At 39.9% G+C, this 144,179-nt stretch overlaps 1 protein-coding gene across 1 annotated transcript; it reads right to left on the reverse strand.

Moving 5' to 3' along the window:
* Window positions 1-6,371: 6,371 nt before the first annotated feature.
* Window positions 6,372-114,335, reverse strand: LOC129728151 (uncharacterized). The gene is made up of 3 exons (XM_055686566.1): window positions 112,913-114,335; window positions 112,383-112,540; window positions 6,372-6,530 (listed from the first exon to the last, which is right to left on the reverse strand). Exons 1-3 carry the CDS (start codon window positions 114,333-114,335, stop codon window positions 6,372-6,374), a joined length of 1,740 nt encoding a protein of 579 aa, XP_055542541.1.
* Window positions 114,336-144,179: the final 29,844 nt, after the last annotated feature.

Genomic DNA, 144,179 nt, shown 5'->3' on the forward strand with positions numbered 1-144,179 from the left:
GGCAAGAGGCCATAAGACACGATCGAGTTGATTAGGAGCATGCTCGATCAGCGCGAGACCTCTACAATAGAAATATGATTAGGAATGTGGAAAACGGTCTCACGCGTAGAGTGTTGACTTTAAGAGTTTTGTTTAGTTAGGACGTTAGGATAAGCCACTCCCGTGAGAAGGAACCGAGGCGCATTAGAAGTTTCCTTTCTCTTTCTAACGTTAGGACTTAATAAAAAAATAAGTAACATTTGTAATGTCTTGAATGAAAAAATCCGTTGGAGTCAGAAGGAAAATGATTAAAATCCTTCTAATTGTAATGAAAATTCTGGCATCTAACGGGATACTTATAGATAAAAGATTTGTGGGTAATTTTAATTCGTTTATGAAACGTGTAGTCTTAAGATGACTTATTATAAATTTATTGAATAAAGTTAAGTTTTTCCAGTATAAGTAACGCGTGTTTATTAATTTCCTCTCGGCGCCAATTCCTAAGTACCCCAAAGGTCGGAAAATTGATTTTGACAAATTGAATATCAACTTCTTGTTCGAAGAAGTTTCAACGGGTTTAATACTGACAGCCTGGTATCTACAAACTTGCTGGAACTCACTTCATTTTGTCTTCGCGGCATTAAGCAAAGTATTCAGATCGATGCCATCTACACAGACCTGAAAGCTGCTTTGATCATGGGTTACCTACTTTGTGCCGAATGTTGTAAACTCGGTGCCACAACTGGGATGGTTAAATTGATAGGTTAATATCTACGTAACCGTAAGATCGCTGTGAAGTTGAGCAGGCAATCTACTAGGTTTAGTAACAATCCCGGTGTTCCTCAAGGCAGTATACTTGGGCCGTTACCAGGGGAAACAAATGTACCGAGCGATAACATTTTTTATGACATCCGAGAGCGTAAATAAAGACAGCCGACAGATAAAATATATTGCGACCATAAGTTTGCCGTCTAGTTCCCCATACACGAATGTTTTTTTCTTTGCTGTTCACCTTATTCCCATGTCGACGATAGCATGTATGGTTGCATATAACATTCAGTATGCGACGCACATCCTTCAGTGCACAACCGCTCTATCGTCGAGTTTGCTTTTCTTTGCACAAAGGCTGTCGGCGAGTTTCCGAACGGTCCTTACGCTACTTCTTCTCACAGCCTTTTTTAACAGCCGTCACCCGACATCCACCATTGGTAAATAAAAAAAGAAGGAAATGTTCTCGGTGGATTCGGGCTGTTACCGCCACGCGCTGTTCGTGTAGTGCGGACACGACCGTCTGTATAAAAAACAGGCTCTTCTCTATTCTACGATACTAAAATTTTTAATCTCATTAGTACGGATGATGATTGTAGTAGGATTCAGGCGCTTAACGATTTGTTTAATGACAGATGCAACCTCAATTACATGTTGATAAGCGTTCCCAAGGGTACCGTGATTAGGTTCCAGCGTGAAAACCACCCCTTGTTATTTGATTATGCAATTTCTGGAACAACACTACATCGTAGTGAAGCCGTCACTGACCTAGGAGTTTTGTTGGATTCTCTATGAAGAGCGCGCACGAAACGAGAGTCGTCAATTCGGCTTGATTTCTAGGATCGGGAAGAAATTTAAAGACCCAGGCGGTCTACGTACCCTCTACTGCTTTGTGGTACGGCTAACCCTGAAAGCTACGTGTGTTGTATGGGATTCGTATTACGATCACTAGATTAAGCGAATTGAGTGCATTCAAAAGCAGTTTATTCAAAGGATTTGTCGCCTAACTATTGCCCTAGAGAAACCCAGAACATCTGCCTGCTTACTGGTTGGTATCGCACCTCTTGAACAACGCCGCAAGGACATCCTGGCTAGAGCAGCAAACAAAATCTTGACTGGTATTTATGATTTCCCAGCTGTTCTAACCATGTTCCAGCTACATTGCCCACTCCGTCCACAACGCCATCAGTTACTATTGCAATTAAATGCGCAATGCACAAACCGCGAAAAACTGTTTATGTTATCGTCCGTCAAGTTTCTGGGTTACCAGATACCAACGGTTGGACTAAAAGCAGATCCAGAACAGTTGAAAGCAATCCCCCTTCGATTAAAGATCTGAATTCGAAACAATGGTTTCCTGGTGAGGTTAAAATCGATCTTATTTGCTATTAGACGGACAATGCACTATCGGGGGAAACGCCCAGCATATCCGAGAAAGGAAGTTCGATGTGTCACCAATCAACGACCAACAGAAACCGTGATGACGAATGATAGTCGAAGTGACGATCAACCCACGATCTCCTTCGAAAGGAACAAGGGAAGAGTGACGGACTCCGTTGAACAGATAAATCAGGAAAGTAATAGAGAGTAATCGGTTGAACCAAAGCTAAGTACAGTTAAGTATTTTATTTTACACGATTCTTTTTTACGACGATTTTTCAAATAACGCGAATTTTTTTATACGGTTTTTTTTGCACGATTTTTCGTCTTGGTGTTAAATTGTTATCTATCTATCTATTTATATAAAAGATAAGTTTTGTATGTATGTATGTATGTATGTTCCAGCATAACTCTCGAAGGCCTGAACCGATTTGAACCAAACTTGGTATACGTGTTCTTTGGAAGTGGTCATAAAAATATTGGATAGGGGGAGGGGTCATCCTCAAAGAAGGAGGGGGTCAAAAGTAATAAATTTTCATACATAATGGAAACCTTTCATTGAAATTTGATGATTTTCGGGTTCTTGGTCATATTTGGAGGCCGGAAGTTGATGTCCAGGGACCGAAACATGATGTTCGATGCCATTTTCAATTCAAGATGGCGACTTCCGGTTTCTGGGAAGCCATTTAAAACTGTGGAAAACACTTACAAACCCCCCAATGTTGCAGTTTTCGGAGCAAAAATGACTCTTAAGAACCGGTTATCGTTATCTGACGATACTTTGAAACTTGGGTTGCCGACTTCCTGTTTCTGGAAATCTGCGAATATTAATAATTGAATTATATGCTTGGCAATATGGGTATTTTCAGAATCGGAATGATGTCGTCATACGAAAATCGATCATATATTTCCAAAAAATGGCCTTTTTTGAAACGTAGTGACGTCTGTTTGCAGCCGAAAATCGGCTTTCGTGCAAATGTTTCTAGAGAAGTGTTTCAAAACATCCAACCTGCTTTTTTTGGAACGATATCTTGACATATTTCTTGCATAATTTGATAACGGAGAGTCAAATTTAGCGTTTTGGATAAAAAATATGTTTGGAAAAGTTGCTGAAGCTCAACTATTACCGAATAAAAATTTAGTTAAGGGCATCGATCAAATAAGATAAGAGCACCTACAATCCAGCTATTTATTTAAAAAAAAGTATGTATGTATGTTCCACCATAACTCTCGAATGATTGTACCGATTTTAACCAAACTTGACATACGTGTTCTTTGTACAGAGAAAGTGGTCATAGAAATAGTGTGAAGAAGGAGGTGCAACCCCCAAAGGAGGAGAGGGTCTTAGTTGATCCAAAAATCTATTTCCATGCATTATGGGAACTTTCTGAATGAATACGATGGTTTTTAGGCCTTTGGTCATATCTGGAGACCGGAAACTGATTTCCAGAGACCGGAACATGATGTCGAAAAGAGAAAGGAGCAGCTATCAAAGAGGGAGGGGGTCTTAATTTATAAGAAAATCAGGTCTTTTAGTGCCTATGGAAACTTTTTGAAGAGGTACGATAACTTCCACTCCAACAGTAGAAAACGTTTACAAACCTCCAAACATTGGTATTTTCGGAACCCGGATCTTTTAGAAAGCAACTAAAAATCCCATGACATTTTTTAAATTCAATATGGCGACTTCCGGTTTTAGAGTTTTATGAAAAACGAATATATGCTCTGCAATATGTATATTTTCGAATTCAAGATGACGTCCAGAATCCAAATATTCATCTCCGGCCCAAATTTTTAAATCGTGCATGGCGGATTACATTTTCTGGAAAGGTTACTAGAATACAGAAGAAGGCTTGGACGTAATATTGAAACGTTGTTTAGAAATCAATTCCGCGATTTCTGCTTTCTGTCAAGCTGTGTAAAACTAAGTAAAATGGTTAACTAATGTCAATACACTAAAGCAACTTTTTACGCGGGGGATCTATACCGCGTAAAAAAACCGCGTAAATTCCGGAATCCGTGTAAAATAAAACCGCGTAAATTCCGGAATACGCATAAAAAAACAGCGTTAATTCTGCATTCCGAGTAAAGGGAAACTGAAATCCACTCAAAAATAAATACCGCGTAAATTCCGGAATCCGCGTAAAAAAACGCGTAAATTCCGGAATCCGCGTAAATTCCGGAATCCGCGTAAAAAAGCCGCGCAAAAAAAAACGCGTAAAAAGCGACCTACTTCTAGAAAGAGAACTATGTTCAGAAAATGACAACGGGCGTCCAACGCTATTTTAAAATTCCTGAAGAAAAATTTTCAAATACTCCCTGATATTAGGTTCATAAGTCAGAGCTGATTCCCCTAAATCGAAAATTGGTGTCCGAACGTTTGGTATAGCGAAGGTTTTTTTCTGCACTGGAAGTTATTCAAAACTTGAGAAAAATCTGGAGATAGTCCCCGTATCTCCAAATTATTAATTAATTCATGAAGACTGATGTTCAACTATAACGATGATATTGATATAGTTTACACAAAAAAAGTAAAACGAGAATACATAGCAAGCAATAATTTGAACTATTAGAGATGAGCCTAGGCTATTGATTATGTAATTTGAGTGTAATTTGAGTTTATTGTAAGTTAATCGATACCGTCGAAGATGCTGATGAGGCAATCCATTTTCCAACGGAATTTTTGAACTCACTCGACCCAATTGGAATGCCTCCGCATCGATTGTGAATCAACGAAAAAGGTGGTATATAAGTAAGTTTATTACTAAAATAGAAATATTATTTGAAATGCTCGGGCTGGAAAAAATATATGGAAATATAGAAAATTAAAAAAAAAAACCGGAAATTTTTACACGAGCAAGGCCGGGTACATTCAGCTAGTAGTAAATAATGGTAACAGACAATAATAAGCTGTTATTCACACAGTTTCATTTCTACACGGTTTTTGTTTTGCGCGATTTTTTTACGACGTTTTTCCAAATAACGCGGTTTTTTACGACGTTTTTCCAAATAACGCGGTTTTTTAACACGGTTTTTTTTGCACGGTACGCACAATCGTGTAAAAAGAACTTTACAGTAATTAGTCGAGCAAACGATATACAACTGGAGCAGGTAAAGAAGTGACAAATAACAAGCAAAGTGATTTTCAAAATTACTAGTTCCAAGATAAATTCAACAATTCGTGGTCTGAAAAAATTGAAGCAATATTTCGTTGGCTTCATTGCTGTAGCTAACCCTCTAGTGCCCCCAAATTGATTTTCAGACGGACTTCGAAAAAATTACTTTGAAACTTTATAAACATTTTTTTAGTTTTGATTGAAGCTTTTTAGGGTTTTAAAGAAATTGAAGCATTTTTTATTTATTTAGATAGGAGACTGTAAATAAATTGAAACTTGGATACGAAGAGATAACATTTTCAGGATGGAATTTCGTTTTACTTAAAACTCTATTCACGTAATGGGTCTATCCCATCGCTAGGGACACTTCAAAATCCTCGCACAGAAGGATCCTCCGCTCACTAGCGTCTTCCCCGTGCTCAGAAGATTTCTTCTTCCGTGGTAAACCGTAATATAGATATTAGCATAATACTCCCCATCGGAGTCAGGCGGGGCAACAACAAGATCCTCCGGTTGAACCTTTATGCAGTCAGTCGCACAAGCCGTCGGTCGTACAGATCGCACACAACAACAGCAGCAACAGCAGCAGCAGCAGTGGGCAACCTGCGGAAAGAATTTATTCTTTAAATAAATAAATTGGATCCCTCGCCAACAGCCAACAGTACCGGGGCCGGATCGCGGATCTTCCCTAATGAGACAAATTCCTGTCGTTTGCCCTGCCATTTCAACGTCGAAAGGGAAATGTCAGTCTTCCACCCGGATTATGCTTGCTTGCCCGGTTTGTTAGGGCTGGCAGTGCGGTGATTTGCGATCTATGCTCTTCCCATTCCCATTCATTGTTCCATTCAGCAAGCGAACAAACCCGAGCGGTAGCGGTTGAGATCGTTAACGACAACAGATCGATCGGAAGTTGGCCATGCCAGTGCCAGTCACCGTCGGAGCAAGACGAACCAGCCGTCTGGGGTTGGGAGCCGAAAAAAAAAACCACATAAGTACATACGGACGGCGAATCAACAACGAACAACAAGATCAACTAGTGATGGATTAACATTTCAAGCAACTGCCTTTTGGAGGGCGCATAAAGGACGAGGAACGGTTCCGTCATCCAGTGGGAGAAGTCACGAAATTTCAGTCATTCCGCCAATAAGAATCACGATCAATCATTGACAGTCCGCGATCGACACTGACACTGGGATGACACAACAGCGGCGCACAAACCTCGCCGCTGCTGATCGAGTCGAGTGAGTTGTTCGGAGCAGTGAATACATCGCCGCCGATAGGCGCCATCTGTGCGACAAGATTTAGTGTTGCTCAACCATACCGAAGAATAGACGAATATATTATCGGTGCACTCAAGCAGGGATTTGTCAATTTCGATATTTCTCACCAAGCGTATGAAGGTCATCGCGAAGAATTTCATTCCATCCCCAACAACACCGCTGAATTACGCCGCAAGGGCTTCCATTTCATTCGTAGCCAGGAACGATGACCTCGCTTGATAACAAACGTTAATTTCAGAGTAATTCGAATTTTATTACCGGGTGCCGCTGTTCAGCTCGTTCTCCGGCAGCGAGGCTCCGAGGTTGGTGCGGCAACAAAAGCAGCTGATGACGATCGTGGTGCAGGGCCCTGGTGTTGTATGGGTCGAAAGATCGGCTGGCGATAGCTGCGTCCTGTCGTCGCACGTCGCACCGCATCTACGTCTGCAGCGCAACACCGTGTATTACATGTTTGTAAAAATGAGATTGCTGTCCTCCGGCCCTCCTCGTCCCGGATCCTGTTCGGAGAGTCCTTCCTGTCTCTCTAGAAAATATGATAAAAACACGTGAACAAAACGATGCAGCCCAATTCGATCACGAAGCCGGAGAACGATGCGCGCACTTTATTATCGTCCGCGAGACACACGGGGGACTGGGACAGGATGGAATAGGATAGGAGAACCAGCCGGAAGGCGGCGGCGGACGACGAGAGGGGTCTCAGAATCACGACGAGGTTCGAACTGGCCAGCCGAAGACGAAGGAGTCCCAGCAGCGCGAGATGATGAATGAATGAAGCGTATTTTGCAATCGCAAAAGGGGGAGGAGAAGAAACTAAATTGCAACCCTCCGTTCTCGGGACCGGCCGGTTCGAATGCCGGCGACTAAAACAATCTGTTCACGGGCACGGCGATAAGAGAGGTGGCGTGATTTTGTTATCAAAATAGCGTCGGGTGTTTGTTGCTATGATCAACTTTTCAATTTTCTTGAATATAATCGAAGTTAACGTTTAACGAGAAACTTATTTCCAATAGAGTGCTAATGTAAGAACAAATAACACTACACTGAAATGCAATTAGCGGTCAAAATAGGTTAAAATCCCTAAAAGTGTAGGGCATCATGAAATCACGGGTTTAGCTTTTTTCTAGTTTCAGCGAAACTGCGTGTGTCAAACTGTGCGCCAGTGTTGTCAGCACTTTTAGCAGCAACATGCGCGAGCATTCAGATCAAGCAGATGTTTGAAATTAGATTAAGGTTGACTGTTCAATTGTACTAAATTCAATTCAATTGTACTAAAAAAAAGGTTGTGGATGATCAATGTTTTTATCTAAATGTAATAAATAAAATAAAAGAATATTATTCTTAACTTGTTTTGTTTGCACTGATCTAATTTTAGAAGTATAGTTTAATGGTAGTCAATTAGTAGCACTTTAGACATATGTTTGTTTCAAAACCTTAACGTCCAAACCAACCAAATAAAATTTCCTTCCGTGCTTTTCCGGCTGCGCACAATGAACGATGATTATCAGATATATTGCTTCAAGTGTTTTCCGGCTACTGGTTGTTTTGGTCCCTTCCATTGTTGAGTTTTTCCTTTCCGCGCGACGACCATGAGGACGACGATGACGACGACGACGACGACGGTAGTGTTGATCGAATCGTATCGAATCGAACAGCAATCGAACAGCCCGACCGTGGCAGCAGACGGGTAGGGGTAGCAACGCTCCCCTGGAAAGGAAATTATTGAAAATTGTTATTAAGTACGCGCCAGGCCAGACCGATTTTCATAAGTCTCGTATACATTCCGACTGGCGGTTGACCGTTCCGTTGCTGAGGATGGTTGGTTTATCGGTGAGCTCCCATCTCGCGGACAGGGAGACTCGGGGAAGGGGGTTAAAACAGAAGCTACTGACTCGTCCGCGTACAATCAGCGGCAATGTGCTCGGCATTGCACCGCGAGAAGAACGAGTGTTGCAGCAGTAGCATAATAATTACAGCCCCCAGCTATGTCAGACGATAAATTTCGATGCACCCCGTAGGCAATCTTAAGACGGAATGAGGCAGACATGCCGGGAGAGATACCAAGGGAGAGAGACACAGACCGAGATGAAAAGAGAGAGAAAGGAATGCCCACGGTAATTGAAGGTTTTCTTCGATTCCTGCACAGTCATTGGGAGACCCCTCGATTCCATTCATCATTTGTTGCTGCTGCTACTGCTGCTGCTGCTGCCATGGCTGCTTGCAACTTTGGTTGTCGTTCCGAGACCGGACGGTAGCTAAATTACGTTTTAATTTCCAGTCGAAAAAGTTCTAAAATTAAAGTTTTACCAATTGGATGCAGTGCATTGCGTGCCCTGCACGGGGAAGCATAATAAATGAGAAGGTATTGATAAATCATTATTGGTGATCAAGTGGAATGGGTGTTGGATTTTGATTATTCTGGTTGCAGCGCGGTCTCCGCATTCGCGTACAGTCCACCCAAAAGATCGTTTCACGAAGATTCTGCAGGTAATTTAATGCTTGATGAAAGGGTGGCCTTTGGAAATGCAAATTGTAGCTGTGACGTTCTTCTCATAAATAGTGTTGATTTGTTAGCTTTTGCTATGGTCAATTGGGGACTCTTCTTCATAAGTTCTGAATTCGAAACAATTGAGAGCCATTAGCTTAGCGGTATAATCTGGTTGAGAGGCATTAGCTTAGCTAAATAATCTGGTTGAGGAGATATAGACGAAACTTTAGATGTTCCTTTTGAGTAAGGTCTTTTTGAATGGCGTAAACTAGAAAAAGTGATAAAATGACGAAACACTCATTGTAGAGCACGTTTTTTAACCACTATTGCATGAAGAAACTTCCAACATGTTGTGTACACATCACAAGTTTTAAATTTCATGATATTTACAGTTGGTGGAGAGATGCATTTGTAAATCTTACAGTGGTCTAAACATGAAAAATTGTGACACGCTCACTGGAAGTACGGGAACTGCCCAGTCGAGGCAAGACGCGCCATAGAAACTTTCTAAATTGCGTAAATCCCACAAAAATTGAAATATATGTTTTGAGTCCAATTTTGTGCATTCCATACCAGTGTTTTCGTAAGGCATTACGCCACCAAAAAACAATAGTGTTGGTATTCAGGAGCCAACATAAAATTACTTGATCGAATATTATTCGAATTATTTGAACGATTTTCATCGAACAAGTTCAAACTGGGCGAAAGGCGCCACGAGAAGCACGAATTTACAAAGCAAAACGCTTGCAGTGCAAATAGTATCATTCCAATTTCTGTTATTGTATATTATACAACATTTTCGATTTAGCCTTTATGTCTAGACAAAGTTGAAACCATGCGAAAACCATTTGAATATTCAAAAGAATAAAACAGTTCATTTTGAAAGGTTGAGGATTGTTTTTTATCATCGATTTAATCATAAATCAAATTGGCACTAATGAAAAATATTGTCAATCCTGTTGCACTGCGCATAGCGGCACATTAACATTCATTGTCATAGCAACACATTCGTGTTTGCGCTGGTCAACAATTGTCAAAACCTTTGTGAAACGTAGTGTTGTTTTGATTCTGCATTGCTCCGAAAAAACCTTTAAGATGCCTCAGATTCGCAAAAAATCGAATCAAAGACTATCCAGGTGATTCCGGATCATTCTGGTTGTGTGGTTATCTAAAAAAGGCAGCGTATTTTACTTTTTCGTTGTGGCGCTTGCTGACCCTTTGTTGTGGGGTGTTTTGTACACGCATAGGCCATTTTTCATTTTGCCACAAATGGAATTGAAAACAAAATTCTGATGACCTTTTTTAATTTCACGATCTCGACGTATTTCAATGATTTTTTAGACTCTGAAAGAGCGTATTTGCTAAAAAACTTTGTCTTCAATCTCGTGTATTTGGTGAATTACAATCTGCATTGACGAGTTCCTAATGCCGGATTCTTTTAAACGTGGTTATATTGCCCCCAGTCCTATAACTCTGAGTAATCAAATTTAATCTTCATTACCTATCCGATCACTGTAGCGACAGGAAGATTCGCGGTGCAGCAGGCGGCGATTTCAAATATATATTTCAGGTTTTTGCTGCAACCTACGCTCAATCGATTGCAGCTTTCCATAGCGGACGGACCAGCATAGAAAACCGGCGAACCGCACTGGGTATTGGAGATCAATTTCCACAGCGCTAGATTTTGGATCTCCCGCCTGTGTGAAAAGCACCGTCATAAAAATATTTTTGAAGCACATGTTCAGTGGCTCGGCCTTGTTGGTGATTTTGTCCGGATCTGGTGCGTTCTGTTTCAGCCATTTGACCACGACTGTCTTGGGGGTGGGGGTGGGGGTGTCCTTTCTGCCTTTTACGGTGAAGTGGTGCTCTACCTACAACTGTGTTCCAGCGACCTTTAACATTATTCTCGAATGACTTCAAGTCAGTCAAACAACGTTTCTCTCGAGGTTTGCGAAGAGGTTAAAAAAAGAGATTTGAAAGAGAAAACCCTCTAGTGTCCAAATTATTTTTCAGACGAACTTCGAAAAAATCGCTTTGAAACTTTATAAACGTGTTGATTGAAGCTTTTTAGAGGGTTATCTGAAGACCGTCTAAAGGCGGCATAGGGCAAAGCAAAGCAAAGCCTTGGTGCTACATTCCGATTCGGAACTTGACCTTCTGTTTATTTATACACAGACTTCGCAGCCGAGTATTTAGTGTACAGGACAATTGCGGGGCTAGCGCTACGATCCTACTGACACTAACAGTCTCTCCCGAGACGAGACTCGAACCTACGACGACTGGCTTGTTAGGCCAGCATCGTACCTCGAGACCATCTGGGAGATTAGGCATAGGGCACTAGAGGGTTAATCGCAATCGAATGTGCTATCAAACCTATTGAATGAAATACTTTGACATAAGACAGGCTGTTGTAATTCTACGTTAACCTTGCCTCTTTCAGTAATAACGGCTAGGTATTACGTCGTGGCTTTTTGTGCTTAATGCACCTTCTTTACCCTTATACCTCATAACTAAGCACCTGAAGACTGGTAGTTAGCTACCACTGGTGTGATGATGGTTGACCTGCCACACACGTTGTAGCTCCAGGACTTCCTAAGAGGCGGCTGCACCCCAGATACCCGAGTCTTCGCACATCTTCCGAATTAAGTTGTCTGGAAAAGTTTCTGGTCCTCTCGTTACCATAATGTCAGAATCTTTGTCAGGTGGAAGTTCATTCAATGGCGCCTCCCGACCCATCCGGATATTATTATCACACAATTATTATTATCATACAATTACATTCATCTGACAAAGATAAGTCTTAATAAATAAAATTAAAACTATACCGTCTGCATTCAGGAGTCGTTGACGAAACACATTGATTGGCAAGTCGCAGTCAAACAGCTCGTATACCTCATTTAAACGGTGGCAAATAACACGAATTGGATAATGATGGTTGTCATAGTCGATTCCGAGAATCCAATTGCAGGAAACTTCTTTGGCGCAACGGCCTCCCAGGAGCTTACAAATTCACAGTCGATCACAAATTTACAGTCGATGTGGCCAGTCAGTAATTTCGACAGCAAAAACGGCTTCTGCAATATGGCGGCGTAGTTCTAAAGGTTGAATACCGAGACGTCGGCAACGGTCCTCGTACGGTGACGGGTTCAGTGGATCTCGCCATGGGAGATAACGAAGAGCATAGCGTACGATTTTTTTCTGTATCACCTTCATTCTGTTGGACCAGTTTGCATGGTCACAGAATTAGATTCGATGGTTAATCGCACTAAGGCACAGTCAAATGCTTTAAAACAAAACGGGTCACGAGATTCACCGGCAATTTTGAATATGAATCCCAATTGTCGGTTAGCCTCGGCGATGATGTTGGTTTGTAAATTCGATAGGCAAACGCTTATTATTAAAAAAAATTATACTGCATTTTTCCACGCTCAACGTTTGTTGTACACCTATTAACAAACGTATTCAGATGCTTCTGCAGCTCTAAACAATTACGTAGGCAATTTATATTTTGAAATATTTTTGTATCATCCGCATAAAATAGTCGACATTCGGGTGGTAACAATAGTGAAGCGTCCTTTATAAAAATGGATAAGAGTAGCAAGCCCAAGTTGCTACCTTGAGGAAAAAGATCGAATGTTTATCGCCGTTCACCATCATTGGTTATAATTATAGTTTTAGTTTAAGTTATAGTTATTGTTATAGTTATTCATCATAAGATTCTGAGAGGTTTTCTGTGAGTTTCGCAAACGTAGAGGTCAAATTAGTTCCATTAAATCCATCACCACAGCCATTGCGAACATTAATGTGTGGCGAAGGAGTGGAATCCGAAAGTTTTCTCCTGAATAACCAAAAACATAACTATTGCTTCCAGATAAAGCCGTTTGAAGTAACTAATATTGTAAGCTAAAATTTCATGCCAACATTTAAGGTTATTCAAAAACTTTTGTACTTCAAAGCCTTTTTTCACTCCGCAAGACTTAAAAAACTAGATCTCGGGTGATTTATACATATAAAGTGTATCAAACGTCTTCGGCAGTGTTTTATTTTTCGTAAGGTTTTTACTGCATTCTCAGGCAAAAGTCTGCCGAAGAAATGCTCTGTCGACGACGTTCGACACTGCATATATTTCAGTGTACCATGGAGGTATCGTCAGTTACAACACTTAGTTTCCATAGTCATTAAACGAGTCTTGAACAAAAGAAAAGTGAAGTATAGTAAGTTACTATATTTGAAAAATATATCACGCAAATTTTGTTTTAATCGAATCGTCACTGTACTCACGGAAGCGAGTAGAAGGCAGTGGGCGACCACCCTCTTTGCTAGAAGGCGAAGTTGAAAGGTTCTATTTAAAAGGCGTCCCAACGGAAGGCGTGATTACGCCTCGTAATCTGTATGGAAAAGGCGTGTGTGTATTCGGGCCTTAAAAATTATTTGAAGGTGTTGAGATCGGTTGAGGCAACCAAGATCTTTTGGAACATAATATCGCCAAGAAATTCTTTACCAGTTTTCAGAAGGACTCATCCATGTGAAGGATTTTGATCTTTTAGGCCCAATAAGCAACAAAACAGAATCCAGTAGCAGAGTCTGGTGGCCAAAAAACCTGCCCAGAAGTTATACAAGCTATTGCAACTTACATGCTGAAAATTTAAACTCTATTAGGGTAGAGCGGGGCTAGTTGGTTACGGGGTAAGTTGGTCAATGAGAATATCTTCGAATCGACGTATCGAAAAAATCGTGTAATATGGGTGATGTGTAGCAGATAACCAGAGAAACTGAATGACAAAAGAAAGTACAGTTTTAATTAGGACGTTTCCCAAGTAGCAAAATTTGTTTCGATTATGAACTTTGTGCATCACAGCAACAAATTCTTATGCGAAATTAAGTTGCAGTTACATCTCAGTTTCTTATACAATGACAAAAAAAGCGCGGGAGGTGGAGCCAATTGCAACATTTTCGTTGTTTCAATACAAGTTTCAAGAATGAAACCGCAATGTGTATGAACTAATGCATGGAATTTGATAACAACATGGTAAATGCTGCATGGTAAAATTACAGCTACGAAGATGCATCGTAGCAGCAACTAGGGCGCAATAGAAACTTCGTGGCGTTGTGGTAAGATTGTAAAACGGCAAATGGTCAGAATGGAAAAAGATTGTCTGTATAGCGATTTATCTTTGATTATTTCCAGAAATTTTAGGATTCAACTCCAGTTATCAATTTCTATTCACTTTTCTCGTTTGTACTATTTACGTCATTTGCTGTAGAAACACTTGCAAGTTCATGGCTCGGTTTTAAATATTGCTTCCCTTATCATGGTAATGGTCATCACCAGTTTTAATTTTTGCTTCTTCAATTCATCAGTACCTCAACGTGATAATGAAATTCAAAGCAATTTATCACATTTCGTTTTAGATACCCACACTTTTTGGACGACTTCTAGTCCAAGTACCCAAAAGTTACAACGCAGTAAATAATCTCATCTCGAAAACAAATATAAGGCGAACGATCGAGCAAAAGTTGCTGTTACATGGTTTCAGAACATGACAGCAACTTTTAGAAGTATTTTTGTGTGTTTGTTTTTTGTATCTCGCAAGCATCACGTTGGCAACCTATATGCTCCACCCACTAGATCTATTCAGTGAAGGTTAGGTTTTCAAACGCCGTTTACACGTTTCAACAACAAATCCAACCTCGCGAATTACGTTGTTGATGTGAAGATTTTTGAAGCAGCGATGCAACTTTAGTTGTTGCTTTTTTCTTCACAATTTCATCGTAGTAACAAAAAATGTTTCTTAAAACCTCGGAATTCCATTAGTGCAACAAATGATCACAATTTATTTTTTCATTATGTTTTAATTGTTGCTTGGGTTAATAAATACAGGTTGATACCAAATCGGCCATCAATTCTACTCGGTTTTCAAGTTGAAACTTTTTGTCTAAACAAAGCTAGCCAAATTAAAATAAACTAAGTTCAATGCATAATGACAGTACTTTTTGTTAGTTTTAAGTTGTGTAAAACAAATTTCCGCCAAAATTTTATTTTCATGTATTTTAAGTAATTTTCATATTTAATACATGAGGGGCTAGTTGGTCACATACTAGCGGGGCTGGTTGGTCCTATGCACATCATCAATGAATGCAAGTAACCAAGTATATGCAATTCCAGGAACGGCGCTTTTCGTGATGCATACTAAAACCAAACGAAAACAACATGCGCTGTGCTTAGCAAAACCGTTTATTTTAAACGATAAACAATTTGGTAAAAGTTATCTTCATTTCGTCATCGTTTTTATGACTGTTTCAGTGAACACTATAAATGCCGTGTCATTGATCTGAAATAATTATAACCTTCACTAATGCATCGACAAATGCCTCCTACCCGACAAAAAATTCATCGAATGCAAGTTTTCAACAACAAAAAAAACTAATGAGGCTTTGGTAGTGTTCTTGTGATTGCAGACGAGAATCTAGAATTCGGCTCCGGTTCTCAATTTAATCCGTGTTGTCTTTGGTTTAGTGTCCAACCAAACCATTATAGAGATTACATCATATATCTTTCGTCGGGTATGAAAGAGTGATACGATTTTTTGCATGCAATTATGAGTTACTTTTCTCATGGCTTGGGATTTCGGAAAGCGAACGTATAAACAAAAAACCTGGAAGAGGTTTGACTTCCGCTGAGACGCTACAGGCTGCCGCAAATGCAGTGAGGAACTGAATTTTCCTTCCGAAATAAAAATGATCAATTTATCCCACACACTGACCAACTTACCCCACCTGAGGGGCTAGTGTGGCAATTTGACATCAACTCAAAAAACATAAAATATCCGCAAAACCGTAAACTATTTTGAGTCGTTCATATTTTTTCTAGAAGCTACAGACTTAACGCAACATTTTTATGTAGTGAATTTTTGCCATAATATTCCCTACAAAAAGTTAGAGAACATTTTGACCAAAAATGACCAACTAGCCCCGCTCTACCCTATCATCATTAGCTACCATCATTTGAACCGCATGGATCAACCTTCAACGTAAAAGTTCCCTACAAGCGAAGAGAGGAAAATAGTTCATGAATAAACTGAAATTTATAAAAAAACAAGGTTGCGTAACAGTTACAGCGTGACCTTTTTGAAGTAGAATACTTCTCTCAGTAAGTTCGGATACATAGGGATGTAAAATGAAAATCTAAAATCGAAAAAAAGTGAAAAATATGTCCAATTTCAAATGCTAATAAATCGATTAGTATTCGACGGATTTCCTTCGTTCTGGCAGCAATAGATTGGAAAATCTTCTAAGATTCTTCCCAAATGCAGATAATTGTAATTTTATTATTCAAACTATTGTACTATTGAAAATAGTCAAGCCTTGTCAAAACGAAAAATTCGGCCTCTGATTGATCGTTATATGATTGCTTCCCAAGCACGGTCGACAGAATCATAGACCTTGCCATTTGAAATGTGCAATTTGGCTTATAAAAAAGCCTGCTTCACCCGAAGCCGCTCATTATAATTCTAGACTGCAACCAGTCCTCCCTTAGCAGCAGCAGTAGCAGTGCAGTGGATACAGCAGCAGTACCAGCATCGCTAGCAGCGGATAGCGGTCACAGCTCTGGTATGGCAACCAATAGTGCAGCGCGTCTCAGCATCGATAGCAAGGCCAGCTGATACAGGGCAGCGGATACCAATGGCAACGGGGATAGCGCAGCGGTTGCAGTTGGTCTCAGCGTCAATCTTAGTAGGGCCGGCTGATGCAGGGCAGTAGATACAAATGGCAGCGAATAGCGACCACAGCTGCGGCAACGGATATCACCATCGATAGCACCAGGGCCAGCTGATGCAGTGAGGCATTTTAATGAAATGCTGTCTCTGAGTGATAGCGGGCACACTAGTAATGCATCCAATGAAAAGAACGTTCTGAAAACCTAGCGAAATTTTGAGCAGAACGTTCTGGATACCTGGTGAAATTTGGAGCAGATATATATTTGGCTTCATCTTCGTGTATCAGAACGTACTGAATTATCTTTTCCTTCAGTCATGAGCACGACATCCGGAAAGCTTTTATTATCAGCATAAAAATTAATTTTTCACATAACCAAAATTTAAAATCTGATTGATCTGATTGGTCGTTAATATGATTGCTTCCCAAGCACAGTCGACAGAAACATAGACCTTGCAATTTGAATGTGCTGTTTGTCTGTATAAGAGTAAGGATAGGAAATATCGATTAAAATGGCTATCGATAGTTATCAATGATTTCCTACCGCTATCGATAACTATCGATAGCTTTTTCATCCCTATATAAGAGCCTGTTTCAGTCGAAGCCGCTTAGAATAGTTCTAGACAGCGGCAACAGCAGTCCTCCCTTAGCAACAGCAGTAGCAGTGCAGTGGATACCAGGATAGCGGCCACAGCTGTGGCATAGCAATGGATAACGCACTAGTTGCAGCGAATCTCAACATCGATAGCAGCTGGGCCAGCTGTTGCAGGGACAGCGGATATCAATAGCAGCGTTTTTAGCGGCCAAAAAATTAGAATGGCTGCGGATAGCGTAGCAGTTGCAGTGGGTATCAGCATCGATAGCAGCTGATGCAGTGAGGCACTTTAGTGAAATGCAGTTTCTGTGCGATAGCGGGCGTAAATACCGTCAATGAAAAGTTGACTCATTTCGACAACACACCATGCTTTTCACTGTTTATTTCATCACAAAGAATATTTTATTCGCACTGTCAGTGATAACGCCAAGATATGATCGGTATCTTATTCGATATTGAACACCAAATGAAAAAATGACTGATACGCAAGCAGCCGGGTTATTTTTCTTGTAAAAGTATTCTACTTCATCCTTGCGGTCGTGGCTTTGCACACAACCCTCCTGTTATTTTTTTTCATTCATCTATGACGCTATGAACGCTGATCTTGGCTTTAACAGATATGGTATGCAGTGATATTTGCTTTATTTTTGCTTTATTTAAGTACTAAAATAATTACTGAATTAAGCTACAACGATCCACAAACAAACTTTGGATTTCTAATAGAATATGAATCACAATTACAATGACATTGATCTAATCTGACCACTTTTACTCGAGAAGCAGTCTCTCGGTAACAGCGAAAATTAATAAATATTACAACAGTCCATTCCCAAGCCGGCAAATCATCGACATAATGGATCTTCATCACTTAATCTTCCTTCGCACATAGAATATACAGTGGAAGACTATCGCGTATAAATGTGTACCCAACTGCCATATACGGTTCGCTGATCGAGACTCATAATGATGACCCCGCACTTACGGCGGGTAGCCGATTTTTAAAGACCCACAAAGGGCTCCCGCTGCTCATTTCCAGTAAATCTACACATTCTGGGCCTTTGTTCCAAGCTAGCAAGGCACGGCGATCATACTGCTGCGGCAGAAGACAGTGAAAATACGCCAACCAATAATGGCTTCCCCACATTATACGAGGTTGGGGCCGTTCAAGTGGCGAAATGGAGCGGGACTCCGAGAGGGGAGGGTACGAGTACGAGAAGGCATAACAGCGAGTAAAAAAGAGGCAACTTCCAACAGTGAGTGTGTGTTTTAAAAGGTGATTACGGCCTATACCGAGCGACACACAATGGTGGGCGGATATTAAAATCGGCTTCTTTTGAAGGCCTTCCCCCGATGGTCGTCCGTTCTTTCGCTTTTCGCGCGACCCCATCATCATGATCCGACCGATTGCCGACCTCGTTGTGTAGTCAGTCGCATAAAGCTCCATTTCCGAGCGAGCGTAATCGTTGACAAAAAAGGGGAACAAGACAGGACAAGGCACTAAATTTCGCAGATCAAGATGGCGGCTGAGTGGACGTTCTGCACGCGAGTCAATCGCGATGGTATTTTATTGTTATTACTGTCATTACGTAATTATTGGCAATGGATACGACATCGTTACAACCGCGTGCTTGTTGCTTAAATTGGACCACGGTTTGCCATTTTGCGGCGATGGGCGGCAATTTAGCTAGAACAATTTCCCGAAAAGTTCAAAACGCTTGAACACTTTTGCATCGCGAATGTGTGTGTGTGCGTGAAAAGATCGTTCATCATTGCGGACCATAAACATCGAGTTTTGCAAAGATTGAAGATCTCGACTGCGCGATAGGCTTGAAGGGAAAATTGTTGTTCAACGATTGCAGTAGTGCGCACATTTGCACGGAGAGAAATTGTCGATAGACACAGCGACTGGAACCGGCAAGAGGTCCAATTCTCTCCGTACATTATGAGTTTGTACCATTATTCGAAACAAAAAACAGCAAATCAAGATTAGATGCTTCGAACATCATAGAAGACTATCTCCGTGCTACTGCAGTGCTCTGCCACATTTGTTATGAACAAGTCAAGCAAAAAAAAAAAAAAAAGAACCGAGTGTGTAATGACAGTATTTATTACCATCAGCAGCGGCTACCGCACTGGGAGCTAAAGTAAAGTAAGTAAGCAAGAATCAATTACTAGATTAGTACCCTGTGGCTCTCTCGATGACGATGACTGGCCTCTAAGATTAATACGGTACCTCCTGGAGAGTGGTTCCGTCTCTTTCTCACCTCCGGTTGTACGAAAACTGATACAATTTACTGGTACATCGCGCAATCTCACAAAGTAGGCTTTGATAGCTATCATTGCGCGCTTAGGCCCTCAGCCTTGCTCTGCTCGGCTCAATGCGGTTCAGCTCAGCTCACTGACGCCGGGTTCCATTCTTTCGCTTCAATGCCTATTCTGCCGTCGCTGCTATCAGCTCGGCATCCGATATAAATAAGTAAAAATTATTATTATGGGTTATCCCGTGCGTGTTCGTTCCGATCCGATCGGATCGGATCGGGTGGAAACAGTGGTATACTTCGCTCCCGAACATTCGTAACGAGAGGACGTGTTTTGCAATGTGCAGTCACCACTATGAAATTAACTCAACCGCCACTGGTATTACTTCCAATTACGGCCGGTTTAACCTGGAATCATGTTGAACATTTGTTCGACTATTTCTACCGGCAATCGAGAGTACGAGAGGGTGCCACCAGTTGATTCGATCAGAGAAGATGATCACAAATTAATTAAAAAATAAGCTGCTACATCCGATTCACGCGTACTTATGGGATGATTGTGAAGACTGTGCTTAATGACTCTCCCTGGAACGAACCAAAAAGGAATTCATTCGTCGTCACTCACCAGCTAACAGGATGCCACTAATCAGTGAAGAAGGACACTCCCCAGAACAAAACTGAAAAAAATCATTTAATTTCATCTGCTCTAAGCCAAATTGAAATTTAAAAAATCTGATACCTCCCATTTTGTGCTTGCAACTTTTTTGTGAAACCTTCATGATCGTAATTTTTGGTGAAGCAATAATTTCCATTCTGCTCTACCTTTGTTCCGATCGATTGGCTGATTACCGCAGTGTCATGAATTGCGAAGTTTCGTGTCGGTTCTGGGGAGGTGTTACACGTGATTGTTTGGGTTTTTTCATAACTTTAAATTTTCAGGAGCTGATCGATCGATCTATATTCCATTTAGATAACTATTCTGATACGAGGAATGATTTAATGACAAAATTCCTTATTGCTAACATTTTACGTGGTCCAGACACCAATCGATTTTTGAGACTTTTTTACTCCATATAAAACATAATTCGACTACCACTTTAAGATATTAGAGCATTACCATTAATGCTCATACATACTTGATAATATTTTGCTTTGTGGAATATACTGAAACCGTGCCAAAAACGGTTTCGTAGAATCACCGTTTTGAGCTCAGTTTTTGTCCAATTTAAGATCTGTTTGTTTTGAAAGATGGGCGAGAGGATGCTAATATGTGAACAAACTCTTAGAGTTTTGAAATTTGGCTTTAAAACAAAATGGCGTCGAAAAAATATCGTAAATTTTCGATTTTTAAAAAATTCAAAATGGCACCACCCGAAAAAAAATTTACGATGTATTTTGCGGTGAGAACAGCAAACGGACAATGTTTTTTATTGTAACCATAAAAAACACGGTATTTTTACTGTAAGCTTGCAAACGATTGTCGTCATTACCATGTTTTAACATCGTTTTTTGTTGTTGAATCTACCACCGACAATAATTTTACCATGAAAAACATTGTCAGTGACTTCTAAATGTATGGGGAAAATGCCTGAAAAAATGATGTTAAGATATATAACGACCCCCTTTTTTCATGGTAAATATGGCAAAAACGATGTTTTTTATTGTTCTGGACAATGATATTTAATGCAAAATTGATGTATTTACAATGAACAACATAGTTAAAATAACCGTATAACTATGTACAATTACAGCAACTTTTAAGGTTTTTTTAATGTTATTTTTTTCGGGCATTGTTGCTCCTTAAGGGGTTATATCTACCAAATGCTCAAAAAAGCAAGGCTTTTTTCATGATTTTTTTTACAGGACATTTGAGATGAAAGGTATATAAATAATATATCATTGGATTGAGCAACTCTTGCAGAATAGAAAAAATATTTTTATTGCTATTTTTGTTACAAAATGGCGGCTGTGCAGCGATTGCCGTGAACCGCTTTTTTTAATAGTTGTTCCGCGGCGAGCAGTAGAAGTCGTGCCCAACTCCACCTATAACCAAAACCAAAATTTTTTTATTATCTACATAAGTGTCGCTAGTGAAGTACACATGATTATAGACTGTTCCGAAAATTATAAATACATCTTCTTTCTTGAATGAAACAAAAAATACAGGATTTTTCGGGTCATTTTATTCTGAAATATAGATAATAAGTGTTTTCTTTCCAGTTTCAATTCAAGTTGGGATTCTTTTTCGTAGGATACGCGAGTTCTCTAACTTTTCTCTTAACACTACTCATAAGCTTTTGCACAGTGTGTTCTCCGACCATTTTTACCACTTTAAGCCAATCTTTTTTAAATTTTTCAACATTGTCCGCTGGTTTGACATATTTCCTCAGCTTTGCCTTGGTCAAAGCCCAAAAAGTTTCAATAGGGCGACTTTCAGGGCAGTTTGGAGGATTCATCTCCTTTGGGACACATGTGACATTATTTGTTTTATACCACCCTAGTGCATCCTTAGAGTAATGACAGGAAGCAAGATCGGGCCAAAAGATTGGAGGATTGTTATGCTGCTTAACCATGGGTAACAACCTTTTCTGCAAACACTCTTTCACGTAAATTTTACCATTCATTGTGTCATTCGTAATGAATGGACGAGATATTTTCCCACATTCACAAATGGCTTGCCAAACCATTACCTTCTTGCCGAATTTTTCGGTGTAAATGGCTTTCACTGGTCCAGGGACATCCTTTCCCTTCGGTGATGTATAACATTGCGGTCCTGGCAGAGTCTTATAGTCCAGTTTTATGTAGGTTTCGTCATCCATGATAACACACCCCATTTTTTTGGTCAGAAGTTTGTCATAAACCTTCCGAGCTCTCGGTTTCACAGATTCAGCTTGTTTTGGATTTCGTTTTGGCTGCTTCTGCTTCCGACGGGTCTGCAGACCCATTCTTCCCTTGGCACGCATAACGTTACTCGCCGAGGTTCCAAGCTTTATTGCCACATCTCGTACTGATACTGAAGGATGCCGCTTGTAGTAATCCTTAACCGTTTTGTCCATTGTGCGATCAACAGGCCCGGGTTTTCTACCACGTCTTGGGGCATCAGTAAATGTGCACTCTTCACAATACTTCCGCAATGCGGTTTGAACTGCTCCGACACTTATACCTTCTTCTCTGGCTAATTTTCTTATAGAAAGACCACTCACGGTGCCCCATTTGTGCACAATTCGCTTTCTTTGCTCGGGAGAAAGGCCACGGATTTTCAAAATTTCGCACTGAATGTTAGAAAAAAAACCGCATCTGTTTCTTTTGGATGTAAACAACAGGACGCAGCCAACGTTTGATTGAATACTGCACGTTATTTGAAATGACGGTTGATCGTAAGTGTATTTATAATTATCGGAACGGTCTATATATTTTTAGAATTTTTCTTCGCAAAATGGCAACACAACGAGAACGGCTGATCGACTAAACAAAGGGAAATTGTGAGTAAACATGTTCTGTAGAGACGTTATAACGGTCGAAATTTGATGCAGAGTCCTCTATACTTCAAATTTGAAACACGATAACGATCGTAGGTAACTTCTGCTAGTTTACAAATACACGAAAAAATTATATATTGAAGCCAAAGTAGAAAAAAAAGTCAATTTTTGTTGCACTGTGTTATGAAACAAAGAATTTTTGTTTCCTATGATTTGAAACCAGTGACGTTGAGTGTCGTTTTTTGTCTGTGAATAACTTCTACAACGGCAAAAGAGGAAGGGGGGTGTCTTCATCGTATCGTGACAGGTGAAGAAATCTATCTATATAAAAGACAAGTTTTGTATGTATGTTCCAGCATAACTCTCGAATGTCTGAACCGATTTCAAACAAACTTGGCATACGTGTTCTTTGTACAAAGGAAGTGGTCATAGCAATATTAAGAAGAGGGAGGGGCAACCCTTAAAGGAGGAGGGGGTCCTAATTGATAAGAAAATCAAGTTTTTTCATGCATTATGGGAACTTTTGAATGAATACGATAATTTTCGGTCCTTTGGTCATGTCTGGAAGCCGAAAATTGATTTCCAGAGACCGGGACAAACAAAGATGGCTACTTTTGGTTTCTGAATTTGAAATTCCATCCAGGATTGATTTTAATTATAACCTTGATACCCCAATAATGAAAATTTATGATAGTGAACTTAATCCGTAAAAATAAAATATAAATTTGGGCAAAAATTACAAAATTTATCAATAAAAAGTTATAAAAATACGTGTTAAAAAAGAAAACAGTAAACAAATATTTATGAAATCCTAAGTATGTAAAACTAATTTATAACTTTCTGCATATTCAAAACAATATTGCAAACATTCAGCCCTTTTCAATTTATGATCATAAAATTCGCTAAACTGAATAAAGTGTCAAATCCTAGAGGCAAGTTCATACCATCAATCTCCGACTAACAATAGCCCGTTTGCAGATTGCTTTCGCTTCGCACACGTTTGCATACAATAGTAAAGCACACAGTTTGCTGTATGAGAAAAACACAAAGAACATTCGTCGCCTTCCGCATCTTTTCGAATTCATTCAGAACGTTGTGTGATTTCAGTGTCTTGGTTTTCGAATTCAGAAATTAAGTTAATTTTATTATGGAGTTTTCAACTTCAGCGGCACCACCTAATTCAATGTCTAGCATTCATGGTTTTATACATGTATTTGAATGTCCTCTTTTACCAATAGAAACCGGATTAGAAAGACAACATATATATGGAACAATGAAACATTGAAAATCACTAGAAGAAATGAAAATAGCAGCGAAAGAAATTTTTCTGCTGATAATTATAATGAACTAGCTGACCCGGCAAATTTCGTCTCGCCCATTTTTGTGTTTAATTTAATAATTTTAATCATTCCAAATTCATTGATTCCTTGCGATTTGTTCACAGTCTGCAAATGCACGACGAATCGGTCATAGGATATAATCAAAGTCAAAAGGCAAATCGTTTGAAAGAATTGGTTTTATCGGAATGACAATATCCTCGACTTTTGGCTTCTGTACATTACCTCTATTCTGAAATTATTCATATTGAGTGGTATTCGATCATTTTCAGTAGTTTTTCTTGCGTCAATCCGATTCCAGAAATACCTATATTGGGTGGTATTCAGAATTTTGGTGTTTTCCAGCAACTAAAAGTGGTCATCTCTGAACTCAAAATAGTGTCCAGGGTCAATGCTTGGATTCTATGCATTACCTCGATAACAGAAAAACTCATATTGAATCATTTTCGGCGGTTTTCCCGAAACCGAAAGTCGCCATCTTGGATATTAAAATAGCATTTGGAGACAATTTCTGGCCCCTGAGCGTCATTCTGGTTTAAGAAACACCCATATTGGGTCTAATGTGGTCACTTTTGGCTGTTTTCTAGAAACCAAAAGTCACCATCTTACAATTCATAATGGTGTCTGTGGTAAATTTTCAGCTTCTGATTCCAAAGATACCCACAGTGGGTGGTATTTGGTCATTTTTGGCTGTTTTTCAGATACCGGAAGTCGTCATATTAGAATTCAAAATGGTGTCTGTGATCGATCTCTAGCTTCTGTGCATCATTCCAGTTCCGGAGGTACACATATTGGATGGAAATCGGTCATTTTCGGCTGTTTTCCAGACACCGGAAGTCGCCATCTTACAATTCAAAATATTGTCTGAGGTCGATAGGTCGATTTGTGGCTTCAGTGCATCATAACAATTCCGGAAATACCCATATTGGGTGGTATCTGGTAATTTTCCGCTGTTTTTCGGAAACCGGAAGTCGCCATCTTGGATTTCAAAATAGCATTTGGAGACAATTTCTGGCCCCTGTGCGTTATTCTGGTTTAAGAAACACCTATATTGGGTGATATTTGGTCATTTTCGACTGTTTTCTAGACACCGTAAGTCGCCATCTTACAATTCAAAATGTTGTCTGAGGTCGTATGTGACTTCAATGCGTCATAACAATTCCGGAAATACCCATATTGGGTGATATTTGATTATTTGCCGCTGTTTTTCAGAAACCGGAAGTCGCCATCTTAGATTTCATAATGGCATTAGGGGAAAGTTTTTGGCCTCTGAGCGTCATTCTGGTTAAAGAATCACTCATATTGGGTGGTATTTCGTCATTTTCGGCTGTTTTCCAGACACCGAAAGTCGCCTTCTTACAATTCAAAATGTTGTCTGATGTCGATAGGTCGATTTGTGGCTTCAGTGCATCATAACAATACCGGAAATACCTATCTTTGGTAATTTGCCGCTAGTTTTCAGAAACTGGAAGTCGCCATCTTAGATTTCGAAATGGTATTTGGGGACATGCCAGAAGAATGAAGGGTGTCGAAACATGTTTGTTACACCAAAAAACATTCACTTTCCAAATTTGGTTGTATTTTCTTGATTGGTTCTCGAGCTGTGCGAAATTTGAGTTTCATTTGTATGGGCCCCTCCCTTATAGAAAAAAGAGGGGTGTCAAACCATTATGGGTATATTTGTTACCTCTAAAAACATTCACCTGCCAAATTTGGTTTCATTTAGATAGTTAGTTCTCGAGATAAGCAGAAATTTGTGTTTCGTTTGTATGGAACCGCTCCATCACAGAAGAGGGAGGGGAGTCAAACCATTATGGACATATTTGTTACCTCTAAAAACATTCATATACCAAATTTGGTTGTATTTGGTTGATTGGTTCTCGAGCTGTGCGAAATTTGTGTTTCATTTGTATGGTACTCCTTCCTCCTAGAAGAGGGAGGGGTAACAAACCATTATGAATATGTTTATTACCCCTAAAAACATTCACCTACTAAATTTGGTTCTAATTACTTGGTTAGTTCTCAAGATGTGCAGAAATTTGTGTTTCATTTGTATGGAACCCCCCCCCCCCTTTTAGAAGAGGGAGGGGATGTCGAACCAATATGGACATATTTGTTACTCCTTAAAACATCCACATGCCAAGTTTGGTACCATTTGCTTGGTTAGTTTTTGATATGTGCAGAAATTTGTGTTTCGTTTGTATGGGACCCCTCCCTTCCAGAAGAGGGAGGGGTCTCAAACCACCGTAGGAACCTTTCTCGGCCCATAAAACCCCTACATACAAATTTTCACGTCGATCGGTTCGGTAGTTTCCAAGCTCATATGGATCAGACAGACAGACAGACAGACCGGACTGCATTTTTATAGGTATAGATTTATAATTTTCTGGAAACAATTCAACAGGAGATTTCAGCAATCATACAGATGATGATGATGATATTTTTCAATTTTTAATTAGTTTGTATTACTTATGTTGTTTAAATTAATAAAAAAAAATATATATAAAAAACATATATATTAAGGCAAAATTTGTTTGGGTCGTCCATAAATAACGTATTGTTTCAATTGGGAGGACGCCCAGTGGCAGTACTTGTGGTCAAAGATGATATAATTCTATAAATTAAAATATAAAGGAAAAAGTGCCAAAAACATCAAAAAATTAACTTCGTGCTTTATGGACGGCCCCAAACAAAAAATGGATGCCAGATTCGTGTTCAGCGTCCCAAAATTATGTTAATACCAAGTTTTTGTCGCATTTATCGACACTTTTTTTGCTTGGCCAGCCGTTGTATGAAGTCGCCCCACTGTGGGTCGGTTTAATTTATTACGAGTCGTTGAAACCGAACTGGGGTACGGTATCGACTTAAATTAATGTGATTACATCGAGCACTGCGCGAGAAATGTTCACAATATGAGCAGAGGCACAAAAAGTGTTTCTACTGCATGACAACGATTGGCTTTATACTGCCAAAGTCGATCAAACTCACATATAAACGCTCAAATTGAAAAGGGTCTGCCATATTCATCAGACTCGGCGCCTTCTGATTATTACATGTTTCGTTCAATTACTCATGGTCTAGCTGTTCAGTAGTTCTACCCATCTGACGACATCGAAAAATGGCGCGATTCGTGGATAGCTTCAAAACACGAACACTTTAATTGCAACGGTGCTCGAGCAAAAAGATGGGACAAAGTTTGAATGATTTATAGAAAACCATTCTTTCAAAATAAAGTTGCATTTTTATTGAAAAAAGAGAAAAAAAATACTACAAGGTGTACAGCCCTAGGGTTGTATGAGATGGTAACGTGGGACTTAACACTGTAATAAGGGGATTTTTTGTTACAAAATATACAGAGTCTGCAGACAGAATCAATGTGTTTGCTCAGCGACTGTACTTTTTTTTTTATTTTCAGCCTCCCCTGGAAATCAATTTTTGAAATATATTCAACAACACTCGAAAGAATATCATTTATATCTGACGATATTATGCCTGTTGTTTTTTTGTGTGTGCTAATAACATGTATTTGACAAGGCACACGCATATCGTGCTTGTTGAAGAAGCACCAAGAATTTCTCGTAATGCGTCAAAGTCAAAATTAACTCTATATCCTCAAAAACCAAACCCAATACAGTCCAACTTTTTTTGTGCGAGGGATAGGGACTGCACAAAAAAAAAATGCATAAAAAAATCATTTGAAACTTCACGTGCAGCTACAAAACAATATTTCCACAGCATTATTAGAAAAAAACTTTTTTTATGCGGAGGATAGGGACCGCATAAAAAAATTTTTCAGTTAAAAATAACTCGAAAGTTGTTGATTCTGATTTAGAATACCTATGAGAACAATTTTAAAACATCGGATTGATAAACGAAACTTTTTTAAACATGCTAATCCTTTTAACCGTTTTTCTTCGTAGGCAAGCAATTTGTGACTTTTCCTACGTAAAATTGGCTCAAATAGTAATTTTTGGACGCAAAACTTCTGCAATGTGTTGGAATTCATTCCAAGAATCGGAAAAACTAAATGGCTGAAAATGTTGTCGGAAGTGGTTCTTTTTCATATGCCGCACAAAAAAAAAATCGTACAAAAACAGTCGCACAAAAAAATAATCGCATAAAAAAAGTCGCACAAAATAAATTTCGCACAAAAAAGAGTCGCACAAAAACAGGTTTGGCCGTAATACTTACGTTATCATAATAAATGGTTTTGTCTTATTTAACTCTGATCAAATCAAATTTATAATATGGATCTTACTTTCAAAATAATATGGAAGCCCTTACGAAGGTTCATTAATTAGGAAGATATGTTAAACAAAATTATTAACATGTTCCAGCAAAAAATCGTAACAATTCACAATCACATTTCTGTTTTTTGCTTGAAATTTTTTTTCATTTGCCTACAACCACATTCGCTGTATCACGAAGACAGCTAATATACGTTTATTATGGTAAAGCTTAGTATAATAATATATTGTCTAACAATTTTGAAACGTAAAAAGAGATTCTGAATGAATCTTAGTAAAGAAACCAAAAGTTCACAAGCATTATTACTCTTCAATGAATGTGTATACCTATTTGGGAATTTACTCTTTCGATACTATCCGGTCACGATTATTTAGTGAATATCGAAGATAAAATTAAATAAATATTCGTTGCAAAAATTAACAATTCCTGTTGAGTAATTTATGGTAATCATATTTATGAGATAGATAAACTTTTAATAGAAATGTACGAACAAAAGTGTACCACTGCAATGCGAATAGTAACGCTGCAGTACAGATAACACCGCTGCAGTACGAATAGAAGTGTACCGCTCAAATGTACGAATAGAAGAGTTCCGCTGCAATCATAGACGACGAGAGACCTGCGGCTCTTAACTCCACTGGTACTGTTGCTTTTAACGGCATATTTTCTTTCAAGACATCAGTTTTTATTAGGTTCTGAAAGCAGGATTAGAAATTGTTCAAGAATGAGGATTATTTCAAACTTTTCGGAAAACTTTAACCTTCGAGACATCATATTAGTCTAAGCTCATGGAAGCAAAAATGAATTGACCTATTGGGACGGGGAGACTCTGTCAATGTTTATTTCGATGTTGATACAGAGAATATCACAGGGAACGGATGGTGTCCATTCACGTCGTCTGTGCTAGGAATGCTCGCATGTACACTAAGGTCGCTTCTTACGCGGTTTTATACGTGGCTTTTTTATGCGGATTCCAGAATTTACGCGGGTTCCGGAATTTATGCGGTTTTTTACGCGGATTCCGGAATCTACGCGGTTTTTTCACGCGGCACGTATCCCCCGCGTAAAAAGCGACTTTAGTGTAATTGGTTCATTGTTCGTGTAAAGTTGTCATTGAAACTTTTTATCAATTTTACCGCTTAGCAATGAAATTAAAGTGATAACTAGCATATTACAAAATTGTTATACATTTTATCTATCCAATATAATTGTTAAACATCATGTGGTTATGCTGTTATTAACGTTTGAAATCTGACGCAACATTTGCCAGTTTCATTTCCAATTTTACAGAATGCAACCCAGTATAGTAAACAAAGACGTAGTCCCACGTCAAAAACGACGAGAACTTAGTTGCGCTCCTCATATGAAAAGGAAATTGCAATACCACAAAAAGAGTCTCAAGCCTATGCTTTCGCGTTCTGAAAAATTGGTGATCACTTTTTGGATCATTTCGCACTCAGTCGTCACGTATAAACAAAAATATGGTCTTCATTGTCTATAGCATCAATGTTGCAAAAGGATGGTTTACTAAGAACTGAATCGACCAGCAGCAAGCAGAGCTGCGGCAAGTCTCAACACAACAGGCGGTGATTTCAAATATCTAGCACCCTTCAATTGCAGCCGGACTAATAGAGGAGACCCGTCTCCCATCTGAGTGGGAAACACCGTCATACAGGCATGTCCCCAGCTTCGTGAAAACTGACACCAACCATCCTTTAAAGGACGACAACATATTTTCAATAGAAGTAGTGAAAATAAATATTCCTCGTCTCAGTACTACAGTTCTTGTGAGTCCTATATAACGGAGTACTTTTCACTGTCAGGAAATGCTAGCGTCATAGTAGAAAAATACGTCACCCGTGATTTTCACTTTACAAAACGAATAACTAGCGAACTGTCACGGATTTGGTATATCGTTGTTTTCTTTCAAAACTGGCACAACTAAGAATTCATAGGGTAGGGAACATATTTTAAGCAGCTTTAGGAGCCGCCTGTGTATTGAGACGAAGTACTTGAAATCTGTAAGGTGAAATACAAGCATAAGTATATCAATTTGTTCTTTTTCTTTTTCTCTGTCAGCACTTGTTTACAGATTCTAAAACCGATTTAGCAAACTGTCACAACAATCTATTAAAATTTCCTATCGAGGGACACTATTCCAATCACCCCGAACCTTTTAACCTTTTTTTTCGTTTGATGTTTTTTCAAAGATTTTTCTATATTGAACGGAGTTTTATGTGTTCGTAAGACAGCTAGGTTTTCGTTCTCATCAATTAAATTGTCGATATTGATAAAAATTCAAGAGATTGAGGCCCGTTTATTTCGACTGAATAAAATTGGCGCCACTGCTTAAGCCGTTCCTTACCCTACTTGCTAGAAATACCGGTTTGAAAATTAGCTTCGGAAATTATCATTTACATTATCTAAAAGTAAAATTGAGTTTTACCGCTAATCGCATTGATTTGGCGAGTGGCAGAAGAACTACTTCACAATCGAATGATTTTGGTGCACTAAGAAGTACCATTGGTGTGTCGCAATAGTGACAACCGGCGATTGTGTGCAAAAAAATATTTCGAAAAATATGTTTGGAAATGAAGTCCCCAAGAGCACATCTTTTGGATTGCAATTTCAACTCTTCCCCATCAGACCAAGCACAACAGAGTGATTATGCGTCTAATTTCAATCATACACTAGAACGGATGTGGCGTGTTCAAGTCTGCAACTGTGGTGCACTTATGCCACTACAATCAACTCGCCTCGACAAAAGTAATTACGGCGAAAAAACAAGCGAATAGAGCAGGAGTAATAATCGCTGGGCGCTATAAAATTTTGTTGACTTCCCCAACAGGCTGTGGAGAGAAAATCGAGTTACGATAAGAGAGCAATCTCTGATCCGGTCGTCGTCGAAGCTTTCGGACCGGAATCCGCACTTTGGTAAGTCATTAAAATTTATTCACTCGCCGTCTGCTCGCCAAGCGGAAGGTGCCCGTCTCGGCTGGATGCTGGCCAGCTCGTAGGGTATGCCATGGAGCAGCGGCAGTAGGTGGAGTTGAAATCCAATAAATAATAATACAAGAATATGTTAAAAATAAAGATAATGATATATCATAAAATCTAGCTACTGCCATCCGCAACGACGACTGCAACAGCATCCAGAACAGCGCCCGGGAGCAAATGTTTTGACTCCCTGCCACGGCCGACCGGCGTTCCGAGAGCCAACAGCAACCAGGAGATGTATTTATGCTCGTAAAGACGGTGCAGCGCGAGTACGGTTATGTAGTGTGTGGGAAACCGAAGAAAATTATGATGCAGCAAAAGTTAATTTTCTCTTCATTCAACACCGTAGCGTTGTGGCGATTCGTCTTCTTTTTACCGTTGGGTTTTGTGCTGGGCTCAGGATAACATGGGCGCGCAGCTTATTTGGGTGGCTTTATTTCGAAACTTGGTAGTAACCATTTTAACCTAGTTTCCGATTAATGTTTGTTTGAAAAATAACTTGACATTAAATCATAATTGAAATGTGGTCTTTGGCTGCACCACTAATCAGCAGCTGCCTTCGTTACAACGATGTTCAACAGCTTGTGAATGACCGGCTAACCGTCGTTTGCTGTTTAGTACCATACTCCTTTCTCGGCCCGAGCAAACTCTAATAAAGACCTTCAGCAGCCGGTTCAGTGCCTATGTTTCCATAGAGTGTTGCTACGGGAACTTACCGCCCATCTGAGCTGCACCGATATTTTCCGGGATGATGTAGGTAGCATTATGATGCAAGTAATTGCTGTTTAAAATGCTGCCGCGGAACTGGTTCTCCGGCCTTCGTAATGAATGGAAGCTGTACGATGGGGCTGAAGAATTTTAATAGTCTCCGCTACTCGCACTCGAGAACAACATCGATCATCGGGATTCCGGTCCTGGCGTCGCCGCCGTGGTTCAGCACAGTAACATTATTGGATTGGACCGAGAGACAGGCGGTACAATATCCGTGAGACAGGATCGCCCGCGGGAAAGTGGATATCCGACACGGACCGCGATAAGGTAAGCACGGGCGCAGCGGTAGGCAGCAGCAGCTTGATGGCGACTCTACACAAACGGTGGCAGACGAAATATTCATTAGAGTGATAACATCGCATCGAGGCTGGGCTGCTGTGAAGAACCGGGCTTGTAGAGCTGTTAAATATGTAAATTGTGTTATTAAGGGCAATCAGTTGAGTGTATATCCGGAGCAATATTCTTAGCAGAATATTATTGGGGTTATTACAGAGACGAAAGTACTACTTAGAAGATAAAATAAATTGCTGGCAGTGTTCCATAATCACTTTCATCGGTCCGTTGACATCTTTTGGCTTCATCCTACTGTAACTATTTTGAAATATCGCCGAAAATCGTTTATTTTTCACAAGTAAAAACACACCATCGAGTGTGTGCGAGTATCCTCCCACGTCTACAAAGTGGCTCGATAATGTGCACTTTGTTAAGTGCCTGGTCTGCGAAAGTCCGAAGTAATAATATGAGGGCGCACGCAAACTTTGCTTCCTCGGCCAGAGCGTCGATATTTTATTGTAATTCAGGCGATGATTTATGACCCTTTAGGCACCCAACTTCCAGCGGGGAAACTCGGAACGGTACTGCTGCAGTACGGCCGCGGCTCGATGGCTGCGGGGCCACAGGAGGAGTTGTTCTTTCGTTTATTAAATGTATATTTATTGATGTCTTAATAAATTTATTTATCCTCTCGGTTTTTTTTGCAGCGCAGTTTGCGTCTGCCTCAGCGTGTTACTGTCGGTGGAAAATCGCTTGTGCAGCTATTCGATACCGTTTCCGATCGCATGTGGTGTGAATTAGACACTTTAGGTTGAAAACTAGGTTCAAGATTTACTACCACGATGTGAAATTTGATATGAATGTGGTGATTTGAGTCCAAACTTATTTTTGGGGATTTTTTATTGCATCCCCGTTACTTTTGGTAACCTTTTTGAAAGGCTTTTCGGCAATTTTTAACTCGATTTGGAATCATTCTCTATTGTCTAGTCTAGTCTAATCTACACTAACACAGCCCTGAAAGGATCCTGGAAAATGATATCCACCATTCAAAAAGAATTATTTCCATAGACTATCTCACCAAATCTCTATAACCTCACTTTTCTGACATCTAGTGGTAACTTAGTTTACGTTTTGGGTTTGTTGTTTTTTTCTGATGAAGCAATCGTGTGCGTAGTAAAAAGCTGCTAAACTTATAGTTGATCTTATTGTACTGGCACCTCGCGCACAACATTTAAAGGATTAAATGATTTGCTATAATTGAGAACAAAACTGCATCACCCGAAGCTAAAAAAAGCTACCAGTAGCTGTTAAACTCAGGTGCGTGACGTCACTGTGCGATGGTCTATACATTTTTCTTGTCAACGACTAGGCCTACTGTGTAGCGCAATTTAATACAATATAATCTAAAGGTTTGTTCAGATTATCGGATTTTTTCATCTGATTGCAGCTGAATGCTCGAAAATATATCGAATGCAATGTCGCTTTACGCTACACCTATTCGATATTGTGATTTTACATGCCGTTCGATATGTCGAATGGAATAGGAACGTTTCTATTTTTCGTTCGACTCCAAGAACATAGCAACCTTTGATTTTTCTTTAGTTTTTGATTTTGGCTTTCCATAACAAACATTATTTTCGTTTTTTGTGTGCTGGCAAATATTGAAATGGAGAAAAGAAAGGACCAGACTGAAGCTGACCTGATTTTGCATGCAATCAATGCAATGCTTAGTTTTGAAAATTCATTTGACAGTTCTTCCTTTCGACTTGTGCAAGCAGTGTGAACACCGTCATACAAGCAGGTTCGACAAAGTATGTCGAACGGCAAATCGAGCAGACTTTCGATTTCTGCAGTGGTCCAAATCAGACCGACATGTCTAATAGTCTAAACGTACCTTTATTTTAGCACTAGCATTTTTTGCTTATGATTATAGCGCCATCACTCGCTCTTTAAATCTGAATTAGGAAATAAATTTGAGTTCAATATATGCTAAAAATTTGCCTAGTTATATCTCCTGTTCCTTAAGCAAAATTTATGGTTCCGCTCGACACTTCGCGTGCACTAACATGAGTCATCCCTCGCTTGTGAACGATCACGTGGAACGAACTCACCATCCAGGATTCCGTTCTTGTCGACGTTCGCCTTTGACGGACCCAAACTGCCACTGAAATTGAAACCAAAAATGCTTTGACCTTGAACACTCGCAGCGATAACGACGAAATGATGGTGGCCATCCTTTTTGATTTCCAAATTTTCCACTATTTTCACTGTCAATTGTTCCGTTGCGACTTTTGTTCCAAAACGACTCGACTCCGATCCAAAAAAACTACCAAACGCTAGTGGGGCTCTGATGCTACCACGAACACATGTTTCTACTATTTCGCTGAAGGTTTGAAGGACATTATGCCGGATCGCTCTGGGATGACATTTTTTTTCTATTCCTGAATCACTTTAACGACAACACCTCAAGCTAAAAAACACTATTGCACTACTAAATAAGAGAAAGTACCACAAAGAACATAATTTGCAAATCTTTCTAGTGAAATTAATGTCGTTTTCGTTTTTGCGGTGTAGCTACCCCGCGGACTACACTTTGTCCATCACTGTTTTTTTTTCATTTTTCGGACTATCCCGGACTATCCTTTTTCTGTCCCGGACAGTCCGCGAAAGAAACAGAGTGCAGTTTTGAAGACACCAACACAGTCACACGTATGTGTAAAAATCAAAAAAAAAAATGTGGCAAAATCGGTTTGCTTTGATTATCGTTCTTCGAGTGTCGAACATCAGGTAGGATTTTATTTTGTCAAAACATTTGCGAAATGGAGGAACTTTTAAAGCGTTTGGAATCATCATCGTCCGATTTAATTGGCTCCGTAAAATATTAATTTGTATTGTGCCGTGTCAAATAAATGTTGTGTGAAAAAAAAAAAATTATCGTCCGAATTCGTACAATAGCACAAACGCGACAAAAAGACAATGGCGATAATGACCAAAACAAAACAAAGTGTCAGCTACCTCTGGTATTACGCACACCATTGCAACTGCTCGGAAAGTGTTTTTTTTTCAGCTGCAAAGGGTAGTCTGGGACGGTACAGTTCTGCGGTAAAAACGAATTCGACATAAAACCACGTCAAAAAATCACGTCTCTTCGTGCTCTTGGCTTGCTGCGATCCTCCGATTCTGGATCATTTTCTATTGTGGCATTTTTCTGGCATTCAGAAGGTCTTTTCGGCGATTCTGAGCTTGATATAAGCTCATTTTCTTTTTCTACCTTTGATGGCCTTCAGAAGAAGGTTTCGGTGATTCTGATCTTAATTTGAAATCTTTTCTTTCTTTGGCTTTCTATTTGGCACTTTTCTATTTTGGTTTTTTCAGACTTTTAGATGGGTTTTACGGCCATCCTAAGCTTAATTTGAGATCATTTTCTACCCTTCAGAAAGGTTTTTTGGCAATTCTGAGCTCAAGTTGGGATCATTTTCTATTTCGGGTTTTCCTGGGCTTTATAGAGGATCATTCAAATAATACATAACGCGCTCAGGGGTGTGGGAGGGGTATTCAGTGAAGCGTTACATTGTGTGAGGCAGACATGTAAAATTGTGTTACGTGGGGGTATTGAAATTGCGTTACGTGGGTATTTAAAATTGTCAAATTCCGCAATATGTAATATTTGAATGGTTCCTAAGGGGTTTTCGGCCATTCTGAGCATAATTTGGGATTATTTTTTATTTTGGCTTTTTCTTGTGTTTAGAAAGGGATTTCGGCAAATCTGTGCTACATTTGGGGTCATTTTCTATTTTGACTTTTTCTGGTCTTTGGAAGGGCTTTTCGGTGATCCTGAGCTTAATTTGGGATCATTTTCTGTTTTGGTTTTTGTTTTACTTTTAGAAAGGCTTTTCGGCAATTTTGAGCTCAATTTGGGATTTTTTCCTATTTTGGCTTTTCTTGCATTAGAAGGGTTTTTCGGCAATTCTGAGTTTATTTTGGGATCATTCTTTATTTCCTCTTTTTCTGACCTTTAGAAAGGGTTTTCGACCATTCTGGGCTTAATTTGGGATCATTTTCTACTATGGCTTGTTCTTGCCTTTTAAAGTTCTTTTCGGCGACTCTCTGCTCAATTTGGGATCATTTTCTATTTTGGCTTTTTCTGGCCTATAAAAGAGGTCTGGGTTTTTTGGGTTGATTTTGGTTGATTTGGGTTCATTTTCTATTCTGGTTTTCGTTTTACTTTAAGAAAGGCTTTTCGGCAATTCTGAGCTCAATTTGAGATCATTTCCTATTTTGGCTTTTTCTTGCTTTAGAAGGGCTTTTCGGCATTTCTGAGTTCAATTTGGGATTTGGGTTCTTGCCTTTTGAAGGGCTTTTCGGCGATTTTGAGCTCAATGTGAGATCATTTTCTATTTTGGCTTCTTTTTCTTTAGAAAAGCTTTTCGGCGATTCTGAGCCCAATTTGGAATCATTCTCTATTTTGGCTTCTCATTTTCTATTTTTGCTTTCTTACCTTTAGAAAGGATTTTCGGCCATTCTGAGCTCAATTTTGGAAAATTTCCTACATTATTTTTTTTTGCATTTAAAAGGCTTTTTGGCAATTCTGCGCTCAATTTGGGATTATTTGCTGTTTTGGCCTTTTCTAGCCTTTAAAAAGACTGTTCGGCGATTCCGAGCTCAATTTGCGATCATTTTCTGTTGTAGTTTTTCCTAGCCTTTAGAAAGGCTTTTCGGTTATCCTGAGCTCAATTTTGGATAATTTTCTGTTTTAGTTTTTCTGGCTTTCGAGAGGGTATTTCAGGCATTTTACGGTCAATTTGTGATTGTTTTTTTTTTTGGCTTCTTGTTGTCTTTAGAAAGGCTTTTCGTCAAATCTGCGCTTAATTTATTTCTATTTTGGCTTATTCTAGCCTTTAGAGGGGCATCTCGGCGAATCTGTGTCTTTTGAAAGTCTCCTCAGCAATTCTAAGCTCAATTTGCAGTCATTTCCTCTATTGGGTATTTCTTGCCTTTAGAAAGATTTTCGACAACTCTAAGCCCAATTTGTGATCATTTTCTGTTGTGGCTTTTTATAGCCTTTAGAAAAACTTTGCGGTAATTCAGGGCTCAATTTGGGATCATTTCCTATTTTGATTTTTCTTGCTTTTAGAAAGGTTTTTCGACAATTCTGAACTTAATTAAAGATAGTTTTATATTTCGGCCTTTTCTGGCCTTCGGTAGGGCTCATCGGCGATTCTGAGCTCAATTTGTGATCGTTTTCTTTTTTGGCTTTTTTCTGGCCTTTAGAAAGGCTTTTCGGCGCTTCTGAGCTTAATTTGGGATCATTTCCTATTTTGGCTTTTCATCTTGTTATACATTTCCTTTTCCTCTCAATTTATGACTTTATTTTTATCTCTATTTTTGACTTTATGACTTTTCTAACTTTTGAATATTTTGTTTTTGCTCTCAGGAAAAAATATTAAAATTTGGTAAATTTTCAAAGATCGTCATGAAACACGTCTGAAACGATAAAACCAATAACGATTGATTGGGCATTTTTCAAATAGATTAAGAATTTTGGTTTGTTATTGATGTACGTGTTTTACGAAATTGTGGAGCTTTAGATGCATGAATATTCCTAAATTTATAAATTCTTAGGACTGTTCTCGCTTGCATCAACAATAACGACAACCGCGCTTCTATTATCCTTGTCCTCGCGGTGGCTATCGTAGTGATACATATCCCGAAAAACTAACGATTCATCTAAGTAATCATTGCGGGCAAATTTATCGCATTTACATTATACCGTTCCGTGTTGCCACTTATTCGGGATTCAGAAAATATTTTCGTTTCCTTTCCTTAAATAAAAATTATCTATGCTATAAAGAAATTTGTATACTTAATAATACAAATCACGCACATGTGTGCTTATCCCCACCAGCATCTTTACTATTAGTTTGACCCGGTTGCAAATTATAGAATCTAACATGTCGGTTTAAGCTAAGGAAGGTATGAAATTTCCGATATCGAAAAATGTTTTTTTGATAACAAACGCTTAAACCCTTTGAACCCACCAGCTCACACAGTTGTGTGAATGAAAGGTGGTATAAAACAAAACCTAAATTGAAATAATTCCTATATAAATACTCTTGTTTGCTTCCGTTAATTTATTTTTCCTAGCAGTTGCTTTGTTGAACCTAGCGCTGTGAGTGATAAAACGTTCATAGCAAGCAAGAGAAGGTTTTGTTCTAGTCACCTTTCGCTTTGTGTGGGCTCAGGCTTTGAAGGGTTAGAAAAGGGTCGTTAAGATCTGGTCTCGTCTCTAATTTTTTTAATTCACACCAGATCTCAAAATTTTTTGCATTTCTAGGACATTTGGTTTCAAAATATCGAATGCGACCAATTAATATCGGTAATTTTTCTCCTCCTTTCATCGATCGAAAAAGTAGAACTTTGACTGCTTCGAGGCTCCACATCCCGAAAACTGATTGAGCTGAAATTTCAACCAATTCAATTGTTCAGCTTTTGTACATGTCAAGATGGCAGAAAATACTCAAACAGTTTTTTGATTAGATAATTCGAATAAATAATTCATTTTGTGCAAGCTAGATTATTTCGCAACGAATCGTAGCAAACATTAATGATAAGGCTTTGCAGAGTGATAGAAAAATCATGATAGGATAAACGCTCCTATATTCATCTCAGTACCTATATTCATCTCATGCAACATAGGAACTCAGATGAAAACCGGAAAAAAGCTGATTTTCCACAATAAATCAATCTGCTGTTTTATGGAATGAGTTCCTCATAGTCTACTTTAAATAACTAATGAAGTAGAAATCTCAAAAACAAGCTTAAAGACTCTAAATTCGAGATAATAATCTGACATCTCGTAAAACAAATTCGTCGTCTTGCTCCATACGTCGACTACGGGATTCGTCTAACAGCCGACAAAAATTTTACCATCAACAGCTAACCACTTTTCACATCAATTACTCAACAATTCCTCTCACCACACTACGAATACTTTAATCTTTGAAATCCACATCTCAAATTTTCGAAAAATAACTTTTAATAGTAGAAATGTATGAGATGAAGTTTTACAAATTTTAAATTCCAATTGTATATATTCTCATCTGTTTGTACTGCGTTGAAGATAATCAAGAGTTCCCAAATCCGTTTTTATTCACACAAAAAATCATGTTGTAAATTCGAAATTTACTCGGCTTTATTGGCACAATTTGGTATATTTTAAGACGCTGTGTATAATTTCTTCATTCCTATAAATAACTCACGCTATCTTTGCGAATAATGCTGATGATTGCTTAAGGGTATACATCAAAATCGAATCTTTTTGTTATGATGAGCAAACAAATATTATTGCATTTGAAAGCACTGCAATAATGGTACGATTAAGTATACGGACACCGGCGCGTATCGGTAACGGTAACCTTGGCTACAACTATGAAAATATAAACAAAGTGTTTGAGAGCTGTTAGACCTATGCAAGCATTGTAAGCAAGTAAGTTATAAAGAATATTCTCGCGTTTTTTAAATAAGGCCGTTACAAATTTTATGTCACCCCATTCAAAAATCTTGAATATTGGAAGGGGAAGAAAAAAAAGCTCAAACCGTTTTGTTCAGTTTATTGGTTTTCCGACAGCATAAATGCTTTATTTAGCAACAAACAAGTCCAGTGACAGCGAGAGTGTCGCCAAAAAACAAGCGAAATAAATAATAATAGTAATAAAGTGTTATTTTTCACCATATATTTGAGTGCAAGTTACAAACGTCATAACTTGCACACAAACTTTGATCAAAGATATTTCTTTTTTTTCGTCTCGGTGTTATTTATTTTTTGCCACCCCCTTTGCTAACTTTGATAACCTTGGATATAAAAAGAATTCGAAATTTGTAGCAGCCTAAAATGAACGATAATAATTTTTCAGCTTTACTTCAAAGATGTCAGGAAACAAAACTGGTTCCCGGTACACGAAAATGACCGTGAAATCGCGAAGAACAAAGATGTGGAGACTGCTCCGTTCCAGCTTTTTACTGGATATTTGACAAAGTAAAATTACCTACCTATATTTGTAAAAACCAAGCTAATATTACGAATTCAAATATTCTAGCATCGTTCCCAAGAATCTGAGCAGTGGATTGCAAAATAAAGTCTACAAATCGTTCTTCCGAAAGCGAACGTCACCGTACACGGAACAACTTTTGCAAAAAATGTTAAAGAAAGTTCTAGCGGGTGTAGTATCATTGTACCACGTAGAGAAATATCATGGAATACCAAGGGCAACGCTCCAAAGCGAAACAGATATTAAATGATGGATCCAACCATCTCTGCTTATGTTTCGGAAGCACCAGAAAAATAATGAAATACTTTACTCACTCCATTATGTATTACGTATTTATCGAAAGGCTCAATAGCACAAGACATTAACCACCCATAAGAAGTAAATTGCTTTTTAGATTTCAAGTTATCTTTTCAAGTATTCTTTCCGAAAAACTATTATCCCGGCCCACTGTCTTTGCTTATTGTTCTGTCGTTTCGTCGAACACAGTAGTATTAGTGAGAACCTCTTGCAGCTGTAGAATAGTAGGATGAATATTGGAGCGTTAAGAGATGAATTTTGGAGCAATCATTTGAGTGGTGGGATGAATATGAGAGCGTCGTGAAAATTTCAATTTTTAACAAAATATAGGATAAATTTCGCCAACTTTAATATATATTAGTAGCCGGTCGATCCCCTAAAGGCAGGCAAGCCTATTTCGTATATTATTTCGTGGAAAATTGGTGTATAATACGCACATTTTCCTCGAACGTCGGCTTAATGAGATGAATAATGGCAGCAGCCCCTACCCATATATTTATGTCTTGGGGTTTGCCCAAAATTTATGAAAACTATATCAAAGATTCTGCGAAAATGCCTCGAAAATCATATTGACGTCAATGGTTTACCGATGAAGTTCTGTGAATTCTGGTGTCTCTAGCCACTAACTTTTTTCAGAGACTTAAATGAGTTTTCTCATAAACATAACATTGAACTCTCACGTGAGTTAACGCATTTTGGTAATGGCTAGAGGCACCAAAATTCATATGAATGGTTGAATAGCTAGAATCTTTCACTTTTTCCGGTTTGAGCTTTCGGAGTACCAATTTTTTATTATTTCGTCGACCAGATACAGAAGAAGTACTAGAATCTATCATCGTTTGAAGGATTTTGTTTAATACACTTATTGAATAATGCTTTCGTAAATAAATGCTGGAGATGTTTGCCAATAATAAAAGTTCAAAATACTTTAGACTCCCGGCCAATATCACAATAGATCAACGTTTCTGGTCGCATTGCTAAGCCTATTAAGGCAAACTATGTTCAAATGTAGCTGTGAACATCACAAAAAATATTTTTTCCAATCAAAAACTGTCGAAAAACAATTGTCTTGAAATCATTTATCTTTATAAAATACACAAGAATGGTAACGATTGAACTTTTAAAATATGTAAAGCATTGAGAAAAGTGAACGAGGTGATGTAGAATTACTACTATTACTTGAAACAGGTTAGGCAATACACTCGATTGGGGTTAATCAATTTGATGATCTGCAGCGATAAATTTCAGTAATTTAAAGTTTAACTTAGAGGCAACGAGATAAGTTTTGCAAGAGTTGAAAGTCAACATCTTAGATTTCCAAACGGCATCTGAGGACCATTTTTGGCCTCTGTGCCTCTTCCCGTTTACGGAAATACTCATGATATTTGGTAGTTTTATGCAGTTTACCAGGAACCGGAGGGTGAAGTTTTGAACTATAAAATGGCGTCTAGAGTTGGTTATTTGTTACTAGGCATCATTTTGGTTCTGGAACAACCCATAGTAGGTGGCTTAGAAAAGAACAAAAACATAAGTAGCAAAAATTCTACAATAACATAAGTAGCAAAAAGCTTATATCATAAAATTTGTAGTGAAAATGAAAATCAAATCTAATTAAAATAATGTTGCGACTTTTATGAGTCAAGATAAATTTCGACCAATTCTGTGCAAAATTCAACGTAGAAGAGCTCCAAATAATATTGAACAAACAATTGATTGACCGAAAATGAAAATGAACTTATCACAACTAATAAAAATATTATAATTTGCAATTAACGTTGATTGCTTGAACTGAAACTGACGAGTTGCTTAACTCAAATGAAAAACTTGGAACCATCACGCCGACCACGAGTTCAGTGAGTCGACCTCATCATCGCAACATATGCAGTCAACTGTGTCCATATTAGCAGACCCAGTTGTGCTATTTTCTAGCCACGGAACAAGCCGCGGTACCAGCCCATCAGTCTCAAGAACCACTATTACCGCCGTGAACAACAGCACCAGCGTAATCACCGGGACTTCCATCCTGCGCCAGCCAGCAGACCAATATATTTCACGGTCCAAAACAATGGGCCGCTTTCATTGGAAATGGCATCAAAATTCACACGCTCAATCGTGTTTCGCCAGCAATCACATCGCATCCATCCATCCCTGGCTGGCCGGTGCTGGCAAGCGGTCAACACTCCACATCTCACATGTCCCTCCTAGAAATCGTCCGGCCGGGCAGAGAAGCCTAGAAAATAAGACCGTGGGAGCGCTTTTACGGTTTGTGGATTTTAGTTCCATTGTTCAACCAGCCAGCGCCAGTTCGGACCTCGGGGCTTCTGGATACGCCACAGGTTGTTCTTGATTTTTTTTATATGTGCGCATATATTTTCCGGTCATTTCTTGCCCTTCGAATAATGCGTCACTCTTACCGCACGTCTTCATAAAGTTCTCCTCGGCTGTCGCTACCTTCATGGGAAGTTGCAATTGTCATTACATCACCCAATTGTGGTTGCCAGTCGCTACTTGCCGCCTCTCTGCTGTTGCCGTAGCGATTACGATTCGTAGATTGAAGTGAATCTTTACGGTACCGAAAATGGTTTTCTGTTTTCATCGCGTGGTGATTCAAGGAATACACCCCCTTCCCTCCATTTTTTTCCATCATCATTATTCACCACTTCGCGTACGGTGCCTTTTTATTCGCCCACTCTGCACCGCATTGCTTTTGCTGGGGTACGGCAGCTAGAATCACGTTGTTTAGTAATGTCTTACACACTCCAGGGGTAATTGTGGGAAGAGTTACGCACTGGTGAGCTTCTTCAAAAGGGGGAGCGGCAATAAAGTACCTCTACATGGCATGGGCGTTGACCACCCCAACCAACGCAGTACGACGATTATGAAGATAAATTTCGATCATAATATAATAGTCGTAAAATATTTGTTTTATGAGCCCTCCTTTTTTCCTATGGTAGAAATCCCAAATTCAAATTCGATATAATTTTAATTGCAACACCTTCAAGAATTAAAAGATTTGTTGTTTGCGGTTGGAACCAGAAATGAGTGAGAAAACTCTCTTTCGTTTTTACCCTAGCGCGGATCAAAGTGTTTTCTGCATCAATATTCTTTGACCGTGGCAACACCAAGCGACACACGCACCTTCTGTCCTGTGGTGATGCCAGAAAACGTCATGCCACCAACAATGAACCCGCAATTATAAACCAATTAAACTATTCCTTTTACGATCCGGCAGCAACAACGCATGCAACCCCTGAAGGAATTTCAATGGCGTCGGTTGCAAGAGAAACGGGACTTTTCCCACCTGATCAGTAATCGCCAGGATGACGGGTAAGACCTCCGGCCGTGGTGGCTCGGAAGTCCCATCGAATTTTGAACCGATGTGTCTTTGCCCCGAGCGAACTGTCGTGAGAGACGTGTTATGGAGCCGCAGTAAAATTCATGCCACTTTGGGGCCCCGAGCAAATAATTCAATACCAATCGGCGCGCACGGTAATTCAAATGTCAACCGGTGGACCTAATTCGGCATTCTTGCACTATTTTTATCTCCTTCAATGCAGCACTCAAAGCACGAAACGACAAAAAGTCTGGGCGAGCTCTTATTAAATTGTGATCGTTAGTGTTTCTATCGACTAACTTCCCGCAGGCTCAAACGACCCATCGAAATGACAATTCTTTTGGCTCTTTGCTGGAAGGGAAACCTAAAATTTTATGGCACCAAGGTGGAAACGGGCTCGGAAAAGAACGTCGCAATTTGTGTGGAATACCGATCACACACGCGGCGGTCCCTTTCAAGTCGCATCCGGACAAAGCATATTTCACTAATAGCTCACGTAACAGCTTGCCGTCCTTTTCTCGAATTCGAACGGACGGACAACCGGTCAGAACCCGGCACCAATTATCGGGCAAAACACTTTCGATATTTATATCAGTATATTAGTTGCCCGACCGCGCTGCTGGGGAGTCCCGAGGTGCATCAGGTTCCACATCAGAAGAGGAGAGCAGGAGGACGTCGACGACGACGGTAGGAATTCTTGGTATCTCGTTTTGCACTTTGCTGATGCCCGCCTGTCTCGGAAGCAGAAGGGGCGGTCTGGACGGTCATTCCTGTGAATCCGCGTGGTCGCTGATTTAGGCTTTAATGAAAATAATAGCGTTCACCTTGTCTAACGCGTGAGGAAACAAGCGCACTGCAAGAGCGGATTGGGTGCACACGGGGCAACCCGGTAGCAGGTAAAGTTGCAGGGCTGCCATCTGTGGTGTGTAATTCGGTAATTTTTTCAAGCTACCACCTTTCGTTATCAGTATTCCAAATTTTCAGTTGCATATTTTTCTTCGTCTTCTGATAGATTTTTTTCAACTTACGCTTTCGATTTTTATATTTCCATAGTTTAATTGTTAACAGAAAATTTTAAACGCTAATTTCAAAAAGATTTCTATTGAAATTTCTCCATTGTTTTCACTTGACCTTCAGTTTCTGATCTTAGACCTTCGAATTTCGTTTTTCTGACTTGTAGATCCTCTGTTTTGGATTTTGATTTATAGAAGTTCAGTGAAGGATTTCCATTGCTCGAATTCATTCCATTTCACATGCATTGTTCGGCTTCCAATTTAACTTTCTACGCAATTCAACTTTCGACTTTTGATTGTTCACAGTCATTTTTCGGCTGTGCAATTTTGAACGTACTACAATATTTGTTTATATGCATTGGACTGGAATAGACTTTCAATTATTGACTTCAGTATTTAACTATTATTATGAAATTGACTTTCAAATTGACGTTTTCTGACGTTCAACATTGGTAATTTTTTTTCGGCTTTAAACTTGGACATCAACTTATGACCGTGTTCCGATTTTAAATATCCAACTTTTTAAACTGAAGCTCCACGGTTTTTGAATAACAAAGTTTAATCACATGCTTCTATATTCAGACTGTTTTATGTTGCACTGTATAATTCGAGGTATTTTCCTGTTCGAGATCGAAAATATGAAATTTTGAAATTTAACATTAGATTTTCAAATTTTTATGCAAAATCCATATCACGAGGTAAAATCTCAATATTTTTCCTTATAAAAATTGAAACAATAATTATAAACATATGCAACCCATGCGCTGAAATTATATTTTTTTAACGAAAGAAAAAATAAGGAAAATCCTAAAACTGAAATCTCAATCCGGAATTAAATTTTCAATTTGCGATAATCTAAAACAAAAAGGCCTATGTCCGACATATAGAATCTATTATATAGAAATGGAATTCCGTAACGTAGTTGATATTATTGCTATTATTCCCTTCGTATTTGAACTGTACAGTATTCACCATCATGAAATTATCGTTTTAAATAAAAAAGTAAGCAATGACACATAGATTTTTTTAATAAAAATGTTCGAAGATATCGAAGGCATAAATTTACGAATAGTTAAAGCTTTAACAACGTGAAACATAAAAAAACATGACTTTTTTGGTTTTGTTCACCTATAACTCAAAATTCGAAGCATTAACTAATAAATCTTTGATGTTCAGGCAAGACATTTGAGCAGAAAAAAAAGGTATCTGATTACTAAAAATTTAGATATTATTCACAAAACTATGTAAAACATGCAAACCCATAACTTTTTATATTCTAGATCAAATTTAAAAGCGATGACCTAAAATTAAAAATATGCACCCCAACAGCCTAATTCCCAGTAAGAGTTGACTTAATTGAAGAATCTCGAGTTCAATGAACTGGTAAAGATAAGAATCACTCTACACTTAAATATTATATCTTGAAATCAGGGTTTTTTAGGTTCGAAATCTGTTAGCTGGAATTTAAAATCGGTTCTAATTACATTGGTAAACACAGATTTTGCCAAATATGAAAGATTACACCTTTTTAACCATTCCACATAAGGGGACCGTCCCCATATAGAGAAGCAGCAAAAATTACCAAATTTCGAATTTCATATTCATGATTTTGCAGCTTATGATCTATATTTTTTCATAAATTCGGAACGAAATCTCGATACGTTCAACGGTTCATGCTGAAAAACGCCTCCAAAATTACCTCTTTCAGAAATTAAAAAAAAGCAGAAGGTTGTATTCAAGGCACGACCGCGTGACTGACGTTGAATTTTGGCATTAACAAATGCACGGTTGAGAACATCATTATCATTAAAATTTATAGCTTAACGAGAAAATTTAAACTGAACACTTTGTAGACTAACTAAAAGTACTGTCAACTGTAGTATTTTGAAGAAAATGCCCAGTGATGCTCTGAGGCAGCATATAAAAGTTTATGGAACAATCGTAAGCACAACAAACTATCTTATGTCAAGATATGATGATTATAATTCTTGGTGCTTTAGAGTCACCATGAGCGGGTTAAATAAAAGTACGAATGCAGAAGTACCTCTGTTTGTATTTTATTAAATTATCCAGATGGTCAAAACTTTATCGCAGGACACCAATTGGAAGAATTATTCTGGAGGAGGAATGGGTTGTGTGGAGTGAAGCTATACACATTAGTCATTTTTCTACGTTTTTCGCGGTTTTTTTCACGCCCTTCTTCAGAATATAAAAGTTCAATTAAAACGAATATTTGCCATCACTCGCATTTTGCTGCTTCAGAATGAATGAAAAATTCAATTTGATGGCGTGAGCTAAGCGACTAATATTTGCCATCACCCGCTTTCTGCTGCTCCAGAAAGAACTGCCCACTTTGCCGGTCGATGAACGAATGAGAAATCGATGGCATGTGCATTTATCAGCGAAGGCCTTAAGGCCTTTGCTATGCTGAACGACAACGTGAGCGATCGGGCAAGAGCCTTGCCGTAGCTTAATGAACAGCCAAGGCTCTCGACCGATCGCTCGGGTTGGCGTTCAGCATGGCAAAGGCCTAATATTTGGCACCACCCGTTTTCTGCTGCTCTAGAAAAAACCGTCCGCTTTTCCGGCCGGTGAACGAATGAGAAATTCGATTCGATGACGTGCGCTTTTATAAGCGACCAAGGCCTTTGCCATGCTGAACGCTAACGCGTAGGTTGATGAACAGCCGTAAGTAGAGCTCTTCATTAACCTACGGCAAGGCTCTCACCCGACTGCCACTTCCCGGACGTGTGGAAGCGCCAGAGGCTGGTGCTGTTGCCGAAGGTTGGGAAACCACCAGGTGTCCCATCGGCATACAGACCAATCTGCCTGCTGGGCACGGCGGGCAAGGTGCTTGAGAGGGTAATCCTCAATAGACTGGTGAAATATACAGGAAATGAGAACGGTCTATCAAGCAACCAGTTCGGTTTTCGAAAAGGTAGGTCCACGGTGGATGCAATTCTCTCCGTCACCAGAACGGCTGAGGTTGCTTACTTACTTACTTTACTTACTTTAAAGGCGACAGACCGATTATCGATCCAATGCCGAATCCAGAATACGTCGCCATGTCCCTCGGTCTTGGGCTGCTATCCTCCAATCGCCCCTAACACCTATTTCGCGTGCGTCCTCGTCGACAGCACACAGCCAACGAGTGCGGGGTCTACCTCGAAGTCGTCGACCTCTATCGGGATTCCTGCTAAATATAGCCTTCGCTTGACGCTCATCCGGCATTCTCGCTACATGCCCAGCCCACTGAAGCCTGCCGTGTTTTATCCGCTTGACTAAATCCGCCGATTTGTATGCCTGGTATACTTCATGGTTCATGCGTCTGCGCCAAACACCATTTTCTAGTTTGCCGCCAAGGATTGAACGCAAAATCCTACGCTCAAGAGCTCTCCGATCAGCCTCTTTCAGCGTCCATGATTCATGGCCGTAGAGGGCCACCGGGAGAATCAGTGTTTTATAGAGTGCAAGTTTAGTTCGGATTGGCAGACTGCGGGACCTTAGCTGGTTACGTAATCCGTAAAAGGCCCTGTTTGCGGCTGCTATCCGCCTCTATAACTCACGGCTGAACTCGTTGTCACATGTCACTAATGTGCCCAGGTAAATAAATTCGTCGACTACTTCAAATTTTTCCCCATCTAGAACCTTCAAGGGTGGCACGTATCAGCCTAATCAACTTTGTTGGGAAGCCATGTTCCATCATAATCTGCCATAACTCATTCCTCTTGACTGAATCGTACGCTGCCCTGAAGTCTATGAACAGATGGTGCGTCTGCAAGTTGTATTCTCGAAATTTATCGAGGATTTGTCGCAAGGTAAACATTTGGTCCGTTCAGGAGCGCCCCCCTCGAAAACCGCATTGGTTCTCGCCAACAAAGGTCTCCTGCAACGGCCTCAGTCTGTGGAACAGGATGCGGGAGAGAATTTTGTACACGGTATTGAGAAGAGTTATGCCACGATAATTGCTACAGTCCAGGCGATGACCTTTTGAGTAGATCGGGCATATGAGACCCTCCAACCAGTCCGAAGGAAATTCTTCATCAGACCACACTCTCAGCATGATCCGATGGATGGCACGATACAGCTGTTCGCTTCCGACTTTGAAGAGTTCGGCGGGAATGCCGTCCTTCCCAGCTGCCTTGCAGTTTCTCAGCTCTTTCACTGCTTTCTTCACCTCGTCCATGGATAGTGGATCCACAGCTTGACCATCATTCTCAATAGTCATCCTGCTCCTTTCGACTCCACTGTTTTCCTCACCGTTCAACAGCACACTGAAGTGTTCCTTCCAACGCCTGGCCACCTCTGTTTTATCGGTTATCAGGTTCCCCTCCCTATCGTTGCACATGACAGGGGCTGACACGTTTCGATTTCTGATTCCGTTGACCTTCTTGTAGAAGCTCCTCGCATCGTGCCTGGAGAAGCAACCTTCCGGCTCCGCAAGAATACGCTCCCAATGCTGTCGTTTCTTCCGGCGGTGGAGTCTCTTTTCAGCGGCTCTTGCATCTCAGTATCTACCCATGCTCTGACGAGTCACAGCCGTGGCCAACATGTGACCCCTGGCGCGGTTCTTCTCTTCCGTCACTCGCTGGCACTCAGCGTCAAACCACTCATTGAGCACAGCTGCCGCAGTTGTACCCAACACTTCTCGCGCTGTAGTGCTGATCGAACTGTGGATGTACCTCCACTGTTCATTCAGGTTCCCTTCAACTCTTTCCTCAATCCGTTCATCAACTTTCTGCGAGTACTCTGCAGCTACTCCTTCAGTTGATAGCCGCTGGATGTTCAACTGCATCCTCCTCGTTGCCTTGGATTTCAGCACGTTGGACAGCCTGGCGCGGATTTTGGCTACTACGAGATAGTGATCCGAGTCAACGTTCGGTCCTCTGAACGACCTCACATCTGTAACGTCTGAAAAGTGCCGTCCATCAATCAGAACGTCAGCAAAGCTCTCCATTCGGGTGCATCCAGGTGTGCTTACGTATGCTCCGGCGTGCAAAATAAGTGCTACAGATAGCCATCCCCCTAGCTGCAGCGAAATTAACAAGCCTCAGGCCCTTGTCGTTCGTAGTAGAGTGGAAGCTTTCCCTACCAGTTACGGGGCGGAAGAAGTCTTCCTGCCCGACCTGTGCATTTGCATCTCCGATGACCATCTTTATATCGTGTCCTGGGCACTCATTGTATGTCTTTTCCAGGAGCTCATAGAACTCCTCCTTTTCGTCATCGGGTTTCTCGTTGGTCGGTGCGTACACATTTATTAGGCTGTAATTGAAGAATTTGCCCTTAATTCTCTACACGCATATACGGTCACTGATCGGCCTCCATCTAATGACACGCTTCATCTGTTTTCCAATTAGCACGAAACCGACTCCTCTTTCTGCTTTCACGCCGCCACTATAGTAGATGTGGTACTTAAATGAAGTGTCCGCAATAGGATCTACTGCTCGGAATTCGCGTTCTCCCGACTTCGGCCACCGCACCTCTTGGATAGCTGCAACCTCCACATTCACCTTCCGCAGCTCTCTAGCCAGGATAATTGCGCGTGCCGGTTCGAGTAGAGTCCTTACATTCCAAGTACCGAGTTTCCAAGAATCGTTGTCCTTTTTCGTTCGCCTAGGTCCATGCCGATTATTCCGTTTCGTATTTATATCTGGATTGTTCGTAGTATTTAATATTCGGTATGCTGCCTTACTAGGGCCGCGATACCTAGTCTCGCGACGGAGCTGCCGTCTTTGATATAGCTGACGAGACACCGCGTTTCATGATTCAGCCGCCCGCTCCGGATCAGACGCTGTTGTACGCCGCCCCTAACATGGAGAAACAACCGCGTACGTTCCCCCTTCCCAGTCAGCATACGACCAAAGTTTCCACCGGGGTTGGTTACCCGATCTCCGCTAAGGTTACTCGTATCCCGGTCGGCACCACGTGGAGGTTGGGATAGGTGTTGCTGGACAGAGGTGAATGACCACAATCGGATCTCAAGTGACACGTGTCCAACCATTCGCCAACTATGAGGTTGCAATCCCACGCAAAAGGAGGGGCATTCGTTACTGCGCGATCGTCACGCTCGACGTGAAGAACGTGTTTAACAGTGCCAGCTGGGACTCCATAGCCTTAGCGCTACAGAGTCTCAGAGTGCCGACGCCGCTGTACAAGATTCTGGGTAAATACTTTCAGAATCGAGTGCGAGGGTCAGAAAAGCCTTCCAATTACCACAGGTGTACCGCAAGGTTCCATCCTGGGCCCGGTACTGTGGAACGCCATGTATGACGGCGTGTTAAAACTAACACTCCCTCCAGGGGTGGTGATCGTGGGCTTCGCCGATGACCTAACTCTTGAGGTCTATGGCGAGTCAATTAGAGAGGTAGAGTTAAAGGCCGCGCTATCAATACGCGTAGTAGAAGACTGGATGCACTCCAGGAAACTGGAGCTAGCGCACCATAAGACTAAAGTTATTGTCGTAAATAACAGAAAGTCGGAGCAGGAGGCATCGATCAGTGCTGGTGCATGCACTATCGTCTCAAAACGCTCGCTGAAGCTTCTGTGGGTTATGATCGACGACAAGCTCACGTTCGGGAGCCACGGCGATTATACCTGCAAGAAAGCTTCCATGGCTGTGGCAGCGCTATCTCGCATGATGGCAAACAGCTCGGCGGTCCGTAGCAGCAGGCGCAAAGTCCTTGCTAGCGTGACTACGTCCATACTCAGGTATGGAGGACCAGTGTGGTCCAAGGTATTGAGTACCTCGTGCCATCGCGGCAAACTCGAGAGTACGTACAGGCTAATGTGTCGCGTGCGCATACCGAACAGTGTTGTACGAGGCGGTTTGCGTCCTGGCTGGCATGATGCCCATCAGCATCATCGTCAAAGAGGATGTAGAGTGCTTCGACCAACGCGACACGAGGGGTATACGCAACACCATACGGTCATCTTCAATGGCCAGGTGGCAGCGGGAGTGGTCCAACACTACAAAAGGTAGATGGACACACCGACTCATTCCAGAGTTAGCATGCTGGATTAATAGGCGCCATGGGGAAGTAACGTTCCATCTGACACAGATCCTGTCAGGCCATGGTTGCTTTAGGCAGTACCTGCATAGGTTCGGGTACGCTGAGTCCCCTATGTGCCCCGCTTGTACGGGTGCGGAAGAAAACGCGGAGCATGTGTTCTTCACATGTCCGCGTTTCGAGCGGATACGGTACGAAATGCTGGAAATAAGTGGGATGGACACCACGCCAGAGAACATCGTGCGTAGGATGTGCGAAAATAGGGAAAGCTGGGATGCGGTCATCACGGCCGCATCACAGATCGTTAGTATTTTGCAGGGCACCAATCGACGGGAAACCATCGATGTGCCCCAGTTAGTTAACGGTTAACTAACTGGCCTGTATAGGCTGCTCTGCTACCCACAGAGGTAAGTGCGAAAAACACGACGGGCCTTCTCACTGAAGTAATGCCTAACGGCGGTCCCGGGGAGACTAAGGGCTTTAGCTGTTCAGCTTAAGGTTGCTCAGCATGGGTAAAAGCAGGCTCTCACTCGATCGCTCGCGTTGGTGTTCAGCATGGTAAAGGCCTAATATTTTCCACAACCAGCTTTCTGCTGCTCCAGAAAGAACTGTCCGCTTTGCCGGTCGATGATCGAATAAGAAATTAAATATTTTTTGACGTTGACTAACGTCTATATCGAAGTTAGGCCCCTGAATTTGAAAATCTAGTAATTCAACCAGGGAAAACCAGAGAAAAGTGGTCAGGTTTTGAGCGCTTATTTTGCAGTCATCTATAATCAGGTTTTCGAGGTTTTGGCATCAATCGATCAGAAATTCTTTTACGGTTAAATTTATGTAACAAAAACAAACTATTGTTTGAGATACACTATTGAAAAATTGGTAATTAATATCGATTGTCTAAATCATACCGCGCAGCCAATCACTACCTCTCTTCCCAAGCACAGTCGACACTAACAGATACAATCGATCTGACTTTGTTGTTATTGTTGTTGTCACTTTCTGTTTCCGATGTTTATGCTGCTGCTAGCGGAAAAAACCTTGCAAATACGCATCTTTTTGTTGGTGTTAATTTTACGACAGCGGCCGGCGCCCCATCATTCTGATTCCAAAACCGCACCAGTGACATGCGGACGCTAGGTGATAGCAGCTGAAAGGAGGAAATACAAAAGAGTACCGCTCATCTCGTGCCGGTTTATCTGACGAAGCCTTGGTATTAAACGTATCGTTCGAACATTTCACCCCATCAGTTTCATTATTAAACCGTACCGGATACATACGGACGCTCGGTGTTAGCAGCTAAAAGGAGGAAAAACAAAATAGTACCGGTCATCTCGTGCCGGTTTCACCCGTTATGCTGGTGGCTGTTAGTAATAAATGGCTACTGCAAAATACTAAAATGGCTGGAATTAACCAGTAAACGAGAATAATCGGCAACTGGTACCTTTTGGTGCCTCGCAATTTTGTTACAGAAGTTTTGTAGATGAAGCGTTGCAATTCCCTCAACTATTTGCTTCAATGGAATATTTTTTTTTTATAAGAATACGGTAGTCAACGTCATGCGGTCGTGTCTTGAATACCACCCTCCTACTTTTTTCAACTCAAAGTATGTTTATTTATATTTTCATATGGTTACATATGGTTTACATAATAATTGTTTAGCCTTCTAAGGCTCTGCATCTTTGTTTTGAGGTTTGCTGGTTACTTATTTCTTTAGATTTACATTATTTGTGTAGAATTTTATAGGTCTTCCTTTATAGGACTTGTTTTTAATTGAAAAATAAATTTTTATAACCTACTTAACTACAAATAACTAACTTAAAATTAACTAAAAACTAAGGTAACAGCTCACGAATGATCTGGTGTGGTGACCTGGCGCAGGATTCTCTGAACCTAGTCAACGATGTTGTTCTCCGTTCCTCCAGCACCTGAGGACCAGCCAGGCGATGGATCGCAGAGTTTCGTGTCCTCGGAGGGGTGTTTAGGATCATACGTATTATTTTATTCGGAACAATCTGGAGTTTAAGATGGTGGGTTTTAGTGCAGCCCTCCCAGACAGGCAAAGCGTACTCTATGACCGGTAAAATTCTTTGCTTGTGAACGGCAAGCTTGTTGGTGAGAGAAAGGGTGCATTTTCTATTAATGAGAGGATAGAGGGATTTGGTCAGTATGTTGCACTTGGTAATAGTTTTCTCTACGTGTGAATGAAATAGAAGCTTTTGGTCCAGGGAGAGACCAAGATAGACAACCTCACTTGACCATTCGATGGGAGTGTTATTGAGATGGATTCTCACATTGGCAGGTGGAACAAATCGAGTTGATTTTGAATGCGGGAATATAATAGCCTGGGTCTTAGCTGCATTGATGCAGATCTTCCAACTGTTGAAATAGTCGGACAAAACATCCAGACCCTCTTGTAGTCTAAGCGTCAAAGCAGCATCTGATTATTTTAATTCGTTCTTGTGTATGCTTTTTCACCCTTTCTTTTTACGCTTCGAACCTTGCTGCCTCCGGGAAATATTGCCGCCAACCACAATTCCCTGGAGAGGTTTCAATTAAATGTCCCACTGGTGACCGCCGACAATAACACCAGAAAAGAGATCCAAAGACGCACTCAGGCTGGTAGACACTTCGGTCGAATCGAGTGAGATAACGCACAAAGTTGACGTTGTGCAAAATCCTGATAAAACGCCTTAGAAGTTTTTGAGCGGACTATCTACGGTGGAGTACAGACGGAACCATGAGCTGCACGCGATGCTTGCAGAGAACCCCTTGCACACTTCAAGTTGCTTCTCTTCAGCAACTCAACCGGCACGAGAAATAGAAGGACGATGGCACGACCAGATCGAAGAAGGCTTGTGAGTGATGAGACGCTTGAAAAAAAATTGGTGAATTACAGCCCAGAACCACGTAACATGTCACAAGCAGTGATGGAAACGAAACGAATAATGATGCAATCGTCGTTTATTCATCACTTGTGCACTTCACGAAGTGCACAGGCCGGGACTAAACTTGAATCCTCTCAACCCATAATGAAATGATGATATGGTGCATAGGTTTCTGGGAGAAAACAAACACATGACTAGACTACATCAGCTCTGAGAAGCGATTCGATCGTTGCGTTTGTATCTCCATACGCCGGTAGTTAGGGGAAGAAAGGATAGCAACAAGAGAATATCATGTCGCCTGAACAGCAGCAGAGGTTGGGTGCGGTGAGAGAGAATGTGTGGGGGAGGGGACTACTTCGGCAGCGGTTGAGTTTAAGCGAGAGTTTCTTTCTTTCTTTTTCTGGCAAAAGTTCATATTCATGAGTCAAATGAATAAGGATATAACAAGTTCTGATCCCTCTGTGTAACAGAGACGAATAACTTAATATACCGAGTTGTGCATATTGAGAACCACGTGTTGTGGTGTACACTAATGAATAGAAATATATCGTAAAGAGGAAAGCAAAGAGAGTGCACCAGCACCGATACTTTGTTTTTCGCATACTGACGACGATTTCAACGCATCTTAGGCTTGTTTAATGTCTATTCATTAATCGCTAGAGGTGATTTTTTTTCCTTCGCTGGTCACAAGCCACGATTAGGAAATACACCAAGAAAAGTTTTGCCACAACATTTAATGGATTTACAGATGCGGATTGAAATATTCGTAACAGCCCTACTTGCGTTATTCGGTTTTTCATATTCGATTGTTTTCTTGCAAAGGGCCATTCTCGCTGAAATCAAGCCCAAGTGACACGTGGTCCTAAAAAAATGATTATTTGCTAGTTCGACTAAACGAAGTAATAAAATATGATTAACCTTAAATTTGTTCGAGTTGGTGGACTTCTTGCTCGCCTGGGGGTGAAATTTTTTTTCGAAAAGTGAAGATTAAATATTTTTATCGAGCTATATTTCAAAATTTTGTTCCAATTCCCTTTAAAAACAGCCAACTAGTTCAAAAATGCTTTTAACTTATTAAATTCAGAATGGCGATGAATTCGAAATGGCGGCGGTTTTTACAAGAGTTTGGAACAAAATTTTGAAGTACATGCAGCTCGATAAAAATATTCGATTTTCACTTTTCTAAAAACTAACTCCATGGCGAAGGAGGGTTCCATCAACTGGAACAAATCTAAGTGCAATAATTCCTTTTTACAGCGTACAACCGAACATAAAAAAAAAATATTGAAAACCTCGTGTCACTAGTGGCCTGGTTTCATCGAGAATTGCAAAAAGTGTAATGTCCAAATTCTAACTGTTGACTTTTGATACATAGCTTCCGAATTTGGGCTTACAACACAAATTCGAATTTCTTACCTTCTATGGCCGTCGATTTTCTATTGTTATTTGTTTAAAAGTTATCCTTCGATTTTTTAGTTTCTGTTTTCAATTAGATACCTTGCTCATGGCTTTAAAATTTTGAAGTTTAGGCCTTGACAATAAATTTTCAACCAAGGAAGTTCTTTTTTCGACTTTAGATATTCCAATTCTGATTTTTCAATTTCCAACTGTCGAATCAAATAGGAATTCACAGATTTTAATTTACATATGGGTCGTTCCATTTCATGTGTGCATAAAAAAGTACAAACGTGTCAACGGCCGTCTCAGATTAGGTTTAAATTTTGGGGAGTTGTTCATATAAGGTTATTATGCAAACATCCCAATTTTATTGCCGATCTGCTCACCCCTCACCCCGTGGGACTCTCCTTTTTTTCAAAATAAGTGCCAATTTTTCGTCAAAAAGCCTTGTTTCCTCTCAATTATGACTAAAACAATATGCTGTTTAAAAATGTAAAATTTTCTAAGGAACACGATGAAAATACATAATTTGAAACCAGAGTATACTCATTCACCGAAAACAGCAATTTCATTTTTCAGATGAAAAAAAACAAGCTATCTGGCAACACTGCCCCTCATAATTGATAGTGTTTTTTGGAATCCTTAAAATTTGCTTCAAAACCATGCATCAGTTTATTAATAAACATCGTGCTTTTGTAGCGATAATTGAAAAAACAAGACTTTTTGACGACAAATAGGGTTTGCAATATTGCCGGAAATTGATTTCCCGGGAAACGGGAATGAATAATCTCATTTCCCGGGAATTCCCGGGAACCGGGAATGGAAAGATAATGTCTTAGCAAAATGAGATTTCGAAAAAGTTTAATAAAAAAAGGTATCAAAAAATCGTTTCTACTTCATTATCAACTCGCATGAAAAACGGAATAAAAAACAAAACTTATTCAAATTTAAATCAGAAATTCACGATCGATTTTTATTGCAAATAGTAGCAGAAGATTAGGTTTGTAGGTTTTAGGGTTTTCATGTCGCCAAACAATCGCTTCAGATCCGCTGACAATTTTTCGTTAAGCCAAAATAAGATAATTTCCATCTGAAAACTTTGCTTAAGTCTGTTGAATCCAGCGTTGCTAAACGAGCGAGAAGCATAACATATCCACTCCTTTCTGCTTGAGAATTAGATGTGTGCTACGCTTCTCCAGTCGTTCGCACACACACCTTCGAGACACTATTATTCACGCACTTGCCAGAGCAGCAGCCAGCATACAACCGCTCGCAAATTCTCTTCTATCTTTTTACTCACGCCGAGTACGCGAGTACTCGAATAAGAGTACTTGACTAGGAGTGCTTGAAAAAATGTGCCCGAAAACGAAAATGCTTCGTTCACCGACTCACGCATGCGGTTTGTCAATCGCTGAACTGATGCCAAGCAGTTTTGCATCGTGCACCGACAGCCGAAAGTGGGGTGATAAATCTATATAGAATCGCATGCTTGAACGTGTAGGGTATCGGAATACCTACTCGCAGTGATGCCACATTTTTATCTGTATTTCGAATCTCATGAAATCTCCTTGGTGATATTTCAATCTGTATAAAATTCTGCATATTTACTCAACATATCCCTTAGAAGAAAAAAACGCAACATAGTTTGTTCATTGACTCATTTATGCACACGTTTACGTGTAACATATAAATATAATGAAAACTCTAACACGCTCAATAGCATTTGAGTTCATTTTCGATTTTCAACTATATCGAAAAGTTCATTTCGCGACCTCATGAAAATCAAAAAAAACTGTATAGTTCTGTACTATTTCTAGAAAATCTGTAATTTGTATATACAGATATCTGTATGAAAAATACACAAAAAATCTGTATAAGAACTGATAAATCTGTATATGTGGCATCCCTGCCTACTCGTCGAAATATTCTTTTTGCCACTCCGCTTCGTCGTGCCTTGTCACTCCGTATCGTCATAATGCGTTTTGACGGTCTTAATAATCACCTCCGCTGGTTGTGCTCGCGAGAAAGGGAGGTACTCGCGAGTGGGAAAGTACACGAGCGAGAGTGTGTGTGAGAAAACTCGCAAGCATCAACGCTCGGTAGTGTGAAATAAAAAAAGTAAAAGAGAACGAGAAACAGTACGACAGGAGTATCTCTAGTGTGAGATTTTGGTAGCGGCGAGAACGCCACTTGGAGTATCGCATGCTTTTTGCGAGCGAGTTTAACAACGCTGGTTGAATCACCGCTAGATTTCTAAAATACTTTTAAATCACCGATTCCAGTTCTTGTTACATTTCATTAGAAACTGGAGTGTCCAACACTTTCTGTTTGTCAGTTTGAAACTGGAGTGTCCAATACATTCAGTTGGTTGAAAAGTAAGTTAAGCGTTAAGCAGGTATTAGACGAAGCAAATATTTGTTATTTTGGGTACTGAGTTTTTTGGTCAAAATATTTCTTCGGGCTAATATATATGCTATACTGTTACACTAGAGCGAATATATGCTCAAAGCTCTGTTTGCGAGACAAAGCCTTTTCGCTAATTTTTATCAAATATATTGGCTATGCCATTACACGATGCGAATTATTTTTAAGAAATAAACTGCGTAGCAAATCTAGTTTTCGTAGGCAGAACAATATTTCAAATTCTTTTGACACATTCCTAGCTCATCTACGCCAAGACATCCAAATTTCAAACTGCATATTTGACTTAGAACTGTTGTGTATGTGAAAGAGGATAAATTGAACTTCACGGAAACTGTTTGTTTCATTTGAATTTACATGCAAAACTTGACTAAATGATTGAATTTAAGCACTCATAAAAGATTAATAATATCATAGTTTTGACACTATTTTCAAAAAATATGCTCAAATGATACTATTTTGTAGCTATGGGCATGTGATGCATCAGAAAGTAAAGGGTTTTTGGACGTATTCATGGCCTAAACGCAGTTGCTGCTGCTATTTAGTATATTCAATTGGTAGGCCATTGAAAAACAGGTCCTTTATTATGGTGTCGCGTAACGAAAATAGTAATTTTTTTCGTATTGTGTAAATGTTACTGTAGAAAAGTAGTATTCAGGATTTTCTTAGTACTCGATGAGACCTTTCTTAGCATATGCTGGTATGTGAAATTGGTGCATTCTACTCACAGTTACAATAGGGTCAAAGTTATGGTGTCGCGTTACGAAAATTTTATGTGTTCTTATAAAATTACCAAAAACGAATTTTTGAGCTTTTGTCAGTGTATATTGATAATACAACATGGCACCATGGTAAATAATAGTCATCTGCATCAAATTATATCCACCTAGAAGTGAGGAGTTTGCTTTTCACTGGAATTAGATCATTACATATTCAATGCCAATAAAAACCCATGGAAAAATACTAGAATGGTTTTCAGATAACATTAAAAATGTAAAAATATCTTTGTTCTTGAAAATTAAAATAAATTGAGGGAACGTGAATATATTAAAATTTCAAAGATAGTGTAAAACAGTGTATTTGACTATTTTAACCTCTAATAGACATATGTTGTTTCTTAAGCAATTGATTCAATTGCTAGGCGTGTCTAGTTTTCTTTGCTTTTTGGCAAAAATACTGCTTCAACCAACCTAAACTCCCGTGAAAACCTATGGAAGTCTTCTTCCCCAGTTACCTTTGTGCATTTCCAGATGGAACACTTACTATCGATTGATATGGTTACAACATTCATTCGATTTATTTACATATTTAATGTGATATTGATGGCTTTACCACATGACAGAGAATAGAACAGAAACCTAACGTACACTACATATACTCTGGTAATGTTTTTACTTCTAGTCAAAAATTAAAAACGTATTATAGCCAAACGATATACCTAAATATCAAACGTTAGAAACTCGTTGGTCTTCAATGCTAAAACTTCCGAAACACGAAAACAACCAGGCCAATTACACTTCACATAGTTCCTTGGAGAGTTGCAATACTACGAAGCTAAGGATGGTAACTGGTTCTTGGGCATTACAGTAATTCGTGGCATGAAGTTGGGTAGTTTTGGTGTTTTATATCATTCTCCTAATACCAGTGACCAGCGTTTCCTTGAAATATTGGAAAACTGGCTTGAGGAATTTCTTGATTTTAGTAAATTGAACATATTGGCTGGTGATTTCAATATTAACTGGCGTGATGATGCAAATTCGAATCATTTGAAGCGCTTAGTTGAATCTTTCAATTTAAAACAAAGTGTTGACGAATATACGCGCATTTCTCAGCGAAGTAGAACTTTGATTGATCATGTTTATTCCAATTTTGATTCTATTCGTTCAGTTACGAATTCCGACTTGAAAATAACCGATCATGAGACATTGATGATTAATGTATTAGATATAATGAATGATTATAATGATTTAATAAAATTGAAATGCTGGAGAAAATATTCGAAACAGGCTGTTTCGAATCTTGTTGAAAGAAGCTTGGATTTTCCAATCGCGGGCCGTAATTTAGATGATTCGGCAGCTGTTCTTACAAACATCTTGAAAACGTGTACGAATCAATTAGTTGAACACAAATTAGTTTCTCTGAAAAACTCGAACAGCTGGTACAATTTTGATCTTTTGCGCCTTAAACGCAAGAGGGATAAATTGTACAAAAAGTTTTGTAGGTCTAACAGGCAGAATCATTGGAAGGAGTACACGATCGCGCGTAATAAGTATTCACAAACGTTAAAAAAGACGCGTTGTGAATATATACAGAGGAAGATTATTCAGCATCAATACAACAGCAAAGAGTTATGGAAAATTTTGAAATCTTTATTAAAACCTAGTAATAATAAACCGCGGTCCATAACTTTTGATGGCACATTAGAACAAACAGAACAAGTAATTGCTAGTAAGTTCAATGATTATTTCATCAATAGTGTTTCATTGATCAATCAATCAATTGAACTGGTCGATGAACCGGATGAAATAAAACAGCCGACTAACGTTAATAGTAGATTTGATGGTTTTCACCCAATCACAATGGATGACCTTAAAAATATTTGTTTTTCATTAGGTAAAACGGCTGGAGTAGACAATGTAAATGCTAGGGTCATTCAAGATTGCTTCAATGTTATTGGTCACACTCTGCTGAACCTTATTAATAAATCATTGCTAACTGGGTACGTGCCTAAAGTGTGGAAAGAATCGTTGGTTGTTCCGATTCAAAAGGTTGCTGGAACGATTAAAGCCGAAGAGTTTCGTCCCATCAACATGTTACACACGTTAGAAAAGATATTAGAACTTGTTGTTAAAGGTCAGCTGTTAGAATATTTAAATAGTAACTCGTTATTAATTCCGGAACAATCTGGCTACCGGGAAGGCCATTCGTGTGAAACCGCGTTGAACTTAGTACTAGCAAAATGGAAAGACAACTTAGAGAATAGAGACACAATATTTGCTGTTTTTTTGGATCTAAAACGCGCTTTTGAGACAATTTCTAGGCCCTTATTGTTGAACACAATCAAGCGCTTTGGAATTTCGAGTACTGCATTCAGATGGTTTGAGAGCTATTTGTCTGACAGAACTCAACGGACTGTTTTTAATGATTCGGTATCTAGTCCCGTGGAGAATGATCTTGGAGTTCCACAGGGAAGTGTATTAGGGCCCCTTTTGTTCATTATGTATATAAATGACATGCGACGAGTTTTACGTTTTTGTGATATCAATCTTTTTGCCGACGACACCGTATTATTCATTGCAGCTAAGAATGTAGAAGAAGCCGTTTCACACTTGAACGAAGATTTACGTTCTCTGAACAGATGGTTGAAGTATAAGCAATTGAAATTAAATATAGATAAAACTAAATATATGATTTTCTCGCGCACCGTTGTAAATGACGATGTCTCTGTTTTGATTGATGATGAGGCAATTGGTCGCGTTCGGGAGATTAAATATCTTGGCGTGATTATTGATGACAACCTAAAGTTCAACGCTCACATTGACAATGTCATCAAGAAAATTGCCAAAAAGTATGGAATTCTATGCCGTTTGAAAAACGAATTAACGATTAGTAGTAAAATACAGCTATACAAGTCAATCATCTCTCCACATTTGGATTTTTGCCCTACCTTTTTGTTTTTGGCCAATAACACACAATTATTGAGGTTACAGCGTTTGCAGAATAGAATAATGCGTTTGATTTTAAATTGTGATAGATTAACTTCCTCTACCTTTATGTTGGACGCTTTGCAATGGTTATCCGTGAAGCAACGAATTGTTTATTTGTCTATGGTGTTCATTTTCAAAATAATTAATGGTTTGCTACCTCAATATTTGTGTGATCGAATTGAAAGAGGAAGAGATTTTCATAGATATAACACTAGAAACGCGGATGAACTAAGAACACCTTTCTTTCTAACAAGAGCTTCACAAAATTCATTGTTTTATAAAGGTATAATTTTTTTCAATTCGATGCCAAGACATGTTAAACGTGCACCAACGCTTGCGGAGTTCAAGAGACAATGTATTTCACACGTGAAAGTTTCTGTTGTACAGAACGAAAATTAAAACTTTTATAAAATGACGAGAGTTTATCTGACGAAGTTTAAATAACGGATTTATTTTGGATGAACTATTTATTTTTGGAACCTATCTATTTATTTATTGTTCTATTGAAGAATGTAACTGACGAAGTTTTTACGAACGGATCTGATTGTGTTGTAAAATTTTATTCATATTTTATATTAGATCTTTTTTAATATGTAATGTAATAACAAAAACTACTGTGTTCGTCACGGTGGTGATGATGGATTTTTTCCTTTGTGTTGTTGTAGCTTTAAAAAATAATAGAAAGTGACTACATAAGTTTGAGCCTCGCGCGCGGAATTCAGATATAAATGGATTCTTTAACAATGCTTAGAGAAAAATCATGAAGTAGTTGTGGTTAGTCTGGCTGAAGGTCATGAAAACCCTGTGCTAGTTTTGTGTAGCTCTATAGCTCTTCACATTCTTACCGATGTGAATCAAGTAATCAGTTTTTGAAGAAATTTATATCTGGAGGTAAAATCAGTTCGTTTTTTTTTTTTTTGTATAACTGATTTAAATGTGACTACATTAATTATCTATAGATAAATCGTCCAGCTCAAACCTTTGTAGGGGTATGTGGCGGGACCATCATCATCATCATCATCATCATATACTACCTTTTCAACATACGGTGGCGAACCAGCCAGCGGCTGACAGCCATCTTAATAAAGCAATAGAAAAAACTTTTTAACATTCATTCAAACTCATCAAACTCTAGGTACATTATAAAATAACAATATTCCTACCAAACTCACTCAATATCTGATGGTTACGACACTACCTAATATTCCAACACACAAGCCACAACAAACCCCATAAAACGGATTCATTCGTGTTTTCACATATCTTTTCTTACTTCAAGTACTTTTCGATAATTTTATCTTGGAAACTTCAACAAATTTGCAATTTGAGTGCAATTTTAAGTAACATTGTAGCAGGAAAATCCAAACGAGACGAGTTGCTCGTCGAGGCTTCAGTAAAAGGGCCCAATGTTTCATAAATTTACAGCTAATTTTGTTTGCCAGTCGAAAAGTGGAGGGTGCGGAATGATAGCTTTGCATAAACTACTTGTTTCCTCTTGACTTCAAGGAAAACTATATAAAAAAAATTAGAATCTGAAAGAAACATAGCTTTTTTATGAAGGAAACCATTGAGTACGATTAGTGGTAAAATAATATAAATCTGAAACGCCCCCATCGGCGTAACTTTGAACTAAATGTAAATGTCATAGCATAAATATGTTGGTATTAACCTAAACAACTACTTTGCCGAAGATAATATGACTAAAAACAAATCATGATGCCCACATTTACAAAGCTCGCATTTTCGTAACGCGACACCATTTGCAGGAGACTGTTTTGCGTAACGCGACACCATTGACACACCGAAATATTTTTGGGAGCATTTCGCTAAAAATTCAGTGTTTTCTATGTTGTAATATGTCATTTTGTTGGATTTTCTCTCCGGAACAAATGTCTAGAAGAAACCAGGGTTCGAGAACTCACAGCAGAGCAGATATCTGAACGTATGCCTCGAAGGTTGAGAAAGCGAAATTCAGCGATGGTGTCGCGTTACGAAATGTATCGGGCTGCAGTACATGATACAACTATCTAAATTGCTAAACCAACCAGTCATAAGAAAGTACATTTAGTTGGCATTATTTACGACCTGTTTAATCATATGCTCTTTAAGCTAATTTCTAATATCCAGCCTAAAATATACACCAAAGTCGGTTCCTCATGGTGTCGCGTTACGCTGGAATGTGTCTTTTGGAATTGATATCACCATTAATTAAATAGTAGGATTCCGTGTAAGAATTTTGATTGTTTTTTGGCTACTCGCCGATTCCCTGTAAAAGACCGAGACAAACCTAAAGGAAATGATAAAGTACAGTTCAATACGACTCTAAATAAGTCAATTTAAAGCATTTGAATGCCTACGTAATTACCCTGCAAATATGATTTTTTATGTGGAATCGCGGCCACGACCCAAGTTACACTGGCGGTTGTATTTATTGATTTTTGGTCGCATTGATTTACGGGCTCTAATTATTCAAATTATTTATTTTTGGTCGCATTGGTTTACGGGTTTCCATTTTTTTGACAGATAATTGAAGCGAATAATTTGATATTACACGGCTAGCAAATATTGGTCAATATCATGTCATTTCAAGCAAATATTTGCTTCATATAATGCAGTTATTATCAAAGCAGTTATACACTATGACGACGTAAGTTTTACTTTCGATAGGATATTAAGTTTTATTGCACTATTGTGTGAGAAACTATATTAAATCTTGCAAAATTTTCGAAAAACTCGGGAATCCCGGGAATCAATGTTTTTGTTCCCGGGATCCGGGAATCCAGGGAAAAGGTAATTCCCGGGAAATCGTTCCCGGGATTGCAAACCCTAACGACAAATGATCGATCGGCACCAAAATTGGAATTGGCATTGAGTCCAATCTGAGAAGGTCCATTTGCATCCATCCATCCATCCTTGCAATTCGACTTTAAGCTTCTGCTTGATATCAATTTTTTACGTTTACGTTTTTCCTAAAGGCATTCCAAATTCCGATTAGCAAGATTCGTGGATTTGTGGTCAACTATCAAGTATAAAAATTGAATTCAGATTCGAAATTTGCGACTAGTAGTTTCAAATATTATTCCAAAATATTTTGTTTCGACCTTTAGTTATTGACTTTCTCCGCTGTCAATATTGGAATGATCCGAGACTTTCAACTTAGGTTTTCAACTTTCAAACTTTAATAAAAGAATTGAGAATCATTAACTTTCATGTTGACTTTTTAAACGCAACTATTGTCTTATAACTTCGCTCTCGATAACCAGTCTACGAATTCGATTATCAACAACGGGTTTGAGATTGTTTTTTAAGATTGATTTTTTGAGAAAAGAAATATTCTTTCCCCTCGTTTTACCTTTGTTATACTGAACAAAGGTTATAAAATCGGTCGAAAAACGCAAAATAGATCCAAGATCCCGAGGGCCGAACCGTATATACCATTCGACTCAGCTCGACGAACTGAGCAATGTCTGTTCGTGTGTATGTGTGTGTGTGTGTGTGTGTGTATGTGTGTATGTACGTTGTCTGTATGTATGTGCCGCAAAATACTAACGCACCTCTCTTACAGAACGCAATATCCGGTTTTAATGATCTTATATGCAAACGAAAGCTACTGTGCTCCCCTAGAATGCTACCGAGTGGATTTTTGATTAGTGGCTTAGATTTTAAAATATTGATCAAAGAGTATTTTTTATATGAGACATTTAACTTTTAAGGCAAAATTGATGACACGGAGAGCCATGTGTTGTAATCCAATGTACTCAGATCGACGAATTGAACAATTTATGCATGTTTGTGTATGTGTGCCAATATGTATGTATGTGTAAATATGTTCTTTATAAATGAAGTATATCAAAATCGACCCGAAGAAGAAAAATAACAAAAAAAAAACATTCTTTTTATAGAACGCTCATTCCGATTTTGATGTTCGCATGCTCAAATGAAAGCCCCAGAGTTCTTTGAAAACCATACTGAGTGTGATCTTTTATTTGTTGCTTGAACAGTAGAATTTTGACCGAAGTATATTTGAGACATGGGATATTTTACTTTCTGGATAGTTTTTCTCTCTCACTGCTCTTTCTTCTTCTCTATCCCTCTTTTTTCGTATCGCTATTTATTTTCCAAAGGAAATCAACAATCAGGACAACTTTTCATAATCTTTACACTCTTCCTAGTGCGTCTTAACTGGTGTAAATAAATTACTCTTTAGCTTTTTCTTGAAAATTTGAACCAGATTTTAGAAGAAACTGTAATGCTTACTTAGCTCCTTTTCTCGCTTTCGAAGCTTCCGTCCTCACATCTTATAAAATACATACTAAATTGTACGTTGAACCTTGATTTGCGTAGAGTAAAAAACATTTACTGCTTTCGGGAGCCAAGCATTGTAGTAAAATCTGATCCCACAGTGTGCAAATTTAAAACAATTAGCGATGCAGATATATTGAAAAGCTTTACCAAAGATGTATAGACCTATTTACGTACGAATGTGTTAGTGCCACCCGTTGAGAAAAACACGAATAAATCACTGTTTTGTTTGCAATGCCAATTCTGAACAGCTGGAAATTTTTTCGGGTGAACACTTATTTCATGTTTCAAATTTGTGACCAGGAATCTAAAGTAGCTAGTGAACGTGATCGGCCAAATAAGGAAAAAGTGTTGGAGCAACTCTACATGGCTATACACGTTTACTAGTGTGCGCAGGTGAAAAGTCACTAATCTCTATGAATGATACAATATGCTCATGTAAGATATAAATATTGCTTTCTAATTTAAGACTAAGTGCAAACAGAGTATCCATGTTATTCCACTTCTCGTTATCGCAGCAAGATTTAAAAAGTCTTAATTCCGGATTTTTTCACACAGCCTAGGCCTTCAAAAAGAATAATGTTGTCGCCTACACTCTGGAAATCCAAAATTCTCAAAGATCGTAGAGAACCTTCATTTTCAGATAATGCATTTGAGATAGAATTGAATTAACAACTTTCAGCAATAGCTATATTTTTTTCCTGCATAATTCTGAACTATATTTCGAGAGCAGGTTTGTAGAAGTTTGCTTCAATTCGTAAAAAAAACTTGATGCTGATTCATAAATCTAGGTCCTGCGATTTCTGAAAATAAAGCGAATAAGTAGAATCGCATTAAACCAACATACATGCTTGCTGTTCTAGTGTGAAATCAGCATTATTGTTATCTATTACTATTTCCCCACGTTCGATTATTTAAAAAAAAATTAATTGCTTCTAGCCAGCATTTTAAAATTGGTTTGTGATCAAAAAAATGAGACTCATGTAATCCACCCGGGCAGGAGAGCATAACAAAATCACAACTCATCAATAACATATTCAGCTATGAGAATTTATCGTGTTATTCGAAAGATATTCAGGTTTTATACATGGTTATGAAAATATCATAAAACTTTGATATCATATCTCGCTATGCCTTTAATAAGATATTTGAGTTGCTTTTAAAATATCTCATTAAAAGTAAGTTTTTAAGTGTAAATTAGTCGTTATTGATTATTTATAATATATTCAGTTTCCAATATCTGGTTGTGATATTATGATGATATTTTCTCCTGCTCGGTGCTCCTTTTATCAACATTCATATTATTTGCGAAAACCACGTCCAGCTTTAATTCAATGATCGTCTTTGGTTAACTCTCTGAAAACTATCTTTTAAATTCATTTCATTCATTATTGAAATTGGACTTATGTTGGTATACGATTTGTAATTGACTGGCCTAATAAGTATAAAGTAATAGTTAGTATAACAAAGGTTTCTGCACCACTAGGTGGATTAATTCAGGTTTTTGATATAAGCGCACGTTGAGATATTTTAAAAAGGAGTGAAAAACAATCAAATACAATAAAATCGTATTAGCGAGGATTTGTTCACGGCTGGCAACCTCGACTTCACCCCAGACGCGAAGAACAGCAAACCGACCAAAAGATCACATCCACCGCGATGAGATTCCTATGCGTTTCAGTTGAGAAATTTTTCACAAATTAGATTGAAATCAATTTTCGGAAAGATCACGTCGTTGCAGCTACCGTCGAAACCTGGGGTGCGTATATGCGTGTGTGTATGTGAATGAGGAGGAATGGAAATAGAGATAAACGCAGGCGGAACCCGACTGGGAGATAGAGAGTTGTTGTTCATCCTGCCGGAGAAGCCGCGCTTTCCGAATTGCTGTGGAATGCTTTTGTAGTGCTGCGCTTTCCGATGTCGATTGAGATGCTGCGCGGCATTGCAAGTGTGCGTGAGGTATCCAAGGGAACCGATTAATTTGCACTTTTTACGGGTGCATATTACAATCTAGAGAAGGAAGCGGAATCTCACTGGGGAAATGTCAGGGTTCGTTGTTTTGCCTCATTGAAGTCGAATGATTTTGAAGTTCGTAGTAATTTGTAGACGAAATGGCAGAATCGCGGTTTAAGAAGGTCAAAACATGATTGATGATGGTTCGTTACCGAATCGTGAACAGTATGGTTTCCGAAGTTCAGCCGAAAAATTCCCTCCCGAGACCACCGGAATGTTTCGGTAGGATTTCCATAAATCAAGCGATTCGCTAATTGTGGGCACTCGTGTTAAACAACAGTCGTACTGTTCCGACGCCGGCTCTTTCTTCCTCGTTCTCTATCTATATGACGACGGTGGCTGCAGGTTTTTGTCCGCTCTTAGTCAAATTATCACGATCATTATATTCGCCTTCACAAAATGCCAAATCTGGATTCCAGTGGTTCCACCGTGGCAGGGGATCCCTTTCGTGGCAACATTTTATTGTCTCTGTGTTGTTATTTTTTGTACGTCTTGTAGTTTTGGGATCATCCTACTGTTACGAAACATTTTGTGTTTTAACTTATTTAAACTGATAGTAAATAAACAAAGCGTTTTTGACGGGATTTCTGAACGCCCCCCACGCTCCAGTGACTGGTATTTGGTATCCAGCAGGTCACTTGCAGAACAACAAGCGGGTGCCGGTATTTTCGTCGATAAACTACGTGCATGCCTTCATTCGCTCATAAGTCCACGCAGTCCTATATCGAATATGTTGGAAATTGAAACTGCCGACCGTTTTTTAACTGTCCAGCAGGTGTTCCATATGGTATAGACACACGTGAAGGAAGGTTGGTTTGCCTTGCTATTTTTTTTTCTCTTATGTATCGCTCTCCAACTGCTTCTTCGTGTCTTGCCAGCAGGTTTCTTGACTGCGAGTGCGAGTGTCCGCGTCGTGGTACAAAAAAGCAACATTCGTGGCGTGCCGCATTACTTCCAGCGAAACTGTCTGTCCGAACTTTATTCAAAGGAGGTGTTGTTTTTGCGTCTGTTGTTCCTCGGCTAGGTGCTGGTGGTGATCCTTACCAGGGTACTGCCAGCCTGCCGGCGGCGTCTCATATGGTTCAAGCTGACGCAAAATGAAGGGAGAGAGAAAAAGGCAAAGAATAACGAACTTTATAATAACCAGTGGCATTGTGGACTGTTTCATTGGCAAAAATGTGGTTTTGTTTGGATGTGTCTTGTTGGATGATTAAATTTCATAAAACGTAATTTATTTTGTTCCGATTGTGACATATTGGTGGTCGCTTTCAAATTTGGAAATTTTCTAGCATGTGCTCCCGTGTGTCTTATGACACACAGTAAAGAGTGAAAACAGGAAAAGAATGAGAATTATAATCACATCACTCATAACAATCAAAAATTTATTTAATTTTAGTTGCCATAACAAATAAAATCAAAAATTTCAAGGTTTCAATTTCATAAGCTTGTTCTTAAAATCTACAGTTTCATTTACTCCCTCTTAGCGAAAATTCCGGACACCACTCTAGTTGGTTAAGTCGTAAAATACATTTCACACTGTCTCCAGCGCCCAAAAGGTTGTATCTCTACAAACATCAGTCAGCCAGTCTGGATTAAGAAAAGCCGCCGTTTGTCGGTTTGATCCCTAATTGAATTAACGCACGTCTTTCAAAGGCACGACAGCGTCAATTGGCGTTGTTCTACCACAGCTTTATATGGAAGCTGATTTTGCTCCCCCGGACGCGGGTTTCTCTAATCAACCGGCAGCCAAGTCCAGTGATATATTGGTCAGCATCCTTCGCGGAGTTCGTCGCATAGAAAAATGAGGATAGATTGGCGGGAATAAATTATCATTTTAATGGAGTTGGTAGCACGCAATAAATCTTCGCCTCGACACGGTGATTGTGAGTGACGACGACGGTGCACGGTGATGCTGGGAGCCGGGTGCTGTCTAGCGAGAGTGGGGAAAACATGATACGGTGTGAAGTGCTTTTTATTGCACTTGCGCAGAAGTACATTATGGACCGAGCGCTGTGTAATGTCTAGTATTAACCGTGGTTGAAAAAAAAAATATTTTTTTAATAAAATCACTATTGATTTCAGTTAAATAGTATATTATATAAATAGCTTCTGTATTAAATTTCACTTCATGTAATTTAGGCTCGGTTTGACACGAAAAGATTCACCCCTCAGCGGCTAGTGCGTTTTCCACTGCGAGAAGCTGATCGACGCCGGGTAGTTCGACGAGTTCTGCCGAAGGATCGTCTCGGTCGGTACACGTACGGCGTAGAATTGGCCAGTTGAATGAAGGGTGCTCTGCTGGAATCGGCGAGCTGTCTCCAGGCAGCGGCTCCTTGGCGTACGACTTCTACCGGTGACATGTCACTGTGCATGCTTCGAAATTCTTGAAGATAATTTAGGTACGGATTTCTCGTCGGTCTTCCGGTCGTCCAAGTTTGCTCGCGCTTGATGGGTTTGGCAAATGAAGTGCTCATCTTGAAGATCGTTGCTGCTTTTTCGGAGAACAATCGAATGTTTAATGACGTTTTTTCATTGTTGAAATGGCATTGCTAACTAGATTGTTCCTCTTTCATGTTTCTGTGCGTTCTGTGCAGAGAGGTTGTCTAAAATAGATGCTCTCGCCTCTCATCTTTGAAGTTTGTAATAATTCTAAATACAGTGTCGTTTTTTTCTTCTGTAGATTTATTTTCATTGTATTAATTTTTCAAATTTCGCTATGATGCAGATTATTGATAAAAGAATTTCCTCTTTTATGATTGCTCCAATTGGTTGATTGTACCGCGTTGAGAAAATCCGGGTATAAAAACCTCGTAATTTGAAAAAATCGCGTAAAAAAACTCCATTCAATAATAAGATCTAATTAAAAATAATAGCACGTAAGTAAATATAAAATTGAAAAATGACATAAAAATGGTAAAAAACACACAAAATGAGTTTTTAGTGCTTTCAGAATGAAAATTCATTGAAGAACAAGACAATAACGTTTTTATATTGATGTTGCCATATTTTTAAGCTTTCGTTCCTTAATCGGAAGGTAATCGCAACGATCCAGACTCGTATCGTTATACAATTATACCTAAATCTATTTTTGTTCCTTTATTTTGAATCAACGAAAATTGCCCATTATTTGATAATAACAGCAAATATATCAAAAATATGCATTATTCAGATTGATAAAACAGAAAATTTTATTATCATGAGCCATACGATTTATTTTTTTCTTTGATTAAATAGCATATTATATTTATTGACAAGAGGATGCAGAAATTCAACTGTCGTACTGCACTGTGTTTGATACACAATCATAGCGAAATGCTAAGCTAAAAAAGAACGCTCTCACCATTTAAAATCGATCCACATCCTATTCATTGATGCCCATCTGTCGATTGTCATTCAGCCTGGATGAAGTTGCATAAAAAATTCGTTGGACATTTTGTATCCTTGGCTCCTGTTGCGAAAATCTCTCCTTATGGCGGCTTTGAGATCTTTCTAGAAGATCTGCAGAATCTTTTGGTGTTTTCTTCCTCAGTTTCAAGATGTTTTCTTCTTCAGTTTCAAGAGACACCACTTCAGTCCTAGCCTCATCTTTGTGAAGCGACCTGCATTCTAACACTTAAACACCTTTACCAAAAACAATAAAGAAAATATATCCAGCGAGAAAACTGTGACGCAGGAGAAAAATCACGTCCGTTCGCGTTCGTGGTTTACTTCGATCAATCATATCATCAGCTTTTATGTTTTCTTGTAAAAATAATAAAAAAGACAATATATTCAAATAAATCTTTCTAATACTTCTGCTAGTATACCGATTGTATGTTCATTAATAGATGATACGTATTTTTTCGGCAAATGCGATACAAAAACATTATTTAGTCCCTTGGGTTTCTCATGTCTTTTTTTTGGTCTACCACCCCAGCCACCTGCTGGATAATTGCCTGGTGGAAAGCACATCTCTTTAGCGTCCTTTGAACCAGAATGTGGGATCTGATTCGGTAAAGTGACCGGCTTTGGAGCTAGCTTAACATCACAAACGTTCCGGGTTCATTGTACTACCTGCTTGTTTTGCAACATCACTTTTGCACCTTGAAGATTGAATACTGTGCACATCTCAGTAGACAACGCTTGGTCCGTTTATAATTCTTTAGAATCCACAATATGAATCAAGGTTGTTAATACGATAGAATATCGTCGACAATCGTCATCGCCGTTACCGATAACGTATGGTATCGTTATTGACGATGACGATAGCGTCTTCAAACATTAACGTTATCGGCGATGACGATAGTCACTAGACGTTATCATCTCACTAACGTCTTATGTCAATTTTGTTTGCTGTTGTAGCGAGTGATGTAAGAGTTTGACCAAAAAGCAGGCACGGGGTGATGAAACGTTTTTTCACTTCAGAGGGTTGGCGACGAAGCATCACTAGGCAACAGAAAGAAACGTTTCCTTATTTGTTTATGTTTCGCTTCTCATCAGAAAAATAAATGTCCGAGTTTTGATTGTTCTAGCTTTTAAGGCACTTTTTGTAGCACAAAATAGCAAGGCATTGAATAGCAAGGTATCTGGCATTGTCATATTTGCGTTTGAAATGCATCTAAATGATATATTTAATGATGCAAAAATTGGTCTTGCAGTGGCTGTTAATAAACAAACGTTATCGATTCGATACCATCCAGCAGTTATCGCCTTTGACAATGACGATAATGTTTGAAGACGTAAGCGTCATCGTCGATAACGATAACAGACGGTATCGTTATCGGCGTTTCCGATAGGTTATCGATTAACAACCTTGATACGAATCTATCTTCGACGGCTATATCCGACTCTTTCGCTCCGCGACGACAATCTGCATATTTTTTAATCAATAACTTTAAAAATGCGTTCTGATCTCTCACATCCGCTCTATCCAATTCTTTGCCTTGCTTGGCAAAGAACCACGATATCGCCATCCCGACCAAAACTTCAAGAACGTTATTTCTAAACGTGCGTGAGGTTTCATTGTATTGTGAGCGTGTACGTAGGATTGCAAGGCTTTTTTCCAACTGCGTCCGTCTTGTTCTGCATCGGCCAATAATGCCCTGGTTTTTTTCTGCGGCACCGTTAGACTACATCACCTGACTCTGCAGCTTTGGTTATATTCTGCCACACGAGAAATCCTCTCATGATTCGCTTCATCGCTGAGCATCTGATGTGACGACCTTGGTGAGGCGTTGTGATGATCTGTAACCGAAGTTCTGTAGGAGGTACAATTCTATCGTCCCTAAAGACAATCGATCCTAATGAACGTAGAAATTTGGACTCGATCCCATATCTTCGCAGGCCATTTCCGGGACTCAACGGGCATCCTCACTACAAGTAGCTTCTCGTCACTTTTCGAAGCCATATCTATGTCATTTCAATTAACATTCATTGGGTTGCCATCCAATATATAAAGAAGGGGCGTCTCGACATCATCGTCAAAAAATCAGACGTGATAGAGCATCTACCACGATCAAATGACCCGGTGTTCGTTTTACTGCAAAATCGTTTAAAGTCTTAAGGTCCACGTTTGGTAGTTCTGTGTCCTCCACGAACTATAAACTCATAAACTATAAACAGGTTGGAACAAAATCGCATCTAGGCTCACAGGAGGAACGTCCACGTAGAGCTCGGTTTCTTCTCGTCATACTTCAGTGACGGATATTCTTTTTCTTCCGCTTCAGACCAACAATACCAGTCTGACTTTGTCAATTTCTTAACATGTTTAGTTTTATCAGCCCGCATCTAGATAAAACGTTCCGAAAAACTCATGAGGCCCAAAAAACTTTCCACTTCGTGCACAGTCTCATGCACACGCAAACCTTCGTCTGGAATCGAGAATCCTGAAAAGTTATTCGTTATTCAAAATTCCTGCTCATGAATGTGACTTTCTGCTGACCGACCACGCGTTTGTCTGTACTGTAGAGCAGTTCCACAAAAAATGGCGCAGCTTTTTTTTCTTTAATCGTCATTTTTTATACGGCTGAAACTTTGCATAGACGTTTCTGTAGGCAAAAGATGCCATTTTGTTCTATTGGTTTATTTTTTTGAACACGATTCATTTTTGTGAAGTTATTTGAAAATGCTATTTTGGGAAGGTATTGATAATTTTACAAATATTTTTAGGGACAAAACAGTTTGTTTGATCGGTGTGACGTCTTCGGCAAAGTTGTAGATAATAATTTTGTCTTTTATTAAGATTAATAAACAATAATTAATTAATTATAATTCATTTAGAAGCAAAAAATTATTTTTATCGAAAACTCATAACTTTTTTTCTTGTATTCTCCATGATCGGCCCAGTTTCATTGTTTAGGTAATCTGTTGTAGTTTATAAAGAAAACAGATTTCTGAAAAATGATAAATTTCTTTCAATTTTATTTTTCAAAAAAATGAAATTTTTAGAGCGTATATTTTTTTTCGGAGGAACAAAATTATTATGAGCAATTCTCGCTGAAACCAGGCCACATATTAGTTAGGAATAGTGAAAAAATGATTATGCCATTTTTGTTTAATTGAATTTGTTGACCCCTCGGTCACTAAGCGGTGAAATAGTTTCTAGAAAAGTGGAAAATTTTTCAATTCTTGATGTTTTATTCGAGTTGTACATCTGAAATTCGTTATGGAACCTGCTACAAGTAGCACTTTTCTGTAAAGAGGAATGATAGGGCTCTCATTTGGAGTAATCAGAATTTTGGCCGCCATCTTGAATTTGGCCGCCATCTTGGATTATATCAGAAAAATGCAATTTTAGCCATGTTCCCAACTACCGATTTTCGATCTTAGATCAGAACTGGAAAGCTGAGAAAAAATGCTATAAGATGCATGAAAAAAAAGTTACCCTACCAATTGAACGAATTTTCCGAACGAAGTTCCAAAATAATCAATGCATTCCGTGCAATCAACGTAGTAGCCATATGCTGAGACCAAGTGGATGCGCATGTTATAACCCTACTATAACAATATATATATATAGTAATCAGTTAATTATGCAACTAGTACGCCCATAGTATTTGCATTGAGATTAGTGAGAATAATATATGCAAACGAGCATGTTAGATATTATTTTTTTTATTAATATTTATTTCTGTTCTTTTTCGTGGGTTATTTTAATTTTCGGAGCAAATTGAATATTGTTTAATATTGATAACGGCATGAATATTTCACTCTACGAACATGTGAAAATCGTTTCTCATAAACGGGTATGGGTAAAGTTAAATTTATTTTTAAACTTACTTCCTTTTCCGTCAGTGTGAACGAACTTTTTTGATATGTGGTAAAGTACAGAATTATGGTCCAAAAAAGGGATCAATGTTTTGTGATGTCAAACCCGTTCGGCATAGTAGTAGATCGGATGAAAAATGACAATTTGCTATGTATAATAGAGAGATTGAATCTCATTTTGAATTGTCACCCTATAAATTTTTGCAAAATTTGCATACACAATGGCTTCATTCGGTTAAAGATTGGTAATTTTGTGGATTTAAAAGTAAAATACGATATAGTCTCAATAAGTTTCATTTTACTTATGCTAATTTACCTTAGGGACAGAAAAGAAGCTAAGCATTGTTTCAATGAACTACTTAAAGTGTCTACGAACACTTAAAATGAACATTTCTTTCGAACTAATTTATACTGATTCTCAACCAGGACTAGTTTTGTTCAGCAATTTATTACTAAGCTCATAAATATCCGGTGATTTGCCGCATTTCAAAAAATAACACTGGAGTGAAGAGTTTCTACATATGGCTACTACGTTGATTGCGGGAAACGCATTGATTATTTCAAAACTTTGTTCGGAAAATTGATTCAATTGGTAGGTAAACACTGATACTCACCTAATTTTTTCCTTGCATCTTATAACATTTTTTTCTCAGCTTTCCAATGCTTCAGATCGTAAATCGGTAGTTGCAAACATGGCTAAAAATGCATTTTTCTGACATAATCCAAGATGGCGGCCAAATTCAAGACGGCGGCCAAAATTTTGATTACTCCAAATAAAAGCCCTATCATTCCACTTTACAGAAAAGTGCTACTTGTAGTAGGTTTCGTAACGAATTTCAGAGATATAGCTCAAATTGAATTGTTGAAATTTCCACTATTCTAGAAACTATTTCACCCCTTGGTGACCGAGGGGTCAACAAATTCCATCAAACTAAAATGACATAATCATTTTTGCCTTTCTCCTAGAAAGGTATAGTAATCACTTGCAAAACCGAAAGTATAAAAGTGCTCCAAAGGGCCGAATGGCATATATCACTCGACTCAGCTCGACGAGCTGAGCATTTTCTGTATGTGTGTGTGTGTGTATGTGTATGTGTGTGTGTATGTGCAGATTTTTATTCTCACTCACTTTTCTCAGAGATGGCTGGACCGATTTTCATGAAATTAATTGAAAATGAAAGGTCTTGTTGCCCCATAAGACCCTATTGAATTTTATTGTAATCGGATTCTTATTTTAGTGTTAATGTTTAAAATGGTGAAAATCATGAAACATCAATATCTCAGAAAATACACAACCGATTTGAACAAATTTGGTTTCAATAGAACGGGCTGTCTAGAAAACCCTTAAGTTTTGAATTTAATGAAGATTGAATTTGTGGTTCAAAAGTTATGAAAAGAAACGTGTTCTGAAGACTGTTTAATCTCACTCATGTTTCTCAGAGATGGCTGTACCGATTTTCATAAAATCAGTGTCAAATGGAAGGTTTAATTGCTCCATAATACCCTATTGATTTGTTTTGCAATCGGACTATTACTTTGCCTGTTATGTTTAAAAATGTGAAATCCAGCTATGCAAAGAAACATATTCCGAAGACTCCTTGGACTCACTCACTTTTCTCAGAGATGGCCGACCCGATTTCCACAAAAGTAGTGTCAAATGAATGGTCTAGCTGCCTCAGAAGATCCTATTGAATCGAACTGTAATCGAACTGTAACTTCATTTGTAATGTGCCGACTTGTGAAAATCACGAAACTTCATTATCTCAGAAACTACACAACCGATTTGATGATTATTAGCAGATGAGCGGGCTAGTTAAGGGTTAACTGATGAATTATGATTGAACACGTGGTTTCAAAGTTTGGCTGCCCTACACGTTCCCATTCCATTTGATTATAATCGAACTTAAGCAACCGTTATGTATTAAATTGTTAATAAAACAACGAAAGTCTATTATCTCAAAGATTACATGACTTATTTAAACATAACTAGTGTCATACGAACAAGTCATCTCTCAAACTTACAAATAACAAACTTCATAACAATTTGATATGTGGCTCAAAAGTTATGGAAAGAAGAGAAATTCAAAGACTATTTAAAACTATACCTGCTTTGATCGATAAATGTGGCCTCAACATAATTTAAATGTGGTGTCGTACTATTTGAACGTTCCAAGTTCATTGATTCCTTGCGGTTTGTTTGAAGTCTGCAAATGCACGACGAATCGGCCATAGGATATGATCAGAGTCAAATAACAAATCGTTTGAAATGATTGGTTTTATCGAAATGACAACATCCTCGTCTTTTGGCTTCTGTACATCGCCTTAATTCTGAATATATTCATATTGGGTGGTATTCTGTCATTATCAGCAGACTTTCTGGCATCAATCTGACACCGGAAATACCCATATTGGGAGGCATTTTTAGTTGGTTTCTAGAAACTAAAAGTGGTCGTCTTCAAATTCAAAATAGTGTCCAGGGTCAATGTTTGGTTTCTATGCATCATCACGTTTACGGAAATATCCATATTGAGTATTATTCGGTCATTTCCGACTGTTGCCTATAAGTAGCCATTTAGCAATTCAAAATGGTGCCTGAGGTCAATTGTTAACTCCTTGCATCATTCTGGTTCCAGAGATACTCATATTGGATAGTATTTGTTCATTTTCGGCTGTTTTTCACAAACCGGTAGTCGCCATCTTGGATTTCAAAATGGTATTTAGGATACTGGTTAAAGAAAAACTCATATTGGGTGATATTTGGTCACTTTGGACTGTTTTTCAGAAGCCGAAAGTCGTGATTTTGGACTTTAAAATTGCCTGTGAAATCAATTTCTGTCATCTGGGCGTAATTCTGGTATTAGGTATTATATTAGGTATCTGGTATTAGGTATTAGGTCATTTCCGGCTGTTTGCCAGACTCCGGAAGTCACCATCTTAAAATTGAAGATTGTGTCTGTGATCAATTTTAAGCTTCTGTGCATCTTTCTGGTTCCAGAAATACTAATATTTAATGGGAATCGTCCATTTCAGGCTGTTTTCCAGAAACCGGAAGTTGCCATCTTACAACTCGAAATGTTGTCTGAAGTCGATTTGTGGCTCCAGTGCATCATTACGGTTCCGGAAATACCCATATTGGGTGGTATTTGGTCATTTGCCGCTTTTTTTCCGACACCGGAAGTCACCATTTCAGATTTCATAATGGAGACAATTTCTGGATTTTGAACGGCATACTGGTTGAAGAAAAACTCATATTGGGTGGTATTTGGTCATTCTCTGCTGTTTTCAGAAACCGGAAGTCGCCATCTTAGAATTTAAAATGCTATCTGTGGTCGATTTTGGCTCCTGTGTATTATTCTAGATCCGGCTATTATTATATTGGGTGGAAATCGGCCATTTTCGGCTGTTTTCCAGAAACCGGAAGTTGCCATCTTACAATCCAAAATGTTGTCTGAGGTCGATTATGGAACATATTTGTTACCACTAAAAACATTCACCTGCCAATATGATTCCAATTAGGTAATTAGTTCGCGAGATGTGCAGAAATTTGTGAAGAAACATGTACCTTCAGAAGAGGGAGGGGCGTCAAACCAATATAGACATATTTGTTACCTCTAAAAACATTCACATACCAAATTTGGTTGTAATTTTCTTGACTGGTTCTTGAGCTGTGCGAAATTTGTGTTTCATTTCCATGGGATCCCTCCCTTATAGCAGAGGGAGTCGGGTTTCAAACCATTATATACATATTTGTTACCACTAAAAACATTTACCTGGCAAATTTTGTTCCATTTGGTTGATTAGTACTCGAGATGTGCACAAATTTGTGTTTCATCCAACTATTATGGACATATTAGTTACCCCTTAAAACATCCACATGCCAAATTCGGTTTCATTTGCTTGGTTTGTTCTTGAGTTGTGCAGAAATTTATGTTTCATTTGTATGGGACTATCATAGGAACCTTTATCGGCACCAAAAACCCCTACATACAAAATTTCACGTCGATCGGTTGGGTAATTTTCGGGCCTATATGGATCAGACAGACAGACAGACTTGACTGCATTTTTATATGTAAAGATTACAACATCAATATTTTAAAACCTAAAGAGTGAATATACATTTATTGGATTGAAGCGTTCATGTAAATCTATTTTTACAAATAAAAATTGAATGAGAAAGGCTGGGTCTGAGCGCTAGGTGGATTCATTTAGGTTTTTCTCTATTCCTTACTAATATGTGCATTTATATCAAATTCGAAAGACCTTGTGCACCTAGTGGCTTGGTTTCAGCAAGAATTTCACTTATCTACTACTTTGCCGGAGACAGTATACCGATCAAACAAACCGTTTTGGCTCTAAAAATATTTGTATTAATCAATACCTTTCCAAAATATCATTTTTAAATAGCTTCCCCGAGATGAGTCGTGTTACAAAAAATTTAACCAATATAATAGCAAAAAATGGCATCTTTTGCTCATACAAACATGTATACAAAGTATCAGCCAAATAAAAAATAATTGATTGAATTTGTGGCCCGTTTTTGTGTGGAATCGCTCTGCAGATAATTTCACTGAAATTTTCATTGTCAACAGTTCTTCCAATATTTTAAAACAAAGAAATCATCCTCATACCACTTGTGAAGCGGTAAACAGATTTCCTATTTTTTATATACATGTATTTTTATTAGTCACGAATAGTGCATTTCGAAAAAAAATCTTTTTTACTATATAATTAGTTTCTGAACGGAAATTTTTTTTCCTAAAATAAATTGACAGTTTGGAGTTTATTCTTGTAACTGCTAGTCTCCTGTGATAGAGTGGTGAAAAAAGGTTAAAATGTTTCAATCTTTCCTGAAAGCGCTAAAAAGCACCATTTACAGGCCTAGAAACACTGATAAAATAAGAACACCTTTCTTTCTAACAAGAGCTTCAAAAATTTTTTTGTTCAATAAAGGTCAATAGAATTAAAAATATAGCATAAGACAAACCAGTCTGTACGATGTGATCGAAGACGATGAACAAATATATATTTTTACAATTCAATCCCAAGACATGTTGAACGTGCACCAACACTTGCGGAGTTTAAGTGAAATTGTAGAGCTGCATGATGCTCCCACAGACCGTTGTTATAAAACAAAATGCACCAAAGAATCTGAGTACACCTTTCGATTCGTTATGTCGTCCAGAATCTCTGGTCAAAATTTCAAAATCATCGTACGGTACATTTTTGAGTAATGCTCTTTTGAAGATTGTAAAGTACAAAAAAGTGATAGAAAACCGACGAAATATTTATTGTAGAGCACGTTTTTCAACCCCCATTTTATGAAATAACTTCCAGTATAGTTTCTACATATTCCAAGGGCTATATTTCAAAACATTAACAATTGGTGGAAAGCTTTATTTGAAAATTCCATAGTGCATAGTGGTCTAAATTCGACAAATCGTAATAGTTCTAGATTTGACTGTGAAAAATTGATTTTTTGTACTCAATGTCGCAAAATTGTTTCATAGAACAAGGCCATACTTTTTTCGTTTTTGGTTTTTTGATCAATCCACCTAACAGTTAGATGAAAAAAATATTTTTTCTAATTTTCAATATATCAGATTGCTTCCTTCAGCAAAGTTGTGGAAAATTTCAAAAGAAAAATAATTGCTGAATACTGCGATGCCCTAATCTGTGCGTTGGACACGACAAAAAATCAATTTTTCACAGTCAAATCTTAAACGATCACGATTTTTCAAGTTTAGACCACTGTGCACTGTGGGATTTTCAAATAAATCTTTCCACTAATTGTTAATGTCTTGAAATATAACCCTTGGAATGTGTAGAAACTATTTTGGAAGTTATTTCATAAAATGGGGGTTGAAAAACCTTCAAAAGAGCATTACTCAAAAATGTACCGTACGATGATTTTGAAATTTTGACCAGAGATTCTGGACGTCATACCGAATCGAATGGTGTACTCAGATTCTTTGGTGCATTTTGTTTTATAATAACGGTTTGTGGGAGCACCGTGAATATGCTTATTTAATAAAGTAGGGTTTCGGGTTTTCAAACCTAAACCCGACATTTTCAAACCAGAACCCGACAATTTTTTTTTCCACCTAACCTGAACCCAACCCGTACCCGACACCGTCAAAAAATTTCAAACCCGAACCCGACCAGAGCCCGACACTTTCGGTAAACGGTCTGCCCAAACAGATATGTAACTAAAGACCCAGGAACGAGACCATATCTTCTTATTTTAAGCATCGAAATCTAGCAGTGGAAGAGACGCATTTTACACTCAAAATTTCATTACACTTATACCATTTATACCTGCTTGTGGTGCAGAATTATTTGGATCTCTCTTGTCCTAATACAAAATCAAAGACAAAGAGGCTGTGCCAGCTCTCGTCGCTCTTTCGTCGAGAGAGTTCTTTGTTCTCTCCGGGACTGGTATAGCGCGATAATAATTGTACAGTACAACCCGCATACGTGCAAAGTTTTAATGTAATTTTTTGTTGTTGTTGAATTCCATTGTTGCTCGAGTTGAAAATCGAATATCCTGACTAATGACAATCGGTTTTTTACATTGTACTTAATGTCGCAAGTAGTGCTGTGTATAGCGCGTCTGATAAGTTTTACTCACAATTTTAGGTATTTTGAACAATTTTTTAGAGCTCTAAAAAGCATCCAGACAAGGAACGAACGGTTAAAATGGTTTCAACAGTCCCAGGGTGCACGATCCAAGAAAATTTGCTAAGCCATGTTTAAATGGTTAAGTAAATTTTAGTTTAATATTTTCTGTTGATGTTAATTGCGAATTGTTACTGAATGTCTTAGCTTCATTTTGATAGATCTAAAATCATCTTGTTGTCTGGTAGTTCAAACAAAAAAAATCACAGGAGGGTTGTGTGCAAAGCCACGATCGCAAGGATGAAGTAGAATACTTTTACAAGAAAACCCGGCTGCTTGCGTGTCAGTCATTTTTTAATTTGTTGTTCAATTCAATATCAGATAAGATACCGATCACATCTTGGCGTTATCACTGACAGTGCGAATAAAGTATTCCTTGTGATAAAATAAACAGTGAAAAGCTGATTCAACACTCAAAACTAGACGGCTCATGTGTTGTCAAAATGAGTCAACTTTGCATTGAATGCATTTATAGTGCCCGCTATCGCACAGAGACTGCATTTCAATAAAGTGCCTCACTGCATCAGCTGCTATCGATGCTAAACCCGCTGCAACTGCTACGCTATCCGTGGCCATGCTAATGTTTTTTTCCATCTATGCTGAGATCCGCTGCTACTAGTGCACTATCCATTGCCATGCCACAGCTGTGGCCGCTATCCGCCTGGTATCCACTTGTCGCTGTCTAGAAATATTATGAGAGGCTTCGACTGAACAGGCTCTTATATAGGGATGAAAAACCTATCGATAGTAGTAGGAAATCATCGCTAACTATCGATAGCCATTTCAGTCGATAATTCCCATCCTTAGGCCTCTGTCATAGTGAACGCAAACGCCAGCGATGGGGCGAGAAACTTGCCGTAGGTAAATATACAGCTCTCTTTACGGCTGTTCATTTACCTACGGCAAGTTTCTCGCTCCATCGCTCACGTTCGCGTTCACTATAACAGAGGCCTTACTCTTAAACAGACAAATAGCAAATTTGAAATGGCAAGGTCTATGATTCTGTCGACCGTGCTTGGGCAGCAATCATATTAACGACTAATCAGATCAGTCAAATTTCGCGCTTCAACAAGAATTGACCAATCTTAATAATATAGTTGCTTGTCATGATTTAAACTTGATAATTTTTGAATTTTGATTATGCGAAAAATTTATTTTTATGCTGATAATGAAAACTTTCCGGATGTTGTGCTCATGACTGAAGGAAAAGATAATTCAGTACGTTCTGAGACACGGAGTGAAACCAAATACATATATATCTGTTCCAAATTTCTTGAAAGTGTTAATTGATTTAAGAGAAAATATTAACTCTTCAATTAGGCTTTTATTTCATCCTGAAAAGGACAGTTTGTTGTTTAATTCAATGTTTGATAAGATGCCGATCACATCTTTGCGTTATCACTGGCAGTGGAATAAAGTATTCCTTGGGGGAAAATAAACACTGAAAAGCTTTCCAGAACGTTCTGTTCATTGGATGCATTTGCTAGTGTGCCTGCTATCGCTCAGAGACAGCATTTCACTAAAATGTCATACTGCATCAGCTGGCCCTGCTTATATTGATGCTGAGACCAACGTCAATCGCTGCGCTATTCCCGTTGCCACAGTAGTGGACGCTTCCGTTGCCATTGGTATCCGCTGCCCTGCACCATCTGGTCCTGCTATCGATGCTGAGACGAGCTCCGCTATCCGTTGCCATACCACAGCTGTGGCCGTTGTCTGTGCACTGCTACTGCTGCTGTATCCACTGTTGCTGCTAAGGGAGGACTGCTGTTGTTGCAGTCTAGAATTATAATGAGCAGCTTCGGGTGAAACAGGCTCTTATATAGGCCAAATAGCACATTTCAAATGGCAAGGTCTATGATTCTGTCGACCGTGCTTGGGAAGCAATCATATAACAACCAATCAGAGGCCAAAGTTTTCGTTTTGACAAGGCTTGACTATTTTCAAAAGTACAATAGTTTGAAAAATAAAATTACAATTATCTGCATTTGGAAAGAATCTTAGAAGATTTTCCAATCTATTGCTGCAAGAACGAAGGAAATCCATCGAATACTAACCGATTTATTAGCATTTGAAATTGGACATATTTTTCACTTTTTTCGGTTTTAGATTTTCATTTCACATCCCTATGTAGCCGAACTTCCTGAGAGAAGTATTCTACTTCAAAATTTTTTTTTGTTGCATATTCAAACTATTGGGGCGAACTATTCGAACGATGCACTATAAAGTCAATGTAGGACAGAACAACGAAAAATGATTGTGACACCAACACGATGGAGGTGCTAGTCCAACGCAAAAGGAGGGCCATTCGATAACATCAGTTGGGACTCCATAGCGCTCGTGCATAGGAGCATCCAATTTCCGGTGTCATTGAGAAGATTTTGGAAAATAGCTGCCGGAATCGAGTACTAGTTTACAACACGGAGGAGGTTTTATCCTAGGCCCAGTGTTGTGAAATGTCATGTACGACGGGGTGTTGAAACTATCGGCGTCACATGTCACACAATACGCGAAACAATGGATATTTTAGGAAAAAAAGTGAGCAGTTTATCTCTCGTTTTGGCTTTTTATGTTTGTCCGCAAGATCATGCGATTTTACGCCGCTGCACTATTTTCTGTGGAGCCAGGTGAACATAACACTTGTTATTGGTGGAATTCAGACCGAAACGCTGGAAAAGGTGGTGCAAAACTGGACTTGCAGAATGGAATATTTTGAAACGTAACCGTTGTCAACATTTGCATGTAGTAATCTTTGAAATGTGAATGGTAGAACCAATTTGTCGATTGCAAAAAAATATCCTCTATAATAAATTTTAAGCCGCTTTGAAAAAAAAGGAGGCTTTTAAAAATTACTCTTTAGTAATAATCAAGACGAATGAAATATCAAGTTGAACTCTGTGAAAGTGTAAACTATGAAAAAGATTTTTTTCTATTAAGTATTTAGTTAATTTTTTTTTTTCGTTTTTTGGTTATTCAGCCGATTATTATCATTTAAAAAGCTTAGAAGTTTTATTCGATTTTTTATTCTAGTAGGTTTGCACTTTCTTCACAAAATTAGCAAATAAGGCTCAACAGAACTCAAAAAATGATCCATTCATTGAATCTATTTATAACATAGAAAACAAGCCACAAAGAATATCATCGTACTTGCATTCTATACACTAAATTGCTGAATATTTTTTTAGTTCTTTACTGTAATACACTGCCGTTCTACGCATATTTGTCCCATGTTCCAAATCATGCAAACGAGAAAAACGATGTTAAAGTTTTACAATACTTTTACGCATTGCGTCAATGTGACAAATGCAATTATGGGCTTCTAACCAGTTTTACCTTGCAATAGACTGTTTCCAATAAATCTAGTTGGAGGTTTTTCGATTTAACGATCTTTACCATAAAAATACCCACTGGGACAATAATTCCGAGAAATTCGCCTTCCAATATGTAATTTCTACGCATATCAGTCCCACCACGTGCATTCGATGTTTTTCAATACAAAGTTCGTACTGGACATACAAAGCTGTTTAACCTTTTACGAAAATGATCACGCTAATCTTGTTGTCTTCCAAACCCAAGTGATGATAGTCGAGATGAAAGTTTAGTTAATTGAATAAGTATCAGAAGACTAACTATAACAAAGGGAAATTGTTTTCTAGATTGCCCATTCCTATCATATTTGAACGTTGTTGGGCTTTCACCATTTTGACTTCACACAAAAGACAGTTCTTACAACTTCTAATTAATATGAATCTCATGCGTTTATCTTCTTATGCTCGAAAAGGAAGAGCATCAAGATTACAAACCGGCAAACATGGCTTAGTTATACCTAACAAGGATTTGAACGTACCGCATTTAAATAATCAAGCAAAGTGATTTTCGGTACCGAATTTCTGAAGCCTGTAATGTACCAAACGTTGTTGTTAGGAGGAGTCTTCAGTGCTCTGTAGCCTTTCCCAAGTTATAAATGTGGGAATTAGTGGTTAGTGGGATGAATTAGAATAGAAAAAATCTAGTGTGACAAATATGTGTAGAAAATCATCGATGGGACAAACAGACTTGGTATGGTTTTTCAAGATTTTCGGAACAAACAATGTTATTTTTAAAAGTTTTTCAAAAATATACGCGAAAATAGACTCATTTGTGATAAAAAACGGAAAATCGACCAAAAGTAACATGGGACAACTATGCGTAGAACGGCAGTACAAAACTTGGACATTTTCGAAATGAAACTCGTCCATACTACAGAAACTAGAGCTTGACGTGTAAATCAATGCGATACGAAAATCAGTCCCTATGATCGATTGCTCGCGGTGTCATGTGTTCGTTTCTGCTTCATTGCCATAGTTTGGATCGCTCTCGCTTTCTTCTAAGCGTCCCCGTCAAAGATCACCGATCCGCTCGGTCCACGCCACAGATTGACCGAAAGTTCGATCGGCTGAAAGGCACCAGTGTGCTGATCCCGTCCTTCGTGCCAGACGGGAGAGTGAAAAAAAAAACAAAGGAGAAAAAAGTTAATTATATCTACGTGTGTAATAATTGATTGACAATTTCCTGTGCGCCCGATGATGGATCTCTAATTTATTGATTCTCTGCCTTCGTCTGGTGGTTCATCGCGCGGGCAGCTCCAGTAGTGATCTGGATCCATATTACACGTTCACGCCCGGCCTCAGTCTACATCTATCATCAACCGAACTGGGGGCTTTGCATCCCGGAGCAACCGGTTCTCGGAACACAGCACACACAGCCACGATCCCTGTCATTATTTCCAATTATAGACCTGCGCGGTACAGATCTCTAGGAAGCGAACCTCTCTCTCTCTCTCGATGTAGCGAATGATCGATTCCAGCCGTGATTTATTTGAATGATCTCGGATGACGGACTACGCATAGAGGACCGCTATAACTCTTTATCGTTATACGTCAAATAAAAATGTAGCACTGGCCCAGTAATGTCCACAACCATCGGTCTAGAATCAGGTGACCCTGCTTCCGGATGGAATTAAATAAACCTGAACAGGAAAATTAAAAATAACTCTCTAGAGATGAAAAAAATTAAAAACAACATTCGCAAATAACACCCATAAAAATCTTATGCGACCTAAATTATCTTTGTTACTTTGATTACTGTGGAAATTAAAACGTCTTCAGGCAACCGTTTTATGAGTAATCAAAACCAGGAGACACCTGCAACTTACAGTCCAGCGACCACCGGTTCTCACGCAACCGCGCCGTTCTGGAGCGTAGTGAAATGTCGTAAATCATAACTCCTAGGGCATGGAGTTGGAAACTGCAATTTTATTGCGCCAATCGGGGTCCCAATCAGCGGGTGCTCGAGCTGCAGTCCGAGCGTCACGTTCGTCACGGGACAAGTTGTTCTCTCTACGCACATATGTCATATCGAACCATTATTGATCACTTACTTAAACGACATCGAAGGAGACAAAAAGTGGTCCCCAAGAGCAGGATGGGTGGGGAGGTATAGAGGCAGTTAACGAACGACAAAACCAGATCGATCGCGCGAGGAAGGCACACGAAGATCCATCCAATCGGCGGAATCCAATCCGTAGTGCCCACAAAGGGGCAGATCCGCACAACAGTTTGTCTCTTGACGGCGGAAATTACACGGCTAAATTCCTTGGGGTATTTAAGTGTGCAGCGAACGACGACGACGATGACCGGGCTGCAGATCAAAGTCGGCCGATCACCGAAGATCACACCGCCTGGCCGAGAAGAGGCTGCAGAACGATGGGAGTGTTGAAGTATGTGCGAAAATGTCGATCGATCGCAGGAAGCCAGGTTTTCGCTGAGTGGGATAAAACAACATCCGAAAGAAGTAATGGCAACACTATTTCCTAACATTTGGTGAGAGAAGAAAATCATTCAAGTAGAGTCGTAAATTAATTCCATTACTTAACAAAACATTGTCGATAATATCGATCAACTCACAGCCATTGTTGCCAACATTCTATTGGCACGTTAAATAGTTCAACTTTATCCACCCGGCCGAATTTATCGAGAAACTTACCAGCAAAGGATCGCTTTACATGCAATTTGGTGATCATTTTCGATTCAATGGGGCAACCAGGGCTCTACTCCAGCTGCATGCAGCAGCAACCGCGCAACTGTAAACCGATACCGGGTCACTACCAATTTAAACTAGACCATTTCATCGATAGAGATCTACTCGGTTTTCTTTCCAGTGCATTTCGCTATTCAATGCGGCTCTCAATGGACCCGTTCGGACTCGTTTCAGATGAAATTGATCCGCGGGCGGGTCACAATTTGTACCGTCCGTCGGCTGTCCGTGCGTCCGTAGGTCGCGGTTTTAGTGCCGTTTATTTTTCTATCGAAATGATAAATTACTTCTCGTGTTTGACAATGGTGATACTTGAACTTATAGAGTAGACAAAAAAAAAACACGCTTGGGGTGCCCCGCGGTCAGATGTCTTACTTTTTTGGCTTACAGTGAGAGAGAGAGAGGTGTGAAAGGCCAATTATTGATTACGGAGTCGGAGCTTTGCTATAGCAGAAAGATTTGAATTTGATTTGATTTTCACTTCACTAAGTGAGTCGCAATACAAATTTGACAGTGCACAGAAAAGTGAATTCTTGCCAATTGCTGTGCTGGAAATATATGATTTCACAATTTCCTCCAGAGCAAACAGCTATTTTTAAACATCTGTTCCAACCTCGGACCTCGTACCACGCAGCAAACAATCACGATTAGTCTGCCGATTGTTGATTACCATCATTATTGCGCCAGAAAATGCTTTTCCATTCAAGACTCGGCCTCTCGCTGGTGGCCAGTTTCTCGTTATCGGTTATAACCATACCGGCGCATACTTTAGCTAGCAGCATGGCACGTGCTTCACGATATTGTTCTCTTGCAAAGCTCGTGATGTTTCGGCTGGAACCCCCGATGGAGGAGGGTCTGGCGAAAACAAGCAGCATAACCATAAGCAAACAAATTTGAAATGCGCGTGTCGATTTGCTGAGTTAACTTGGGTTAAATGGTCAATTGTTCACCCCCTGTTTGTTTACCACGGTGTTACTCTCAGGTTTTGTTAACTTCTGAATCGTACTGAACGAGTGTCAGTCTGTCAGGCTTGGGTGATTTTTCATAACGCACGTCAGGACAACTCACTGAACTGGAAAAAACCCGGCACCCCGGAAGGGTGACAAGTGGGCGTGAAGTTATTTTACAAGGGACACCGGAGTGCCTTACCGACCGTGGCTAAGGGGGACCCTTTCTTGTAGCGAACAGATTAATCGATCCGTGTTGCGAACTGGTGAATGCGGTGGTAATTAGATCTGTGTCTGGAGATCGCTCCATTAGCACGTGTAACTTGAGTCGATATCGCAAATTATGCCGTTTAGAAACGATTTGAATGCAGTTTGTTTCGCTTTACGCTTATTGCACCAAGCAGCACTCGAAGCGTTCGGGTTACAACGCTCGATAAAGCACACGACCTGCCAGTTGGAGCGCATTCGTTCTAAAAGGAATCAAGCAATACGATCACCAAACAAGCGACTAACGCCACGCTCGATCGGGCTGCTCAATGGAAGTGAACGAAAAATGATAAGGAAGTGATTTTTGTGGCACGCTTTCTGGTGGAATGTGTTTTTATCATTACCTCACCGTTGGTCTAACTGGGGAGAAGGGATAGATTACAGAGTGAATTTTCTTCCTGAAACGGTGCATTCGCCGGAGACTGCAGCTGGCCAGTGTTTGCATAAGTGGCTGCGAGCGTTGCATTGTTTTCTTATCGATCTAAATACGAACTCAGATCGGTGCTACGCTACAATAGTTTTAATGGGCCGTAACTATTTTATTGATGCCGCTCTGGGAACGAGCAAGAAAGTTGGCAGCGAGTATTCTCTCAGGTTGGAGAGCTTCCTACGGAACTGCCATTATTTAATAATGTTACTATTTTCCTTTCGTTTTTTTACATTGGTTGTAGTATATAAGATTTAATAGATTATAAGACTGCGTTGTGTTGCATCACAATTGGATTAAATCAGACTAGAATCGGTATCTATCTACATCTCAAGTCTACGCTTTGGAACTAGGGGAGCTTTCTTCTAAAAAAGTGAAATAATTTTCGTCACTATATTGCAGTTAAACAATTACGTCTGTTATTAAATTCATCGTTTTTTTTTTTGCTATACTAGAAACAGAGAGTAGTAAAGCGAATGAAGACACAGTGAGTCACCAAATTCCGATTCTATTTTGGAGGTAATTTCGACGATTCGTCTTTGATATAATTTCATTATAGTGCGGTTTGAACGATAGTGATGCATCGATGAATTGGAAAAACATTTAGATTACTGAATCCTAACGTATAGCGTTCTATCTACCAAATATGGCCTTAAAAAAGGAGCAGAAACTTCTCCTTGTTTTCACATATTAGCGAGCAGGATACAATGGTCGACGCGATCAAATGTCGCTTACAAGAACGTATAGCATATAGCGGTAAATTGTATCAGAGAATCATTCTAGAAGAAAAAAACTGTGTTGATCTAGCAAGATAAACTGCTTGCAGCTAGCGAAAAAAGAATAATAAATCATTATTTCAAAAACATTCGAACCAAAGCAAAGAGAAGTTATCCCTTTGTAACTCTGTACATCGCTTTTGTCACCATTTTTGTGCACAGGGAACTTGACCGACAATTTCCAACTGGTGGAGAAAAACACATCGTCTAAGCGACAAGTTGAACGTAATATGTCAAATTTGTGTTTTCGACCAGTTCACACTGTTTCCAAAGCTGCAAAAACGTGATCGAAATTATTTTGACCCAAAAAACTAGATTTTAGAGCCATAGTGCCTCCAGAAAAGTTGATCCATTAATTATTCTTCATTTTATAGAAGTTGCAATTTTGTGATTAATCCCCTTAACGGTGAGAAGCGAATTTTACTTTCTTCATTTTTGCATATAAAAATTCACTTTGTTCGGCAAAGTTGCTGCACATTTTATAAGAAACAATTTTCTCAAAAGTACCATACTTCTATTTGCCTTTTTAAATGAACTTTTGTGGAGGTTTCTACAGATGGCCACTAAAAATCCTTTTTTCAAATATAACTTTAAGTGGTGATTTTCTACAATTTCCCAATATTCTACATTGTTGTTAACTATCACAAAACTCACAATTTTATTCAAGAAAGCTAAATTATATCTCTCACATTTCATCAGTTATTGACGATTTTTATTGAAACAATGCATATCTTTCAAATCTGCAAATATCTGCAGATTGAACCTTTTCTATATTTAAGTATAAGAAAAACGTCATTTAGTCCAGATATAGGTATTTGTCTCTCGCTGTCTCCTGTGCAGCTATTTGTAAAGAAATAAGTGCATTATTTTAATAAAAATCTTTAATAACTAAATACACTTGAGAGATAAAATAAACTTTCTTCGGTGAACTTGTGTGTTTTATTGTAGTCAACAACATTGTAGAACATTGAAAAATTTTAGAAAATCACTATAAAAAGTTATATTAAAAAATGATTTTGAGGGGCATTCTAGAGAAAACTCCACAATAGTTCATTTAAATGACCAGATACAAGTATAGCGTCTTTGACAAAGTTGTTTCTTACGAAATGTGCTAGAACCTTACTCAGCAAAGTGGATTTTTCTATGCAAAAATGAGAAAAATAAAACTCACAAAATTCTAACATCTACAAAATTGAGAATAATTAATAGAACAACTTTACTGAAGACACGATTACTCCAAAATCATAATCTTTCGCGTTAAGAGTAATTAGTGTAAATTAGCGCATTATTCTAGTGAAAATCGTCAACAATTAAATATATATGTGATATAAAAATAAACTATCTTCGGAGATATTGTTTGTTTTGTTGTAGCAAATAATTTTGTAGAACATTCGAAAATTGTAGAAAATTTACTATACAAAGTTAAATAGCAAAAAAAGATTTTTAATAGCAATCTATAGAAAACTCCACAAAAGTCCATTTAGATAAATAGATAGAAGTATGATGTCCTCAACAAAGTTGCTTCTTTTAAAATTTGCTACAGCTTTGCTGAACAAAGTGGATTTTTGTATTCCAAAATGAGAAAAGTAAAACTCGTTTCTCACTGATGAGTGGATTAATCATGGAATTGTATCTTCTATAAAATGGAGAATAATTAATGGAACAACGTTTTTGGGTCAGAATCATTTCGATCACGTTTTTGTAGCTTTGGAAACAGTGTGCAGTTTGGCGAACACCGTCTTTTTTGAACGAAACATAGCGGGTGCCGTGACCAGGATGTTGCTATGTTTCGTTCAAAAAAACTTAACAACACTAATTCCGTTTTAGTCAAACACTTTTAACTTTATTTACTTCGCTTTCAACTAAGGTGGAACAACAACACTGATTTACATTTCACTGACAGTTCTTTTATATTTGTGCTTGCCTTTTTATAGCTAAATTAGCTGAAACTGTGTTTGTGTCACTATCGTGTATGGTAACAGCGTTGGTAGCATGCAGACGGTGTTCGCCAAACTGGCCGAAAACACAAATTTACCATATTACGTAACAGCAATCTTAGCGAGCGTAGAAATTCAGCTTTACATTTTTTCGGCACGCAACATGGAATGCCATCAGGCTTAGGTTGGTTATCAGAAATGAGTTGAAGTCAATGACGTCACTGGGGATACTACTCAGTGCTAAGTCTATCTCTGTAGTTGTGGCTGTGGAGTTAAGGAAATTTCTCGAAATTGCTTAGCAAATAATTCGCACGTCTAAAATGTAACTTCTGGTCGGCCTTCCTTTTTCCTATTGCTGTTAATAAACGACAAAAAATGTCGATAGTTTTGTCTGACACAACTTTGCATCCGTTTGTACAAATAGCGATCATAGATCCGATAGTAGTCACTAGCATGATTGAATGTTTGTCTCGTCAAAGTATTTCAACTTCTGGAATAATTGTGTAATTCCGAAGACCACTATCGCTTCAAAATAATGAGCATAAGTCTAATTCCTTTTCAGAAATTAATTCATCATTGGTTACGTCATGCCCCGATCAACTATTGCGTGAATTTTTCCACCCAGAAAAAATGTGCGGAATTCAATCAGTGACTAAGTTTTCGTGCCGTCAGGATAATTATTTCGATTCTATTTGTTTGTCTTGTATTGTTTATTAGCACATATATAACTATTACTTGAATTTTGATAACATGATTTTCTGTTGTTCTGATTATTAGTATGAAATCCAACTTTTATTTCCCGATTTTCTAATTAATGTTCATTAGTTAATTAATCAGGATTTACTGATTCGGTGGTGGATTTTTGGTTTTCAGTTTTTTAGATTTTTAAGATTTTCAGATTCATATATATTTTGAATTTCAGTTTTTTTTTGTAGATTAACAGATTCTCACATATTTTTGGGAGAGCGTGAACGATCGCACATTTTGTAGTTGCTTCTCTATGGTGGATTTGAGCTAGTGAAGGTGCAGGAAGAGCCACAGGAAGATATCTAATTTGGAATTATTTTACCATCTTTAATGTACAACAATTTAGTAGCTTCCGCTTTGTATAGATCGATAATGGAGCCGGCTACGTTCTTACGGTCGGTTAGGGAAGTAAAAAAGAAAGTGTGACTATCGTTGTTGCCAAACACCGGGTTTACCTCTGCATTTCTAATAACTATAACGGGAAAAAAGTTTATTTCGTCACCGTGGTAAGTGACGGATTCCTGATACTTCACCTCTCTACTACTTTTTTTTACGAAGCTTCGTCAGATTCCCTGCCAAATATCGGCAAATATAACTACCTGTAGCACTTTCGTAGTTCAATGGCTTATAAGGTCAGGATTCAGACGAATAAATAAAAGAAAGGTAAGTTTGTAATATTTTTCTCCATGGTACTATTGAAACTTTCTTAAGGCAATTCTACACGCAATATTATTTTGATTTTATTCTGCCTATTCTATAATAGTTAAGAGAGAGACTAATGCTTGTTTATGTAAAACTGTGGAACCACTAGATGTTGTTATTCCCAAATCAATGTTCTAAACACACACAACTGCTCGACTATTTGGGCGTGAACAGATCTTATTCCTCAACTGCTCGAATAACACGTAATTTTTGCTCCAAAGTCAATGAAATACGCTTTTACGATTCATTTTTCACAAAATTATGACACAAATAAATTGTAACAGATATGACACTTGGTTGCCCTATCCAGTGAATTCACTTTCAAATGATTTCCGAAGTAATGTTTTAAAATAACCCGTTGACTTTTTGCTTTTCTCCTAGAAAGGTATAGCAAGCACTGGAAAAACTAAAGGTATAAAAGTGCTCCAAAGGGCCGAATGGCATATATCACTCGAATCAGTTCAATGAGCTGAGCATTTTCCGTATGTATGTGTGTGTGTATGTGCAACATTTTTTTTTCTTACTCACTTTTCTAAGAGATAGCTGGATCGATTTCCATGAAATTAATTGCAAACAAAAGGTTTAGTTGTCCTATAGTTTGTTATTGGATTTCAATGTAATCGGAATTTTAGTTTAGAGGTTATGTATCAAAATATAGAAATCACGAAGCATCATTATCTTAGAAACTACACAACTGGTTTTAACAAAACTGATGTCAAATGAACGGCTACCTCGAGAACCCTTAACTTATTAATTTCATAATGATTAAAAATATGGTTCAAAAGTTATGTAAAGAAATGTTATCCAGAGGCTGTTTAAACTGACTCATTTTTCTCAGAGATAGCTGGACCGATTTTAACAAAATTAGTTTCGAACGAGAGGTCTAATTGTCCCATAGGTTGCTCATGATTTTAATTGTAATCGGTTGGTAACTTTGTCCGTTATTCATAAAAATGTGAAATCACATTATAGAAGCTTATACCAAAGTCTGCTTGAACTCACTCACTTTTCTCAGAGATGGTTAGACCAATTTTCACGAAATCAGTTGCAAATGAAAGGTCCAGTGGCTTTTTAACACCCTATTGAATTTCATTGTAATCGGATTTTTAGTTAAGGCACCGTGTTTCAAAATGTGGATATCACGAAACTTCATTATCTCAGAAACTACACAACCAATTTAAACAAAACTGGTGTCAAATGAAAAGACTGCCTTGAAAATCCTTAGCTGTTTATTGAAAATGTGGTTCAAAAGTTTTTAAAAGAAACGTGTTCCGGAGGCTTTGGAACTAACACATTTTTCTTAGAACTAGCATCAATATACTAGAACCCAAAAAGTGGATGTTTCTCCATTGGACTGGATTGAAGCTGCAAAACCAGGTTTCAAAGTGAAATATAGAGTTTACCCCGGCTTCCATGAGCATGAGCATGAGCATGATTGACCGCCCGCGGTTGCTACTCCGTTATTGCCAGATCAGCAGTAATTACACAGAGAACCAATAGATGATGCTTGGGACCATCATGCATCCTCAATGTGTAAAAACTGGTGACCTTAATCTGTTTATTAGGCAATACCAGCGCCGGCCGCATCCGAATGCAGGTCAAAGAAGGAGTTTGTATAGGAAAATGTTGACGTGATACTCGCTTTATGGAAGCCGAGAACACCTCTGCACATCCACGAGAAATCACTGGGAAGTTGGTGAAAGGGAAAGGTATACAGCAGGGTTCGTTTTGGTAAACGATGCGCTGATTTCGAGCGTCGGGTTCTTTATAACAAGTGTCGCGCCATTACATCCGCCACGATAATCATAATGCGATTCGAACTGATTCAGTTTGACAATGTAACACCACAACAATTAATCGAACGCAAGGATACTGGATCTTTGACCGAATTGAAACAACTTCAAATGATTGGATATCTCCTCGTAAGGTGATCCTCTTTATACCGAAAGCTATTGCGCGTTGGTGATCTATCTGAAAATAAAACGGCCTCATGAAAGGTATAAACGCGGAGTTTCTAGGGGTTCGGTCAACCGGATATTTTTTATCTAACAGATCGACTAACGACGTCTCTCGTATTCACTTCGTCTGCTCTAAAAAGAAAACAATCCCGCGAAAAACACACCTGAAAAACGGAATTTAAAAATGTTGCGCGCTTATTACGGAAACGAACCATGAGTATCTTTCTTGCCAAACACCGCGATCCTCTGCGTACGACGCGCGTTAAGTAGCCTTTGCCACTTAAAGCAACCAGCTATTTGTCAATCCCGAGTACACGTCGGCTGACGTGATTCTTTGGAAGCTATACATCGCGTTTTCGTTACTCACGATATTTATCGACCGAACGAAATTTTCGGCTAAATGGTCACTGTGAAACATGAACAAGTATCTGGGTATACCCCGCGAAATCACTTCATTTTGAAAACGTTCATATGAGCAAAACTCTCTCGAGCCGGAAACGCGGTTTACACCGAAGCATTACGCACGACCGCTAATTTCCCTTCTACCGACGCAGACGCTCGGGGACACGACATTTCGATGCGAATGTTACCTATTAAATAGAAAAAATGGCAAAGTTTCATACATACAAAGCCTTAATTATTCAAAAACGCAGATATCCAAATTGGCCAGTATATTGAGTTTATTAACAAAATGCCGAACTAGTCAAAATTGGAACACAGTATATCTGCCCAGAAGCAAGCAAAATCGGGAAAGTGAAACATACACACTTAGTTATACAGTCGTGCATTCATGTAATCCCTATTTACAAAACTTTGAAATAGTCACTCAAAAATCAATAATTGTTCAAAAGCTAGGAAAATCATGAAATGAAGCTTGATGAAATACCAACAAAATTATGTGAAAGTTTAAGTATTTAAATCTATAAGATTCTATAAAACTAGCTTATATTTGCTATTTCCCGGAAGATGTAAAAATTCTACTAAAGTTTCGAAAAAGAATCACTCAACCACTGAGCGAAATTATAAAATAAATGTTTTTTGTAAATATAAACACAATACACTTATCTTATATATCGAGTCAGCATTCAGCGCACAAAGCATTCCGTTACTTTTTTTTCACCACTCGCACATAAACAATCACACCGTTTTCTTGGTGATTGTGAGCATTTTCGAGGAAGCGCTCCGCCACCGGATGAAATGGCTGCTTCCAGAAATCATCATATAGTTTTACTGGATCATGTCTGGCACAATGTACACTAATCTTCACACATTTATGATTGCAGCTTTTATTTCAAACTGCATTACAATATTCATAACTACACTTTTTCTCTGCAGATGGACGGTCCGAAAACAGTGATAAACGAAAAAGTTCCACGCACAACAACGAATAAAATGGGGATTGCAATTCTCTTCAAGTTCTATGGCACTTAAGCACGAGAAACCGCAAAAAAATTGCGAATTGATACTCTATAGAGTTTACCCCGGCTTCCGAGCATTATCTTGAAAAACATTGGGTAATTTTTGTCCCTTTCAGGTTGTTTTCCATAAATCGGAAACTACTCGGAAAAATGCAATTTAATTTTTCAACTGTAAAAATAACATTTCTGGCGACAGTGCGGGTCAAAATTGTTATTTTTTTAGATTTCTTGAATAATTTTCTTTACCGCCTCCTACAAACTCGATGCTCCTGCTTCCGTGTACGTCGCAGAACTTGCTGCTATTCAGTACTCTCTTGGAATTATCGAAACCCTACCCATAGACCACTACTTCATCTTCACAGATAGTCTCAGTGCCATTGAGGCTCTGCGATAGATGAAGCCTGTGAAGCACACCCCGTATTTCCTGGGGAAAATACGGCGGTTTTTAAGTGCTTTAACAGATAAAAATTATCGGGTTACCTTAGCGTGGGTCCCTTCTCATTGTTCGATTCCGGGTAATGAAAAGGCTGACTCTTTAGCTAAGGTGGGTGCTATTGATGGCGATATTTATGAAAGACCAATTGCTTATGATGAATTTTATAACATTTTGCGTCAGAGAACACTCAACAGTTGGCAATCATCATGGAACTCAGATGAACTGGGTTGGTGGCTACATTCCATTTTTCCTAAGATATCGACGAAAGCATGGTTCAAAAGGTTGGATGTCGGTCGGGATTTCATTCGCGTGATGTCCAGACTTATGTCCAATCACTACACGTTAAACACGCATCTCTTTCGTATAGGGCTTGTAGACAGTAATCACTGCGTTTGTGGCGATGGCTACCATGACATCGAGCATGTTGTTTGGTCGTGTGCCGAATTCAAAATGTCCATAATCAAACCAGTTTTAGAGATATTAGCTGATAATATTTGTTTAATAATAATATAATTTAACTCATTATACCTCGGGGTGATAAGTGTTTTTTACGTGAAATTTTCTCAGAAACACGATGGAACGATTAATTTCTCAAAGGCCAAAATTGCAACATTGTCGCTTAAAATTGATATTTATTTTGGAATCCTCAACAAATTTTCTTCAAATCCATGTATCGATTTATTACTTTATATCATGCATTTGAAGCTACAATTGTAAAAAAAAACAGGACTATTTGACGAAAAATTGCACTTTTTTCAAAAGAAAAGGTATCACGGGGCGAGAGGTGCACCGTTTGGCACCAAAATTGGGAATTTGCATAATGACTTTAAATCAACCATTCCACAAAATTCGAGCCAAATTTGAGTCGCGTACATGAGGTGTGCGGTTGGCAAATCCACCTCTGTCCAGCAACTCCTATCCCAACCTCCACGTGGTGCCGACCGGAATACGAGTAACCTTAGCGGAGATCGGGTAACCAACCCCGGTGGAAACTATGGTCGTATGCTGACTGGGAAGGGGGTCGTACGCGGCTGTATCCCCAAAGAGGCGGCGTACAACAGCGTCTGACCCGGAGCGGGCGGCGGTATCCCGCCAGCTACACCTAAGATGGCAGCCCCATCAGCAGGATGTACACTACCCGTCATAAGTTTGGAATCGCTTTACTGAGTATTGCAACACCCAGTTTGAATATTGCAACACCCCGAAAAGTTTAGCATCACTTGATATGGGCAGATCAATGTAACTCTATCTCTTGATTCTGAAAACCTAGCGAGTTGTGGTCTTCTGCATAGTTGCTCAGGAGGTCAAGAACTTTTCATTGGAGGAGAGTTTAGTTCGGAATTCAGCCGCAACGCAGCGCTAGTGTGCATGTGCAGTGTGCAGCTCAAAAACTCACACTTATTGCTTACACATGACGAAGTGAAACCAATTGGAATGTTGACAATTTGATCACCACACACAATACGTAAGCTTGTGTGTGATTCAGTACTAAATTGTCTACCATGTAGAAGCCTTTAGCATCCTGAACAAGTTTGCTGAACACCGTAACTTTCTAGCAGGTCGGAATCGTGAGATTACAGTCAGGTTTTTTTTTACAGTAGTCCAGCAAGAAGGGCTTTAGAAAAAAACCCGAGACGCTCTAGAACCAGTATTTAAAATTGTCCTCTTTGACGGTCATTCCGGATCTTTTGGTGGGCGGAGGGTATTTTGTGGACTAAGTCCTTTACTAGATAAACACTTAAACGTTTCTGGTTCCGAACCCACGTTAATTCGGAAATTCGCGAAAATTTTTTTTTTTTTGATTAGCGCGGTAGCGCGTAAAAAAACCGCGTTAATTCAAAAATCCGCGTAAAAAAAACCGCGTTAATTCAAAAATCCGCGTAAAAAAAACGCGTTAAATCAAAAATCCGCGTAAAAAAACCTCGTAAAAAAAATCCGCGTATAAAAAACCGCGTAAAAAAACCTGACTGTAGTTAAGTTCAAAATACGACGAATTGCGTGCCCACTAGCGCCACATAGCGATGAAATTTCACACTGAATTGGTCACCATACAGTAGCTTTTGACCTTCTGAACAAGTTTGCTGAAAACCGCAACTTTCTAGGTTGTCAAAAACACGAGATATCCGCTTATTCCAGGTGATGCTAAACTTTTTGGCAGGTGTTTTAATATTCAAGCTGGGTGTTGCAATACTCAGTAAAGCGATTACAAACTTATGTCGGGTAGTGTAGGTATCGCGACCCTGGTAAGGTAGCATACCGAAACCTTTCATCAACCACGAACAACGAATTTAGAAATACGGAACGGATCAATCGACAAAGACCTAGGCTACGAACACGGGAAAAAATTAAGATAAACGATTGGAAATTGGGTACTTGGAACGTCCGATCTCTCAATGAACCGGCGCGGGCTGGCTTGCTTGTTCGAGAACTACAGCGGCAGGGAGTCGAAATCGCAGCGATTCAGGAGGTTCGGTGGCCTAATTCCGGAGAAAGGGAATTCCGTGCAGTAGACCCTATTGCACGCACTTCTTTCAAGTACAACATCTACTACAGTGGCGGCAAAGCAGCGGAACGGGGCGTCGGTTTCGTAGTGCTGGGAAATCAGAAAGCAAGAGTCATCCGGTGGAGGCCCGTAGATGACCGTATATGCGTGTTGAGGATTAAAGGCAAATTCTTCAACTACAGTTTAATCAACACCTACGCACCGACAAACGACAAATCCGATGAAGTCAAAGATGAGTTCTATGACAAGCTTGAGCGAATCTATGACGAGTGCCCAAAACACGATGTAAAAGTCGTCATCGGAGACGCAAACGCACAGGTAGGGATGGAGGAATTCTTCCGTCCGGTCATTGGAAGACATAGCCTCCACTCGTCAACCAATGAAAACGGCCTGAGGCTGATAAACTTTGCCGCGGCCAGAGGAATGGCCATATGTAGCTCCTATTTTCCACGTTTGAATATTCGGAAACACACCTGGAGGCATCCAAATGGGGAAGCCTGCTCCCAGATCGATCACGTACTGATTGACGGTCGGCACTTTTCGGATGTTACTGATGTTGGGTCTTTTCGGGGACCAAACATTGACTCTGACCATTATCTAGTCTTTTGTAAGATCCGCGCACGGTTGTCGAATGTGCTGAAATCTCGCGGACGACATCGATATCATCGGTATCAACCGTAAGGCCGTGGAGGAGGCCTTCGTACCTTTTAAGAGAGAAGCAGCGAGATTGGGACTTGTCATAAACTCTGCCAAAACGAAGTACATGGTAGCTGGCAGAGAGCGTGGGAGTCCCCGTGGTGTTGGTGCTGAGGTGGGGATAGATGGGGAACGATTTGAAGTGGTTGACGAATTCGTTTATCTTGGTACGCTTGTGACATGTGACAACGATATGAGCCGTGAAGTGAAACGACGAGTTGCAGCTGCGAACAGGGCTTTCTACGGTCTGCGTAACCAGCTAAGGTCCCGTAGTTTGCAAACTCGCACAAAACTAGCGCTGTATAAAACGCTGATACTCCCGGTGGCCCTTTACGGACATGAAGCATGGACGCTGAAGGAAGCTGATCGACGAGTGCTCGGAGTTTTTGAGCGTGAAGTTCTGCGATCGATACTTGGCGGTAAACTGGAAGATGGAGTGTGGCGCAGATGAATGAATCACGAGTTGTACCAGGTATACAAACATGCTGATATAGTGAAGGTAATACAGCGGGGCAGGCTTCAGTGGGCTGGACATGTAGCCAGGATGCCTGACGAGAGAGCCGCCAAAACTATCTTCAGTAGAGAACCAGGGAGAGGCCGTCGACTCCGTGGTAGGCCTCGCACGCGGTGGAAGAAGATGCACGATCTGCTGGTGTACGGGGAGGCTGGAGAACGACTGCCCAAGACAAACGAAGCTGGACATCTCTAATTCGTTCGGCCCTTGACCGGTGAACGGTCCGTTAGCCAAAAAAGTAAAAGTAAAGTAAAGTAAGTACATGAGGTGTGCACCCTTGGGAAGGAATGATCCTCATATATTTCCTGATTTATTTTCTTATTCCAAATCAGCTCATTTCAATGCATAACATTATTTTATATAATTTTATGCGGTGGATGATTGTAGAAAAAACGGCCAAGTCAAAGCAAGCGCTGTAGTGTTGTTTCTCATAAGCATCTATTAAGTTTGATGTTTCGAATGCAGGCGCGTAAACGATCCGTGGTGGTAAACCGCTGGATAGTGCGTACCAGCTGTACATCCCCGTGCTAGTTGACATAAAATAGACGATAAGCAGGTTTTAAATTTTCCCCCAATTACTTTCCCTTAATTGCGAAAGTGATCACAACCCATCAAAATAATAAAATTGAAAATACATATATAATAGTGTTGACATTTGCACAGTTTATGGCAGAATCATATTTACAATATAAACTCGGAATAAATATTAGTAAATAAATAAACCTCTACAAACTACCTCCCCTATTTAAAAATAGACCCCATTGTGGTTTAGCGTGTTGTACAGCAACTCTTATATTTACCTCCAGGTGGTACCGACTGGGGTACGAGCAACCAAGGGAAGATCGATGAACCGGTAGAAATTTGGTCGTATGCTGACAGAGAAGGAAAAAGGCAGCTTGTCTTAGTATCCACTCATGGTGGCTCAAACGGAAACTTTTTCGGAGCAAAACTATGAAATGACGCATTTGGCGCCATCTCGATCGAATGTTAGTAACATCTCCTGAGAATTAAATTACTTAATGGGTGTGTACTGCGACTGCCTATAATCGCAGTCCCATATGGATTTTCATCGTTTTTGAGTTAAATATCAGATTACATCTATTTCTTGCGCTACTATCGATTAAGGAAACAAAAAAGTATGTTTTATTTGAAAAAAGTCAGAAAAAATGTGAGGTCAAATTGTCCCATCTTGAAAATAATATCAGTCCCACCAAATGTTTTTCCTGAGTATGGCCATATTTTTTTACAATTCATATAATAAATACTTGGTGTTGTTTTTCAAGCTTTTTACCGTTTAAAAATCATCAAATAATTAATAATTGCAAGGTTATTTCAAATAAATTCCACTCAAAAGATAATTTTAAGTAGACACTGAGACTGCAACTTTTTCGGAAAGTTCGTTCCCGAAAGGTTATTGGTTTCGTCACTCAGAGGGATAATAGCCTTAAGCAATGCTGCTTTCTGCAAGGGGTTAATTTCCTGTGGATGATCTGCTCATTTCAAATAATTATTCAAGTTGAAATTGTCAGAACTCAGAAGTTTTTAGTTGCTTAGCTAAAAACAGCTTGTACCTCTTTTCATCGCCGTCGTCTTCTGTCAAGTCACTGTTGTAATTAAATTGGAAGCTTCCACTTTTCCAAAATGCTAAATGCACGGGCTAATGCGGAATAATTTTATTAAGCAAGTATTGCGAAACACTGAAGACATAAGTAAGGATATTATTCAGTAGCATATCCAAGACTTCAACCTTATATTTTGCTTTTTCAACGACGACCTTAAAGTCGAGGTGAGTAATGGGTGGATGTTTCCGCCATTCTCCATGCAGAATATTTAGACGCTGTCTGCGGCCATAAATGTCTGCCCGTATGCATAATACTTGAGAAAAATATGGAGTAGTACACCGACTGGTTGAATGTGTACTACGATGGCCTAAATAATCGCATATTAGTCTCTTCTTTATTTTTCATTGTAATTTTCACGACAAAGGCAGTTCTTCAATGAAGAAGTTATGATTGAGGTCTATTTCATTACATCATGACGAAAAAATTAGAATAACCCACCCCAAACAGGAGAAATATCCAAAACAAGAAAAATGTCCTCAAGCGCTGTTTTCTCAACTCGATAATTTTTCAGATGGCACTGATATGCGGTTATAGGCAGTGTCTTATTAAACCAGGCAACTTTGATTGCTTTTTCAAAACATGATCGAAAGTAACATTTGAAAAGGATGAGGTTTTTTTGAAATCAATATATTTGAATGATGAGCTAGAGAAAAGTTGTCAATCGATGACTTCTGAGAGATAGTTCCAGCTTCCATAAAAAAACATTGGAAAATTGAATTTGAGATCCGACACTGCAGAAAATCGATAGAATGATTTAAAAAAAAACAGTCTTCTGTGTTTAAGAAACCAAAAAAAAGATTTGGGTTTCCAAAAAAAAAATTCAAATTATAATATAGCACATCCACGACACGGGCAGTGGAACAGCGCGTGACAGTAAGAACCACACGTAGTGCCTGGTTCAATGCTGAATTTCCAAAGAAAATGGAAGAAAAGACCGGGCCTACGCTAATGTGTTAGTAGCAGCAAATCGTGTGATGCGTCAGATTCAGAAGAAATACCGGGAAGCTAGAGCTACCGAAAGAAGACTCCACCGCCGTTAAAAATGTGAGCACTACATTACGATCGTATCCTCGTGGAGGCGGAGAATTTCTTCAGCAGGTACGACACGATGAGATTCTATAGAACGATTTATAAAATTTCGTGGTGTTGAACTGTGAAAAAGGTAAGAGTGTCGTCGAGGAGAACAGAAGACAACCTTGGACGAGATGAAAACATCTCGCAGAGAGCTGAAGAACCACAAATCCGCTGTAAAGCACGATTCAACGGCCAAACTTTCCACAAACGGGAACGTGTGGCTGTACAATAAAATTCACCAGGATTTCCTGGGGGTATGGTCTAAGAAATAAGTACCTACAGTTTGATTGATAGGACTCATATACCCTATCTATAAGAAAAGCCACAGACTAGACTATGGTAACAATTGAGACATGACCCTCTCCATGCTCGCAAATAAATTTCCCGTATCCTGTTCCACAGACTAAAGCCAAAGCAGAAATCCCTTGTTGGTAAGTTCTAGTGCGGTTCTTGTGAGGGAAGATCTACTTGAGACCGATCCTCGACAAATTTCGAGAACAAAACTTGCAGACATATCGTTTACTCTTAGAATTCAAAGCGACGTACGATTCAGTGAAACGCAACGATGTGGAGGTTTATGCTTGAGAATAGTTTCCCGACAGAACGTATTAACCTGATAAATGCGATTTTTGATTCGGATTCACATCGAGCGTCAGGACTCACTACTCTACATTACTCAGGATACTCAAAAAAAAAAAAAAAACTAAGCCTACGTTATACCTTGCAGCCAACTGTTGATGTACGAGAAAAGTGCAACGCTGAGACTAATTTTGCATCATTGGTCTTAATTTTACTTATATTTGGGATCATTTTTTGTTTAATTTTTGCTTGCCTTATGAAGTGTTTTTCACCGATACACAGAATCTAGATTTTTTTGATATGGGATTAGCTTAGCTTAGCTTAGTTCTGACTGTACATATCAATGGTTGCTTCTCCGTGATGGGTCCGAGCCACTCAAGATGCACAATGAATCAACTGAAAGAACGACTGGGAGTGGTAATTCCTTCTCAATGTGCATCATTCAATGACCCGATCTTTTATAGACCAATAACGGCGCCGGCCACGTCCTTACAGTCAGGTGGGGATATCGTCGGTTTCGTGCAACACCGGCACAACTTAAAAGTTTTCCATGTTGCAGTCAAACGATACCAAATATGATTAACTTTTATTTCACAAAGACTTGTTTCAAAATCCACAAAAAAAAACTGAGTTATAGGTCGATGTGTCTTTGAAAATTTTTAACTTGCTCTTAGATTTCTTGGAGACGATAAAGGTAATTTTAAACGCCAACTTTTCAACCCCTTTTCTTCTGGAGCTCTGAACTTCGAGTTATGCCAGTACCGCACGAAGCCTTCAATATGGAAGGAATGTTAGAATATAGTCCTTGCTTTGTTAGAGACCGAGTAGAGACCACGGAAAGGAGTTTTTGTTAGTGGGGTGGGTTTTTGATCAGGATTAACTTTGATAAGTGATATGACCATGATTTAATTGGATTAATGTAACAATATAGATATGATCATATACATATAATGTGAGATTAAGATCAATTCTAGAATACAATAAGAAGTACTATGGCATGTAAAGAAGATCTCGGCTGGCTGCCTTGCATAGCTGAAATATCCAAATTTTTAACGCAGAAAACGCAAAAGAAATATTGAAAAGAGATTCGAAAAACATATGAAAATGGTCCGTCATGTTGTGCTAAAATAAAATAGATGAACTTATATTAGACTAATTCATGACAATTCTATAATAGTTATTGTGCTGCTTTCGGCGGCTGAAAACATTAATTGAAATAAATTATTACAACAACATTGCATCGCAACTATTCACCGTATAAAGTCATCTAAATATTGTAGATATGATCATGTATAATGTGAGATTCTTAAAAATGAATTATAAAATACAACAAGTGGCATGTGAAGAAAATCTCGGTTGACTGCCTTCCATAGCTTAAATTTTCAATTTTTTTGAAAAGGGTCCGTTATATTGTGTTCCCAAAAAGAGTGATGGACTTTTTAGACTTTTTCATGACATATCAATAGTTGTTGTTGTGCTCCTTTCAGTGGCTGAAAACATGAAATGAAATAGGTTATTACAAAAACACTGCCGCGCTTGCATGGACGTCTCGCTCGTTTCTACTACTATTCATCGCATAAAATCATCTAAACAAATCATCCACACGTTCACGCATTTATCACAACCACGAACGTTATCGGCAAGAAGTGGAAAAATTGGAGTACCGTGAGGCGACGATTCACAGTTTGAGCAAAACAAAAACGACCTTGCACGGCTATAGACTATTTAACGAGACGTTTCAGAACTCAATTCCTGAATAATATTTTCACAGAAAACATGGAACAGCAAATACCGTGTATAACATTCTGTGCCGAACACGCATCGGTATCGGACGTGTGATCGGTGATCGCTCCGATAGAATATAAAACAAAAGACGTGTGAACAAGTGTTGGCATTGTTTGCCTGGTCGAGTGAAATAAATCCGGGTTCAAGGTCGCGCCTTTGTGCAACTGTTTCGCATCGTGACTACCAGCTGGTGCGTAAGCCGATTTGGCTGCTGGCTGAATTGTGCTACAGCAGTGGACGAGACACAAAAGAGGAAAAAGAAGAAGCAATCAGTTGACAGTGAGTTGTATCGCTGTGTGGAGTGATCGCACACCTGGCTCGCTGCTGGTGGCTGTTTGGTGCTGCTGTATTGGTGCTGCTGGCTGTAACAGCTGCAACTTCGAACGATCGGACAACCAACCTTACTGGAAGGGAGAAGTAAAAAGGTACGTGCTCTTGTCGGCGCTAGTGCGCTAGACTTAGCGGGATGGATGTAGATCCCTCGCCTCCCGCGCCACCATCCCCGAACCCCTCTGACCCTGACCCTTCTGTTACCCCCTCCCCTGTTCATTCTTCAGTCCCCCCTCGCCCCAGGCTTTACCCAGACGAAGCCCAGGGCAGCTATACTGTCTATTTTCGGCCAAAGGCGGGACCGAAATCGAAACAGTTGAACCTCTTGCAGATTTCTAAAGACCTGACGAAGGAGTACAAGGGCGTGACCGAAATTTCCAAGGTCCGGCCTAACAAGCTCCGTGTCGTGGTCAGTAACCTGAAAGAGGCCAACGATATAGCTTGCTCTGAGCTCTTCACACGCGAGTATCGCGTTTACATACCCGCTCGAGACGTGGAGATCGACGGTGTCATAACCGATTCGAGTCTGTCCGTCGAGTGTATACTGGCAAGTGCCAAAGGGTGCCTTAAAAACAAAACCTGTCCCGTTGTAAAGGTGCTCGACTGCAAGCAATTGCGGTCAGCATCGATCATCGGTGGCAAAACAGTATACACCCCGTCAGACTCGTTTCGAGTTACGTTCGCCGGGTCAGCGCTACCAAGCCACGTCTCGATCCACCGGGTTCGTCTCCCTGTGCGATTATATGTGCCTCGCGTCATGAACTGCCTGAATTGTAAGCAGTTAGGCCACACCGCCGCCTACTGCTGCAATAAGGCACGTTGTGGCCAGTGTGGGGAGAATCATGCGGATGATTCCTGCAGTAAAAATGCTGAAAAATGCATTCACTGTGGGGAGAGTCAGCATGAGCTCTCGACATGTGCGGTGTACATGCAGCGCAGGGATAAAATAAAGAGGTCTCTCAAAGAGCGTTCGAAGCGTTCTTACGCTGAGATGCTGAAGAAGATCGTTACCACTTCTCCCATTACATCAAACCCTTATGATCTGTTGTCCTCTGATGAAACCGAATCTGACGATTCACCAGCGGGAACATCTTATGCCAATCCTGGGGAGTCTAGAAAGAGGAAAAATATTTCCTCTCCTAAACTTCCCAGAAAAGGTCCTAAGATTTCTCAAAATGAAATGAAAGTTACACGCAAACCAAACAGTGCTGCGGAAAAACCGAAGCAAACTCCTCCTGGGCTTGCAAATTTAAAGTCCCAGAAGGAGTTTCCAGCACTGCCAGGAACATCTAAAACCCCAGTTGTTCCTTTTGCACATCCAGTTGATGAAACAAACTCTGGATTAGTGAAATTTTCTGACATTGTGGACTGGATTTTTGAAAATTTCAATGTACCCGATCCAATTAAAATTTTTCTTACAGCATTTCTTCCAACAGTTAGATCGTTTTTGAAGCAGTTGACTGCACAATGGCCCCTCCCTGCAGCGATTGTATCCTTCGATGCCTAATTCAACTGCGTATATGAAGGATTCTATCTCTGTCTTACAGTGGAATTGTAGAAGAATTTTACCAAAAATTGATTCGTTTAAAGTTTTGATAAATAAATAAAATGCGATGCATTTTCCCTTTGTGAAACTTGGCTTACTTCAAATATTGATCTCAACTTCCATGATTTTAATATTATTCGCCTTGATCGAGACACCCCATATGGAGGAGTACTTTTAGGGATTAAAAAGTGCTATTCTTTCTATCGTATTAACCTCCCCTCGATTCCAGGCATCGAAGTTGTCGCATGTCAAATGACAATACAAGGTAAAGAGCTTTGTATTGCCTCAATATATATTCCTCCCAGAGCACAGGTTGGGCAACGGCTGCTCTTTGATTTAATAGAACTTCTTCCCTCGCCACGTTTGATTTTGGGAGACTTCAACTCTCATGGCGTGGCTTGGGGTTCCCCTTACAATGATAACCGCTCCTCTTTAATATATAACCTTTGCGATGACTTCGACATGACTATTTTAAACAACGGTGAAATGACACGTATCCCGAAACCTCCAGCGCGCCCAAGCGCTTTGGATCTATCCTTATGTTCGACGTCGCTACGGTTGGATTGCACATGGAAGGTAATCCTTGATCCTCACGGTAGCGACCATTTGCCTATTCTTATTTCAATTAATAACGGGTCAACTCGCATGCGACCAATTGACATTCCGTATGACCTCACACGGAATGTCGATTGGAAGTTATACGAGGAAATGATTTCAAAAGCGGTCGAGTCGATTCAACATCATCCACCACTTGAAGAATACAACCTCCTCGCGGGCTTGATTCTCGACGCCGCGTTGCAAGCCCAAACGAAGAAATATCCTGGCGTAACGATTGGTGGGACCAAGAGTGCTCCGATGTCTACACGCAAAGATCCGACGCGTTTTTGGCCTACCAGAAGGGAGGTATACCTGGCGACTATTTACGGTATTCGGAGCTTGATACCAAGCTTTAAAGCTTGGCTAAAGCAAAAAAACGCGGATATTGGCGTCGGTTCGTGAACGAGACGTCGAGGGAGACATCGATGAGCACTCTTTGGAACACAGCCCGAAGAATGCGGAATCGCGTAACGGTCAACGAAAGCGAGGAGTCTTCAAGTAGGTGGATATTTGATTTTGCCAGGAAAGTATGTCCGGACTCTGTTCCTGAGCAAAACATTGTTCGCGATGCGTCTCCGGGCCACGACGCGATAGAATCGCCTTTTACGATGGCAGAATTTTCGGTTGCCCTCCTGTCCTGTAACAATAACGCGCCTGGGTTAGATAGAATCAAATTCAACTTGTTGAAGAATCTACCCGGCAATGCCAAGAGGCGCTTGTTGAACTTGTTCAATAAGTTCCTGGAGCAAAACATTGTACCGCAGGATTGGAGGCAAGTGAAGGTGATCGCCATCCAAAAACCAGGGAAACCAGCTTCTGATCACAACTCTTATAGGCCGATTGCAATGCTATCCTGTATCCGGAAATTGATGGAAAAAATGATACTCCGTCGTTTAGACCATTGGGTCGAATCAAATGGTCTACTATCAGATACTCAATTTGGCTTCCGCCGTGCCAAAGGGACGAATAATTGTCTTGCGTTGCTTTCAACAGATATTCAGCTGGCGTATGCTCGCAAAGAACAAATGGCGTCTGCGTTCTTGGACATTAAGGGGGTTTTTGATTCCGTTTCTATTGACATTCTTTCGGGTAAACTTCACCGACAAGGATTTTCTCCAATTTTGAACAATTTTTTGCACAATTTGCTGTCCGAAAAGCACATGCATTTTACGCATGGCGATTTGGCAACTTTTCGCATTAGCTACATGGGTCTTCCCCAGGGCTCATGTTTAAGCCCCCTTCTTTACAACTTTTATGTAAATGACATCGACGAATGTCTGGCAAATTCATGCACGATAAGACAACTTGCAGACGACAGTGTAATCTCTGTTACAGGAGCCAAAGCTGCCGATTTGCAAGGACCATTGCAAGATACCTTGGACAATTTGTCTGCTTGGGCTTTACAGCTAGGTATCGAATTCTCTCCGGAGAAGACTGAGATAGTAGTTTTTTCTAGGAAGCATGAACCTGCTCAGCTTCAAACACAATTAATGGGTAAACGATTTCTCAGGTTTTGGTACACAAATATCTTGGTATCTGGTTCGACTCTAAAGGCACCTGGGGTTGTCACGTGAGGTATCTGATGAAAAAATGTCAACAAAGAGTGAATTTTCTTCGTACAATAACCGGACAATGGTGGGGAGCCCACCCAGGAGACCTTATAAGGCGTTACCAAACAACGATATTGTCTGTCATTGAGTACGGGTGTTTCTGCTTCCGCTCCGCAGCAAACACACATCTGATCACACTGGAGCGAATACAATATCGTTGTTTGCGTATCGCCTTGGGTTGCATGCAGTCGACCCATACGATGAGTTTGGAGGTCTTAGCTGGAGTACTACCATTGAAAAACCGCTTTTGTATTTGTATTTGTATTTGTATTTATAATTTAAAATCATTGGACATCTGGGTCTTTATGAAATAATCTTATTCTAACTTAAAGTAACATGGAACACAAACGCTGACGAAAAGCAACAGTTGACAAGTTAAAATCAAACAATTCGTATGCCTCCTGGAATCTTCTGCTTATAGAGTTGATGGGATCATTTGAACCATATCTCGTATTCCTAGCAGTGGCTTGAATAAGTTGCCTAGGCCGAAGAACACGTGTGGGTGCATAAAGTCGCATACGACTCAACAATTCAGCACTGTCGATTTCAGCCTTAAGTATTTTTGCTCCAAAGACTGCTTGACTGATTACACGTCTGCTGTGAAGTGGTTCGATACCGAGCAATGCGCACCGGCTTTCATATGGCGGGAGATTCAGTGGATCACGCCAGTTCAGGTTATGAAGAGCACGCCTAACAAACTTACGTTGCACCGACTCAATCCGCGTGATCCAAGTCGTTTCATATGGACTCCACACAACAGCTGCATATTCCAGGATCGGTCTCCCTAAAGAGCAAAATAAAGCTCTCACACATGTGGGATCGTTGAAATCTTTGGCAATTTTCATAATGAATCCCATTTGCCGATTGGCTTTGTCAATTATTGCCGAGTAGTGGGACTTGAAAGAGAGTTGGTAATCCAACAAAACACCTAAATCCTTGATTTTCTCAACTCGGTTCAACTGTTCACCTAGGATCGTATAATTGAATGTAATGGGTTGTTTACGTCTTCGGAATGTTATCACGGAACATTTTGCAACACTCAATTTTAAAAAGTTTAAAGTGCACCAATGTTCAAAACGATCTATTAGTTTCTGCAACTCTCTACAGTCAGCTTCACATCGTACCACAAGATACATTTTCAAATCATCGGCATTGATGAGTACACCACCATTTTGCAAAAGAATTACTACGTCGTTAAAGAAGAGCGTAAACAACAGGGGTCCTAAGTTGCTTCCTTGAGGCACACCAGAACATAGCGAAAAAGGCGCTGATTTCTTAGGACCAATTTTTACGCAGAGAAATCTGTCGCTCAGATATGAACGAAGCCAGTTGGACATACTATTAGATACTCCTAGTCGAGACAATTTATCAAAAAGTATATGATGATTCACAGTGTCGAATGCAGCTTTGATGTCAGTGTACACTGCATCAATCTGTGCACCGTTATCCATAGCTCCGATACAAGTCGTTATTATTTCGCATAAATTACTTTCAACTGATCGCTTCGGGAAGAATCCATGCTGGGATGAACTGATGTAATTTCTGCACGAGCTGAATAACACATCTTTAACAATGGTTTCCAGACACTTTGAACCTGCTGATAGTGATGTTATTCCTCGATAGTTAGAAACGTCAGTCTTATCGCCTTTCTTAAACACCGGAACCATGTAGGAAGATTTCCAAACAGACGGGAACTGTTGCAGTTGTAGTGACCGATTAAATATTGTTTGAAGAGGCGGAACCAGGGATGCGCGACGACTCTTGTATACGCATGACGGTATATTGTCTGGGCCAGGTTTGAATGATGGCTTGAGTTTATGTATCGCAGACTCAACCATCGCATTTGATATTTCGAAAACGTCAAAATCGATAGCGTCCATGGGAACACCATTGGCAGCAGTAAGAGCTTCTTCTGGCGTTGGGATACGATCAACGAAAACACCCGCGAAATGTTGCGAGAATAGATCGCATTTTCTCTGTGTAGTGTTGGCTGATACTTCACCTAGATGCATAATTGTGGGAAGGCCACTCTTCTTGCGTTTTGAGTTCACAAAACTCCAGAACCTTTTGGGATTACGTCGGAGATCATCCTGTTTTCGCCTTACATAACGTTTATACAAAAAGCGATTGTATCCACGATAGATTCGACTAGCTTCATCAAATTGGCGTTTAAGGATCGGGCATCTTTGAAGGCTGTAAAGTTTCAAGAGCTTGGAGCGTTTTCGACGAAGTTTAATAAGACGGGGATTGGACCAAACTGGTTTTCTTGGAGGTCTGCTGCGCGGAACCGTTTGAGTGATGCAATTTAGTAGAATTCGATTGAAGCAATCGGTGGCACTGTCGACATCGTCGCTGCGATGAATTTCTGACCAATCAACCTGCTCAAGCAGTCGATTCAGAGCATCATAATCACCACGGCGGAAATCAAGTGCGTCATAATCGTAATCTTCTTCATATAACAGAGATGGTAGACAGGACGCAGAGTAAGTTAAGGCTGGATGGTATCGATCAATAGGAACAATTTGTTCTTGAGCAGCTTTTACGACACCGTTTGTCATACTCGTATCACTTGAAAATATGAGATCCAATATGCGATTCGAGCAGTTTCGAACCAAATTACGTTGTCGTAGTCCGTGGTACGAGGTATTGTCAAGAAGAATTTGTCTAGCCACATTAATCTGTGAGTGCAACGGATCAACAAAGGCATAATCATTGGTTGTTTCCTTCCAGACCAATCGTGGTTGATTGAAATCACCTAGCATGACAATAGCACTGGCATCATTCCGAGTACTATCAACTACAGATATAGCATCAAAATGAAGTTGCATGAAAGAACAATCTTGGCTCTTATCGGGTGGAATATACAGCGCGCAAATATACAATTCCACACGTTCTATGGTGACTTTGACCCATAATTGTTCAATAGTGGTAACAGGTAAATTCTGAACAGCTGATGACCCATATTTACGTTTGACCGCTATAAGCACGCCTCCACCACGTCGACGGGTGCTGTTTGTAGTGCAACGATTGAATGCTGTCGTCAAGCCAGGTCTCAGTGAGTACGTAGATATCGTAATCCAGTTCTGCAGTAGCCAGGAAAACCTGGTCGATTTTCGTTCTTAGGCCACGAACGTTCTGATAGTAGATCTGTAGCGTTGATGATAAATGGATGGTCGCGGACACCGTATCGTGGTGCTCTGGTGGACTGTAATGCGGAGAAGCATCAGGCGGGAAGACGTCATTAATTGAATGGTACTTGCCTGGAAACACAGGTTGGGAGACTCCTTCACCGACCTCGACCGCAGGACCAGGACGACTTTGATGGCAGGTCACAACATGCACGACTGCGTCGGGTGGTTTAGGAGCTTCCATAATGCTGTACACGGTGCGCCCTAGTGTTGTTAGTTGAGATTTCGAGGAACTTGTGTTATCACGTTAAGAGCTAGAACCCGGAGATTTGGAGCCTGTCTTCTCGTATTCTTATCAAATGTGAGGGCTTGAACCGTCCCGTGATTGAAAATTTTGAAAGGTTAATCGAACTTAATTCTCAAACCCGTTTTATGACATTGTTTTTCCATCACATGTGTCAAAATATTAACCCTTCTTCGAATATTCCAAATCGTGTCGACTTATCAAATACTTCTGATTCTACTGTGTTTTTCGATACATCCATGATAGAAAAAACTCGTGGAATCCCGGATCATTTACGCGTGCAGCAGATCCCCAACATTTTTTCCAATAAATATCGAAACATCAACTGCAACAATATGTTCTACACTGACGGATCACTTCTTGATGGGTCCACTGGCTTCGGTATTTTCAATAACAATTTAACCGTCTCCCATAAGCTCGATAATCCTGCTTCTGTTTACGTCGCAGAATTGGCTGCAATTAAGTACACCTTAGGGATTATCGAAAAAATGCCCACGAACCATTATTTCATCTTTACGGACAGTCTCAGTTCCATTGAGGCCCTCCGATCGATGAAAGATGTTAAGCACTCTCCGTATTTCCTGGGGAAAATACGGGAACATCTGAGTGCTTTATCCGAAAAATCTACTCAGATTACCTTAGCGTGGGTCCCTTCTCACTGCTCGATACCGGGCAATGAGAAAGCGGACTCTTTGGCTAAGGTGGGTGCAATTAACGGCGATATTTATGAACGACCAATTGCCTTCAATGAATTTTTCGCATTTGTACGTCAGAATACGATCATCAGTTGGCAAAATTCTTGGACCAGAGGGGAACTGGGAAGGTGGTTAAATTCCATAATCCCCAAGGTGTCGACGAACCCGTGGTTCAAGGGGTTGGATGTAGGTCGGGATTTCATTTGCGTGATGTCCCGGCTTATGTCCAATCACTATAGATTTGACGCGCATCTCCGTCGTGTTGGGCTCGGGGAAAGTGGTATCTGTGCCTGTGGTGAGGGTTATCACGACATAGAGCATGTGGTTTGGTCATGCCCTGTACACCGCGACGCCAGGCCTAAATTAATAGCTTCCCTGCAGGCCGAAAGTAGGCAGCCGGCTGTTCCTGTTCGTGATGTCTTGGCGAGCCGTGACCTATCCTACATGTCCCTTATATCCCTTCCGCCTACATCCAACCAAACGACAAGAACACGTTAAGACCCCGGATCCGGAAACAGCAACTAGACCCGCACGATACTGTCAGGTCCCGAGGGAGACAACCCAATATGCCAGTCCGTAATATCTTGGCCCAGCAGCGGAACATATTCAATATGCTGCTTACCTATGGCGATGGAAAACCATCAAACAACAAATCAGTGCTTTTAATGCAAAACATTCTAGCTTTAAGTTAGATTTAGTTTCAGCTCTTAGTCGGCAGCGAGGATAAAAAATTTGCTTTTAGTTATTAAGATACTTTAGAAAGTAAGCTACCAGATATAATTGGCGCCGTTAAACACTAAATTGTATTTGTGCCGTGTCAAATAAATTATAGATGAAGAAAAAAAATACCGTGTATCCTACTCTAGCAGTTCGTAAAATGGTAAAATGGAATTGCCCAACGCGCACGCAATAATATGAGTGAAAAATATGCAGGTCGCAACTTTTTCATGTACACCTCGCGCTTTTCTATTCGCTAACAGACGGCCCTGAGAGCGTACTTTATTCGTCGGTGTTTTTTGTGCGTCTCGAATAACCGACTCGAAAACAAACAACATATTTTTAAAATAAAATGTTACTTAGCTTGCTTAGAATATCCTGGTGACTCCTTTTTCCACTGTTCCGGTAACCAGCAGAACTTAATTTGCGAAATTCACTGAATATACTAACATTATTTGGGGAGAAACAGCTTAAATTAGCTAAATTTCACGTAGAGATAAAACACGCACAACACTTAGCGGGCCTTGTTGCCAGTCCTCTCTCTAGATTTTTTTTGATATGGGATTTACTTTTTACCTCGTTTGATCGTTAGAAAAAAATTGTGCGACTTATTTTCTTGTATAACCATTTCTGGCCCGTAAAAGTTTATTTTCCTGATTCTGTGCCTTTTTTTAGCATCTCAGAAGCGTTTTTTTGTCGACTTTGAGTTAAATTTGGGATCATTTTCTTGTTGTCAATTGCTAATCTTGAAATTTTTTTCACGGTTAAGTGTTCGATTTACTATCGTTTCTTGTATGACCTATAGTAGTGCCTTTTTCAGTTCTATTCGGAATCATTTATTATTTAGACTTTTTCTGTATTTTTTTCGCTCTTTTAGAAGCGCTTTCTCGTGGTTCGAAATTCAAATTTAGGATCGTTATCTAGTTTGATTTTTTTTGCCTTAAGAAGCTTTTATCTTTGATAGTGTTATGATTTAATTAACACTAACAGTCTCTTTAGAGCTGGAATTCGAACAAACGACGGCTGGTTTTATAGACTAGCCTGGGACCTATTGAATCAATTATTGTCTGGTTGAAATTAACGAATATGCTTCAAAAATAAATGTAAGATGCCCTTCAATTTAAAATTATTTTTCCAGAAAAGCATAAGGTTTTGAGATAAACAATTTCGTTGCAAAAAAAAAAAAACAATTTCATGATCGTCGAATTACCGAACCCCACATCACTCGGAAGGCCACATTTCAGGTTTTGCGAGCAGATAACCATCACCACCGGGTCATTACCGAATTTTTCTCCGCACAAATTTAACATCTTCGCCGAATTTCCGCCACGGGATGATAAAATATAATATATCCTGATATGCGCATTCGGTCCAGCGCCTCATTTCGGTGGTCATTTTTTACACAGCTTCTTTTTAATGTCACGTAATTAAAAAGCTAACTAAAGAAGACAGTAAGATGATCTCAATCAGCTCCTTGGCTGAGCGCCTGATCGTTCCGCGTTGCTGGCAGTGACTTCTTCGACTGGCAGCGACGAACCCGGCTGCAGTGCGGTGGTGTAGTGCGGCTTAAATGATGGTCATTACTCTTCCTCGTGCGCTTGACTCCTTCACTCACAGAGTGGTCTCTCTACCGTCCTTTTTGGTGTGCACTGACTCGAGGGCCTTTGAAGTGCTTCCCCGCCTGTTCTACTCCCCCGTAACCTGTACCTGTCCGTCAACCGTGTGATGACGATTGCAAGTGCCATAAGCACATCGTCGTCGCCGAAAGGCGGGCAGTTGTTTTTCTCTTCTTTATTGTTCTCATGTGACACATATAGCCAATTACAACGTTTTTGATTGCTCTCTACATAAATAGTATGCAAAGTGTGTACGTGTCGGAAAACGACTAACTAATGATGCAATTTGGAAGCATTTCTTTTCTCTCTCTCTCTCCCTTGGTGGGTTATTAGAAACCTGCAGCAAGGATAATTGATTCGTTCAACTTCCGAGAAGCTGATTCCCAACTGTTTAGAGAACGGCTGCAAGTCATGGCTGATCATACTGAATCGATGACCTACATTTCGATTGCCTCCCGGCAAAAGGTGCATTTAGCCCATGATCACACCGAAATACTTTACGAGAGTCTGATTAAACGCCCTCACCGACGACGATGTCGACGACGCCGCCGCCGCACGCTAAAAGGTGCGATGCTTATCAATCAATTTACCTGGAACTTTTCACCTGCTCGCTCTCTAACGGTGTTACCGTGCCGTGGTGCGGTTTATCTCTGAGCTTTGATGCTAAAAGGGACGAATGAAAGTCACTCGCAGCAACGGTGCGACTGCGCGGCTCTCCTGCTATGAGGATCATAAAAAGGAATGACGGTGAAAAACGGCTTCGAACGGTTTCCATTTATTCCTCCGCTGATGTGATCTATTTTGCCGGATTCCTCTGGTGCACCTTCTGGATGATTCCCGATCGTAAGGACCTGCACAGCAAAGCAATATAGAGCAGTCATGGCTAATTAGAGAGACTCTATCAATAAATAGAAATTTCATTTGAATTCCCGGGGGATCGGTCATGTTGCAGGGCACCCGGGAACTGCCAATTTGAGTCAACCAAGACATGACGAGAATAGCTGCTCCCAGCTGCAAGATAATGCAAGCAGGGTTTGTGATGGCTTCATTTGTAGTATAATACCTTGGTTACATTACATCATTCGCCACTCACCTGGAACTGTGGCTCATTACAAATATATCAATGTCTAATGATCTTAATCATTGTGCAGGTTTTTTCTCTATGCATAGCACGAGCCTTTTCGGAAGCAGGAGGAGATTTGTAAATTTTCAGATCACCGATGGAGCTCTGTTACTGAATTAAGTAACAAGCATACTTCAGACCTGACGACTGCTTCCCCAAATGGGATTTAATATGACATCACTCTGTGGTTGTGGAAGAGCGCGGCTAGCTTGCGCACGCAGTCTATTTTTACGAGAGCCGTAACTAGCTAACGATTATTGCTACAATTTAGGCGACTGCTGGCCAGTAAGTCTTCATCAAAAACCCACTACCTGGTGGCTATTAGCAATGGCAGCTGTGGGCCACTGTTCGGAGAGCAACCGGTCGTAAAAAAATAGAGTCTATGCCAACGGAAAGGAGCTTTGCGGCTGTCGAAACGAAAACCAACGACGACGACGACGACGACAAATGCGCCCTCGCGCTCTGGCTGCAAAATGACATGTTCCGGCACGATTCCGTGTGCTGCGCTAATGACACTCCACTTAAGTGTCCACTTCGAAGAAGATGTAACTCGGTTTTGATGGAGCCACCCATCAACGGATTTTTCTTTTAACCTCTTGAAGCCGTTACAGTCGAGATGCTTTTGATAAATTTCACACCGAACATTACCTTCCGATGGCGGATATATGCTTGACTTTTGACACCCTAAGTATTGTGTTTGAGTACTGGAGATGTAATTATAAAGTTTGTGAGCTGTATCATAATACAATAACACAATCCAATATTCTTTGTAAATAACACTGGTAAACACAGGTTGGGCCTCAGAGCTTAAATTGGAAAAAAATGTAAGATTATAGCTTTTTAACCATTCCTGTAGATTTCGGTGTCCCTTGAAATGATAACTTATTCAGAGAGTTCAATGGATTTTCTCGTACACATGAAAGCGACGAACCCGGCGAGCAATTACTATGCGACACTCTGACGCACTTTTAAGCATTTCTGCATACAATGCTTCTAGGACAACTATGTTGAGCTTTGGGGCCGCATATTTTTTCTCTTTTGTCAACCAGCGTAATCAACATGCTAACAGATTATACGCAACAAATTATGTGCATCTGTGAAAACAATATTCATGAATTGATTTTAGCTGTTCTGTGCAAAGTATGCTATCTACGCCGTCAATTCCTTAGTTATTGTAACAGTTTAATTGAATTTCTGGCAATACCACGAAAGCAGACTTTTTTTTATATTTCACTTTGAGACCTATTGAAGCTGATGACAAAGTGACACACTAATGGACTGCCTATCCATCGTTTTGTCGTTCCGTCGACAATTCGGACAGATCGATCTCCGGGTCAAAAAAGGCGTATCGACGCCGACTTCAGTTCAGCATGTCGGATCAGACAATGCGTAACGCTGTCTCACGCTGTCCATCATACCAAAATATGATATGAGGGCCAGCGCAAAGCTAAGGAATCGAACCAAAAAACAAAAAAGAAGAAAAAAACAATGCTGTGATCGATACAAACTGATAACAGACGTAAGCCTCCGAAAAAGTGTGTCAATATTAACATAAACGGTGCTGCTGTTTGGATCGAACTTTGCCTACCTACCTACATAAAAGGGAAGGGTGAAATCGAATTAGTCTAGCAGCTGCCGCAATCGGTTCATTAGAGGCTCGTAATAAATCAATTGGTTGGTTCCTAATGGTCCTAATAGATTATTGTTTTAGAAAATCGAAGGTTACACGTACTATTTTCTGACAAGTCAATTAGGAATGGGTTGGCAGTGATACAGCGCGCGTAAAACATTTTTGATATTGAACAATATTCAACCATGAATCATTTTTCATTTCTTCTCGTGGTTCAGTGGAGCGCAGGTGTTTCCTACAAATGATTAAGATATGAAGATTTCGACTCAAATATTTAAGCTAACGAATACAGTCGAGAAAACTTGCATCTCTGGCGCTTTACTGCACGGCACGAAGCTAGGGCATAAATGCTAAGGAATTACTACTATTTAACGCTAAACTTTTGAGTAATGCAGCCAATTTCGCTCGTGCCACTTCCGTCGGGATCGTTAGCGAAGCGGTTGCAAGCAACACGCGAGAGCATAACCTCCGGAGCAAAAATTAAGGTATGTACACGAGCCATGCAAGCCGCGAACAAAAAAAAAACGGTTCCCCTAGATCAGATTTCAGCCAACTTGTCTTCGCGTGCACCCCGTTGCCAATCCGCGTTGTTGTTACCTTCGGTGGCCAGGTGAAAAGCGCAACATACAGCGGAGACGCGTGTTTGAAATATTTTCCTCAACTCCACACCTCTCTCATCTGTGGGTTCAAGCCAGGCCAAAGAGCTGCTGCTACATGTGCGCACAGCTTCTGGTCCCACACGGCAGGAGATCCCTGCTGGCCATCACGACAGAGGAGCCCCACAGCATCCCGTCCGTCGCAGCGTTCCGGGACTCCAAACGCAGTCGGAAGCGTAACATGAAATATGCTGTTTCGCGAGTTAATACCAGCATTTTTCTTCTTTATTTGAATGCTACTGGTCGAGTGTTTGCTGGCAAACCGGAGAGATGTTATCGCCGGTGATCTTTATGACATTAGAAAAGACAACTCTGACAGGCGAACAGAGTCCACTGCACTGGCAGGGCGGTGGCACGCGCACGCAGGAGCCGGGCCCTGCCTCGAGCAGCGAGCTATTTAGATCACCGTGTTATGGGGAGAAAGGGAGGTGGTGCCGCGTTGATTGAGGAGTTCGCGCTATGCCATGACTGAGGGAAGAATAGATCACCAGCCGCGAGCTAAATATGTTGTCTTTTCTCTTGTTGCAGCAGCTATCAAGGTTCGGTAGACGCTTAGCTACATTGTGCGCTATAGTTTGGGCTTTGTGGAAAGGGAAGCAGGCTCATTATTTCTTAGAAGTGAAGCTGCTGAAATAAAATAATAATAATTGTCGAGTAAGCTGGCTGTTGAGAATAAAAACTGATGAAGAAAGAATTTCCGTAGAACAAGTTCGCAAATCGGAAATAAATAGCAATCAAGCAATCCAAAAGCACAAGAGCACAATATTTTAGGAATCCAAGAAAAACAGAATTGAAGATACCAAGAAATTATTAATAAAAGAACCTAATAATTGTAGAACCGCAGAATCCAAAAACCGATAATTTAAGAATCCTAAAATTTAGGAATAAAAAACTTGAATCCAAAAATTCATGGTATTAGAATTTTGAAAATGTCAAATTCTCATCCCTACAACACTCTAATAATCCAGAGTGTCTAGAAGACAGCTATCCAACCTCCAAGATTTTGAAGATCAAAAGAAATCAAAGGATAAAAAACACAAACAATTCTTGAAACGATGAATCGAAGAATCCAGGACAAATTTAAAAAAAATTCAAGAATCCTAGAATTTAACCATCTAAGCATTCAGCAACAAAAATATTCTGAGTTTGCGATTTCGAGATTGTGAGCATCTGAAATAGTTGAGTAAATTGTCATATCGAAAGTCCAAGCCATCAAATTGTCAAGGACTTTGAATCTTTAGGGTTTAGATTCCGGACATCTAAGAACTTATCAACTTGAAGCAGGAAAACATTAATGTTGATAAAATGAAAATTTTTATACTCAAAATTTCATGGAAATTCAAGAATTTTATTGTTTTGAAGAATCTGATAATTAACAACATGGGAACCAAACAATCAAAAATTCAGAAAATTTTAAATATTGAAGTTTTCGTGAATCTGAGAATTGTGAAGTTCGTTTATGTGTCCAAAATTCAGAGAATTTAGCATAACAAGAATTCCAGATATAAACATTATTTTTTTAGCAAGACGAGTATTTTCCGCTAGTGGGCAAATTTTCCAGACCTACGAGAAATTTTATTCAGAACCAAGCATTTATTCCAAAACGTCATGAATTATTCATTCAATCTTTTTGCTCTCAGAGAATGAATTGTGTTTTATTGATCATGTATTTCAATGAATCTATGGCTGTTGCTGGAGAACCATGAATTACTTACAAAAAAGAGTATTTTCATGAAAAGCTCCATTTTTTCAAAAACCGATGCGGAAAGTTAGCTGCCAAGATCTTTATGATTTGAAATTACTATTGAAATCATATTGCATCATTGGAATTTCTTTATTATTTCAAAAGTTGGAATTGAAAAAAATCTATAAAACCTAATTCTAAAGTAAGAATTTATCTTACATTTCTCCGTCTTGAGTTTATTATCAAAAGTTTGGAAACTATCTAATATCTAAGATGATTCACCCTATAAATGTCTCTCGTAATTCTGATGCAGATTGACTGGATCACATGTTTTCTGATTGAAGTGTTTTTTTTTTAATCTGTCGAGTTTTCACACAAATTGAATGATTGTGGCGGGTGGTCCACTATAGAAAAGGGATTCACTAACGGTTGATTTACTCTATTTCAGCACAAAAGGTGGAACAACAAATTTTAAGGTAATTCATGTGATGACTCTCCTTTTATGAAATGAGGTAGACCTATCTTGGATGGACAACCTTGACAAAAAACTTTTTATTCTCATGATATAGAGTAAAACTATCTTGGATGGACCACGTGCTATAGTGGACCACTGGTCAGATTAAGGGGCCATCCACATACCACGTGGACAGCTTTGGGGGGGGGGGGTTGGCTAATGTCCACGGTCCATACAACTTTTTTAGAATTTATATGGACAGTAGTCCACGGAGGGGGAGGAGGGGGGTCAAAATCGGTAAAAATCTGTCCACGTGGTATGTGGATGGCCCCTAACTCAATTTATGCAAAAACTCGAGGGATTTCCAGAAAACTTCCTTATTCAGCTGATCTGCATTAGAATCACGAGGATCATTTGTGAACTCCAATTTAGGGTAAATTAACCTATAATGGACCCCTTTACTTTATAAACCTATAGTGGACCCAGTCAGATTGACTCAATTTCTCTTAACATCAATCAAAACTCATAAATGTTCAATCAAAACTCATAAATGTCTTGTAGATTGGCTGGATATGATGTTTCCTGATGTAAGTTTTCGGAAAATCCCTCGAGTTTTCGCATAAATTGAGTTAATCTGGTGGGTGGTCCGCTATAGGAGGAGGGTGCACTACAAGTTAATTTGCCATAGTTTGTTCTGAACTGTTGTTAGAAAAAAGCTGGCTTGTTCTAAGATTGCATGATCATTCCGAAATTGACTCTCGTCGTGTTCGGTCGCAATTGGCACTTCGATACCGTTAGTGCCGACCAGTAATCCCTCTTCAAGGTCAAGGTGCTGCTCTCTGCTATAAACCCTTCAAAAAAGCGGTGGTCCACCCGCCAGATTAACTCAATGTATGCGAAAACTCAATGGATATTCAGAAAACTTCCAACGAAAAACATCTAATCCAGCCAATCTGTCCCACAAATATGTATAAATGCTGATTAATGTTCAAATAAATTGAGTTAATCTGCCGTGTGGTACACTATTGGTTAATAAAAGAAAGGTGTTTACTGTTTATAGGTTAATTTACCCAATACAGGACCATGCCAATCATCGCCCTTGTGCTTATTGTGGAGCAGTACGGCTATAGAGGCTAAGTAGGACAAATTGATCTCCGCCTGTGACGGTTCTCTTTAGTTTAGTGTAGCCTGTACGAATAGACTTAAATTATTGAGAACTGGCGCAGAGGGTCCAAAGCCCCTGGAAAGGAGGATGGTTGTAACAGCTCTTAACCATGGCTGTTACGTAAAATAATGGTTAAACCCCTAAGCTAAGGTGTGACGCGACCCGTGCCGAGAGATGAATGGTGGGGGGGGGTTTAATAAATTCCCAGCCGCTAACGGAGCCTGTGGAATACCTGGCGCCCTTCCACAGTAACCTAGCCTTCTGCGTTAGGCTGTAGTGACACGCAGATGACCCCTTCTTTCGTGGCAAACTCATGGGACTAAAAACTGGAGTTTAACAAATTTTCAAAAAAAGGGCCCCGGCAACCTCAACCTGTCGGAACAAATGGAGCCAACACACTCCATGGCGTGCAGCCCCACAAGGCTGCACGCTACAGGCAGAACCGAGGAGATGGAACTGGAGATGGATTTCAACCTCGACAGCGAATCGCTGGACGGAGGACCTTCAGTTTCATCACTAATCCTCGGTTCGCCAAGCGGGAAAGAAGAGAGCCCGACGGACAGTCTTCCCGATCCGGAGACACAGCCGATTGACAAGGGGTAACCTAAGTCACCTCGTGCTGATGTCAAACGGCTCTCCCAATCGCAACGGCGGCGTCTTAAAAGACTGCTAAGCCTGGGTCACTCACGCGAGGAGGCCATAGGCATAGTTCGTCAACCAGTCGACCAAGCTGACCGCTCAGGTCAGGTCGCAACCAAGCGACAGCGGTCGACTGAGACAGCGTCGCCAAACACAAGCGCTAAGGGCCCGAGCAGCAAAAAGCCCCGGGACTTGGCTTGCGCGGAGCCCCCTGCACCGCGACAAACATCAGGGGTAACATATAGGGAGATGCTGGAGGCCACGAGCCTGTCTATCACAACGATAGACTATCCAGCCTCCCTACTTACCCCTGAACAGTCTGGACTGCATGGCGGTCCAGGAGTTACCGGCCATCAGGCCCAAGTTTAGGAGCTGCCGCCTAAAAAACGGTACCCTACAACTTGACTGTGCCGACAACGACACAGTTAGATGGCTGGAGACCACGGCGTCTTCTCTCATACCGTGGGAGGGAGCACACCTTAGTGTCTTTCGCACGAATGACCTGCCGAAGGCCCTAAAATTTGTAGGGTACTTCCAGGACAGTGTGGACACCACAAATGAGAGAATTCTCCGTCTTCTCCAAAATCAGAACGACGGTTTCTCCACACGTGCATGGCGAGTATGTCATCGCAACGTTACTGGAAAGACTGTCGAATTGATGGTGGAGCTGGACCAACAGTCTGCTAACCTCATAGCGGCACAGAGCTTCCTGCTGAACTTCAAGTACGGCAAAGCACGCATGCGGCAGGTTGGCAGAAAGTCCTCAAACACAGGCGCGAAAGGTTCTGGTGCGAAGGCAGGAACGGTACGTTCGGAGACTCCCTCAGGGAGTGTACCGCTACCACCTGCTCGACGCACTCCCGCGATAGCGAAGAAGGTTCCGCCGAAAAATCGAAAGAGGAGTAAGCGTGAGCATCTAAACAGTCGCGACCCTCAGGGCCAAATTCCGCCGCCTAAACGTGAGAGTAGCACTTCTGTCGCCTACTGTCTGCTGCAACGGGAGCCTGTTGCTGAGGGTATGCAGATTACCCATCCCAGCGTCACCGCTGATGGCAACCGTCCGCCAATCGGATCTCAATCAGATCCGACGAAGGACGCGCTGCCAACAAAATGAGCAGCATACGCTGCGTTCAGGTGAACCTCCATCACGCAAAGGGCGCCTCTGGTGTTCTTTGTCGGAGGTTCACCAAGGATCAGCTATCTGTGGCGCTGATCCAGGAACCATGGGTCCACGACACCAGGATCCTTGGCTTAGCCAACACAAACAGTAAGTTGGTCTATTGTAATCAACAGTCAAATCCCAGGACTGCAATTCTGCTGAACAGAAACATTAAATTTTTCCCATTACAGAGTTCATCCAACGGGATTTGGTTGCCATTGCGGTGGAAGTCCCGACAACCAACGGCACTCAAGAAGTGGTTGTTGCCTCCGCTTACTTCCCGGGGGACGAGGACGATATACCGCCATTCGAAGTCGCAGCACTTGTGCGATACTGCCGAAGCATCAACAAGCCACTCATCGTCGGCTGCGATGCCAACGCGCATCACACAGTCTGGGGCAGCTCGGATGTCAACACTCGAGGTGAGTACCTACTTGAATACCTTACTTCTAACAATGTTAATGTATGCAATGTGGGAAACGAGCCAACTTTCAGTAATGCTATTAGACAAGAGGTCCTAGATCTCACTCTATGTAGCGCCTCGATAACGGAGAAGGTCAAGAACTGGCATGTCTCTGATGAACCCAGTTTATCAGACCATAGACACATCAGATTTGACGTCGAGGCTACTCCTCTGAGAAGAGAACATTTCAGGAATCCTAAGAAAACCAACTGGAACTCTTTTAAGGAACATTTGGTCAATTCGAGAACATCCTGCCACCAAAATATTCGAACTCCAGGTGAACTGGACATCGCAGCAAGTGACCTACAGCACAGGATCACGGAAGCTTTTATGTCAAACTGTCCGTTAACAAATCGAACAGTCTACCGTGATGTGCCCTGGTGGAATGAAACTCTCAGCAACCTACGTCGGGAAGCTAGACGCTTGTTCAACAGGGCTAAAATCACGTCCAACTGGGAAGCCTATAGAGCATTCCTTACAAAATACAACGCTGAGCTACGCAAAGCCAAAAGGAGGTCTAGAATTCGATTCTGTGAAGACATTCAGACTCTACCTGAGGCAACGCGACTGCAAAAAGCGATGTCCAAAGATCACACGAATGGTCTTGGGCAGTTGAAAAAGGAAGATGGTAGTCTGACTGTCACCACCAAGGAAACGCTGGATGTTCTTATGAACATTCACTTTCCTGGATCGACAGCAATCTCCGGTTCGAACGTCGAAGAGTTACAGAGCCTCGAATCCAGACGCATAACGTCACGTGACTCCGCAGCGCTCGCTCGTAGAATTTTCACGGAGACTTCTATCAACTGGGCACTAAGCTCTTTTGAGCCTATGAAGTCACCAGGACCGGATGGCATTCTACCAATCTTTCTACAAAAATCGGACGGAGTCGTTATGTCCGAACTCATCAGCCTCTTTCGAGCAAGCTTTACTATGGGACATATCCCGGTCAACTGGCGGAACGTTAAGGTGGTGTTTATACCAAAGCCGGGCAAAAAAGACAAAACATTGCCCAAAGCTTTCAGACCTATAAGTCTGACGTCAACTCTTCTCAAGTTGATGGAGAAAATTACGGACAACTACATCCGCAGTGAGTTTCTGAAGGAGTTACCCTTACACAAGCATCAATATGCCCTGTTGATAACAGGGTAAATCTACTGAAACCGCTTTGCATTGCCTAGTGACGAAGATCGAGAAGTCCTTGAAATATAAAGAGACAGCGGTCTGCGCTTTTCTTGATATTGAGGGAGCTTTCGATAACACGTCCTTTGCATCAATTTACACGGCTCTACAAAATAAAAGAGTCGATGATACTACAATGAGCTGGATCCAAGCAATGCTTTCGAGCAGGAAGATCACAGCTGCATTGGGGGATACGTCTGTCACAGTAGGGGCAGTGAAAGGGTGTCCTCAAGGAGGAGTTCTCTCTCCACTGCTATGGTTACTGGTGGTAGACGTTCTCCTAACCAAGCTATCACAGCTGGGCTTCGAAGTCATTGGATATGCTGATGATGTAGTCCTTATTTTTCCGGGAAAATGTGATGCAACTCTATCTAGTCGTATGCAAACGGCACTTAACACCACCTCTCAGTGGTGCTCAGAAGAAGGGCTGAACATTAACCCCGCTAAAACGGTCATTATACCATTTACCAAGCGAAGAATGCACACAGTCATTCCTCCGCTACTGAATGGGGTAAGACTATGTTTCAGCAATGAGACCAAATATCTTGGAATCATTCTGGATAAGAAGCTGAACTGGACTGCTCACCTAGACTACGCTATCAAGAAGGCAACTTCAGCTATCTGGGCTTGCAGTACACTGTTTGGCAAGACCTGGGGGCTAAAACCACAATTAGCGCTCTGGTCTTACATCACCATTGCTCGGCCACGTATAACCTACGCAGCCCTCGCATGGTGGCCTAAAGTAAATGAAAAGACAGCTCAGGCGAAACTTACCAAAGTCCAACGATTGGCCTGTCTCTCAGTTACCAGTGCCCTGCGCACAACACCGACAGCAGCCTTGGAGGCCTTGCTTTGCTTACTTCCTCTACATCTCCATGTGAAGAAGGAAGCCGAGCTTGGCGCACTAAGGCTGCAAAGAAATACAACGATGCTCTAAGGTGACCTAACGGGTCACCTAAGCATCCTAAAGGAGTTTAAGCTGACACCTTTAGTAACAACAGTCTCGGACTGGATGGAAGCGAAGCCAAACATGGACGTTCCATATATAGTGATCGACACAGATCGCTCCATGTGGAACAATGGAGGGCCGAGTCTTCCATCGGGCACAATCCGCTTCTACACGGATGGCTCAAAAATCGGACCCCAGACTGGTTCAGGGATCTACGGACCAGGTATAAAGGCCACTATCTCAATGGGTAAGTGGCCAACCGTCTTTCAGGCGGAGGTATACGCAATATATATCTGTGCTATAACATGTCTACATCGCAAATATAGACATGCGAAAATCGGAATCTTTTCGGACAGTCAGGCGGCACTAAAGGCATTAAAGTCTGCTACATGTGTCTCCAGACTAGTCTGGGAGTGCATCGCAACACTCAGGGAACTCTCCCGCCTCAACAAAGTTATGCTACTTTGGGTACCCGGTCACTGCGGAATCGAGGGAAATGAACATGCCGACAGCCTCGCAAGACAAGGATCTGCTCAGCAATTCATTGGACCGGAACCGTTTTTGGGTACTTCCACATCCGCCATTAAAGGCGAACTAAGTACATGGGAAAAGCTAAAGATAGCATCTCAATGGCAACATGCGCAGGGTTGCAGGCAAGCTAAACAGTTTATCTACCCTAACCCTACGGTTACCAAACGGCTACTTAGTTTAACTCGTAGTGAACTACGCATCATCACGGGACTTCTCACTGGACACTGTCCTGCTCTTTATCATTTAAAGAAAATCGGCAAAGTCCTAACCGACTATTGTCGCTTTTGCAACGCTGAACCTGAGAGCTCAGCGCATTTGCTTTGCTTTTGCGGGGCTCTTGCTTCATCGAGGTTTAACTTCTTTGGAAGTTACCTCTCAACTCCATACCAGGTATGGAGCACCAATCCCAAAACGGTCACAGGTTTCATCAACCATGTAGTTCCGGATTGGGGCACAGGCTTACAACCAACTAGCTCAACTCCATCAATGAGTTCGAGCATCTTGTAATCTGTGTAAAGTAATCGGGACCAGCCACAAAAGACAAACATTCCTGTCGCAGTGGCGCTTTCTACCCAATGCCCTTCAGGCATACAAAAAAAAAGGACAAATTGATTCATTGATCCCCCCGTCAGATCAGTTTAATTTCTCTTAAGATAAATCGGAATTTAAAAATGCAGATTGGCTGGATACGATATTTTCCTAAAGAAATTTTCTGAAAATCCCTCAAGTTTTCGCCCAAACTGAACTAATCAGACAACTGGTCCACAGGAGGAAAGAGGTTCACTAAAGGTTTTTTTTTCCTTGTAGAAGACTGAACCACTGCGACCATTGTTTGATCTATTGTGGTATGCTTCACCTTACTCTAAGTGCGTACGAGCAGATATATCACTATTTGGCGAGTTGATGTACTTGCTACATTGCTTATTTATCGCAGTTGGGCAACGCAGTTCGTACGAAGTTTATTACCTCACCAGGACTTTCCCTCCAAATTTCGGTAGGTTCTATGTGTCCCTTACCGAAGATACGCAATCTGCGTTGTATTAATACTCAGCATTCGCAAAGTGAATGTTCTGAAGTTACGCTTTCGGTGCCACACAGGCGACATTTATCATCATCAAGTTTGCCTATCTTCTTGAGATGATACTTACTCGGACAGTGCCCTGGAATAAGACCTGTGAATATCCTCAGGTCTTTCTTATTTAACCTGAGCAGCACGAGGCTCTTCTCGCGATTTGGCTCTATGAATCTTTTCGATTGTCGTAATCCGCTTATGACATCCCAGTTTGCTTTGATGGTCGTTTTCTCCCATTCACCGAGTTCAGCTTTTAGAGCGCTCGGGGAGACTCCACAGAAAGGTTCTGGGCCAACAAAGTTAGTGGATGACCCTTGTCGGGCTAGTAAGTCGGCCTTCTCGTTTCCTTCGATTCCACAATGACCAGGAACCCAGTATAAGTTAACCTGGTTTTTCATAGCTAACTTTCGGAGCGACAGGATTCATTCCCACACTAGCTTAGAGTGACAGAAAGGAGAACCAGGGTTTTAAATGCTGCCTGACTATCACAAAAAATGCAAATATTTGCGTGTCGATAATTTCTTTTCAGACACGTATTCGTACCAGTGGCGTAGCTACGGTTTGGTGGGCCTGGTGCGGTAACAAAAACGTGGGCCCAATGAAAATGGCTGGGCAGGTTTTTCTTCCATAAAAGGAGTTGAGACAAACAAAAAAAACTTAGATTTTTCTACTTATTTATTTCGTTGTCCGCAAAATCAATAATTAGGCATTTAGATACTCACTTTCCGAGCCGGTTTGGTGGCAAAATCAGAAATTACAGATTTAAAATCAATGGAATCAGTGATTACACGTTCGATGGATAAAATCACCACTTCGGCATCGTGTCATGCTTCAAGGGCTAACATCTCAACATATGTGTAAAGGAGATAGCATATCATCGCCTCTTTTCATACATCTTTATTTTACTGCGGACAGCGGGCACAAATTAATTTGAGTCCAGGACATGAGTTCGTTGTCATTCACTGTTACTCGATATAGGGATGCCAAAGGCTCGGATAAAATGGCAAGGTTTGTTAATCTCAAGTAACTCATCGTTGACCCGAATAGTTCTTGATCAACTTTAACTTAGAGAAACTTGATCAACTTGAAATTAGAACCAACTGTTTTCGGGTGCATATAGTCTCGCGTGAACGCAGATTTTTTCCCTCGCTCTGTTTCATGTTTTCAAGTTAGCCACACAACAACACAGATAGACAGCGTTTTCCAGACTTGGTAAAAGCACCGCTCTGAGCCGCTCGGTGACATCGCCAAATTATAGACACCCAACACCTCGAGCGTATTATGACATACAGGGGATAGTCAAAATAAGTAGGATAGGCAAAATTTTGATGTAATTTGAAATGCTATAGCTTTGCTAAACGTTATTCGATTTTAATAAATCGAACACCATTGAACTGGAAAACTTTTGATGTTTCATTTTCTGACCCCAGATCTGGCCTAGGTCACCGGATATAGGAAATATTCCTGAGTTCCGGTAGGCATGTCAAACCTGCTAATTTTTGGATGGATTTGGTAATGGGTTACCTGATAAAAATGCTCATTTGCATCATTGGCATAGATGACAAAATCATTTCTGAAGCGAATGGTTCATCAAGATTCGGAATCGGCCAAGAACTCATCGAGAAATGGCTTTTTTTCATCCGGAAGTCCTCAGAGGAACCTTTAGTAGGGGACATTTACGTTTTTGCACCATATATAGCGTGTTACACCTCTATCTTCAGGATTTTTTATCAGGAATCTTTTAAAAGACATATATCTGAATATAGGCTGCATTGGCCACTTCCGGAACGACCTGGAGGCCCCGAAGGAACCCGTAGTGGGAGAATTCACATTTCTGCATCAAAATATAGCATGCGACGCTTCTACCTTCAAGACTTTACATCAGGAACCATCAAGAAGACATATTTTTGAATACAGATTACGTTGGCCACTCCCGAGATGATCCGGATACCCCGTAGGAACCCGGAAATGGGGACATTTACATTATTGCATCAAATAAAGCGTGCGACACTTCTATCTTCCGGATTTTTCATCAGGAATCTTACAAAAAAAATATTTCCTAATATAGGCTGCATTGGCCACTTCCGGAATAACCTGGATGCCCCGAAGGAAGATCCGGATGCCCGGAGGAACCCGGAATGGGGACATTTACATTTCTGCATCAAATAAAGCGTGCGCATAAAGCTGCAAGATTTTTCAAGATTTTTCATCAGGGTTCCTCCGGGGTATTTAGATTGTGCCGGTAGTGGCCAATGCAGTCTGAATTCAAAAATATGTCTTTTTGATGATTCCTGATGAAAAATCCTGAAGATAGAGCTGTCGCACGCTTTATTTGATGCAGAAATGTAAATGTCCCCATTCCGGGTTCCTCCGGGGCATCTGAATCGTTCCGAGAGTGGCCAACGTAATATGTATTTAAAAATATGTCTTTTGGATGATTCCTGATGAAAAATCCTGAAGATAGAGGTGTCGCATGCTATATTTTGATGCAGATATGTAAATTCTCCCACTATGGGTTCCTTCGGGGCATCCAGGTTGTTCCGGAATTGGCCAATGCAGCCTATATTCAGATATCTGTCTTTTAAAAGATTCCTGATAAAAAATCCTGAAGATAGAGGTGTAACACGCTATATTTGGTGCAAAAACGTAAATGTCCCCTACTAAAGATTCCTCTGAGGACTTCCGGATGATAAATAGCCATTTCTCGATGAGTTCTTGGCCGATTCCGGATCTTGATGAACCATTCGCTTCAGAAATGATTTTGTCATCTATGCCAATGATGCAAATGAGCATTTTTATCAGGTAACCCATTACCAAATCCATCCAAAAATTAGCAGGTTTGACATGCCTACCGGAACTCAGGAATATTTCCTATATCCGGTAACCTAGGCCAGATCTGGGGTCAGAAAATGAAACTTCAAAAGTTTTCCAGTTCAATGGTGTTCGAATTATTAAGATCGAATAACGTTTAACAAAGCTATAGCATTTCAAATTTCATCAAAATTTTGCCTATCCTACTTATTTTGACTATCCCCTGTACATAAGGCATACGTAGCACTCAGGAAGAAATCTTCCAAAAAAGTTGGTACAAAATGAACTACTCGAATGGTATCACACTCTGAATAAAATCACTGTTTGAGTTGTTTTTGAAGGCAGTGTATTTGCGCAGCCCTGCATTTGTCTCGTTCCAATTCGAAAAATGCTGCATTGATTTTGTAAATAACTTTTTGACAGTTCCTTATGGGATTTTCTTTGGGGCTCGAAAAAGCTGAGAAAAAGAAAATTCATTTTGTTCATTATTTGTCGAGCAGTTGGACGGACGAGGTACGGAGTACTATGGGCAGCGTGTACCAGAAAAAAAAACGCCAGTGTTACGTATGTCTTATGTATGTGGTATTATTGTTTTATGTGACATTCGTAGCAAGCACCAACTCGGCGCAAGAACTAAAAAAGCTACGAATGCAGTGCGATAATTATGTGTTCGTCACCTGGAGGCACGTTGAGCGTTTTTTTCTTTTTCGTTTTGTTTTGATCCGTGAAGAGATATTTGCTGTGTGATGCTTTTCTTAATTTGTTACGCACCAAGCTGAAGACCAAAGTACCTAGCCCGAGTGCGTGTGGGTTATGGAGCTAGAGCAACAATCAAGCTCTGCTTGAGATGCTGTGCGTACTTTACCAAGTTTGATTAGGAATTTTGTAATATTTTTGTTTTTAATGTATACTGGTTTTTTGAACAAAGATTGATGACTATGCTTCCTGAAACGACGGAAAGTATCAAAATAGTGTCTTGATTATATTCCAATGTATTTTCTGGCTGCTGGCTCAAACATATAAAACAATTAAAACCTCCTATTACATGAAATATTCACCGAATCGCATGCTGTCTTTAAACGAAACAAACAAATCCAAGTAATTGCAACTGTTGCAAAAATTGTAAAAAATTTTCACGGCATGTTCTTTTAAAACTATTAAACAGAGCATTATTTTCCTGCTTCATTACATTAAATTTCATTTCATTGAATTCATGACATTCAATTTCAAAAACAACACAAATATATAGTCACCCACTCAACCGCATACGTCGTTAGCGCTCACTCTCTGCACTAGCTGTAATGTGTAATATACATAGCAAAGATAAGCAGAGTAAAAGGAGACGGAGATGCCACGAAGCAAAAAAGCAAGCAAAATGATTCGGGGCTGCACCGTGCGATCTATGTAACTTTAGAAAAACACCAACGAAGAGATATCCGCTCTGTGGTGGTGTTCTTCATTCTTCGCGTATCGAATCATCGACCGAAGCACCCAGCTCAAATGCGTGATACCTAGTCTAATCTAAGAGCAAGAGCTCAATTTTTGTTCCGCCTCTAGTGCGGTGCGTGCTTTACCAAGTCTGGTTTTCAGCATTGCAAAAAATCGCTCCTTCGTTGCGTGTTTCCATGTTGCATCGAATGTTTTCTGCGATCGCAAAACATTCAACTTCGGCGTCAGTCGAATCACGAATCATGGTAAATATGAACATCGGTATCACGTATACTTCGTCCGTGTGGATCACGAGAGCAGAGTGGCGAGCACAGATACATGAGTTTAAGTTCAGATGGGCATGTTGACCGGTTCGGTGTTCGCAACATTTTGGGGCCCCCCTTGAGTGGTGGGCCTGGTGCGGACCGCACCAACCGCACCCCCCTAGCTACACTACTGATTCGTACATTCTACTATCGCGTATATTTCCGCCTGGAATACTGTTGGCCAGTGTCTCATGGGAAAAAATTTATCAATTCCTGGTCCTGTAAATCCCGCACCCGCGGAACCATTCATTTTAGAACCGTCTGTGTAGGAGCAAAGTGAACCGTCCCGAATTTTGGATCCACCTTGTTGCCAACTTCCTCGTTCTATCTCTTATATTCTGTAAGGAATTTCGAAATTTGGTTTCCTCTCCAGCCAATCATCCTTACTTTTCATTAGATTATTTATTTGGAAATCTTTCAGTATTCTCAGGTGTCCTGTTAGATCTCCTTCTTTTAGGTTGCACTGTCGATTTAGCCTTAAAGCACTTTTTTCCGCTTTTAGTTGAACCACCTGATGAAGTGGAAGAAGGTGAAGTATTGCATCTAGGGCTTTTGATGGAGTGCTTCTCATAGCTCCACAAATCGATGCACAGGCCAATCTTTGGATTTTACCTAGCTTAGCTTGAGTGGATGTTTCAGTGGTTTTGGGCCACCAAACTAACGAGGCGTAGGTTATTCTGGGTATGATTATTGTTTTTTATATCCAATGTATCATGCTGGGTTTGAGACCTCAGCTTTTTCCAATGGCTCTGCTGCATACCCATAGGGTGTTTGTGGCCTTGGTAATTGTTTGTTCTATTTGAGTGTTTCAGCTTAGTTTCTGGTCAAGTATGATTCCCAAATATTTGAGAGGACTGGGTGCACTGCTGAGCGAAACAGTGTTTTTTTTTAATTGTGCGTGTTTAAAATATTAAAAACTTATTTTGAAGAGTTGCAGAGCGGGTTAACGAGAATAATTGTGTTAAAAGTGAAGATTAGTGATGTAGTTTACTCAGCAAGTTGAAGTACTTGCCAAAGCTTTGCAATAAAGTGTAGAAAATACGACAGATAAGTAAAACTGTATCTTACACAGTACAGAGAGGTGCTAGTTTTCTTCCCTACCAAAGGAGATTTTATAATCCTTCGTTTACTTATATAGTATATAGTATTTTATATGTATTATTATAATTTTATCGACCTCGCTAAACCCATAAATGCTAAGGTGAGCCCAATTCTTTCCAACGTGACGGATGCTAGCGTTTTCCAATAAGATCCACCGTTGTGAATTTTCCAATAAGATCATATTCATTATCTCACTCTCACGCGATGGCTATTCAAGAATGAGAAGACTGTATCATTTAGGTGACGACGGTGAAAGAGATCCTAGTGCAGTCTCTCCTTTTCCCATGTGGGCATGGACAACATAGCAACGAAGTTTGCTTCTTTTAACATTAGTGTGGCCTAGATCAGTCATTCAGGAATACCAGCAGCGATTCCAGATCTGCTTTTTTTTTTATTTCACTTTTACGAAATACCAACCCACATGAATAAGTTTAACTCGGTCGATAAATATCGCAATTGATCTAATTATTACGTGATGTATACTTTTCAAAGTCCGCGTATTTCGAAAGACGTCTTCTGTTTTGAGAGGAAGGGGGGTTTCAATCAGGAAAATATTGGAATGATTCTGGTGGTGGATGGATTTCACCTAACCAGAATCTTATGCTTTATTATTCGATTTTTCTAGCTTTTGAATAATCGTTTTAAATACTATTTCTTGATTATGACTAGTTTGGCGTTTTGTCCGCAAATTTGAGACTACGTTTTGGCAAATATGTGTACCTGCATATTTTTTTTTTAATTTTTGGGGCTCTGGATGCACGGAACTTTGCCAATTTTTGTATTTAATAGGCGACTCTTGCGTAGACAAATAAAATCAATCGACCTAAAACGCCGCGTCCCTACGCGTCCACATTGGTAGGAAGGAATAGAGCGGTCGTGCATGAATTGGTCTCAAATCAGGAAATCGCTTTTTAAGAACAAACGAACGTCGTTAGTCGATCTGTTAAGCAGAAAGCCAGATGTCCGGGTGACCGAGTATCTAGAGACTTCGCGTCGATACCTTCCATGAGTTCGTGTTTTATACAGATAGATTATCAACGCGATATAGTTGTCGGTATAATCTCACCGAGAAAACGAAAGTGGCGAGACGTTAACGTGGATTGAACTTTTGTAGCATTCGTAACATTGTGTAGTCGGAGATAAATCAATGGGATATTCTTTTCGGTACTTACTAAATGATTTGCTAAGGAAATATTCGAATAATTTAGTCTGTCTCAATTTAGTCGCAGGTACGGAATCCTCGCATGCTTTTTTTTACCGTGGTATATCAAACAGAATGAGTTCGGATCGCGTAATAATTTCCGCGGAGGTTATTTTGAACTTATAGGCGCGATATTTGTTATTATGAACCCGGTACTCGAACTCAGCGCATCGTTTACCAAAACGAAACCTGCTGCAAACCCTACCCTTTTCTCCAACATCCCAGTGATTTCTCGTGGAAGTGCAGGGGTGTTCTCGGCTTCCAATAAAGCGTGTGTCACGTCAACATATTCCTATACACATTCCTCCTTTGACCAGCATTCGGATGCGGCCGGCGCTGGTATTGCCAAATATAAAGGTTAAGGTCACCAGTTTTTACACATCGAGGATGAATGTTAGTCCCAAGCATCATCCGTTGGTTCTATGTGTAATTACAGCTGATCTGGCAATAACGGAGTAGCAACCGCGGGCGGTCAATCATGCTCATGCTCATGCTCAAGTATGATTCCCAAATATTTGACTTCAGTGGAAAGCTTTATATCGATGCCTTCCAATCGCAAATTAGGAATAATGTATTTCCTTTTTCTAGTGAAAGAAACAAGTAGTTGTTTTGGATGGATTTACACTCAACCCCTCTCGCCTACACCATTGAGCAGTGAGATTAAGTGTAATTTACATTCTATTAGAAATAACGTAGTCGTACTTCCCCTAACTAAAACCACTACGTCGTCTGCAAAATCTATCACTTCGAAGCCGTTTTCCAATAGGCTCCGAAGAAGATCGTCTACGATTGATGACCATAACAGGGGAGATAATATCCCTCCTTGAGGACATCCCTTTGTAGTTTTTCTTGTTAGGGACGTGCCCCGAGTTCAGCCGTAATTTCGCGACTTATTAGCATGGCATGAATCCACTTTATTGTGTTCCTGTCTATGCCATGCCTTTCCATGGCTATTTTCATTGAGTTGTGAGACGCATTATCGAATGCTTCCTCAATATCAAGAAAGGGTTAATTCACCCTAGGTTTTTTCTTGTTTTCTTTTAATAATATCAGGGTAAAACTTCCTTTGATGGACCACGTCTTTCAGTGGACACTGGTCAGATTAACGCAATTTATACGAAAACTCGAGGGAATTCAAGTCAACTTCCATCGGGAAACATCTTATCCAGCCGATCTCCATCAGAACACATTAGTAAACATTTGTGAAATTTTAATTTATATCAAGCGAAGAAATAGTTTCGTCTGAGTGGTCCACTGAAGAAAGGGGTCCATCCAAAGTAGTTCTACCCTATTCGCTGATTAAGATTCTGCGTGCATGGGTCGCGTCCAGCATGGACGCATTTGACTTTCCCGGATATAAAGTTCCAAGGGTCAAAACAAGAGCCCTGCAGAAATCGACCCACCAGCTGAAGCTGTATCCGGACAGCAAACTGGTTATTGGGCTTATGTTCTTTCGGCCTACTGCACAGGCATTGATCACAAGCCTTTTAGTAGCGATTTGGCACCGTTTTTAGCTGTGACTAACATGACCAAAAAACGCCCGAACAAGCTGCGTGTTCCGGTGTTCGACTCCAAGCAACCAAACGAGATTGCTGCTTGTGAGCTCTTTACGCGGAAGTTCTACGTGTATGTTTCAGTCCGCGTACTTGAGATTGACGACGTGGTCAGTGAGTTTGCTCGTCGATGACTTGTTGAAGCCTGGAACAAGCCTTTTGAAGGATTCCAGCCTTTAAACGGCCAGGATACTGGATTGCAAGCGGTTGCATTTAGTGTCGCTCGACAAGGGTGTAAAAACTACTTTATTGTGGGCAGACTCTGCATGTCTGCAGGATCCGCGTACAATCAACGAGAATATTGAGCAGTCTTTGAAAAAGCGTTTTTGGCGCACTTTCGTAGAAATGCTCAAAGAGGCTGCTGAAACCAAACTAGTTTCCCCACATCTCTCTGAGGTCTTGTCATCCGATGGGTCGGATTCTGTCGATTCAGTTGGGGAACCCTTTTTTTTGTTAAACCCAGAAAGTCTAGGAAGAAAAATAGTAGGAGGGTGGTATCCAAGACACGACCGCATAGTTGACGTAGGACAGCAATACACAAAGGTCGTTTTTTACGCGTTTTTTTATGCGGCTCTTTTACGCGGTTTTTCTTTCGCGGATTCCGCAATGTACACGGTTTTTTTTACGCGGCACGTATCCCTCGCGTAAAGAGCGACTTGAATGTAGTTTTTTATTTCCCTTTAAGGCTCTGTTTGATTTGAGCTCGTTTAGCTCTTGGCAGGGTTCGATTTTGGCACGCATGTGCCAAAAACGAGCGATTATGTCTAATCGCATTTCTTAGTTTTCTTAATTATTTCAACCAATTTAAGCTCAACATCCTCTAAAAGAAGGTTATTTGGTTCTTTTTGTTGCCGAAGCGGATGACCGGAATCGGTAAAACGGTTCCTAGAAAATGATCGGAACATGTTCCGGTAATATAATGAGCATGATCTAAGCAGTACTAAGCCTCTAATTACTCGGGTAGTAATATCAAGTATCTAGGTCGTCAGCCTCAATTCATCAAGCGACACCTTAAATGACTTGAAACTAAATTGGTGGAAATATCTATGAAAAAAGTCATGAAAAGAGAACCGTTAATTTTTGGCATGGTTCAATCTTGGCAACAGGAAAATTCTGCCGTGTCGTGTTTGGCAAAATCAAACGGGGTCTGTATTTTGATTATTTATTTGCAGTACTCTATTTTAGAGAAAAAATATTCTCTATAGCATTGATGAATACCTTTCATTCTAATACAGTCAATTTTCTTCAATACGCGAAAAGGCAAGCATCTATACAGACCTAAATTGAGTACGATTTAGTAGAAATTGAACAATTTTTATTCGTCTTGTGAAAAATGGCCCGCTCTCCGATCACCAAGCGGCAGAGTTGTCACATAGTATAATTTTCCTGCAGTTACAAGTTCATGGAAAAAATAACGATAAAGAATTACAGTTTTTAAACCAAAATGTATATTCACAGAAAATTTGAAATGGACATGAGAAAAATAGAGTGTAGAGTTCAAAAATAAACAACGCATTTTAACTGTACAATGAACCTAATATATATACCCTATATACCGACACTTTTAGAATTTGGTTGTCCCCGGAGGCACCGCGTATTTTGCGGCACCAGAATAATCATATTGAATTCTGATATTTGCTACTATACGAAACAAGAAGAAGAAGACAATTCAAACGGCAATTCGATTGTGTTGCAGATCGCAGAACGATACCTACGCGTTAACCCAACACGTCTCACTCACTGTGCGTCGACAGCGACAATGTAGTCTTCACTGGGCTTGGCTGCACACAAATGAATATCGAGTTCTACTAGACGACGAGTGACCAGCGCTCTTTTCTCGCTTCTTGCTCGGTGCAGTACTGTTGCCTGTGCCAGCATGTTTTCCTTAAAGACATCAGTTTTAATAACATTCTAAAAGCAGAACGTAGAACTGTCTGATAGTGAAGGTGGTTACGAACTTTCCGAAAAAGCTTCACCTTCAAGACATCAAAATAGTCTAGGCTCAAGGAAGCGAACATAAGTTGTCCTATTGGGACGGCGAGATTCTGTCAATTTTTTTTTGCCACTGCTATACAGCAGGCAGTTTGTGTCTACTCATGAAGTCTGTGCCAGGTGTGCTCGCATGTGATTGGTACATTGTTCGTGAAAATTCGACCTTGAGATTTTATGTAATTTTCACTGTTTAACAATGAAATGATAATGATAACTGAGGAATCACAAAGTTGTCCATCATTTTATCAATCCAACGACATATTGATTATTGTAATCCATCATGTGGTTACATCAGTATTACCGTTTGAAATCTTTCATTCCAACGTTACACCTTGGTTTTAGTTTCCGTAGAATGTATCTCAATATAGTGCGGTTAGACGTAGTCCTACGTCAAAACTTCTCTTCTCCTAAACTACCTAGAACAATAGAGATCTCCGTCAAAAATGGCTGATACTTAAGGTGCCGCCACACGGACGCTAATACACTTTAGCAAAAGTTTCTATGTTGATTGTATGAAGTACTTTGTCATGCCGGAATAGTAGGCTATGATGTCATGTCATGACGGAATAGTTCATAGCCTACTGTTCCGGCATAATTTTGTTGCTCTGTGTAGCAGCATCTTAAGAAACAAAAACGTGCTGTTGAAAATTCGAAGCAAACTTCTAAATGTTTCCTCTTTTTTGTCCCAGATTCGGCCGAGAGATGGTCTGCAGACATTTTCGGATACAGGTCGGACTCGATTGCCCGGATTATCGAAAAAAAATTAATCCGTATAATCGAATCACAAAAAAATAGTCAAATTTGTAATCAACGAACCGAAAACAGTTGGTTTCTTTTGTTATTTTTTTTTTGCGTTGCCAGAAATAATTTCCAAAAAAAATAAAAAAATTGAATTAAACATTGACTGATTTCACTTTCTTTTGACATGTCCCAAACATGCCGGAAGAAACAGAAATGGTGACAAATATCTCAAAAGGGATAGAAAAGGTAAAATTTCAAAATAAAGATTAGAAACAAACGGAAATTTATTTTTCGGGTTATCGAATCCCGGCTAATCGAGTCTCCGGATGATCGAGTCCGACCTGTATTGTGAGAATAAAAACACACAAAAAAAGAAAAAAGTCTCTCTGACACCGAACGGTCTGAATGTACTAAGATTCGAACTCATGACCATTTGCTTGTCAAAGCGGATGCTGAGGCTGCGAGCTACTTTTCACGTTTCTGGCAACTATTAGTCTAGATGAATTAAAAAAAAACTAAATTATAAAAAGTCGATCAGTTTAATAAGGATTACACATCCATTAAGTTTTATTGGATCCGGAGGGGGTGCTGCCCCTCAGTCGAGTGGGTGCGATATTCTTTTTTTTGTAATGTTATGTTTTCGTTGCCTTCAATGTCAAGAACATTCGATTACAAAAACCTATTGGTTTGTGATTAAACCCTGAAGTTAGCGACTATTATTGAATCCAATCTAATCAATAGTTTTCTATGATAAAATATAATAAAATGGATTTCCATTGTAATATTTTGAAGTTTTGACGTGGGACTACGTCTTTGTTTTCAATACGGGTATGCTGGTATGTTGCGTCAGATTTCAAACGATAATAACAGCATAACCACCTGATGGATAACAATAACCAATATGTTGTTGGATAGATAAAAAGTTGGACAATTTTGCAATACGCTACCCAAGCAGCAAAATATGTTTCGATCATGAACTTTGTGCATCACAGCAACAAATTCTTATGCGAAACTAAGTTGCAGTTACATCTCAGTTTCTTATACAATGACAAAAAAAAACGCAGGAGGTAGAGCCAATTGCAACATTTTCGTAGTTTCAACACAAGTTTCAAGAAAGAAACCGCAATGTGTATGAAGTTATGCATGGAATTTGATAACAACCTGGTAGATGCTGCATGATAAAATTTCAGCTACGAAGATGCATCGAACTAGGGCGCAATAGAAACTAAATGGCAAATGGTCAGATTGGAAAAAGAATGTCTATATAGCGATTTATCTTTGATTATTTCCAGAAATTTGATGAGGATTCAACTTCAGTTTTCAATTTCTATTCAATTTTCTCGCTTTTGCTATTTACGTCATTTGCTGTAGAAACATTTGCAAGTTTATGGCTCAGTTTCAAATTTTGCTTTCCTTAATACCAATATCAGTCAGTATATAAGTTTTTAATTTCGCTTCTTCAATTCATCAGCACCTCAGCGTGATAATGAAATTCAAAGCAATTTATCTCATTTCGTTTTAGAGACCCACACTTTTTGGACGACTTCTAGTCCAAGTACACAAAAGTTACAACGCAGTAAATAACCTCATCATAAAAACAAATATAAGGCGAACGTTGCTGTTACATGGCTTCAGAACATGACAGCAACTTTTAGAAGTATTTTTGTGTGTTTGTTTTGTGTATCTCGCAAGCATCACGTTGGCAACCTATTTGCTCCACCCACTAGATCTGTTCAGCGAAGGTTGGGATTTCAAATGCCGTTTACACGTTTCAACAACAAATCCAACCACGCGAATGACGTTGTTGGTGTAAAGTTTTTTGAGGCAGCGATGCAACTTTAGTTGTTGCTCATTTCTTTTGATCGTAGTCGTAGTAACAAAAAATGTTTCTTAAAACCTCGGAATTTCATTAGTGCAACAAATGATCACAATTAATTTTTCTATTATGTTTCAGTGTTGCTTGGGTAGTCATCATTATTTTTTTATTGAAAAACGGTAAAATCGATAAAAAGTGTCAAGGACAAATTTATGCGAACAATGACCCAATCCCATGCGAGTATTCTTAGCACAGACGATGTGAATAGACACCAACCATTCTATGATATTCTCTGTATCAATATCCAAAAAAATTGACAGAGTCTCCCCGTCCCAATAGGTCAATTTGCTTCCATGTTTTCCATGAACCTAGACTAATTTGATGTCTCGAACGTAAAGGTTTTTCGAAAAGTTTGAAACAACCCCTCGCCTTGAAGAATTTCTAAACCTGCTGTTAGAGCTTAATAGAAA

Source organism: Wyeomyia smithii, chromosome 3 (assembly GCF_029784165.1).
Source record: "Wyeomyia smithii strain HCP4-BCI-WySm-NY-G18 chromosome 3, ASM2978416v1, whole genome shotgun sequence".
NCBI lineage: Eukaryota > Metazoa > Arthropoda > Insecta > Diptera > Culicidae > Wyeomyia > Wyeomyia smithii.

Bases quoted from the DNA above. Each gene is read 5' to 3' on its own strand.
- LOC129728151 (XM_055686566.1), bottom strand. From the start codon at position 114,335: ATGCTAGGTGATTTCAATCAACCACGATTGGTCTGGAAGGAAACAACC. The intron at 112,541-112,912 runs GTATGTCCAACT...ATACGATCCTAG, and splicing joins TCGACTAGGAGTATCTAATA to GTGAACAGTTGAACCGAGTT. The intron at 6,531-112,382 runs GTGAGAGCTTTA...CTTGTCGCACAG, and splicing joins ATTTCAACGATCCCACATGT to ATGGCGCCTATCGGCGGCGA.